At 34.1% G+C, this 144,179-nt stretch overlaps 11 protein-coding genes across 22 annotated transcripts; 8 read left to right on the forward strand and 3 right to left on the reverse strand.

Moving 5' to 3' along the window:
• The first annotated feature begins 12,032 nt into the window (after window positions 1-12,032).
• On the forward strand, window positions 12,033-15,448 carry LOC140864987 (MYB-like transcription factor EOBII). Its single transcript, XM_073269459.1, has 3 exons — window positions 12,033-12,229; window positions 12,559-12,688; window positions 14,940-15,448. Exons 1-3 carry the CDS (start codon window positions 12,091-12,093, stop codon window positions 15,253-15,255), a joined length of 585 nt encoding a protein of 194 aa, XP_073125560.1. The 5' UTR covers window positions 12,033-12,090; the 3' UTR covers window positions 15,256-15,448.
• A 2,973-nt stretch (window positions 15,449-18,421) lies between these two features.
• Window positions 18,422-22,001, forward strand: LOC140864363 (nifU-like protein 4, mitochondrial). 2 transcript variants are annotated; one of them, XM_073268504.1, is made up of 4 exons: window positions 18,422-18,679; window positions 19,580-19,795; window positions 20,111-20,272; window positions 21,349-22,001. In XM_073268504.1, exons 2-4 carry the CDS (start codon window positions 19,594-19,596, stop codon window positions 21,810-21,812), a joined length of 828 nt encoding a protein of 275 aa, XP_073124605.1. In that variant the 5' UTR covers window positions 18,422-18,679; window positions 19,580-19,593; the 3' UTR covers window positions 21,813-22,001. The 2 variants fall into 2 exon arrangements, with proteins under 2 accessions (XP_073124605.1, XP_073124604.1); XM_073268503.1 differs by having other exon boundaries at window positions 19,583-19,795.
• A 24,376-nt stretch (window positions 22,002-46,377) lies between these two features.
• On the forward strand, window positions 46,378-47,130 carry LOC140860730 (uncharacterized). The gene has a single exon (XM_073263737.1). It carries the CDS (start codon window positions 46,378-46,380, stop codon window positions 47,128-47,130), a length of 753 nt encoding a protein of 250 aa, XP_073119838.1.
• Window positions 47,131-53,249: 6,119 nt separating this feature from the next.
• LOC140864606 (phosphoglucan phosphatase LSF1, chloroplastic) lies at window positions 53,250-57,902 on the forward strand. Its single transcript, XM_073268889.1, has 10 exons — window positions 53,250-53,684; window positions 54,004-54,110; window positions 54,201-54,657; window positions 55,112-55,183; window positions 55,608-55,729; window positions 55,977-56,192; window positions 56,419-56,524; window positions 56,672-56,784; window positions 57,045-57,189; window positions 57,376-57,902. The coding sequence occupies exons 1-10, from the start codon at window positions 53,373-53,375 to the stop codon at window positions 57,493-57,495; spliced, it is 1,770 nt and encodes a 589-aa protein (XP_073124990.1). The 5' UTR covers window positions 53,250-53,372; the 3' UTR covers window positions 57,496-57,902.
• A 1,590-nt stretch (window positions 57,903-59,492) lies between these two features.
• LOC140859823 (carbonic anhydrase 2-like) lies at window positions 59,493-61,701 on the forward strand. Of its 2 annotated transcripts, none has more exons than XM_073262388.1 (10): window positions 59,493-59,718; window positions 59,823-59,884; window positions 59,982-60,131; window positions 60,212-60,260; window positions 60,364-60,480; window positions 60,577-60,630; window positions 60,709-60,794; window positions 60,933-61,038; window positions 61,134-61,292; window positions 61,526-61,701. In XM_073262388.1, the coding sequence occupies exons 1-10, from the start codon at window positions 59,509-59,511 to the stop codon at window positions 61,565-61,567; spliced, it is 1,035 nt and encodes a 344-aa protein (XP_073118489.1). In that variant the 5' UTR covers window positions 59,493-59,508; the 3' UTR covers window positions 61,568-61,701. The 2 variants fall into 2 exon arrangements, with proteins under 2 accessions (XP_073118489.1, XP_073118490.1); XM_073262389.1 differs by having other exon boundaries at window positions 59,494-59,718; window positions 61,134-61,322.
• LOC140859822 (protease Do-like 1, chloroplastic) lies at window positions 61,230-65,886 on the reverse strand. 2 transcript variants are annotated; one of them, XM_073262387.1, is made up of 9 exons: window positions 65,475-65,886; window positions 65,023-65,145; window positions 64,161-64,332; window positions 63,653-63,690; window positions 63,055-63,253; window positions 62,801-62,953; window positions 62,512-62,646; window positions 62,132-62,211; window positions 61,230-61,368 (listed from the first exon to the last, which is right to left on the reverse strand). In XM_073262387.1, the coding sequence occupies exons 1-8, from the start codon at window positions 65,843-65,845 to the stop codon at window positions 62,134-62,136; spliced, it is 1,269 nt and encodes a 422-aa protein (XP_073118488.1). In that variant the 5' UTR covers window positions 65,846-65,886; the 3' UTR covers window positions 61,230-61,368; window positions 62,132-62,133. The 2 variants fall into 2 exon arrangements, with proteins under 2 accessions (XP_073118488.1, XP_073118487.1); XM_073262386.1 differs by lacking the exon at window positions 61,230-61,368 and having other exon boundaries at window positions 61,871-62,211.
• Window positions 65,887-69,967: 4,081 nt separating this feature from the next.
• LOC140863754 (L-aspartate oxidase 2-a, chloroplastic) lies at window positions 69,968-74,720 on the forward strand. Of its 3 annotated transcripts, none has more exons than XM_073267390.1 (8): window positions 69,968-70,305; window positions 71,279-71,421; window positions 71,771-72,125; window positions 72,533-72,775; window positions 72,883-72,939; window positions 73,081-73,161; window positions 73,246-73,307; window positions 73,442-74,720. In XM_073267390.1, exons 2-8 carry the CDS (start codon window positions 71,288-71,290, stop codon window positions 74,451-74,453), a joined length of 1,944 nt encoding a protein of 647 aa, XP_073123491.1. In that variant the 5' UTR covers window positions 69,968-70,305; window positions 71,279-71,287; the 3' UTR covers window positions 74,454-74,720. The 3 variants fall into 3 exon arrangements, with proteins under 3 accessions (XP_073123491.1, XP_073123493.1, XP_073123492.1); XM_073267392.1 differs by having other exon boundaries at window positions 71,310-71,421; XM_073267391.1 differs by having other exon boundaries at window positions 69,968-70,298.
• Window positions 74,721-74,898: 178 nt separating this feature from the next.
• LOC140863412 (protein KINESIN LIGHT CHAIN-RELATED 2-like) lies at window positions 74,899-77,988 on the reverse strand. Of its 2 annotated transcripts, none has more exons than XM_073266824.1 (3): window positions 77,590-77,988; window positions 75,337-77,299; window positions 74,899-75,243 (listed from the first exon to the last, which is right to left on the reverse strand). In XM_073266824.1, the coding sequence occupies exons 2-3, from the start codon at window positions 77,274-77,276 to the stop codon at window positions 75,066-75,068; spliced, it is 2,118 nt and encodes a 705-aa protein (XP_073122925.1). In that variant the 5' UTR covers window positions 77,277-77,299; window positions 77,590-77,988; the 3' UTR covers window positions 74,899-75,065. The 2 variants fall into 2 exon arrangements, with proteins under 2 accessions (XP_073122925.1, XP_073122924.1); XM_073266823.1 differs by having other exon boundaries at window positions 75,337-77,302.
• A 4,660-nt stretch (window positions 77,989-82,648) lies between these two features.
• LOC140865892 (CASP-like protein 4A3) lies at window positions 82,649-84,819 on the reverse strand. The gene is made up of 3 exons (XM_073270722.1): window positions 84,219-84,819; window positions 83,937-84,078; window positions 82,649-83,118 (listed from the first exon to the last, which is right to left on the reverse strand). The coding sequence occupies exons 1-3, from the start codon at window positions 84,746-84,748 to the stop codon at window positions 82,933-82,935; spliced, it is 858 nt and encodes a 285-aa protein (XP_073126823.1). The 5' UTR covers window positions 84,749-84,819; the 3' UTR covers window positions 82,649-82,932.
• A 734-nt stretch (window positions 84,820-85,553) lies between these two features.
• Window positions 85,554-87,839, forward strand: LOC140864434 (uncharacterized protein At4g28440-like). 5 transcript variants are annotated; one of them, XM_073268614.1, is made up of 4 exons: window positions 85,554-85,722; window positions 86,215-86,364; window positions 86,626-86,859; window positions 87,287-87,839. In XM_073268614.1, exons 3-4 carry the CDS (start codon window positions 86,637-86,639, stop codon window positions 87,475-87,477), a joined length of 414 nt encoding a protein of 137 aa, XP_073124715.1. In that variant the 5' UTR covers window positions 85,554-85,722; window positions 86,215-86,364; window positions 86,626-86,636; the 3' UTR covers window positions 87,478-87,839. The 5 variants fall into 5 exon arrangements, 4 of the variants coding, with proteins under 4 accessions (XP_073124715.1, XP_073124716.1, XP_073124714.1 ...); XM_073268615.1 differs by having other exon boundaries at window positions 85,555-85,722; window positions 86,215-86,298; XR_012144222.1 differs by lacking the exons at window positions 85,554-85,722; window positions 86,215-86,364 and adding an exon at window positions 86,454-86,493 and having other exon boundaries at window positions 87,287-87,563; window positions 87,635-87,839.
• A 2,344-nt stretch (window positions 87,840-90,183) lies between these two features.
• LOC140864886 (uncharacterized) lies at window positions 90,184-94,520 on the forward strand. 2 transcript variants are annotated; one of them, XM_073269287.1, is made up of 7 exons: window positions 90,184-90,405; window positions 91,653-91,943; window positions 92,073-92,179; window positions 92,292-92,424; window positions 92,537-92,731; window positions 92,954-93,267; window positions 94,399-94,520. In XM_073269287.1, exons 2-6 carry the CDS (start codon window positions 91,671-91,673, stop codon window positions 93,242-93,244), a joined length of 999 nt encoding a protein of 332 aa, XP_073125388.1. In that variant the 5' UTR covers window positions 90,184-90,405; window positions 91,653-91,670; the 3' UTR covers window positions 93,245-93,267; window positions 94,399-94,520. The 2 variants fall into 2 exon arrangements, with proteins under 2 accessions (XP_073125388.1, XP_073125387.1); XM_073269286.1 differs by lacking the exon at window positions 94,399-94,520 and having other exon boundaries at window positions 92,954-93,361.
• The last annotated feature ends 49,659 nt before the right edge of the window (window positions 94,521-144,179 follow it).

The following is a 144,179-nucleotide window of genomic DNA, read 5'->3' on the forward strand; positions in this document are numbered from 1 at the left end:
AAGTATTGATGTTATATACAAAAATTTTTAGCAAGTTCTTTTCAATACATATTATCAATGCATTAAAGAAAAAAACATACTCACTTTTGTTTCGAAGCTTAGTTTTGTTAATATTCATGACTGAAAATGACTTTTTTATATAGTAGCTATAGAAACTAAGAGAATGAACCCAAACACGATCACTCTAAAAATAAGATCGTATTTCTCTATTATTCCTCGTTTCTTTTTATTTTTAAATATGTTATTTTATTTACTTTAAAAATATATATATGTCTATCTTCAAAAATATATATATATATATATATATTATAAACTTACTTATTTTTTCACACATTAATAATTTTTTTAAAATGTCAATTGGTAAATAAATCTTCAAGTTTATCCTTATTTAATGAATGTTTATATCATGTAAATTATTGAAAGTAATCAATATATTTAACGAGAACACTAATTAAATATGAGCATTTTAGTAATGAAGTAGAAAATTATTACTAATTATCGTATAAGTCTATATATTTTGGACAAACAAAAATAAAAATATGACTTATATATGAGAGTTGTAGAGAATAATAAATTTAAAGATCTCAATAAATAAATAAATAATTTAAATATTTGGATGTTATATTCTTTCATTTTATTTGTTATGATAATGTCATTTATTTTATAAAACCGTAGAGAATATAAATTTTAAAAAGAGTAAATAAATCGTTTATCATTCCTAATTAAAACATATAATAATAAATATCTATATTTGATGGCATTAAAGAAGAATAGGGAGAAAGGGCAAAATACGGATCTGACAGATGAGTGGACAGGGGGAAAAAGAAGAAAACAATAAGAGCGTTCAGATGTGGGTGGGAAGACTCGAACGTTGATGTATCAATGGTAGCAAAAGAACTTTTCCAGCAAGCTACGGAAGTTTTTGTTCTGTTAGGGGGCCGTGTTAATAATATATATTCACTTTCATAAAAAAAATTAATTATATAATTGTAAAAATTTTAATTTTTTTTGTATAAATTTTTAAAGTAACAAAACTATCCTGATTATCTAAAATTTTAAAATAAGTACCAATAAATTATCTCTAATTTTTTATTTAAGATTTAATATTTAAAAATTTTAAACATAAAAAACTAAAATTATTATGACACAAATGTGTTTTATTTTATTTATTTTTACAGCTAAGAATTCATAGTCGGTGTGCACCTGGTCCAAGAAAGTTTTGGTAGGGGAATCGAACATCTAACCACTAATCAAGTCTTACTTATTCCATCAGCTTAACACTCTTGAGATATCACAAGTGTTTTATTATACTTATATTATATATACGGTGGTATATTTACATTCCTTTTTTCCCCCTAATTGGATAAATATATATGATTTTAACTTAATTAGTGAAGGAAATTTTGTCGTATATTTCGTACTACTATATGTACAAATATGCAATGCAAAAATATATATACAGAAAGATCTAACCGAATTTTCTTAATTAAGTGTGTGTGTGTGTGTGAGATTATTAATTATATAACATAAGCACTAGCGGCAACACACATTGCGCGTTATGTACAAATATTTTGTTTTGTGTGCGTATATGATATAATATTTTTTTTTATTATTTATTTATGATGTGCATTTTTTTTCTTTCCAATTTGATAGTTTCGTGGATATTTATATTTTAATTTAAGGTTGAGTATATCAAGAAATCAATTTATACATATATATTTTTTATATAGTATAGATTTGTAAATCTACCGAATATTTGTTTGCAAACTTGTTTTTCACATCAAGCAGTTTAATTTCGATGATTTTTTTTTTGGGATATTGTATATTGTACTGTTATAAGTTTGTTTCCTTATTAAGTTAATAAATGCGTATGTAGTTTAATTAGTGTAACTAATACAAGAATGGGTTCCTTTAATTTCTTCCAATCGAAAGTAATAAAAGCATACCTCTTTACTTGCTCTAACCAGATTCCATGCATTATTATATATATATATATACTAGTATTTCACCCGTGCGATGCACGAAAATTTGTGTTTGAAAATTTATAAAATTATTGATTTGATATAATGAATATATTTAAATTTTAAATATTATTGTAAAAATTGTTATATCAAAAATGTTTGTCTCATTTGAGATAATTCTTAAATGGAGATATCAATCTTGTGTGGATAGATTGACTTCTTTATCGTAATTGTATGGAACTCTTACTTAAATATAATACAAAAAAATATCTATAAAAATATATATATTATTTTTTTTATCAACATTATAAAAAATTAATAGTTTTCAAAAAATTCAATTTTTTTTGTCATTGTCGATGAATAAATTTGACTAAAAATATTTATTATTTTTAGAATATGTTAAATAAATATATATCAAGGTTGTAATATTGAAGATATATATAACAACGATTTATGAAATGTCAGTACACCTATGGGTGAGCAAAATTTCGGTTACATCGAATTAATCGATCGAACCGAATGAATTTAGAAATTTGGTTCGGTTAATTCGGAAATTTGGTTTTTATGTTAAAAAATTTTGGTTAAATCGGTTCGTTTTTCGGTTTTTTTTAAAAAAAAATTGGTCAATTCGGTTAACCGAATTATAAATAATTAAATTTTGAATTTTTTATTAGGCCTTATATATAATTTATAATATATTTTTAATGTTTTTATATTTAATATTTTACTTAGTTTTTCTTATTTTAATTTTTTAATCTTAATATATTTTCATAATGATAAAAATATCATATTTAAATTATTAATTTTATAAAAATTTTAATTATTTAATTTTTTCCTTAAAAAATAGGTTAATTCGATCGGTTAAATTAGTTTTAGCATAAATTCGATTTGGTTAACCAAAACGCAATTCGGTTAATTCGGTTTGGTTTTTAATCGAATTAACCGAATGCTCACCCCTAAGTACACCAAATATTTACAACGATACTCTTTAAAAAGTTAAAAAACGTAACATTATATAAAAACAATTGTATTTATTTAATATAATAAATAATAATGACTAAATATAAAAAAGCAATACAAAAACACAAAATTATGATCGAAATTAAATAAAATAATATAATTAACATAGATATTTAATTATAGTTTATATTTTTAGTAAGTCGAGCCATAATATCGGTTATGTTTGCAAAAAATAATATTATCATACATATATATGAACACACAAAAATTTAGTGAAATTAAACAAAAATGATAACATCCGAACAAATTTTAAATTTTGAGCTGAAAATTGATATATCATTATTTATAGATTTATAAAAATTTTACATAATCGCCCCACCTTTAATCATCTTAGCCATGAGAATAACATGTCCATGAGGCATCACCAGAACATAACAAATTTTTTGCGAATATAAACATGCTTGAAATCTTTAAAAGATATCGTTCACAAATTGATAAGACAAAAAAACATATCATATTTTCAAATAATAGCCACACGAAACGTTATCGGGCAATCGACGAAAGAAACGTGCCTAAGAAATTTCATCTTGCGGTTCTCAAAACCAGGCACATCTCACATTGGATTGTCTTCTTTTCCACTTCCATACGCCCTGTAATGAAACACACATTAACAACAATAAAGACTAAATAATTAACATCAAGAAAATAAAATGACTTTGAAGGACTCACTTGTAGCACATGGGTCGAGGGCATCGGTCATCTTTGCACTTGTATATTTTTGCATTGGCATATCCATGCTTGATGATAATATTACGTACGTTCCAATTTTTTTTAAAGTGAAGGCAGAAATCATTTTAAATTTCAAAAACTTTGATTTATACATGAACACATCAACTAAAGAGATTCTCACAACATCTATACTCTCACAAATTAAAGGAATGACTTTTATACCTAGACACCAGAGATATATTTCACAACTGTTGACTTCACGTGAGCCACATGAAAATCGTGTCTGAAACAGCAAAATAAAATTTTGGGATAAGTAAATAGGCTAATAGAAAAATGTAACGTACTACAATCATACTGTGTGCATAGAGATGTTCAAAGTACAATACACAAGCTAACCTATGTTTATTGTAGCATGACATGAAATAACCTCAGGCGAGAGAGGATGGAGCTTCGTCAAATCCAGCTAGCATAAATCCTGCTCCATCAATCTGTTCTTAGACATTTTTTCAAGCATTGATTGTTCAACAAATGGCAAGATGAAAAATTTGTGCAGAGATCTAGGGAAGGAAACACTAAGAAAGCTCACAGTTGCGGTTTATTTCAACATACCTTAAGGGTATTACCATAATAGAAGATCTAACAACCCATGATTTATCATGTCAACCCTATAATATTAAGAGCAATGCTACATGTATAACGAATTTTGTACAACAAATCTTACAACACAATGCAAAAATTAAATATATCAAAATCTCACTTTACATTGAATGCAAAATCTCGCGATAAAATAAAAAATACAATTTCATGATATAATTGTTGTACATATCATTGTACACGATATTTTTTGTACTTTTAGCATTATCTTAACCCATAGTAAAGAAATTCCGCCAACAACATGAAGAAAGAACTACATTATTCAAGAACCCATCAACAAATTTCAATACAATTACATAACCCGTTTACGTGCGCACACAAAAATCTCTATGCCGAAAAAATATTTTTGTATAGATGTAACCAATCTATGGATATATTTATGTATAGTTACGTACGCTAATATGGCAAAGATTTTATAAGATTTTGTATATATATCTTAAACCCTCCAAATCTTTACAGTTTACATACTAAAATAAATATATATTTGAACTCGTACCCTTGCCTTTAGTTGATCTGTCGTCTGTTAGTTCGAAAGTTATGCAACAATGTTGAACCTTATTTATACATCGGTACCGTTTGAAGTTAAGGATGAGATAAATAATGTAAAGATAAGTAATATATTGTAATAAAAAGTAAATAAGAAATGATAGTTAATATAATATTTGATTTGATTGATAGATTATAGTATGTTTGATTTGATTGATTAAATTTTATATAAAAATAGTAAATTACCATTTTGATCTTTTAATAATAAATAAAATATGAATATTATTATTTATAAAGGGTAATGTAGTAATTTAAATTTAATGATTTGATTGATGTAGAATAAATAATTAATGATTTGATTGATATAAGATATATAATTAATGGATGAATATATAATATGACAAAAAGAACGTGAGATGAGATAAGATAAGTTATACATAGATTAATAATATGTCAAGACAAACGGTACCTTCTTAAAATCAATATTGGAAATGTTTTGTGTGTTTGTTAAGTTTTAGAATTAGAATTTTTAATTGTGCAGGAAAATCACCATTGTTTTTTGAATAGTGGTGAAATTTTCAATTGTTTGGAAAACACGTATTATAAAATGATATATACGTATATAAATTTTTGCAAATTTGCCGAAATTATATATATATACAATTATATTTAACATTTCTCGTATCTTAAGCATGATATTTTTTGAATAAAGGATGATTCTTAAATTTTTTGGAAAGCAAATCATGGATGAAATGCTAAAATCATGGAGCTGTCTATAAATGTTCCGGTCTAAATTTAAATGGTTATATAATATCCTTAAATATCGTGCTAAATATTTTAATCTTGGTAATCCAAATATGATACATATTGTATATAAATATAGGCATATATATATGGTAAATTAGCAATATTCTGTAATATATATATATAGAGGTGTCAAAACGGGCTGGTGGGGCAGGCCGGCCCACAACTTGTCACAACCCACCATTAGACGGGGCGGGCCGGTCCACCTTTAAGGCGGGTTGGGAAAACGCCAACCCAACCCACCTATTTTAAGTGGCGGACGGGCCAACCCGGCGGACTTACGTGTAATTTGGCGGGTTTTGGCGGGCCAACCCGCAACCCATCCCAACCCACCATTAGGCGGGGCGGTGCGGGCCGGCCCACCTTTAAGACGGGTTGAAAAATTACCAACTCAACCCACCTATTTTGTATGGCGGGGCGGGTCAACCCGACGGGCCTAGCCCATTTTGACACCTATATATATATATATATATATATATACATGTATATTTAACATTTATCGGGTATTTTGAATGTTTATTAATTTATGTTTTTAATTTTAAAGGTGCACGTACATTAATTGAATAAAGGATGATTTTTATATTTTTTGGAAAGCAAATCATGTATATGTAACATTTATCGGGTATTACGGAATGATCTATATGTATATATTAACTATTAATATATGCAAATATTACACATATATATATAGCTAATCGTGATTTTTTTACGAATATTAAAAAATGATTTTTAAGAGTGGAGTAAAATTATGGTGATTTTTAAATATTATAATTTCGAAAATAATTTCAACGATCCAAATATGAAGTAATTGATTTCATTAATTGAATAAATATAAATTTTCTTAAAGGAAATTTTATTTCTGTTTGTGGCCACAAAACTTCCGTTACATCATGTTAAATAGGGAAAATTAGCGTTTTAGTCCTGTATGTTGGCTTCTTTTTTGTTTTGGTCCTGTATGTTGGCTTGTTTTGAAAAAGATCCTGTAACTCGATTTTTTTTTTTGGATTTAGTCCTATATGTTGGCTTATTTTGGTTTTGGTCCTGTAAGTTGGTTTGTTTTTTGATTTTTGTCCTGTAAGTTATCATGTTTTGGAATTTAAAATTTGATCTCTAATTATTTTTATAAAAAAATATTTTTTATTCTTTCATGTTTTATTTGTTTATTAGTTTGAGATAATTACAACTAACTAATAAAAAAAATATTTTTTACGCTTAAATTTTATTTAATCTAAATAATTTAATAAATCTAAAATATGTTAATTTAATGTATTAAATGTAATATACTTTTGTTCTTTTAAAAAGTAACAAACAAATATTCATTTGTATCATTCTCACTGTAACTTCATTTTTTTAATTTATTTGGCACTAAGTGTCGCCCACTTAGCACCTATTAATGATCATATGACATAAATAAGTTCCAACCTAAATTAACAAAATTAGCTAAAAAACTAAAAATATATTTAAAACATACTTTCGTTATTTTAAAAAGTAACACACTAATATTTTTTTATCGTTTCAACTATGGTTGACTGTTTTTGTTCCGCTTTTCTCGAAAGCAAAGCTTTTTAGGTATGTTTCACGTTTATCACGCTTAATCATCGCTTAAGCGTGCTTTTTAGAACACTGCAAATAAACAAAATCTTGTTGCTCCCTCCAGTTTCGGCGACGGAGAAAAAATACAAAAAAAAACCAAGTTATTGTACCTTTTAGAAAATAATTATTATGTTAAAAAATAATTAGAAGATCAACATCTAAATTTTAAACTTAATTAATTAATTTATAAAATCATAAAAATATTTATTATAAAAACTTAAGCGGTGAAGTTGAAAAGTCAACATTTAAATTCTAAATTTAATTTATTATTTTAAAATAAAAAACATAGACGCTTATTCTAACTTAACCGGGCTTAATTTGGTCAAAATCGTATCTTTTCAATGACCAAAATAAAAAAAACAAGTCAACTATTAGAACCAAATTAAAAAAAATCCAAATGAATGTGTTTTTTTTCAAAACATGACTTTGTATAGGACCAAAACCAAAAAAATAAGCCAACTTATAGGACCAAAACCAAAACAATCAACATATAGGACTAAATCCAAAGAAAAAACAGAGTTACAGGATCTTTTTCAAAACAAGCCAATATACAGGACCAAAACCAAAAAGAAGCCAAGATACAGGACTAAAACGCTAATTTTTCCTGTTAAATATATCTTTTAATTTTGGCAATAATTTTGGTGATGCCAGTATGATGTAATTGATTAATAATTGAAGCAATAATTTCGGCTATGCAAATATGGCCACAAAACATACCTTATTTCCGTTTTTAACAAAACAATTGTCATTTTTAGAAATTTAGTTTTGGCGGGATTTTATTTAAAATGGCAAAAACTCAGCTTTATATATAATATAGAAGATAATTGGGATCAAACAAAATTGGAAATATTATTTATTTTGGTTATTTTATTGTTTTTAATTTTCGACCGAAATATTTAGTTATTTTGTACATTTTTTATCATAATTTACTTTTAACATTTAAATGAATCAAATTATTTATATATATAATGAATCAAATTTGAACCTAATAAATATGGTAAATATGCAAAGGAATAAAAATTTTCTGTTAATAATGCTCTATTTCAATCCGTGCTCACTTTCATATTATTAATTATAATATTGTATTCTATTTAAGAAAATTCAATCTCCGAAATTGAAAGACTTTTAAATGTTAAAAGTATATTAGGTAATTATTTCATTTCGTATATTAAATCTTCTATTGTAATTCATTTTAAAAATTCAACGACAAAAATTTTAAATGTTTTATATATTAAAGCATTTATTTGATAAATACATATTCATAAAATTAATAAATTTGTATAGAGTGATTAAGAAAATTTTAAAATGATAATTTATTTATTATTATACTTGTATTTATTTATCTACTTTTTAATGTGCAATTTTTTTAGCAAATAAAAATATTATAAACTATGTAAATTTGAGTCAATTATTTATGTGAAATATTTTTATCTATTATATATATATATATATATATATGTATGGTATGAAAAGATTTGAAATATGTTTCTTTGCATTTAAAATATAAATAGAAATAAGTAGTGTTTTTTTTTTCCTTTTTTAGCTAAAAATTTTTGACGGGATTTTACTATATTTGGCAAAAACTCAGTTATTATATATATATATAGATGATATAAAGAAAAATTGTAATAATGCCTAATTAATCTAAAAGTTTTGATGAGAAATATAAAATAAAATTATTTCGAAATTTATATTATGGAAAACTGTTGTAGCTAGAGTTGTCAAAAAGATCAAGTTCACTGGCCCATCCCAGGTCAAAATGAGTTAGTCTGTGTGGATTACGGGTTGAGGTGGACTAGTGGTCTATATCCTTCCTTTTTTTTAAATGATTTTATTTCCAACTGTTTATGAATGGTTAATAAGTTTTAAATGATTTATTTATGATTAATGTGTTTTAAAATATTTTATTATTTATATTAATGATTTATATATATTTGAAAGATTAATCTTAGTTATAATGATTCATGTATTATAGATGAATTTTGAGGTATCATATTATTTATAATGTTTATGTATTGTTATTCGCGTATGAATTTTGAAACATCGATATTATCTGCTTACAATAACTTATGTATGATATGTGTGTATATTTTTGGCTAGTATGCTATTAATTTTTGGTTGAATGACCCTCTTAACATGCAACTCGTGGCGGGTCGGTTGACTTTGGGTTTTATTAACCCACCTCGTCCCATCCAGTGGCGGAGCCACATTTAGGGTGGCACAAATTTTTTTAAAAAATTTATATATATTAATTTTGAATGATTTTGGAATAATTTGATGGTAGTCCGGGTAATTCATTCCAAAATATTGAAGAATTCAAAAGATAAAAATTGTAGCTCAGGTAAATTGAAATTTCTGACTCCGCTATTGGTCTCATACTCCCATCTTATGACAAGCTGAGGCAGGGTGCAACGGAGCATAGCATGCCGACCCGTTTATCAGCTCTGATTTTAGCCTTGAATAATCTTTTCACGATTTTAATTTTTTATACTGTTAAATTTTAATTCTCTTTTTTTTTTTTTCCAATTTTGGACCTTTTTTTTAATGTAACACCAATGTGACATTAATCTTGTACAGACTTGTGTAACGTTACATCGACACTTCTGGCAAAAAAAAGTTCAAATTTTCAAGAAAAAAAATCGAAAAATACATTACAAATACTATTGATAACATAAAAGTAAAAAAACAAACAAACAAATTTGTATGATCAAAATTGTTGGTTTTAATTTATATTAGAACAAAACCGAAATGCTTCAAACAACATGCACACACTGACGCACACACACGGATTTGGATCCTCTGCTGTCCAAACATAACAGCACCCCATGCTGTCTTGTTTTCATATTAAAACCAATAATTTGAAACCAGAGAAATTCCAAAACTAGAACATTTTATTAATGGAATATCGAAACATTTCTTATTAATTAGAACTAAAAATGATCCTGCAATATTTAATGTCAATCATATTTTAAAAACAGGGATAACATAAAAAAAATATTAGAAACATTAGAAAATAATGTCCAAGCCGATTTCTACTAGATCAAACTATGCACGATATTTTCATAGCTAGAATAACGTCCATGTTTTTCGTGGGTACTTTTTTTTCTTCTTCTTCAATTGTTTTTGTTTCCCTCTTAAATCTTAGAGAGTAATTTTCAGATTTGAAATATTTTGGCTCATGGGTATTTTCTAAGCGTTAACTTGCAAGTTTTCCAGCAGGCAATAATTAAACTCGAAAATAAACACGAGAGTGCTATCGATCGCCTAGATAATGACTTATATATCATAGCTGCCATAATTTTGAGATCTCACTAACTCGATCGTATTGTTAACACTCCAAATCATCGATCGATTTGATCATAAGAATTTTTAAAAATACTTTATTTTAAGTGCATAATATATATAATATATCTCTTTTTTTTGTGACGTGGGAACCTGCACCCGCTATCTTTTGGTGCGCTCTAGGTAAACCCCCGAACTAACGCAATAGCCTGCAAACTACGCTAGTCAGGTAAACCACACTGGACAAGCCCTGTGTGACAGGTTAGTCCAAGAAGGTGTTGGTAGGATATATATATATATATATACATATATAAATGTCTTGGTTATTTTTAGTGAAACGATGCGCCTGTGCCTCATGCCCGTCTTTGTATCACAATATCAGGTGTATATATGAAAAAAGGAATTCTACAATAATTACTAATTAGAGAAGTTTAATCAGTTAAGGGATCGATCATATTACGCGAAGATGGATAAATTAATCATGATTTTTTTTAGAGAATATGACTAATTAATGTGTTATAAATTTGATTTTTCTGACTCAAAATTTTTTTTCTTCTCTTTTTCCCCCAATTAAGAAAGGGTAATTATCCTTGCTAGAAGCTACGCAGAAAGTAAATATGATTGGGGCCGGGAACATGGCAATAGTCAAGAATTAAATATCAATTGCTTAACCTCGAAAATTAAGCATCATAATGCCAAAAAAAAAATGATTTTAATGAACCTAATTTGACACGCCCCTTCATTAATCACTTGTCTAATTAAATCTTCAAGCTTTGTTTTGTTAAGTATACGACAATTTGCGAGTGAAAGAACGTTAAGAAAACATATGTAACACTATTTTCTAGCTGTGAACAATATAATATATGTGATCGAGTTATATTATTTATTCGAATATATATAATTCTAATGATGAGTGATGACTAGATCAAAACGCGGATCAAATAATTTTGTATATGTTTTCATAAATATTAGAAAATCATCTATTAATACTTTATACTTTATGAAAAATATATTCCTAATTTTGGGAAAGTAAATACTTGCATATTCACGCAGTTGAAGTTGTATAATAAAATATTTTAGTTTTATATATACTTTTGAAGTAATTTAGCATAACATTAAAATCACGTATCTTCAATTGCTCGGTCGATCGATATATCACCGCATTATGATTCTTCTGTACATGATACATCAAGTTTAAGGCATGCCCAGTAAATCTATATATTTTCTCAATATATGAAAATATACATGATTTTTTTGTACAAAAAAATTATGTATATTTCGATTCGTGTTTGATCAACAAAACCCAAGTTTCACCCATATAATTTCTCAAGTTGAATTGCTTTCATCCTTTACACTCTTTTTTTTTTTTCGAAAATCCCGGGTCCGCCCCTTGTTACGTACGAAATCTTTAATAGAAAAATTAATATCCTAATTATAGGTATAAAAACAAAGTTAGGTTAAAAGCTCAAGTTTTGTCTTTCAATTAAAAAAAAGCTCATTCAACTGGCAAAAAATAATATTAATTCCCCAATCTCTATAAATTGAGCTACACCATCTTCATTATCTTCGTCAAATATCTCATCTCTTTCTTTTCAACTATCTCTTTCATTTCTCTTCAAAGATGGATAAGAAGCCATGCAATTCTCAAGAAGATGTGGAAGTGAGGAAAGGGCCATGGACTATGGAAGAAGATTTGATTCTCATAAATTACATCGCTAATCATGGCGAAGGTGTTTGGAATTCTCTTGCTCGATCCGCAGGTAATTATTTGAATTGTGTTCATGTTGTAGTTTCATACTCAAGTTTTAGATTAGTAAGATATCATGAGGGAAATTAATATAACTAGCTTTTATTTTGGTGAAAAAATATTTTGTGGTGCTTGTTCACTAGGGTTAAGTTTCCTTTGCTTTAAATGAAATTGAATACAATTGCACAAATTTTTTTCTACATGTTATGTAGCAAAACAAAACCAAAATCATCAAGATGGTGGTATTTTACTTTATTTTATTTTAATTTTTGTGTTTTGAATGATGTACAATATCCTTTGAAAACCCTAATGACCATTCTTTTCAAATGTTTTTGGTTCAAGGGCTTAAACGTACCGGGAAAAGCTGCCGGCTGAGGTGGCTTAATTATCTCCGGCCAGACGTTCGAAGGGGGAACATAACAGCGGAGGAGCAACTCTTGATCATGGAGCTACATGCTAAGTGGGGAAATAGGTATGTTGATCTTCATGTGTTAATGTAGGGTTTTGCTAGTTAGTATACCATTTTTGCCAAAATATGAATAAACAAACAAACAAAATACCAAAACATCATTTTATTTAACGAAAAAAGAATAGGTTTTTTGTTTTCCTCCAAGAATTTGATCCACAAAATCATTCCCCAAGTTTGTGTGGACAAAGAGTCTCCACAAGTTGTTCTCGCTCGATTTAAGCTCGTGCCATTTCTTGGCTTTGAAGCAAATATAGAAGTAGATTTGGGGAGAATAATCTTTTCTCTTGTTGCGTGTACTGTGATTCTAATTCAAACGTGGGAAATAGAAATCATGGCTGAAAATAATGCATCCATCGAATCACCAACAAAAATTTGATTTCTAGTTTATGGACACCAAAAATCCATAAACTAACAATTTTCAAATTATAACATATAAATTTCTTCAACTCATCTTCAGCTCATGAACCTCGATCTCTCGAATCCTTTCACGGGATTTCGATTTTTCTTGATTTTTCACTCCCCGAAAAAAAGTAAAAAGTAAAAAAAAAAATCAGTTAATTAAGGTTTCTTGATTTTTTTAATGATAAAATTAATGGAGGTTTATTGAACATTGAGACACTAGCTAGCTATCTATTAGTAAAATTAAAAGTGGGAAAAAAATAATAATATGATACAATCCTAAAAAAGATGTTGCATTAACACGTTGTGGAGGAGGACCAAAAATTAAAATGTCCAAATTTAGGAAAAGAAAACACCCAATTGGAGTAAGTCGCAATCCCAACACCTCCTGTGGTGATTTGAAAGAGTTGCTCCCAATTGCTGGCTACTTGTATGCTGATAAAGACTTCTACCAATGTGTTTTGGCTCTTCAGGACAAATGGACCCCCTTTCGCTCATACTTTATTTTTTCTTTACTTTTTTTTCCGATTATTTATAGTTCATCTGACACGAAATCTCAAACTTAACACTGTAAATAAAAAAATACATGACAAAATACGAAATAACAATTTTTTTTAACTGATTGCATGTATAACAAATTTTATATGATTTTTTTACTCACATTATAAATATATATTTATTTTTAAACGTGGTGAAAATGAGATATATGAAAATTGAATATGAATTTCTATATTCACCATATAAAACACATTCCTACGGACAACATTGCCCTTGATTGGGGTACGTTCTACCTTTCTGCATGCATGCAAGACTTAAAATTTTCTATCTTCAGTGTCACTATAAATGAGAAATAGACAATATGCACAACTATTACTTATTTTTCTTCTGGAAATCAACTCTAAAACTAAATTAGCAACAGGGCTCGTGATGAATATAATGAGTTTTTTTTGTCCATTCACATCTCTTGTATTTAGGTAGTGTTTGTAAACTCTAACAATAAGTGAACATGAATTTTTTTCTTCACAAATTTGTTAAGAAAAAATACATAATCACTTATTTTTAAAACTTGCAAACACTGCCTTAATTTTTTTGACACTGACCTGTTTTACATATAATCATTTTTGCACTTGAGCGCGAATGCCACTTCCAAAAACTGATGAAGAATCATGTTCCGTCTCGCGTTATTTCTCTTCCAAAAACCCAAAAACAATATAGAAACAAATGTGACGATATCATAAATAACGTTGGATTTTGTGCTCTAAATTGGATATGAAGTATCAAAAGCACGAGTTTATCGAGTGAGATTGAAAAGAATTTCCACGCTGAGACAGCTCGTTTTTAAGATCGTGTTCCTTTAAATACTTTTGAGCATTTTTACAACTTGGAATTCGAGCCACTGAACATGCAAGGTTAGCTAGAAATGGATTCTTGTCCATAAAACGTGTCGGAAATATGATTTTTAAAAAACGTGCTTTAATTTTGTGGTAGAAATGAAGCTAAGTACTATATATTCTTTATAAGATACATGTATATAATTTTATAGTTGAATTTTCTTTACCATAAATAATTATACAAAATTTTCACACTTATCAAAATTCTTATTTCGCATCTAATATTACTAATCCATTTCACATGGTTTCACGAGATATCCTCATAGAATATCGATCTAATAACTCGATCTCACTCGAAATTTATGTAATCAACAAGCCGATACGCCGCCCTTGGGCAAGTTATGTATTTTGAAAATAATAGAGGGTATTTTTGATAACATATATTAGTAAAAAATTAGGTTTTATTCAATAAATAAATACAGATAAAAGATCATTAGATAATCTTAATTTTTTCGCACGTGCAGATGGTCGAAAATCGCGAAGCATCTCCCTGGAAGAACAGATAACGAGATCAAGAACTACTGGAGGACTCGTATCCAGAAGCATATCAAGCAGGCGGAGGCATTCGCAGGGCCGAATCCGGATCACGGGATCGATCAAGCGAGCACGAGCCAAATGTCCGGTTGCTGCCCTACGGATCATGCAGTTGAGTCATACTCTCCTCCCTCGTTTCACCCAAATATGGACATATTCCATCAAGTCCCTTTTCCAACTGCAGCTACTGACAACATGTGGAGCATGGAGGATCTCTGGTCCATGCAATTACTCAATGGAGATTAATTATGTTCAAATTAAAATAATAATTGGTTCATAAAGTATCATATTTTATTTTAAAACTAAACCAGCTCCCCAAGTCTAGTATATTTGTCTTTAATTTATAATTAGTTGATATATATATATATAATATTATATAAAGTATTAATTATATATTCTCCCGATCAATTTCTAGCTAGTGCTTGATTAAGTGATGGTTGTAATATAATGAATGATGGTGGATGAATGTAAATTATATTTTCTATGTGATACGATCGTATTGTGGTAATTTATGATGATATTTTAATTTTGTTGATTTAGTTTATATAATTTATCCTTGCATCATCCCACGTCCGACTCAAATTTTACAATAATTTGAGTTAAAATCTTATATTTCAATTTATCATCTCAGCGGTACCGATTAATTATAATTAATCTGCTTGCTTCATTTGTTGATATACCCAATGATACGATCGAGTATCACTAGATAAATGACTTTATATATAATATAAGGGATGCAGCTAGGGTTTCGCGACAGTTGGATATATTCATATATGGGACATATATAAATCTCATTAATTTAATCATCATATGCCGACTTGATTAAGTGTTGTCAATTTCAACTTCTTTTCTTTGAAGTGTCCTTGTCCTTTCTCTTAAATATTTTAGGGTTTTATAAATTAAACTCATGAAATTAAGTTTAATGAAACTCAAGCATGTACAACATACATAGTCCAATTCGCACACCGGATCGGACTGGACATGAGTCCATATCATGGCAATTGGCACTTCAATTTCTCGATTGGAGGAATGAAAAATATTTGAATCTTGAATCCAACTTCATCAAACGAATATATATATATATGCGTGTAAAATGGGTTGGGGAGTTATAAAAAAAAATTTAAAAAAGTTTTTAATTAATTGGATAATAGATTGGGGAAACAAATACCGAACTGGAGAATGGGAAAATAGGCACGTGTAAAGGTAGTACACAAATATGGTAAAATTCAATCTTGGCTTTACATATAGGACAGCTTGATCTTGCGAAAATGAAAATTTGACTTGTGCCTAACTCTCCATTTCTTCAACTGGAAATCTTCACGTGACCCAGCTTCCACTTCAACACATATAACTTTTTCCAGCTTTAAGGACGAGATATGGAGCATCAATATTATTACATTTATTTTTCTATTCATTCACTTTAAATATAATAAAATTATTATTTCAACCTCACACCTTATAATCTTAACTTTTGTGAATTATCATGGGCATTACATCCTCGAATTTTGGTTTTATATGTTTGTCTTTTTATGATTTTGAACAATGAAATAAATTTAGTATAAAAAATGATCAAGGATACAAATATATAAAATTAAAATTGCAAAAAATCTAATAGACTAAAAATGACGTACCATTTTTTTCCTATAATAATTTAAATATCGAGTTCTAGTAAAAATTGAGCATGCATGTTTTAATATAATAAAAAATTTAGTTGGAGTTATTTTGTTCTATATATATATATATATATATATTTCAAGATCCGTTTACGAAATATTATCTTCGATCGTGCTAACACTAATTGATCAATTGAGCCAAATGAATATATAGATGGGCTTAATTGTGTAATTAATATAATATTAATTCCAAGAAACTAGAATTCAAATATTGTAGTCTCATTGCATGCCAATTCTCATCCATATGTGTGAATGAGAAAGCAAATAAGAAGCTTAGTTGTGGGCTTTCATAGTACAAAAGATACACGAAAGAAAGCAGCACAAATTTGAACCATTCATTTCTTTTAACTCACGTGTTTCTAATGTTGAAGTTAGCTAGCTGCCACGTGAAACATAAATAACCGTGAACCGTCACCACATGGACAACAAGTGCAATGAAAATATTTAACGCAAAAAAAAAAAAAAAATAGCTTTAATTTGTTATTTTGTAAATCTTGAATTGCTTCAGTAAATTATATATATTTATGAAGAAAAATATACTCGATATTAGCAAGAAATCAAGGATTATTTAAAATATGAGAAAATTGGATTTTTTTTGTCTGATATATTTGTTTTTTTCATGTGATTTTAATCTGTCATGTTATCAAATTTCAGTCTTAGTTTTATATTTTTAGATTTCTGACAATTTAAGTTAGTCATTTTAATGAGTGCTTGTGGTATTACAAATTAAATGTCAACGCCACATCGAAAAAAATGCTTAATTATTTACATAAATATATATAATAGACTAAATTTTTTAAAATTTGATAACATACATTACCAAAATGATAAAGAGCTAAACATATATGATAAATATGCAGTTTCTCTCTTTAAAATATTTCACACTGTCACTGATGGACAAACGTTAACCAATATTTTTGAAACAAATTCTGAAAAAATTGTAATTTATTTGTCTTTGTTTAGACACATAGTTTAAAAATATTTTTAGTATTTTATAATAAATAAAAAAGAAACTTAAAGTATATGTTTAGACAATATTTTTATAAAACGTTTTTGAAATTTTTTTTGAATTTGTTTTTTCAATATATTTTTTAAAGAATAATTGAGATGTGTAATTTTTTAATTATTTCTAGAATTCATGGCAATGATTGAAATCAAAGAATATTATTTTTATTTCTAAATAATATTTTTTCATAGAATATTTATTCAAATATATATTTATTCTTACAACTTTTAAAACATTTTTATAAAAACTTTGTAAAGATATTTTTTTAAAAAAACGTTTTATTTTTTTTAGAGTAACAATAATTCATTAAACTGACATGTCTTTTGATACAATCACTTGTAAACAAGAGGAGAAACCACTAGAATTCCAAATAGAAGGACGAGAATAAAAGAAAGCATATCGAGCAAACTTATAACCCAGAATACATTATCGGAATATTCATACTAAAATTAAATTTAATCTCACATATTATTTCATACATATATATAACTATTTAAAGTTTACATTTTATGCTAAAAATCAATTTTTATTAAATATAAAAGTAGACCAAAAAAAAAAATCCAGTGAATCGGATCATACTGGGCCAATTGATAAATAGGCAAGCTTTTGTATCTGGGTTCGTTGGAGCCCATTGGACCTATCAATGGCTCAATCTAGGACCCATCGAATCTGTTCCAGGTTACCACTTACCATCGAATCAATTTCATTTTTTTTTTCGGAAACGATAGTTCAATAATATAAATCAAAAAGAGAAATGTTCAATGTCTATTCCATTTAGTGATCAACTTTGTTTTACCATCAAAATCTAGCTGAAAACTTTGATTAAAAAAAAAACAAAAATCTAGCTGAGAACTCACGACACCGTCGCCCTTGTTTTGAGTCAGCCGTCGCTACTACGCCGCCTTCGACCGCCATACAACCTGGAACCATCCTTTTTGGAAGCTTGGAACTCGATTTCGGAACTCAGGAACTAAAATTCTCACTGTTGAAGGTAAATTGGAACACGGTTTCGAATTTTTGGAATTTGATTCGTTTGACTTCAAATAATTGATATTTGATGTATTATTGGTTTTTCTAATGCCATATTTGAGCTTATTGGAGGTATCTATAATTTTTCAGAATTTATTTGGATTAAATTTCGAATTTTCAGATTTATTTAATTGAGATTTTTGAATTCTTGTGTTTAATAATTTTATATTTGGATGTTTAGTCGTTTAGATGCTATAGAATTGTCATATATTAATTTCAAAATTTATTGGCAATTTTTTCCGAAAATTCAGTTTGTTCAAGTTTGGGTATTTGGACTTTTAGAATTGTATATTTGATATTTGGATATTGTTATGATGTTGTGATATGAAATATGAATTTTGGAAACTTTAGTTTGATTTTTGGAACTTAAATTCTTGGATTATTTAAATGAAATAGGAATCGATATCAAAAAAACGATTTGCCACATGATTGGATTCGTTGAGAAATACTTATAATATTTTATGTGGTAAATTAAGTATTTTTTATGAATTATGACGTGTTTTATGTGATTTTTGTGATTATGTGTTGCATTTACGCATTTATGACTATGGTTAATGTTCAGAATTGAGAAAAATCTCTACTTTCTTTTATAAAATAAAATCAATCATCATTTTATTTCAAATACATTTTATTGGAAAATTTCAAGGGATATTCGTCAAATAAGCACGTTAACAATATTATATTGCATGTTGAGCCTTGACTCCTTCGATTGTTGTTTATATTGATCTATTGAGATGTATTGGGTCAACCGTCGCCCTCGACGCTACGTGTGTGGATGAGCAGCGATGATATGATATATGGCATTTTCTTACTGGTAGCTTGAAGAGATGGACTAATCGACTTTGATTCTTGTTTGCCCTAGTAGGGAGAGTTACAATGAAAAATATTGGTAGATTTGTGCAACGAGCGATCCTCTCCAGCGGGAACAATGGCGTGTTGTTGCCTAAACCGTATGATTCACAATTCTCATATCAACTATTATACATATTTCGTCGCCTGCGCTCATCTTCTTCCTACTCATCCGACTTCAAATTGTTGAACTCTTCTATGCATCCATCCCAACGGAATTATTTCCAAGGTTTGGTTCCTAATTCCAATTCTTATGTTCTTGTTACAGTTTAATGTTTGATTTTATTCTTGAACAGGAAGACTTGGCTTTTTAGGCTAGGGCGGTTGCCGAATAGATAATACATTAATACTTATCCATTTAGGGGAAGAAAACATGATTTTAGACTTATAATAGTGCAAACTATTTCTTCAGAGAATACTGGATAAAGCTCAATATTATGAACTAGGCATTTATATTTAGGTTTCGTCAGTGTAAAAGTAGTGCCAGTTTTGTTAGTGATTGGTATGGTGATGGGCGCGTGAGTTTGATGATTGCTTTGGACAGGGCAGAGGAGGAGTATGTTCATCCAAACACAAACAACACCTAATCCTTCTTCCCTCATGTTCCATCCTGGGAAGCCGGTTATGGAGGCTGGCAGTGCAGACTTTCCCAATCCACGTTCCGCTATGAGTTCACCTCTCGCGAAGACCATATTTGGAATTGACGGTGAGCTTATGGTCCGTTACCATGCATGTTTTAGTCTAAAATGCTAGTTATTTTTCATTTTACTTCGGTGTTTTTTGAATGCTGAAGTTATGGGTTGACACCTCTTTGACTCTTTCCATACCCCTATTTTCTTGACCAGTTATTTTGAGCTTGTGGCATATGGAAGTTAGTTCTAGTGGCAGTTACTACTTACTGGCATACATCGAATTTATGGAAATATTTGTCCGACGAGGATTATAATTATAGTTGCTTGTTATTACCATGTAACGATTTTGAAATTATGATTTATTAATCCGATTATTTTGGTTGAGTTGGTTTTTGGTGTTAAAAGAATTTCTTATGTAACAAGCTTATGTTCATTTGTGATTAAGTATTGGACTATGAGTTCATTGTCTCTTGATCATGGGATGAATGCCGAAATGCTCCACTTCATGAACCATTGGACATTCCTGCCGATAATATACAAATTAGATAGAGGAGAAGTTGGTACTGCTCTAGTTCACTGGGGAAGAACGCCACAAAAAATTTTGGGTTGTGGGAAATAGCCTCGAGAGAGAGTTTGATTTTGTCTATGATATTGATGACTAAAAGCCGTTATAAAATTAGGATCAGTTCAGATTTATAGTTCTGCGTCTGCACTGGCACTCAACTATGCATTTTGGTTGAGCATATCAAATTATGGATGACTGTCAAGTTGTGGGTCTTAACTCTTAATATATGAGATTGAACATTTGATGAATTAAATATGGATAAACAACATAAAAATATGAATCACAAAATTTGATATCCTTCTTAAAATTTTTGACATCCATGTTACAAAAACAAGGAATAATGTATTTGATTAAATGGCACTTATGTGGAAGTGCGAAGAAAACATTAAAATGAAAATATTTTTTTGCATGAGATTTTTAAAGTGAGCCCAATACTGCGACTAAATGTCGTGTAAATAACAAGAGAATTCACGCGTCTTGTTGTTGAACTACTGATTTGTATAGAAGTATTATCGTTTCCTTGCTAAATTTTCCAAGGTGGATGGTTTTTGTAACATGTCGACCTAAATTTCCATGCGTGTATAGGAATCACCAGGGTTTTCTTTGGATCAGACTTCGTGACAGTGACCAAGTCAGAGGACAATTCTTGGGATTTTCTTAAACCACAAATCTTTGCAGCTATCATGGATTTCTATTCCTCCGGGCAGCCGTTGATCCTGGATTCAAATACTGCAGCTTCCATGGACACGGATATCCACGAAGATGATTCAGAGACGGTTGCTATGATCAAAGAATTATTGGAGACCCGTATCCGTCCAGCAGTACAAGATGATGGTGGGGATATCGAATATGTTGGGTTTGATACAGACACGGGAATAGTTAAGCTAAGAATGCAAGGAGCTTGCAGTGGATGTCCCAGCTCATCTGTTACACTAAAATCTGGCATTGAGAACATGCTTATGCACTACGTGCCAGAAGTGAAAGGCGTGGAACAGGAACTCGATGCTGAAGAAGAAGATGCAGCGTTAACTGGAGCATCACACGAATAGTTTGCATTCTCATATATCTGCAGGTTTAAGTAGCTTCCCATGTACCCTTTTCTCTGTTTTCTTCTGTTCTATATTTATCACCGATGCTATTTAAATGTTTGGCATACTTTTTCCTAGTAGCATGTTGAGGAAATAATTCTGGTTTTGATATTGCTTTGAAAGTAATACAGAGGCATATGTTCATGTTGATTTCTTGTTTTGTTTCTTATGTATTTATTATTTTACTTCTTTCCGTTGAAACTTTCTTCCACATGGCTCAGACAAGTTGATGAAGTTTTAGTGTTCATCTGTTTGGTGTGTCTTTTACCAGTAACTTGCATATTTTATATTTTAATTATGTTGGTCAGTTTATGATTGATTTAATCCACTTATTTACATTTTTTTTTTCGATTTTAGTCTTTTTTTTTGTCGATGTACTGATGTGGTACCGGAAAACGCTGAAATGCCAATGAATATTAGTGATGTCAGGTATCATATAGTACTCCCATAGAAAATGGATATTTTGAGTAGACAAAAGCATCACATGTTTCGTCCTCTTTCATTAAACTACTTTGAACCAAACCCGCTAATTTTCATCTACATGGCCATCTTGAGTCAGAGGGAAAAGCACAAGGATTCATAGCTGGCCTGCAATCCATCGCGAGCTTGCTTTCACCAGTTGTAACGAGTCCCCTTACCAGTAAGTCCGCAGTTCCACTTCCAACAAGAACCCATGATCAGCAACTTTTTAACCCTTGTTTGGTCTTGTTTTCGGCATTGTTCACCTTTCAACTGCAAAGGTTTCAATATTGTGTTTGCATCGATAAGCAAGGTAACTAAACTCATTAACCTTTAAAAACAGTCCTTGTGGCTATACTCCTGACAGTCTTGATACAAATCCTATGTAACGTTCCAGTTAGGTTATTTCATTGTACTTCGCTTGGAGGTTGAAACTAGATAGATACCCCATCAGGCAAGAATTTAGAAGATGGAGTGGAAAACATCGAGGCCCCTCTTTTATCTTAAACGTTGAATCGCATTTTTTGAAGTCTGTATAAGTTATATTGGGTTTGTTTTAGACTTAAACCATTATGGACTAATAGCCTAAACTTGAGTTAGGCCCATGAAGGGTTAAAGCCACTAAGCTCTTGAAAAAGGCTTCACCTCTCCATTTGCAAGGTATCTTTCAATTTATGAAGCTTTTACCCTCGAAGGGTTTTCGTCGGGTTACATTATTATTCTAGAAATATGCAATTGAGCATGAACGATGAATGCATTATAACTAATAATTTTCTTAAATATTTATTTTTCTTTTACCTTCTTCACCGGGGTACTTCGTCTCATGCATGCATATTTTAAATATTATATGTTATTTGATATTTTCACTTTAGTTCGAATCATATATTTTGTCCAGTAGAAACGTGTCTTTAATGAAAAAAAAAATCAGCCATACTTTATTCGTTTTTTGAGGAGCTAAAGTTTTAAATTCGTTTCAAGCTTAAAAATTATCAAGTAACGTATTATGAAATACATAATAAAATTCAACTGCTTAAAATCAAGAAGTTTTTTTGTTTTTTTTTTGTTTTTAGAAGATATGTATACATGTTTGTTTGTTTGATTGATATTTGCTTTTTCCGTAATTATTGCAACAAATGAAAATATCTATTCCATTAATATGTTAATTGAATAATGAATTTGATTTAATATAAAAGATACATAAAAAAAATTAGTTGGGAGGCATAAAATTGTTATAATTGGATCTTGAACTCAAAATCTCATTCTAAACTTGAAATTTTGATGTCAAATGATCTACAAGTATCGTCACACAATTACGTAATTTAAGCAGCACTTCATCCATTTTCGTGGTAATTTCAATTATATACGTAGTATGAATTACAAATATAAATGAAGGAAAAATATATAGCTACATGTCCTTCACGTTTACAAATTACAAAAGCTTCCATCGAAAAATGAGCTCTCCCATATTCAATACTCAAGATCGGATCATGATTAACCTTTTAACTTAAGGTATATATTTTTAATTAAATAAAGAGAATTGTAATTTTGGTTTAGAATATTCGACTTTCACGATTTCAGTACTCTACGTTATTAAATTTTTAGTTTTCGTCTAATATTTTTTTTGTTTTTTGCAATCTTAGTTATTTTTCAATGTTGACGTGATATCGGAACAATTAGTTAACACTCATCGATGTCACATCAATTATCTCATACAAAAGACTAAAATTGGCCAGAATTAAAATATACCACATGAAAACGATTCAGCTACTTCAATTTATTTGTAAAAAAAAATAAAACCAATTTATCTAAATATTGTTGTGGCTAGACAAGGAAGACCTACCAAAAGTGCCCGTTAACTCTTCTTCATTAGTCGAAATTCTAGTACATGCACTGCTTTCTTCCGTTGTTCTCCGGCAGCCACTCTTTTCCCGGCGCCGCTGTCGAATGCATCTGCGAAACAGTGCCCCAGGTACTGCCACGCAGTCCGCGATCATCACCGCCGCGCATGATTCACACGAACACTTGACCGGATCTCCTTCGTGCTTCTCCATTGCCGGTGCTTCATCGCGGACATGTCGTCGAATCTGCAACGACCTAGTCGTTGTTAATTAAGATATATATATCTTATTAAAAGCTCACAACTTTTTACTCTTACAATGATTTGGATGCGCTCGAAAGAAAGAACATGCATGTTTTCACTTTGCTCACATCTTCATTTGATTTAAAGCTAGCAAAATGGAAAAGAATCTAAAATTTTCTTTTAAAAATTTAAAAAAAAATTCAAACACTGTAACTTAGGCCATCCATATTTCAACTTTTTTAAGACGTTATGGATCCTAACTAGGAGTGGTCCGTCTCCTACCAAATTTTGCCAGAGGCCTCAAATTAAGATAAAATTGTTTTTTTTTTCTCGTATATTTGTCACTTTGCATTTTCGATCATATTTGTTTTCAGATTTCAGTTTTAATCCATTATATTTGTGTCACATCAGTATTTTGATGAACAAAAAAAAGAAAATTGCCAAAAATCAGAACATGCAGGATTAAAACTAGTATATATAAAAGACCAAAATCACTAAGTGACATAATTATCGGATCAAAATTGTAATTTTTCAAAAAAATTAATATTTAAACCAAAAATCATTTTCGATTCATTCAAATCATTATCTATATTGGCCCAAATAAAAGTATACGAAACATAATATGTACTCATGTAAATACAAATACTTAAAACTATTATTCATCACTGTGGAAAATTAAATTATGAGCAAAAATATGAAGAAAAAAATCATAGAAAATGAATAACAAAGTCAATTTCTATTCATGAAATCAATCGATAAAAAATTTAATTTGATACTTTGTTACGTAAAAGTGTGAAATAAATATTATGTATGTGAGTGATCATTAATTTAGAATGATTTGTCTTATTAGTGGAATACTATTAAATTTGTGTCTATATCACAAAAATTTATTTTCAGAAATAAATTATTAATGAAAAAAGAATGGATCTATCTTATTGTTCGAAGTACCCAACATTTGAAACTATGTGGTGTGGCGCTGAATGATTAATGAGGCAAAGGGATATGGTATGGAAGTGGAGGTATAATAAACGAAAGAAAGGAATTTGAAGTACGTGAGAGAGAAAATACTAAATAGACAGGGACCCAATGTTGTGAAAACTCTTGCCCTATCAAGAATGTCGTAAACTACATCTTTCCTTCATTTCCTCTCCCAATCAAAAGTTGTCCAAACTTTTTTTATTTTCTTTAGTGTTCCCCAAAGGGCCCCCTACTCTTGTGTAAATTAGATAGGGACCCAATGTTGTGAGCATCTTCGATTCGACTCGTATTAAAGGTAATATTTTTTCACAATAGAATATATATATATATATAAATAAGTGTTGTGAAAAAGTAAAAATTTATGGTAAAAAGTAAAAACTCCAAAACTCAAAATATATCAAACTCTACACTTCACAAATATTTTTCTCTCAATTCAATTGTATTTTTCATCACAAATGAAGACCTATTTATAGATCCACATTTGAGATTAGTCCAAAAATAAATACATCATCATCTACATCATCACACACTAATTTTCCACATTTTACAACTCAATATTCAACATTCAACATTCAATATTCAACATAATATTAATAATAATAATATTTTTCAACACTCCCCCTTGTGATGATGATCGTGATATGATGACTGTCTTCATTACGTGTTTTATACTGCCTCGTTAAAAACCTTACTAGGAAAAACTCAGTGGGATAAAAACCATAGTAAGGGAAAAAGAGTGCAGCCACGTACACTCCCCCTCATGTTTACATGAGTGATTCTTCACATATTCCGCAGATTGCGCATCCCAATGTTGTATATATGCTTTCTGAATATCGTCGTGGGAAGTGCCTTTGTGAAGAGATCTGATGAGTTCTCACTTGATTGAATATAACAGATATCAATATCTTTATTCTTCTCAAGCTCTTGAGTGTAGGCAAAGAACTTTGAGGGTATATGTTTTGTTCTGACACTTTTGATGTATCCTTCTTTCATTTGAGCAATACATGCAGCATTGTCTTCATACAACGTCACAGGCTTCTTGTCTACTGATAATCCACAAGAAGTTTGGATATGTTGTGTCATTGATTTTAGCCAAACACATTCACGGTTTGCTTCATATAGCGCAATAATCTCAGCGTGATTTGATGAAGTTGTTACGAGTGTTTGTTTCTGTGAATGCCAAGAAATTGCGGTGCCTCCACGAGTAAATACATATCCGGTTTGAGAACGTGTCTTATGTGGATCAGATAAATATCCAGCATCAGCATAACCAATGATACTTTGATTGGTGTCTTTTGAGTACAAAAGTCTCAAATCTGTTGTTCCTCGTAGATAACGAAATATATGTTTAATTCCGTTCCAGTGCCTCTTTGTTGGATATGAACTGAATCTTGCCAATAAATTTACAGCAAAAGATATATCAGGTCTAGTGCAATTTGCAAGATACATAAGGGCACTAATAGCACTTAGATATGGTACTTCTGGACCAAGAATAACTTCATCATCTCCACATGGACGAAATGGATCCTTTTCTATGTTTAATGATCTTACAACCATTGGAGTACTTAATGGATTTGATTTATCCATATTAAAACGTTTAAGGATCTTTTCTGTATAATTTTCCTGGTGAACAAAAATTCCACATTTTTTTTGTTCGATTTGCAAACCCAGACAATACTTGGTTTTTCCAAGATCCTTCATTTCGAATTCTTCCTTCAAGTACATCATAACTTCTTGAATTTCTTTATTCGTTCCAATGATGTTTAAATCATCAACATATACAGCAATAATTACACATCCGGATGTTGTTTTCTTGATGAAAACACAAGGGCATATTGGATCATTTACATATCCCTTTTTCATCAAGTGCTCACTTAGCCGATTATACCACATTCGGCCAGATTGCTTCAACCCATATAATGATCTTTGCAATTTTACAGAATAAAATTCTCTGGGTTTTGAACTTTGTGCCTCAGGCATCTTAAATCCTTCAGGGATCTTCATGTATATATCACTATCAAGTGATCCGTATAAGTAAGCCGTAACAACATCCATCAGACACGTTTCCAAATTTTCAGACACTGCCAAACTAATCAAATATCGAAACGTAATTGCATCCATAATAGGAGAATACGTTTCTTCATAATCAATTCCAGGCCTTTGAAAAAAACCTTGTGCAATAAGTCTAGCTTTATATCTTACTATTTCATTTTTCTCATTTCGCTTTCGAATAAAAACCCATTTGTATCCAACAGATTTTACACCTTCAGGTGTGAGGACTATAGGTCCAAAAACATTACGTTTATTCAGCGAATCCAATTCAACCTGGATGGCATCTTTCCATTTGGCCCAATCATGACGAGTTTTATATTCACCAAAAGATTTTGGTTCATGATCCTCATTTTTATTTATGATGTCACAATCCACATTATAAAAAATATCTCATCAATATCTTTTATGTCTTTTCGGTTCCATATTTTTCCAGTATTAATATAATTGATAGAGATTTCACGATTCTCGTCAGTTTGTGGTTCTGACAGAATATTTTCATCATCAGGTGATTCTTCTGGAACACCATTTTCTATTTTATGATCGTCGTGTTTCTCTATGCCTTTTCTTTTCCGAGGATTTTTATCCTTGGAACCGACTGGTCTTCCACGCTTCAAGCGTTTTATGACATCATGAGTGTCTTCAATTTGTTTCTTTGGAATTTCAATTCGAGCAGGGGCATTTACAGCATGTATATATGATTTTGTTACCCCTTTTGTGTCTGCAAATGCATTTGGCATTTGATTTGCAATTCTTTGCATGTGCACAATTTGCTGTACATCTTTCTCACATTGTTTGGTCCTTGGATCCAAATGTAACAATGATGGTACATACCATGTGATTTCTTTTTCGATGTGTTTCTTTTTTCCCCCTAACACTGGGAAGATTTCTTCATTAAAATGACAATCAGCAAAGCGTGCTGTAAACACATCGCCTGTCTGAGGCTCAAGATATCGAATGATTGATGGACTATCATAACCGATATAAATACCGATTTTTCTTTGTGGACCCATTTTTGATCGTTGAGGTGGTGCAATAGGCACATACACCATACATCCAAAAATTCTCAGATGAGAGATATTTGGTTCTTTACCAAATGCAAGTTGCAATGGGGAGAATTTATGATATGCACTTGGTCTGATGCGAATTAATGCCGCAGCATGTAAAATTGCATGTCCCCATATAGAAATAGGGAGTTTTGTTTTCATAATCATTGGTCTAGCAATCAGTTGTAGACGCTTAATCAATGATTCAGCTAATCCATTTTGCGTATGAACATGAGCTACAGGATGTTCAACAGTGATTCCCATTGATATACAATAATCATTGAAAGTCTGGGATGTAAATTCTCCAGCATTATCAAGTCTTATTTTCTTGATTGTATAATCGGGAAATTGATTTCGCAATTTTATTATTTGAGCCATCAATCTTGCAAATGCCACATTCCGAGTTGACAATAAGCATACATGTGACCATCTGCTAGAGGCATCGATCAATACCATAAAGTATCGAAATGGTCCACATGGTGGATGAATTGGCCCACAAATATCACCCTGAATACGTTCAAGAAATATGGGTGATTCAGTTTGGATTTTAGCTGGCGATGGTCTTATAATAAGTTTTCCAAGAGAACATGCTTTACATTGAAACTTATTATTCTGAAAGATCTTCTGGTCTTTTAATGGATGACCATGCGTATTTTCAATAATTCTTCGCATCATTATTGAACCAGGATGTCCCAATCGATCATGCCAATTTGTTAATATTGAAGAATTATTAACCACCATATTTGATTCGATTGGCCTTATATGTGTATAATGCAATCCAGTAGGGAGCATTGATAATTTTTCAACCACATATTTCTTTCCTGATTTATATGTAGTAAGACACATATATTTCTGATTTCCATCAGTTATCGTCTCAGTATCATATCCATGAGAGTATATGTCATTAAAACTCAACAAATTTCTTTTCGATTGTGGTGAATATAAAGCATCATTTATCAGAAATTTTGTACCATTAGGTAACAAAAAATGTGCTTTTCCACAACCTTCAATCAAGTCTACAGGACCTGATATGGTATTCACCATTGTTTTTGTTGGTTTTATTTCCAAGAAATATCTTTCATCTCGCAGAATAGTGTGTGTTGTACCATTATCTGGTATGCAAATTTTCATGATATTATTTCCATGTTTGCTCATAGCATTTTCCATATCAAACTTCACAAAAAAATGCAATAAAGAAAAATTAAGTACAATATAAATGCAAAATATAACATGCTTTATAATACAAGAATGCATGAAAAATATAAATTTGTTACAATGTAGTCCCACCAATATTTTAATCAATGTCTTCGAAATCATTCAAAAAATCTGCAGCATTGAAACTAGTTGAACCAATTAAACGGTCACTATCTTCAACAAAATTTGTCTCTTTTCCTTTCCCCTTTGTCGATTCTTTATAGAGCTTACATAGGTGCTCAGGGGTTCGACAAATATGTGACCAATGTCCTGGAGTGCCACATCTATAACAAACACTCTCAGTTCTTTTTGAGTGATTTTTATTTTCACTTGTATTTTCATGCTGCCTTTTTGGTAGATGGTTCGTGACGTTCTTTTGAGATGAGTTATTGAAATAACTATCACGATTATTTTCATATCCACGACCGCGATAATTTTTACGTCCACGACCATTTCCTCGACCTCGTCCACGACCAAAATCTGGTCTATGCCTTTGATTTTGGTTTTTATTTTTATTACGACATTTGCTTTAGGAAATGCCGTTGATCCAATGGGTCGGGATTGATGATTTCTTACTAACAATTCGTTGTTCTTTTCTATTGATATCGAGAGCAACGAATTCAATCTTTGCCAAATTATACATGTGGTAGTAGAAAAATAACAATGCATTTTATTAGTTAATTTCCATTAATATGACAATACAAAATAATGGAAGAACGAAGATTACAAGTGCGTATACAAATAGAGAAAAAGTATGTGGTGGAAAATCGCTGGTGAGTACAAGACTCGTGAGCATGATGATCATAATAGTTATGAAAAATAGCCTTATAAATGCCATCATCTCCATCTTCGAAAAATCGAGTAAAAATATTTTGAGAGAAAGAGTGAATTTTGGTGTGATTGAAAATAAGTTTGAGTGAACATATTTATAGGCCAAAAACTAGCCGTTTGTGACCGTTGAGGGTAAAGAAAAAATCGAGTATATGTTGAATAAAAATTCGTGATAATGATCCAATGCATATAATGATAATCATAATTAAATAATTATGTATATCATATCACATTATTATAAGGTCAGTGTCGTAGACAGCTTTTTATATAATATTATGAAATTATACCAATATAATTAGTATAAAGACAGGTATAGTATATCATATCACATTATTATAAGATCGGTGTCATAGACAACCTTTTATATAATAACATGAAATTATACAAATATGATTATATTGTTTAAGAACCTTAGAGGCTTTTATACTTGTCGTATCCCTTACCGGGAGTGTGGGATGTCGTCTTAACATCCTCCCAGGATTTATAACAAGTTTTGAAAAAAACTTATTTTTTTTCATAACATGATATTATATATTAATATATACACAATAAAAATATATAAACAGTAAAATAAAAATTCTTACTTGTTGAATATTTTTGACTTCTTCTTGTATTTTGGAGCGTCGGAAATTATAGAGAACCTTCGAGCGATCGTGCTGATAACGTGTTGTGAAAAAGTAAAAATTTATGGTAAAAAGTAAAAACTCCAAAACTCAAAATATATCAAACTCTACACTTCACAAATATTTTTCTCTCAATTCAATTGTATTTTTCATCACAAATGAAGACCTATTTATAGATCCACATTTGAGATTAGTCCAAAAATAAATACATCATCATCTACATCATCACACACTAATTTTCCACATTTTACAACTCAATATTCAACATTCAACATTCAATATTCAACATAATATTAATAATAATAATATTTTTCAACAATAAGAACCCAATTTTGTGAGCATCTTCGATTCGACTCGTATTAAAGGTAATATTTTTTCACAATGATATTATTTATTGACCCTCAAATTATGAAAAAGTGCAAAATGATATTAAATATCAATAAAAAATAATTGACTATTTATTGGAAAATTAAATTTCTGCAAAAAAATAAATAGTTAATTCATTGATATTTTAATATATTTTGTGATAAAATCAAGATTTTAAAATTAAGATTGCATCTTGCACAAATTTGAAGAGAATACTAATATTTTTAGTATTTAAAATCAAATCTTGCATCAAATAGAAGAACATACTAATATTTTTAGTATTTAAAATCAAACTTGTGATAAATCATCAAATAAATCAGGAGGAGTCAATCAAATTGTAACATCTCATCAAATGGAAATGATAGGAATCTGCATCCTTCAGCTTTATAAATAGGGGCAGATGACAAAAAAAAACACAACACAGAAGACTGAAGCAAAGAAGTAGAAGAATTCAAGAGTTTTTCTCTCAAGTCAAATTTAAGAAATTCAAAGAAATTAAATCAAGAGAAGTTCAAGACGTTCTTCTTCAAGTCTATCAAATTCGAGAAGATCAAGGCGTGATTCAAGGGATTAATTGCGTTCTTCTTCAAATATATTTAAATTCATTCAAATTCAAAAAGATCATGTTCTTCATCAAATTCAAAAAGCTCACGTTCTTCATCAAATAATTCAAATTCAAGAATTTTGTGTTCTTCATTAAATTCAAGAAGTTCGTGTTCTTCGTCAAATAAATCGAATTCAAGAAGATCGTGTTCTTCGTCAAATTCAAGATAACAAATTTCAAGGCGCAATTTAAAGAGTTCATCGCATTCTTCCCAAATTTTGAAGTTTAATTCGATATCAATGTGTTAACCCATCGAATTAACTTTATCAAGACATCAAATCAAATCTCAATACATCAAATCGTCTTCCTAGAAGATCAAATACTTAAGAAATTCAAATTCATCAAGAAATTGTCATTGAAGAGGAAAATCAAGAGATTATTTAGAGATCGCATCCACAAATCTTTATTTAATTTCTCAAATTCAATTCGTAACAATTTTATATTTTTTGATTTTAAGAAATAAAGAATTTTGCGCTGCAATATCAAAAAATGATTATGTTATATTAAAAAATGCTGATGTGGTGATAGACATTGTTGTTGTGTCCGATGACATATCAACACCGTAATAAAAAGAGACTAAATTTTAGTTAGTTTTGGATTTTATAGATCCTAATTCTTGTTGAAATTTGATTTTCGTTCAATAATTTGATTTTTTATTTGTTTTTTCCATTGAAAATCACTAATACCAATTAGTATTTGCTTATGTTGGGTCCGAAAATGCAAGCAATCTTGATTTTGATAATAACAAAATTTTTCATTGTATTTCTAACATATTTACTAAGTGTGCAGCTATTAGAAGACAAATTGAAATTGCTAAGTTGTTGGAATACAATTTTAGCTCACCTTAGTTTTTGGCGCAACTATTTGTTTCAATATATCTCATAGCTCGATAATCCAAATGACCAGTCGCCAAAACCGTCGCATAGCCAACATAAAAGTTTACAAGTCATGTATTGTGCCAGGTGGACCAATTCGGATGATATCGAGTCCAAACCATCGTCTCAAGATAAGCTGGATGAAAATGTAGCAGCAGATTGAGTGACAGACCAGCTCTGATTTAATGGACATATCTCTCAACTTAGTTATCCAAATGGAATTATTTAGTATGCGTTTCAAATATAATAAGATGATCTAGAAATCATATTCACAAGTTGAAGTCTGAATCGGAGCCTAAGAAGATGATAAATCACGTTGAAGTTGTTGGTTCTGCACAGGTTGATGACAGAACTCGAGTTTGTACACAGTCTGGTAGTTTGAGCATATCCGTTTCATAGAAAATCCAAATGAAATAATTCTTGAAGCGTTGGAAAGCCAAGACAAAGGGCTACAACTTTGATTTTCACCACTTTGCCCATAAATCAACTCATCAAGATCTATAAGCAGTCGATCGGTCAACATACACTCGACCGATGAGATCTACTCGATTGCTAAAGCTCTACTCGACCGATTTGAGCAGCTCTGGTATTTCGATCATAACTTTTGTATATGAACTTCAAATTGAGTGATTCTTGCTGCGTTGGAAACCAAGATCAAGGGCTACAACTCTCATGTTCACCACATTGCCCAGGAATCAACACAGCAAGAATTATAAGCATCTGAACATATGGCATTTACACAATCAGTCAATATGCTCTCACTTTGCCTCTCAACTGGTCGAGATGGTATCTCATGGCTTCTCAATCAGTCGAGGTACTGTCACCTGATCTCTCAACTTGTCACCTGGTGCTATCAGCTGATGGAACTATTCTCAACCAACCAGCAGTTTTCCAAAAACTTAAATATGACCGTTTTGTTGTCAGAAACAGTACACCAACAGTCATATTAAATACAAGATCTTGAGATTGAAGAAAAGAGAGAGTGGAACACTAAAAGATTATTCATCTAGTTAGAGTTTTTCCACATGAAGAAGGGCGTCAAAACCAAATTCATCAGCTTAGTCAAGAGTTTTCCCTTGGTGTGAAGAACACAACAGATTTCTTGAGCTTCACAGTCAAGTTCTTCACACCCTAACCCCAACTCACTCACACACATATGAGAGATGATTTGTAAATATTAGTTGAGTTAGAGTTTTAACACAAAGACATTAAATATTGTGTTTGTGTTCTTGGCATAAGAGACGTTAAACAGTAGATTGTAAGGCTGCGGCTTACAATCGAGTGTAAGTCTAGGAGTTCCGACTTAGGCGGTGGGTTAAGTCCTAAGTTTGGAGTTGGGTGATTACAAGACGTTGTAATTCTCAAAGTCTTCTAGTGTATCCTTCCCGTGAGGAAGAAGAGGTGAAGTAGGAGATTGAGCTCTGAACATCCATAAATAAATTGGTGTCTTTTTACTTTATCGCACTTACTTCTTGCTACTGTTTTTGGGTTATTTGTTGAAGCATTTTATATGTTCTTTAAAGCACCAAAATATTGCATACAAAGTGTTTGATAAAATATTTCAACCAAAATGTTTTTACTATCCCAACTTGCAATCTTTCAAACGATTTATCAAATGCTTAATCAGTTTTTAGATGGATTATTTCGAATGTTTTCCGCTTGGTTTTGTAACCAAACTCGATATAATTTATCGGTGCTCAATGTTTTAAAAACGAGCTATTGTAGCTCAAAATATTTTTAAAGTGTGTATTCATCCCTCTTTACACACACACCCGATCCCCAACAGCTTATTTCACATCGGTGTTCTCCCGCTTGACTTTTCACCATATGATAAATTGATTTTTAATACAAAATGTATTCTTACTTTTAAAAATTGGCTTTCTGATTTTCTAAATATATTATCTTTTTAGGCATCGGTCAGCTCGTAAATATGATAGCGAAAGATGAAAAATATGTGTTAATGAGATTATACCTTTAGGCATCGTTCTATTCACCATATTACTAATATATGTATAATTCATCACATCTCATCCTACGTTCTTTTCATCATACTATTTATACATATATTAACTATTAATTTTACATCAATCAAATCATTAATTATTTATCTCACATCAATCAAATAATTGAATTCAAATTAATATATTACCCCTTATAAATAATATAATTTTTATTTTATTTATTGTTAAAAGGACAAAATAGTCATTTAACATTTTTATATAAAATTTAATCAATCAAATCAAACAAACTATAATCTATCAATCAAATCCAATTCTATTTTAACTATCATTTTTTATTTATTTTTTTATTACATTACATTACTTATTTATACATTACTTATAGCATATCTCAAACCAAACGGTGCCTTAGTGTAGTATCCAAATCATATATCAAATAGTTGTACTTGTTAGTTCAATATCAACGCATTTGTATAATTAGTGCTATAGAGCTGATGTGACAAATCATTAAACCATTAGATCTACAGTTAAGATAATACTCGTAAGATCAATTGAATTTTATAAAAAATAAGTTACACATTTTTTTATAGAACTTGAATCAATTACGTAAAACAAAACAATAACGATTAATCAATCAATCTCTTATTTTTCCACCTAGAGGTTGAAAAAATCTCGATTTCAGCGTGTTCGGTTTTTAGGAAAACATCAATCGTTTTATTTTGGTGAATAAATTGGATTATTTTCGATTTGTATTAATTCTGTTTGTTCGGTAATAACCAAATTGATTCATTCATTTCATTTTCAACCCCATAAATAAAGAGTAAAGACAATTAAGCGTACGCTGGGAATATGAGTGGAGTAGGAAATTTGATTTAATTATTAATATATATATATTATCAAAATAAAATCATAACAATTTCAATTTGTAGGCCTTAGGTTTCGAAACTAAGCTTTGGTACCTAACCGCATATAAATTTTTACATAAAAATCGTTTTTTTCATAAAAGATTATTTTATATTACTTTTATTTATTTAATAAAATAAAAAATCGTAGAAGTAAATTGTATGTCACATCGGTATTATTATATTGAAAAAATAAAATATGTTTAGAAATTTATCAAATGACTGTAAAATGAATTATTATTAAATAATAATTGATGATATTTTTTTAATTTTTCTGTTGGTCTTTTAGTTAATGTAAAACATACATTTGTGATTTTATATGCTCTGTGTTCAATAACATAGCCAAATTTTTATTTTTATCCGGACTAAAAATTTTAATCTCTCAGTTTTTAATGAGTTGAGCATGTATTTATTTTTAAAATTGTTCGTCGTGTTATTGACAAATTTGATTAAATTTAATGTATAAAAAATAGGAAAAAAAAAAAAACTAGGTCAACCGGCTACCGCTAGGCCTGAGCAACACATGACTCCGCTTTTGATTGTGTCTCTCCAGAATAAAATTCTTAGATCTGCCACGAGTTTTAAAAGGTTATTATATTATTTAGGGTTAATTGTAAAATTAACCATTAGCGATTTTGGTCCACTGTACTTTTAAATTTATATTTTATTTCGTTATCCTTGCTTCTTCTGTTTTTTTTTTAAATTGTATTGCATTTTTTAATTGTCACCAATGTGGTTCTATATATATATATATATATATATATATGTATATATATATATATGCATATATATACACCTATATATTAATTATTATGTAAGAAGGCCTTATGGTCGCTCCTAAGGGGATGTCAAAATTGGTGGAGTAGGTGAACTCTTAACCAAAAGTCAGAAGTTCGATTCCTCATACTAACATCTTCTTGAACTAGCCTGTCACACAGGACTTGCTTAGTATGATTTACTTGGCTAACGTAGTTTGCAGGCTATTGCATTAGTCCGGGGTTTACCCAGTACTCACCGAAGATAGCGGCTGTGGGTTCTCACGTCACAAAAAAAAAAGGTTTTATGGTCTCTTGGTATGGGCTAATAAATTAAAATTAAAAAAAAATTAAAAAAAAACTATTCCCTCCACTATTTCAATTTTTTTCCACATTATAATTTAATTTTTTTATTTGACTATTTATTTTCTTTTCATCTCAATTTTTAATTTAATATATAATAAAATCTTTTTAATTAAAATATAACTTATTATAAAAATAAATTATTTAGCACGCAAATCGCTAGTATATATAATTGTAAACCCTTTTTTTTACTTGTCGTCAATATAATGTTGGTGTGGCTACCGCTCATATGTCAAATGTAATTTAATCACTTCTTTCAGTTCTTTGCAGAAAGGATACTAATATATATATATATAAATAAAGGATCAAATTACATACCAAAAATTGAAATATATGAGAGCAAAACTCAATTCAAATAACATAATAAAAAATAAAATTACAAACAACCGAACATTAATGACGAAGAAAAACAATTTACTCCATTATTTAAGTGGTTAAAATTTGGGCAACTTGTAGATAACTCCCTAAATCAAATATAACTTTCAATTTACTCCCTATATTTGTCTTTTCGAAAATGCCCTTGTCGTTATTTTAATCATTATTATTTCTTGAATTATCAAATGTAAAATCGGATTCAAAATCTGATTCACTTGATTCATCAAGATAATAAATATTTTCATCGTCGGATGAAAATTCAATTGTTTCTACGGGATAGAATCCAATAGTATATATTTCTTCAAGAAGTTTAATTTTATTTTTCTTTTCGTTTCGTTTTGGACATTCATTCGCATAATGTCCTTCTTCGTTGCACAACCAACATGTGCAATTCTTTCCTTTACCCTTTGGGCAAGGTGGTTTTTTGTTATCAAACTTTTTTATAAAATTTTCTTTTATAAGGTTTTCTGAATAAATTCTTTTTAAATTTCTTCTTCTTATAGGGAATAAATTTCTTATTAAAAGATTTATAAGGTTTATTAAATTTATTCTGTTTCTGTCGTTTTAAATATTTGTGTGACATGTTTGTTTTGCAACCGTATTCTTTTACTGTGAATTCCATTTTGTCACGACAAAGTTTATTGTTTTGTTTGTAGGATTTAGAGATTCTTTTATTTAGTGTTACTTCATGACATTTCTTTGTTATTATGTCTTTGATGAATTTAATAGCTCCTCCTAAAGTTTTAGCATAAAGACTAGTTAAGAATTCATCTTTACTGTGTATAGGTATATTAGGTATCTTATTAAAGATACTTAGTTTATAATGTTCCTTTTTATCAGCATCTATTAATTGATAATATTTTGTTTCATAATCACAAATAAATTCTTCTAAGTAACATAAATTGCATAATTTAATATTATCTAATATAAAGATTGCTCTATTTTGTTCTATATTCTTAGCTACCAAATTAGCATCATTATTAGAAACTCCTAAATATTCTTGGTACAAGGCATCAACAAATAGTTCGAAATATCGATGTCCTGTCATTCCTTGTGGTAGATTAGTAATTACTAGGTTTTCAGCCCAAGTTCTTACTGCTCCTACCAGTGTCATTTTTATCATCCCATGAGTTAAAACTTGAATATTCTCACTTTTGTCTAATAATGGTGTTAATTGAATTTGTACTGATAGTTCATTTGCCCAATGATCTATCTTTGATTTTTTTTCTTTGGCTGTTGAACAACCTAAATCTAAGATATTCTGTTTCACAAATCCTGATTTTTTTATTCTCTAAGAATATCTCTAACATCTTTATAAGATCCAGAGTATTGGTCTCTGTTATATTTAAATTCTTCATCATCTCTTCCACCACTACCTTCTACATTCGTTCGTAGATTTAATCGTGGTCTAGAATCATCTTCAGATTCTGATTCTGAAATATTCATATCTCTGTATTGTTCTGAGTCCTGATGTGAATGATATAATTCTTCTGTATTTACTCCTATTTGTTCAAAATCAGATGAGTCGGTTTCACTAAACATCTCCATACTTATGTTTGCCATAACTAAGGGGATTTCTATACCATGATTCAATTTTGAATGGTGGTTCTTCCTCCATTTTTTTTTTCCTTTATCTATTGGAAGAACTTCCTTAAGATAGTTTAATATTTCATTACTATGTCTTTCTTGTTCAATTATTAATCTAGTCGTTGCTAAATCAATATATTCTTTGAAATTCTTCTCTAATTCTTGTATTGATATATTGATCTTATTAATATTATTTTCTAAATCTCCAAGATCTTTTTCTAATTTCATTAAGGACGTCATTGCGATGAGGTTGACTCATTAACAATAGCTTGTTTAATTTTAAGAATATTTTGATTCATGGTTTCAATCTTATCAAGAATATCTTCATCATTTCTAGCAAATGATAATGATCTTCTTGGTACAGACTATTTTGTGATTTGGAGGTCATATGAACTCCATCTTTTATAGGAATTTATTTCTTCAATAAATGATTTTCGAGGGTGTTCAATTCTTGTAATATTTTCAAACATTTTTTCAACAGAAATAGTTTGTTTTGTTGAAATTATTCATGTTTGAGAATTATTACTTATTGCTAAACCGACAACATAGTTTATATTGATCGGATGGTTTCCTGTTAACATAAAATTATTTTTATAAAAATAATAATCTAATGTTAAAACGTTATTTATGTATTTATCAAAAATAGATATATTGTATTGTGGATAAATACAAAATTTCATCTTTTTGTAACATAAATTTCCTTCAATTTTTCCAAGGATAGAATCCTCGAAATTACGTATTCTTTTGTCACAAACTGTTATTTTAATTGGTGTATCTATTCCTTCTCGGTAGTGAGCTGATATTATTCTTTCAATTCCTTCGATATGAACATATTTCAGTTCAGATCGTTCTTTTTCACTGGCTTTTGCCATGATGGTATTAATATCTTGAGTTGTTAATAACTTCAGAGTATTAGACATTGATTCGTTATTTATTTTACAAGATCGTTCTTTTGTACGAATCGAATAATAAATTAAATTTTTTTTGGGATTAATAAAATTTGAAATCTTATTTAGTATTCCTGGTTGGTCTATTAGATTTGTTTTTGAATTAGAAAACACTGTTTTCTGTATTTCAGCAAACTTACTTTGATTGAATATAATATTCAAATTATACTCTTGGTTTTCTTCAGATTCTTCAGATTCATCGACCAGGTTGTTTTGATTTGGAATTGTTACTTCTGTCATTTTAACAGATGATATAACTTCTTAATTTTCTTAAGGCTATTAAAAGCCTTTTTGTTGAATCTATTTGTTCTAATAAATTCTGAAAATCTTCGAAACTATCAATTGAAGATTGACAATTTTTAAGATGTTTCAAATTGTTTTCACAATTTTCTATATCAAAATTTATATTTTGAGAATATAAATTAAAGATATTCATTTTTGTATTTTCATACATTTTCCATTTAGTAAAAATTGTTACTTTTATTATTTTGTTTTTGTTGATCGGATTTCGATAACAAAGTTTGTTCTTATTCATAACATATTGTTATGTCTTCAATTTCATCGTTTTCAGAAATTTGAATTATCATTTTCCAGTTGCTTAAAAAATGTTCTTTTTTATGATTTTTGAAATAAAAGGTTTGGAGATCTTTTATTTTATTCCATAATTGATTTATTTGACGTAAATATTTTAGTAAGATTATTTTATCAAATAAATTTTTAATCTCAATATCTAAAGTTAATCCAGGCATTAATAATCTGCTTAATTTAAGCTCTGATACCAGGTTGCAGAATTCTTCAAATTCTTATGAATTTTCTTATTCATGGATTTACAGATCTGATTCATGGATTTACAGATTTGATTCATTTATAACAGATAAATGTTTTCATATTAGTTTGGTTCCATTCATGGATTATTAATACAAATTTTAGTTGATAAATTGATTCAAATATGGTTAAATCAAAAGTATTTAAACGATATTCACGAAATGTATCATATTCATGATCATCTTCTATTTCGAACCAGTTTTTTATTATTAATCTTCCATTTTTTATAAAGGATGATGACATGATTAATGTATTTTGACTATTTCTTTGAATTAAGGGCTGCAGGAGGTTTAGGAAGGTTACCTTGTTTGAATGAATCTTGGTTTTGAGCAGAGGACAAATCCTTGCTTTCCCTTAACGATCACTTGATCAACTGGTACTTGCTCTATGGATCTCCAGGTTTACTCTTAACCATGAATATTCAATGATTGGTTTTCAACCTTATCCTCCTTATGTCCTGCTTGTTTAGTTATTAGCCATAAGGCTTATTTTGTTTCTGATTTTATGTTTCTTAGTTTCTGATAGTTTTCATACGTCTTGTATGAACCAGATTGTAAGAAACTTTAAGAAGAGAGAGATACTCAAACTTCACTTCTTTTTTTACAGCACAAAACATCTCCTTTTATAGGCGTGGAGAAACGCATACATAATTAAAAATAAAAGAAAAGAGGGGGACCACCCAACACTACATAATGGAAACAGCTCATTTTACATCTGAGTGGATGTCTTTAACATGTGGTGTGGTTCACGATTTTATTTGTTTTTACATTGTGTCACTCTCTGAATCACTGGTGCATTCAGACCATTTCTTTATTGGTTTGTCTTCTTTGACAGCTGGTTTGTCCTCTTTGATATCTGCTTCTTCTGTCTGAATGGGTTGACAATGTCCACATTTGTGAGTGGAAATCATTGTTCTTAGTCTTTGACATAACATTTGTTGGGTTTCTCGGGTCATGTCAACTCTTGCTTCATAGATTGGAGCTTCGAATTGAGCTAACATGGCTTGTTCTTTCTTTTGGATTGTCTCCTTATGTCCAGTGGTTAATAAAATTTTACTGGTTGCAAAATTTATTTTAACCTTTGAGTTTCCATCAATCTTTCCTGTCTTTGAGATCATATCAATCAATGTCTTTATTCTTATCTCAGGAAGTGTTGAGATATCCATTACTGGGTTCTCTTCATTTGATCCTTCGAATAAGAACTTGTCTTTTTGTTTTCGAAATTGAATATATACCATTGGTTGATAGAATTTGTTATCATCCCAATCTGGAAGGGTTGAGTATACTGGATTGTCCTTAAAGACTGCTTTCCTGAACTGGATGATACTATTTCTCAACTGATATGGAAATAGTTCTATTTCTTGATTGTTGGGACTGACTTCCAATCCACTTAATAATCCATTTGAAAAGAATCTTGTGACTTCATGCGCTGGAGCATCTTGCAGTGTTCTTGCTCTTGATATGCTCTGTGTGTCACAAGTTTGTAGCCAAGATTCTGCAGATGGTTTGGCTATTCTCAAATAGTTTAGTGTTTCAAAAAATTCAGTTTTGAATTTTTTTGAAAAATTTGTTTTTTCAAAAATTGGTTTTTGTGGTCGCAGATTGACCATCTTTCTTTCTTTCTTTTCAAGGGCACTTTTAAACGTCCTTTCTTCTTTTTTATTTTTCTCGGTGTGGGCTATGTCCACCGGTTTTTTTTATTTTCTTTTTCTTTGTCAGTGTTGGCTGTGACCACTGACTGTTTCTCTTTTATCTCCATTATTTTGTCAAATGGAGTTGCCATTTTGATTGGTGTTCTTGGTGAGAATGATGATGATGAAGTTATCATCTTTTCTTCTGTCCTTTGAATTTTTCTACTCAAATTTCTTTCTTTTAGTTGAAGAATTTGAATTTCTTCCAGCAATTAAATCAATTGTTCTTTTAATTGACTTAGTTGCTCCATCTTGATTATACTCTGCACAAAAAAACATATTTATATATATAATGGTTAGTAAAATAACTCTTTTCGTGAGTAATTCAGATAGTTTTATTATGCGTATCATTGCATTTATAAATTCTTTTGCAAGAATTGAATCAATCTTAAAATGATTATTTTACTCAAAGAGTAATTTATGTTTCTGAATATAAATCTCATTTATTAATTTATATTTCCCATGCTTTCTGAGGCATGTTCGGATGACTGAAAGTCATAAAATAATTCATGTTTCTGAATATAAATCTCATTTCATCAATTTATATTCCCCATGCTTTCTGAGGCATGTTCGAATGACTCACAGTCATTTTCTGGATCACTTAGGATCTCCTTTGTTATTCCGTTACTACGGATAGTATAGTTTGGATGAAGTTCTCTGGTTAATGCGTCGGGTAATGAATTATCCGTTCCTTTGACATGTTGGATCTCGAACTGATAATGGTTCAATTCCAATTGCCATCTAATTAGCCTTGCTGCATTTCTCCCTGCATTTTTTGATATTTTTCTTGTCTTGAAATATGTTAAATTCATATTATCTGTTCTTACTAAAAACGGTTTAGAAATAAGATAAATTTCATAAGTTCTAATTGTGAATATTAAAGCTAATAATTCTTTTTCATTCGAATGATAATTTAATTGTGCACCTTGAAAAGTTCCTGATGTATAGTTGCATAATTCTTCATTATTTCTAGTAGCTGTTTTAGTAAGTTCTTCTAAATTTATTTCTCCAGTATAAGCTTTTAAACATGCTCCCCAGTATTCATCTGAAGCGTCTGTTTCAATTATTATTATATCTTTATTTGAAGGAAAATATAATTCAGGAAGATTACTAATTATTTTCTTTTTAATAGTGTCTATGTAATTAGTATCTTCTTTCGACCATTTCCACTTATAGTCCTGTTTAAGTTTTACCTGAAGAGGTTTTCTGATTTCTGCAAGTTTCTTAATGTAATTTCTAGAATAAGTTAATAATCCTAAAAATCTTCTTAGTTGATCTTTATCCTTGATTCACTAGGAAAATCATGAATTTTCTTAAGTATATGCGGTTGTAAACAATGTTTTCCATCTTCTATTTGTAATCCTAAATAATTTTTTTTTGTTTTGAATAATTGTGCTTTCTTTTCAGAAAGTATAATTCCATCTTTATGACAAATATCTAAAACTGTCATGAGATCTTTATAATGTTGATCTAGTGTTTTTGAATAAATTAATATGTCATCTATATAAACACAACAAAAATCTATATATGATTTAAAAGATTCATCCATATATCTTTGAAAGATACCTGATGCTTGTTTAAGTCCGAAATGTAATACAGTCCATTGATACTGTCCTTTTGGACAACTGAATGTTGTAAGTAATTGTGTTGTGGTTCTAGTTAAATTTGCCAAAATCCTGATTTACAATCTAAACTGGAAAAATATTTCATTTCTCCTATATAAGATAGTAAATCATTCTTATTTGGGATATAATATCCATCCATAATTGTTGCTTTATTCATTTTTCGATAATCAATTATCATTCTTTTCTTATCAGTATCTTTCTTACTGACATAAAAGGCTGGTGAAGAGTGTGGACTTTTACTAGGGATGATTATCTTAAGTTTTAATAATTCTTGAACTTTTTTTTCAAATATTTTTACATCATCCATGTTACATCTTCTTGGTGCTTCACGGATTGTGATATTAGGGTCTTTGAGTTTTATTGAAGCAATGAATTGTTTTCTTTTCTTAATTTTGTCCTGAGGATTTTCAGAGCATATATCATGAAATTTCCTAATGATTTCTTTTTCAAGATTAATCGTTAAAATATTTTCTATTTTTAGTTCTATTGGATTTGTATTTCGTTTATGAAAATTCTTTGTAAATCCTTCATTTCCTACGCGAAATGCTGTTTGTATTTTGGCAATGTAAATCATTGATGATCCTTTGTTTAAAGTTATGTGATCTTCAAATTGTGTAAAGGAAAGATATTCTCTTAAAAAGTTATTTTCTATTATAATGTCCATTCCTGATTCTATTTGATATATAATGGGTATTACAAATTTTGTTTCTTCTATTTCTATTTTTAATTTTTCTGCTACTGTATTAAGCATGATTATTGATCCATCTCCTATTCGAACTTTTAATTCTTTATCATATTTCTTCCAATAATGATTTGGAAGTATATGCTTGCTTCCTAAACACATACTTGCTCCTGTATCAACATAAGCATGTATATGATATGGTTTATGTTCTTTGATTTTAATTTGAATTTTTATATATATATTATTTGGATTAGTTTTATTTTTATTATCCATTCTCGCATTTTTTTTAAGAGATAAGGGTAAAATTGGTATTTAGAAACAAAAATTTCTCTCTCCAAGGAGTTGAAAGTAAGTTTTATTTATGTAGGAATTTATAAATAAGTTATAAAGTGTTTTAGGAAGTGATTGGCAATTAAACCTTAAAATTTCTCAACATGGAAATCAAGGAGATAAGATCAAGCCAAAGTTTAAGTCAAATATGAATCAGAATCTTCCTCAACAAGGTTTTATTCACATAAAATATATAAAATAATAATAATAATAGTTTTTTTTAAGTCATAGGTGAGCTAGCTGTAATCAGTCTTGGCTGCCTTATTTATTTACTTTTATATAGCGATCCTTAATTATCCTTCTAGATATTTTCTTGAGCAGCAATACTGCAATACAACACTGCCCTTAAATTCGACCGCATCAATTAATTAATTAGTCAACTCTGGTATAACTATGATGTGAATTTGCGCCCAACTTAATTAATTATGTTTTTGAATTGATCGATTGAATGAAAAATATCCACAATATTTGTAACATCAAAATTAATTTTATGAACATGTAATGGCTTAAATCATCCGATATTATTCTTCATTTTATTATACATAAAAATAGTAATAGCCATCCAACGTCACGTCTAACGTAGCATATTCCCTTTGAGGTTTGGTCAATGAAATATACACAGCAAATAAATAAAATACATATGTGTCGCATTTTCCACGAAAAATTTACAAATCCACACAATAAAGTCGTGAGGCCCAAGCAAATTAACAGCAGCATCTCGCCTTTTCTTACGTTCTTCAAAAAACATTCATCTTATCGGTATATACACTGCTCCGATAATAAATTTAAGTGTTGAAATTTATCAATATGTGTGTAATCCACCAAAAAATAGTGGACCTTACGTGTATTGATAAATATACACCTTTAAACTGGGAAAATAAATGTACAGATAGGATCAATTTTATCCGTCGAAATGATTTCATCTTATCTTTAAAAACATTACCACAATTATGTATTTAAGGACATATATTTATCGATATTTATAGCTCCATTTTTAAATTTGTATTGAGTCGGTATTTATACAAATAAGATATCACTTATCTGAGTGGAAAGAAAGGACCATATAAATTATATACCATGGATATTTGATTTCTAATTACTTTCAAACAAAGGTGGAAGTAATAATTAACATGAGAATTTTTTTTTTGCCAAAGTGTTGATAGGAAATTTCTGACCAACAGCTAGGAACTTGTGGTAACTAATAATCTTAAAATAAAATAATAATAATAAAATATATAATATAAAGTATTATTATAATTTTATTAAATCTTTAGTGATTGCTCTGTCTTCCCAACATGAAACCAAGTATTATATAAGCTTCCCCTCATCTTCATCTTACTTCAACCATTTCTCTCCAAAAGAAATCTCTTTATTAAATGATAATGAAGCAGAACAATTATGAAGAAGATGAATACCTGAGTCCAAGCTTTAACTGCTATTCGACTGAAAAATTAGCCGAAATCGCCGTAAAAGTCGCTGTGGAAGATGAAGAAGATGGAGCTTTTGAGTTCACTTTGATTCGCGAAGATGATGAGGTTTTGGCCTACGACGGCCAAATCAGCTCAATCTTCCCCGTCTTCGACCTCGATCTTGTTGTTTCGTCCGATTCCGCCGAGGCGGAGAGTCTCGGGATTCCGGTGAGCAGTTTGTTCATCGGCGATCGCGAGCCGTCGGATCGGAATCGCCTGTCGTCGGAATTAGGAGATGAACGGGAGACGGTTCCCCCGGGGACGTACTGCATTTGGCGGCCTAAGCCGGCGGCATCTCCGGTTTTGTGTAAGAAGAGCAAGTCGACCGGATCGACGCCGAGGAGCTGGAAGTTCTCCGACCTTCTGCGGCGGAGCAACAGCGACGGGAAGGACAATTATGTGTTTCTGACTCCGAAGATTAATCAAAAGGCTGATCAGAAGTACTTGATGGAAGCTTCGAAAATCGGCCGGAAGGTGATGACAGGAAAAGCAAAGCCAATCTCCGGCGGCGGCCCGGGATCTCCGTCGCCGCACGAGGTGCTTTACACGTGGAACAGAGCGGTGAATGCAGAGAAGAGGAAGAAATCGTATCTACCGTACAGGCAGGAGCTTGTTGGGTTCTTCGCTAATGTCAACGGCTTCAGCAGGAGTTTCCCGCACTTTTAGAACTTTAATTTAATTTAATTTATATATATTTTTTTTATTTATTTTCCATCTGCGCAAAATCGATAATTAATATTGCTGTAAACTATTTTTTTTTTCTCTCTCTCAATTTTTAACCTCTATATTTATATTCGACTCCAAAAATATTTATTTAGTTCGCATGCAAATTGAAACAAACCGATATGATATCATTGCCACTCGAATTAATGAAATTATATAAATTAATTTCGTTTCGTTTTATTTAATATATTTCAAAAATGGTTGTACAATTTTTATGATATATAATTAATAGAAATATATTAGTAAAATAGTATAAAAATTATCACTAAATATAATGTACACATATATATTTGGGACAAACAAAAGTGACCTATATAATCGAGACAAAAGAATATGTTGAAGAATTAATAATTAATTAATTTAATGTGTGAGCTTTTTTTTTTTTCCACACGGCCGGATTAAGAAAGATTGGCCTCAGCCGGTTAGTGATAATAGAGTTATCATGAGTTATGATGTATTATGATTAATATGTTCAAATAAGCTAGCCTACACCATTAAATTAAAGTTATATAATGAATGGTAAAACTGTAAAGAACTAAACATAAACTAAATGGCGATCGTGCATCGGGGCGACTTGAGCAATATATATTATATATTAATTAGACAATCGAATATACGTGAATCTTTAACCTCTAATTGATAAAATTCGAATAAATATTTTACCTTGAGAGCTGCATGAGTACTTTATTATGAGTCTCGAGACAACGTAATATAACAATAATGAAATATTCAATCGCATGGGAAGATGGACTTTTCGTCATGATTTATATTTTGTATTTGCTATTTTTATATCTTATATTGGTCTAGTACATCCATGCGCGCGCGCGCACACACACACACACATATATATATATATATATATATATATATATATATATATATATATATATATATTTTGAGTACAAATTACATCGAATATTGAAATTACATCATATTGACAACACTAAAGAGTGAAATTTGCCCGCACAATCGACGAGACTTGAGCATGGACTCGAGACGTGTTTGTCTCGAGCTAAGAAAGTACCTAAATCTACCTAAATTATAAATTAAAAAATCTACCCGCAGTCAGCGGGAATCGAACCTGAGACCTCGTGGTCTCAGGACCTCAATCTTGTCCACTAAGTCAAGACCTCATTGGCACACACACATATATATATATATATATTTGCAAATTTAGTTCTTTTTTCACGTGTATTCTATGCGAGTGCGACGAGATAAAATGATCGATGATAATGTATCATGTAACACAAAAACACTTCACACAAAAATGACTGTAATCGAAAAATAGAGGGTAAAAATCGCTAAAAATAAAAGTTACAGGATCGAACTCAAATTTCATACACTGACATTGTGAGGGGACGACAGGAAGATAAAAGACAAAAAAAAAAAAAAAAAAAAAAAAAAAAAAAAAACAATTCTCCCTGCTGTATTACACAACTCACATGCAGTTAGCTTAAAAAAAACATCAAATCATGAATGAGATCGAAGCACGAGTATCTTGTTCAAATCTAATGAATTGCAACAATTCGAACATAGTGACGAGTCGTGCTTTAATTTAAACGTACAACAGGTGTACATGTATGTGATCTCTCCATTATAATTATTCAACGATTTAGGATTACAAGTCGTGTTCATATTGATTGGTGGATCCGACTTTTAATCCAAGCTCTCAACTTGCATATATGCCTCACAAAATACACAAAAAGTTGACCAAAACAATATTGATATCTAATTCTTTATTACACGAGTTAATGCTTTATAGTAGCTGATGATCTTCTCATTTAAAAAAAAATTATCATTTTACCAAATTATAATGAAGTACTAGTCTTTGTACGATGTAGACGTTGCGTGTTTGTGTATTCTATTTTTAATGAAAATAATGAAAAATAAATGATAAAATAAATAAAATATATAAAAATAACATTTCCGTATATAAATATTCACCCAAGAAAAAAAATTAATGTGTAAAATAATTGGATTAAAATTAATTGTAATATTCATAGTCATCGATTTATTATACTTATATTATAAATATTTATAATAATGTCATTCCTCGATAAAGTGGAATGTAGTTATATGAATCATATTCGCAATCGTCTTGATCACGTTATATTATAAGGTATGAGATGTGATTGATATGTTGATGCGGAATGTGAAGAAATGGATGTGTATATGTATAATGTGTATAAAAAATTAGGGAGGATATTTTCTTGTCTGGTTGATTTGCTGTAGTCGCATATGGCCACAAACATAACAAGGGCACGTTTACTATGAGACTGATGATTGCTTATGCCGTATCCAAAATCTGGATTTGGGGGTTGAAATAATTATTATAAAATAACCTAATCTTTATCACAAAAACTTCCTTTAAACATCTCAACGGATCAACTTTGTTGTATGGAGTTTCGGTTCGACCCTGCTCAAACTTATGAAAAATATTATTTTTTTACCGTAAAATATCTTTTTTTTTGTTATAAAAAAATATTGTATAATATATGTTGATATGGGTGAAAATTGTTAATTTTTATATCAACAATATTATTTTTCACGACATATATAGACTGAATCGACTCTTGTCACGACATACTCAATCTTTAACAAATAAAATTCCATCCGCCTTCCGGTATGAAAATTGCACATGGCATGAGACACCAAATGTTTTTCCATTTTTTTCCCATTTATGGATCTTATTTGAAAAATGGATCTAAAATACAATGAAATCGTGACACCGGCTTTGGTCCAATTGTCATAACTACTCGGCCTACACTAGTTATTTTGGGCCTTTGGCCCAACAAGTAAACTTGTAGAATTGATAAAATTTTGCTCACTGGGACCCACGATTTTTTTTTTTAGAAATTGCATATATCACTCTTGTGAAATTCCGTGTTAGCTAATAACCCCCTGTGAAAATTTTTTAAGCTAATAACCCCCTGTGATTCTAGATTTGTAGCATACACACCCTTTTCAGCTAAAAAATGACGAAAATACCCCTACACAAAATAAATGATAAATTAAATAGTTCATAAAAGTCAAGGGTATTTTCGTCATTTTTTAGCCAGAAGGGATGTGTATGCTACAAATCTAGAATCACAGGGGGTTATTAGCTTAAAAATTTTCACAAGGGGTTATTAGCTAACACGGGATTTCACAAGGGTGATATATGCAATTTACTTTTTTTTTTTTTTAAGAAGCAAGTAGCAACATAATGTTGTGTTTATACTAAAGTAATAGAGATTGAATTTCTGGCGGAGATGATGGCTATAAAAAAAGGTATTGCTGGCTATTTCTTACAATTGGTCAAAATGAACTATTAAATCTGATGCTTCCAATGTGATTGAACAAATTTCCAAATGTTCACCTTTTGCTATGGAAGATTTGCTAGTTCATTCTATTAAAGAACTGTTTTTGCAACACCCTCTAGTTGTTATTGAGCTTTGTCCAAGGGAAGCTAATTGGGTTGCTCATGTATTGGCTTCTAAGGCTTTGTATAGTGCATGCTCTTTTGTGTTCTTTGATTTCATTCCATCTTTTTTTAGTAAGCCTGTAATCCGCGACCATAACTAATATATTTCTATATATATGTTTTTGTTTCAAAAAAAAAATAGACATTGAATTTATTGTTGATGGGGAAAAAAATTTATTTGATATTATATATATTCTTATTAAAAAAGTTTATATTATATATATAATATCGTGGTTATTTAACCACGCTTTTAAAAAAACCGTGGCTAAATAACCACGGTTATTTAAAATCGTGGCCACACTTAACCACGGTTTTTTAAAATCGTGGTTATTTTACCATGGTTTAGTAAAACCGTGGCTAATTTTTAGCCACGATTTAAATAAAACCGTAGTTATTCAACCACGGTTAAAATATCCGTGGTCATTTTTTCTAAACCGTGGTTATTTAACCACGGTTTTAAAAAATCGTTGCTAAATAACCACGATTTTTTTAAAGGGTGAATTGGTGTTCAGTCCCTAAACCAAAATTCAATTTATTAATCAGTCCCTGTCATAAAAAAAGTTGTTTGCACTCTCTGGTCCCACATTATTTTTCTCGGATAAAATTTGGTATAAAACTTTAAAAATGTGGTACATGTACATGATATTTGAGCACTAATTGTTCAAAATCGAGTACAAAAAATAAGTTTTTGAGTATAAAATCTAAACATATGTGAAGTTGCAACATATGTTTGAGTACTCAAAAATCATATATTTGTACCAAATCTAACACATTGGGTACTCAAATATCATATATGAGTACCATATTTTTAATATTTTGTACTGGTTTCCATCCGAATAATAAATGTTTTTTTAATATCAATATTTTTTAGTACTCAAAAATCATATATTTGTACCAGATCTAAAATATTTGATACTCAAATATCATATATTAGTACCGTATTTTTAATATTTTGTACCGATTGTCATCTAAAGAAGACAAATGTGTCATTATATCAATAGTTTTTTTACATATTTGAGTACTCAAAAACTCTACATTAGTACTAGATTTAAAATAGTTGATACTCAAATATCATGTATTTGTACCATATTTTTCATGTTTTGTACCGAATTTCATCCGAAACAAAACATGTGGGCCCAGAAAGTTTAAACAAAGTTTTTTTTTTCTGACAGGAACTGATCACCGATTTATGTTTGGATTTAGGAACTGAATTATAAATTACCGTTTCTTTAACCGTGGCTATTTAACCACAGTTTTAATAAAACCGTTGCTAAATTGGCCACGGTTTTTTTAAAATCATGGCTAAATAGGCAATTTTTTTGTAGTGTATATATTCTTATTTGTTTTTGTATTCATGAATATATCTATATCATTATTAATAACTAGTTCAACCGTGGACGTATTACACCTTGTATAATATTTTTCTGACTAGCTAATTTGATTTATAGCAAATAAATATAAAATCATTATTGTAAAAAATAATAAAGAGTTACACTATGAGGTCATACCATATGGTATAGATAACAAAAACTCAATATGATTGGCTTTGAATGTCTCGAGAAACAAGTAATTCGATTGGTTTTGTTATACTTTTTTAGTTATATTTTCATATTGTGATAAATATATTTATTTTTATATTATTTAAATAAATAATATAATAATATCGATTAAAATGATACAAAATAATACGCATAGAATAATTTTAAATTATTTAAATAAAAAAATACATAATAACATTATAAAAAATTTCGATTAAATTGAAACATCCGTTAGTATCCAATTAATTAAAAAAAATATGTTTGATTATTTTATAATTCTAATATTTATTTTTACAGAAATATGTAAAAAAAGGTCTATTTGGTCTGACTTAAATTTTTTTTATGAAATATATGTTTTAAAAATAGAGTTTCTAAATAAATTTGATAATAATTTTTATTATATTTTAAATAAAATCCTAATAAAATTATCTTTTAATCCAGACTATTTTTTCACTAAACCGTAACCTGCAACTTTTTTCCATAGAAAACCAAAGTCGTAGTGATTTATTATCACACGTTTTATAAATACTAGCATTTATGCACACGCTTCGCGTGTGATATAATATATAATTCTATGTATTTACATATATATATATATTATCGTGATTTATTTTTCACTATCACAAAATTGATGGTTAAGAAAATAACATGGAGAAGAATGTGAGAAAGTGGGATAGTTATATGCTGGTGGGGGTAATTTGGTACAACCATTAAAATGACCAAAAACGGTTATTCTAACATCCTCATGCATTATAATATAAAATATATATAATATAATATAATTAGGTTTTTTTAAATAATAAAGTAGTATCAATTATTATCACACACACACACATATATATATATATATATATATATACACTTTATAATTTATAATACATCGAAGGGCCTGGACCGCCTGGGTTTCAATCCCGGGCCCTTTGGGACTGGGTTTTGAAACTCGGCCTCCACAATTTTTTTTTTAATATAAAAATGTTTAAATTCATTTTTATCATTATTCTATTATTAATTTGATTATTAGTTAGAAAATTCAAGATCTTTTGTGTCACGTGTCAATAAGTCCAAAGAAAAGTATACAAAAAAGCATGCTGGGAGAAGCGAAGCTCTCTATCTTCCTCGTGAATCCCATTCCGAATTCATTCATTCATCAAAAAAGCTTCCCAGTGTGAGTGATCTTGGATTTGATGTATCCTCTGCAGTTCTCGAATTGCAGGGGTTTCCACCGCTCCGTGTTCCTGTGTCCCAATGGCAGCTTCCAGAAGAGCGCCGCCGCCATTCGATCCTCATTTTGGGGAAATGGTTTCAATTTCAAGAATGGACTTTCGAAATTCAACGCGCGTCGATCGTGCAGAAGGGTTTCCACCGTTTTCGCTGTGTCCTCCTCTTCTTTCAAGATGAATCTGAATGAGTATATGGTGACACTGGAGAAGCCGCTTGGCATTCGATTCGGGCTCTCTGTTGAAGGCAAAGTTTTCGTTCTTGCACTTCAGAAAGGGGTACTCTTCTCTTCCATTTATATGGCCTACTTCTTTCAGTAAAATTTTGGTTAAAAACTTTTCTTTTCCTTTTTTTTAGTGTGTTTGAGCTCTTCACGAGCTCAATTGCCGGCTCATGAAGCTTGTGAGCAGACTTGAATTAGCTTATGTCTCCATCTAAAATGTTTTCTTTCTAGGAGTGCCAGTGTCTGTATCCTTTTAAATTTTGTTGTGATTGGTTTGATGTAATTTAGTAGGCTCTTGGAGTAAGGATCGTGCCTGATGACTGGTTTTTGCTGATGTTATTTTTGACCAATTAATCCATAAAGTGATCATGCAGGGGAATGCTGAGAAATCAAGAATAGTAATGGTGGGTGACACTTTGAAGAAAGCGAGTGAATCGTCTACTTCAAAGCTTGTTGAAATCAAGGACTACGGTGATATAGAGTAAGGATGGCTCTTTGTTTCCTACAAAATTTTAGTTACGATTAGACCATTCGTTCTTTTTACAGTCATATTTTAATCTGGTATCTGCAGGATTCTTGTCAAGGAGAAAGCCGGTTCTTGTAGCCTCGTGCTCGAGAGACCCTCCTCCCCTTTCCCCTTGCATCTCTATCTTATGAATGATCTTGATATTTTATTTAACCAAGGTCTTGTTCCAATTGCCACTTGGAACGATAGTATACAATCTTCAAATTTAAATGCATCTGGCGAGGGTGCTGGAAACTCTGGATCGGTAACATTTTGTCCGAAACTTCTGTCTTCCAAAGGATGGAAGTATTTGGATGATCAGAACAAAAATGGTCAACCGCAGGTAGCTAAGAACTCTCCTACTCTACCATTCGGCCCTCTTGTTGCCACTTTCACAGAAGAACTGCCTGAAAACGCTGAATGGGGGCATGGGAGTTTTCCACTCGAAGAGTATGTGAAGGCATTGGAACGTTCAAATGAAGAGCTCTACTACAACCATTCCCTTGGTATGCGCTATAGTAAGGTGTGCATTTGAGCTGGTTTATTCATCATGTTAGTATTGGCAGATGTTTGTAGTCTCAAAAGAAAATACATTTGATTTTCAAGTTTCTTAGAGTTTGTCACAGTGGAAATCAGTAAACAAAAAGAACAGTACTACTCGTGGTAGTCTGTCACCATCCTGGTTCTCTGATGCTATTCAACCAGTTGAAATCTAGCTCTTGATAAGAGCATGACCTTCGTGTTTCGTCATTATATGAAATGACAAATGAATCAAATGGATATATATCTTAATCATTCTGGGGTTTTTGGTCTTAACTACTCATTATTTAAACTGTCTGTAAATCATATTTTTTTACACTCTTTCATACTGAGAAGTCTCTCTCTATGTTATGGTGATTCTTTTACTGAATTAGTGCCACTAGATGAATTATTTTAAGTATTCAATTCCATCTTATGCTTTCACCTTGTTGTGATAGATTACGGAGCAAATTTACGTCGGATCATGTATTCAAACAGAAGAAGATGTAGAGACACTGTCTGACACAGTGGTGAGAGATAAAATACCCTTATCTTCTTCACTATTGCTTGATTATAAATTTTTGCCCTTTGATTTTCATGTCACTCGTCTCATCTGCTCCCAAAATAGTACGTAAATTTCCTCCACCACACTTTTTTGGCAGTCCTTTTCAGGAATCACAAAATGATATTGTTTAATTATTTTAGTCAACGAATCGGGTACATCGTTAGTATTATCCATTTCCGTAACATAATTGAAACAGTTTGTTATTGTATGAGACATCTACAATATACTTTGGATTTGTGGTCCTCTTAACATAAATTATTTTTATTTATTGTAAATGAATCATATTACTGGGTACTTTTGTTATGGTTCATTGCCCTTCTCCTGTGTAATGTATTGGTTTTTTCTAGTTCCTTTACTCAACTGAAACATTTCTGCAATGTCTGCATCAGGGAGTAACTGCGGTACTGAATTTCCAGAGTACGATTGAAGCGGCAAATTGGGGAATTGATTCAAATTCAATCAATGAATCATGCCAAAAGTTCAATATCCTTATGATTAACTATCCCATAAGGTTGTCGCATTGTTCTTTCTTGGGAAGAATAATATTATTCAGTGTCGTTATGCTTTCTATGTAAAGTTAATTTTCCACGTAATTGTCGTTGTCTAAATTTGTTGATCTGCAAAGTCGCAAAATACCTTAAAAAATAAAAAGCAGCACAGTTTCATATTGCTGTATTTAATTGAGTTTATTTTATGAATTCATTTTTATAATATTTGCTGTCTTGTAATTTTTAGTTTATTATCGTTTTTTTTATTAGGGACTCAGATTCTTTTGACATGAGGAAAAAATTGCCATTCTGTGTGGGTCTTCTGCTGCGCTTACTTAAGAAGAACCATCGTGTTTATATTACTTGCACCACTGGGTTTGATCGATCACCTGCTTGTGTGATTGCCTACCTACACTGGATAACTGATACCTCCCTTCATGCTGCTCACAATTTTGTTACTGGTTTGCATACATGCAGGCCTGACAGGTTTGTCATTTATCTGTTCTCAAACTTTGTATCGAATGTGTTGCCATAAACAGCCTTACCCTTGAGCTTAACATATGTCCTTGTGTGGATCCTATCAGGCCAAAAAGCCGTGTTTAAGTCTGGTTCTGTTAGTAAGGACATTATACTAAATTAATATTGAATATCTACCAAACATTTGGTACAACATACTCTGAATTTGAGCTTCTAACCAAGATTTTAAATTCAGGCCAGCGATTGCCTGGGCAACATGGGATCTTATTGCCATGGTTGAAAGTGGTGTCCATGACGGACCGTCGACCCATGCTGTGACTTTTGTATGGAACGGGCACGAGGTGAGGAGATAAATCCCAACTCTTTAAGAGCCGAGGTCTCTATTGGTGAAGGGTCGTGTAACCACATGTTTTTGGTTTCTACTTTGTTATCAGCTTAGGAATCCGTGTCTACTTAGTTTTCTAATCTTAGAAATCTTCTTCTTGCAGGGGGAAGATGTATCCTTGGTAGGAGATTTTACCGGAAACTGGAAAGAGCCAATCAAGGCAGTCCACAAGGGAGGTCCCAGATATGAAGTTGATATTAGACTTCCACAGGGAAAGTAAGTTTCCTTATCCTCTCATTTAGAAGCTTAATATTCCAAGGGTCTGTCTTCATGTTTGCTAGTAGTCTACAGTAGGTATTGCTTTCTTAAAAAAATTTGGTGAGTAGAAGATTTGCATATCAGTCAATCAAACCATCGAAGGGCCGGATACTGATGCACTGCGAGGGAATCCCTCAATTGTTTGTTCTTGTCATGATTAAGGCTATGTTTTGGGTTCATAACTATCAAGATGCTGAATCGTAAAATATATGTTACAGATATTACTACAAGTACATCATTAATGAAAACTGGAGGCATTCAACGGCTTCTCCGACGGAAAGGGATGAAAGGGGAAATATCAACAATGTAATTGTACTTGGTGACACAGCCAGTGTGAAACCTTCTCTTCTGCCACCACAGAAGGTATGGTAAATCCAAACATGGAGACAGATCTTTGCAGTTTTAAACCACAAAAAACTCTAAACCACCTCGCTATTACTATTCTGGCCAACCCCTTGAATTGTTACCCGAGAAAAATGAGTCACAAAACAATGAACACCGTATTGTGTTCATTCGCCGCTGATGGTACTTGGAATCTTCTTTTGTTAGGACGCAAATATCGTGAAGGTCATTGAGAGGCCATTGACGGAAAATGAACGCTTCATGTTGGCAAAAGCGGCTCGATGTGTTGCCTTTTCTGTCTGTCCTATAAGGCTGGCTCCAAAGTGAGAGATTTTCTACGTCGTCTAGGAACTGTACCAGGAAGTTCGTCAACAACTCTCAGCTCATTCTTCTGTTGACCTGTTACACAAATCACTACATATTACAAAGGCGAGCATAAGCACAATGAGTAAATATTATTACTCATAGAATGAGCAGGGGTTCGTATGCGTGCTCGCGGCACAAGTTTTTAAAGGTCGTATATGCTATAATAAGATATCGAAGATCCAGTTCAAGTTCAGTGGCAAAAGAGCCTACTTTTATCTGGTGTAGTCGAGCTTTTACATTTTTTGAAAAAGAAGAGTCCATGTATTTGCTATGGCTTGCAATGATCATAAATTATTTTCCCTTTTTTTTTTATTGGGCCGGGTTGCGCTTTGGACTTATAAATAAAGCTTTTTGAAACTTTTTTTTTTATCCCACATTTTTATGTTGCTCGTCATGGTTAAAAAAACAAAAAGGGGAGCGTTCATGGTTTTTTGTGTTTCTATCTTTACATTTATATAGGAGGATGTCAAGTATTATCAAATAAAATTTAAGAAGTATCCATCTATTATGTCACATAGATACATTAACTACTTCAATTATAATTGAATCTCGAATATGAAATTTTATTCCAAAACTTTGATGACCGAACCGATGCATTTATAATACATCGGGATAAATTTTTGGTGAAGGGAAGGTACGGAATGGGGGCATATAGGTAATTTAACTATTCTTTTTTTTTTTTTTTTTTTTTAAAAAAACTATAATTTAACTTTAAGAATGGTGCAAGGATGACAAAACAATGTTGACATAATGAAACTGGTGGAGGTCTTGAAATACAAGGGCTATTGGCATCGCCTCACCAGTGCATGAGCATCACCCCATAAATTTTGTTTCCTCTAATACCCCGCTAGCATTTAAGCTTTTCCTCTTCTGCAAAATGAAATGCAATTCTGTGTATCAATTTCCAATTAGACAATATTTTGAGAGAGCTTATAAGAAGCATTTCTCAGTTTTTCCTGAACAAAATTTTGTAAAATTTTATTAAGGAAAAGTTGAAAAATGTTTCGTAGAAATTTTCCCAAACACTACCTTAATATCCAAACCCGTTCCGATGTTGGGGAAATGTGCTGTTGAGGTATTCATTTGGTTAGGATTAGATGCCTACAAAAAGCGATCCGAGGTAACAAAAAAAAAATGGTAGAAAAATTTCTTTTGATTAATTATGACCTTTTTTTTATTTTATTTTTTTTATACACTCGTTGTTAGACCAAAAGCTCTCGAGAGGTGTCCGAACTTTAGTCCTTTTTAGATGGTTTTCACATATCTATGAGTAACCGTGCAATTGCACTGGAACAAATAGAAACAAATAAAACTCGAATTGCCCTTAAGAAAAGACTCGAGCTAAATTAAATCAAACTCGAGTTGAGTCGACAAAGATGTCACGAGTATCTTGTCACCCCTATCCGTCTGGATCCAACCACAAACCCAATAGTAGAACTCAATCTTGTCAAATCATTCTTCCCTAAAGTTTTGGTTCAAATTAAATAAGATTTTTAAGACTCTCTATCACTATTTTGAAATGAATGCAGAACAATCCACAGGTAGTAGATAAAGTAGATGCGCACCACCAAGTTTTGGAGATAGGGCCTTATCTTGTGTTATCCTTCATCCACCATATGTGTCCATCTGCCTTCTTCCAATCAATTATCCATCAAAATTTCTTTTTAATTTCACCCCATCTCTATACTTACATACCTTAATTAATTCTTGGTAAATATGGACAATTTTTTCTATTTTTTTTTTCACATGCATGCAATCCATGAAAATGTATCGTGGTCTATAACATATTTAACACATATATTCGGTAACAAATATATATGAGAGTATTTGAAAATTTAATCTATACAGAACATGTATGCATGATATTAAATATGTGTAATATGTCTCATTCTAAATTAAGATAGGTAAAATTTGTGACACTACATAATAAGAATAATAATATAAAATTAGTAATATAAAGGGGAGACGAAATTCATGACCCAATGCACAATGTCGACCATAAGTGGTTGCATCGCTACTCGCTTCACACTATCCACCTCCCACCAGAAAAAAACATCTAGACCGGCGGCGCTCCGCCCCATCGCCACCGCGAGCCTTAACAACTCCTCCGCCGCCTCTCCGCCGAGTCTCATCAGAAACGAACCCGTCTTCGCCGCTCCGGCTCCCGTTATCCACCCCCTCCTGGTACTATCATCTCTCCCTCCACATTTTCATGACATTTAAGTCAAATATTTTATGCTCGCTCTTGTCACGCACTTAAATGTGTTAACATGGAGAGTTGCATGCAGAGAGAAGACATGGGGAAGGATTCGTACGAGGAAGCCATTGCTGAGCTCCAAAAGCTCCTAAGGTTCGTTTTTCATAATAACCATTAAACATTAGCTGATGGTATTAATCTACATTGCATTTTTTACTTTAAGTATAAGAATTAATATCAATGCATGCAGTGAAAAAGGGGAACTTGGACCCGTCGCCGCCGCCAAAATCGATGAGATAACGGCGCAGCTGCAAACAGTCGATGCAAGCGCCGCCTCTTCTGCAGCCACTGTGGAAACCTTGAAAGCTGGTTTCAGACATTTCAAGAAAGAGAAATACGAGTAAGCTTTCCATATCCAAAAGAACAAAGAAGATCGACCATTAAACAAAGAATCCATGATATTCTGGTTTACATTTTCAGGAAAAATCCTGCTTTATACGGTGAACTTGCTAAAGGCCAGAGTCCCAAGGTACGTACTGTAAAGGTTCCACATCAAAATATTTTATGAGTCTTCATCTTAGAAAATTAATTTTTAGGTCCCTTTATTCATTTTTTTTTTAATTTTTATACAGTTTATGGTGTTCGCGTGTTCGGACTCGCGGGTGTGCCCGTCACATGTGCTCGACTTCCAGCCAGGGGAAGCATTCGTGGTTCGAAATGTTGCGAACATGGTCCCTGCTTTCGACAAAGTGCGTACGCTTATTACATTGTATGCATAATTGTTCTGAACTATATATGTAATTTTAAATTGTTGTGATTTTAAACTGGTTCTTCATCTGCAATAGACTAAATACTCTGGGACTGGGGCCGCAGTTGAGTATGCTGTTCTTCACCTTAAGGTATATTTTTACACTTCGATTTGGTGCCTGTTATAGAGTATTTGTCATTGACATGTGTAAGCTCGAACAATTCTATAGGTTCAAGAGATTGTTGTGATCGGGCATAGTGCTTGTGGAGGAATCAAAGGGCTCATGTCATTTGCTTGTGATGGATCCTCCGGCACGTAAGTCGCCGCGTACTTTTGAACTAAATAATTTTTATATCTTGACTCGTGGGATGCACATAAAATTCGTATTATCCCATGGTTATAAAGAAATTGGCTGAGTAGTCTAAATAATGGCTTTATGGTTGATTTGTTAAGTGACTTTATCGAGGATTGGGTGAAAGTATGTTTACCAGCCAAGTCCAAGGTGCTATCGGAAGCTAATGGTTCCCCATTTGGTGGTCAATGTGCACTATGTGAAAAGGTAAAAATATAAAAAAATTCATGCACATCAAATGATATATGTAAACACAAGATATAATTAATACCTCTCTAATATTTCATCTTCGTGCAAAACAGGAAGCAGTGAATGTTTCACTTGGAAACTTGCTGACGTATCCATTTGTTAGAGACGGTCTGGTGAACAAGACTCTTGCTTTAAAGGGTGGCTACTATGATTTTGTTAACGGGACTTTTGAGCTGTGGGGGCTCGATTTCGGGCTTTCGCCATCTCTCTCTGTATGAACCTGAAACCATTACCGTTTCTCTGTACGTTGTCTTTTCCCTCGTGGAGAATTCGATCGATGTCTTTTCCCTGGTTATTAAATTGTATGTATGAAAAATGATCAGCTATGAGGAATGAGAATGAATGTTAGGGTCCTTTTGTTGTATGATTTCATGTTTAGATATAAAAGTTCCAGTTCCAAGTTTATTCATATGGGCATTTCTCCAATTTTTCTTGGCTTTGACAGTTAAAAGATGTGGCCACCATACTGCACTGGAAGCTCGTGTAGGAAGATCGTCAGAGACCATTCTACCATATGGGGATCTTTTGAATAGCAAATTTTAAATTATATATATATGTATATAACCAGAGACTTCCTTTGAATTCAGTTGCAAGATGTTAATTCCAGTCAAATTTTGTTGACATAGTGTTTTATATAATTGAATGAAATTACACACTGCAAACAGGTTTACAAAAAACTAAAAATCCGTCATGAAATGTGGAATGGAAACTCAGTTCAGAGAAGATCGAACATTAATTAACATAGATTCTTGTATTTCAATCCTCCATAAATGCATGAATTACAACACAATAAACATAGATTCTATTTCTTTTACTTTCGAGGAAAAACGTAGATTCTATTTCAATCCTTCATAAATGTAAGAATTACAATACATTTCATATACAAGGATAGATAGCCTACTTGTAGATGGCCGTGCATGGAAAGTTTGTTATTATACAGCACTTGGACACTTGAATTATTTACAATAGTCCAGTATTACCAAAGAACAATAGAGAGAATGTAATAAGCATTTTTGGCATGAATTATAAGTAAGACTATATGAACAAGTACCGTTAGGTTTCATCAGGTTTTGGCTCGAGGATTACAGGGATTTTTTCCAGGCGATCACCACGCAGCACTTCCACAGTTATCTAAAGAACAATATTTGCACAAATTTCGATCACTTTTCAATCACTGAAATTCCACTGTTAAATAATGACTCAACTTTCAAGGTCGTGTGTGATAATTGTCTTAAAAAAATTTTTAGCCTTCCGAGAAAACATCAGGCAAATAAGCATGAAAATTAATGAGGTTTAGTGTCCAGCAGACTCGTTACATTTGGCAATAAAGCAAGCAAGAATTATTTGCCCTCTCCATGAAGAAGATGGTATATATTTAGATAAATGCAGCTTCAAGCAGTTAAAATTAACCCCAAAAATTAAAGTGTTCACCTTATCACCCACTTTGCACTGGTCCATTATTTTGTACAAGTCACTGCCATTGGAAACCTTCTTCCCATCAATGGATGTAATTATATCACCCAAAATGAGTCTGCCATAAGAATCACGTTTTGTAGATTGAAGACCCTGCGGACCAAAATTACACCAACTAGTTTTTAATAACAGTTCATGTGTGTTCGATGTGTAATCATCCACATCTGAAGCAAATGAAATTTTGACAAAATCTGAAACAGCTCTGCATTAAAACAAAGGGCAAGAAAGGGTGTTATAGTAGGCATACTGCTTTTCCTGCTGGTCCATTTAATGGAGCATCCAAGACAAGAACGCCGCTAACTCCCAGTTGCTCCACTGATTGATCAGGTGCAAACTTCACACCCAATATTGGTCTAGTGACTTTCCCAAACTTCACTAATTGATCGACAATGCCACCTACCTAGACATAAAACATAACAGGGCGAAGGAACTCCTTAGAAATTAAATAATTGTCCTTCAGAAAAAATCTCACAAAACAAATGTGACCAAGAAGTTACTCACAGTGTCAATAGGAATAGAAAACCCAACTCCAGATGAAGCACCGGAAGGGGAGTATATGGCTGTATTTATCCCAATAAGATTCCCGGAACTATCAAGAAGTGGTCCTCCACTATTACCAGGATTGATTGCAGCATCAGTCTGGATGACATTCTGAATTGGACGGCCAGTTGCAGCTGAACTGATTTCCCTCTGAAGCCCACTAACAAAACATTGAAATCGTGATGATAAGGAAGAGTTCGTGCAGGTGTTACACAAGTTTTCTCGCTAAGTCTTGCTCATTACACACTGAGAATCAAAACTTGGGTGAAACAGAAAGATGTTAGATTAAGAGAATACACTTGATCACTCAGGTAATTTTGAACATCTAAATCAAGGTCCCTGATAATTTATTGATGAGAAAAGTTGTTCCTGATTATCTAGAAAGTTGCTTCAAGAAATCAAGAGCTACAAACATAAATAAACTTTCTGTATGTAGCCTCAGTTGCTCTTTTCCTTTCAAACCAAAAACTAAAGACCACTTTCAGTGATACAACCACAAATAAGTCCATCAGTTCAGGAACAAGATATCGTAGAATTATCAAATATAATTTATTGATACCTTATGACGCCAGTTGTAAGTGTGTGGTCCAGTCCAAACTGAAAAGCAATAAAGCATCAAAAGTTAATGATATCATATACATAATTAAAAAGGAAATCTCATGAATTTGATCACATTATACTATCATGATATCCCATTTCCAAAGTCATAATAATCAACATCAAGCAAGAGTAAGACGTGCTTTTAAAATTTAAGGCACGGTAGGGTCTAGAGAGGATTTAATGATTAGGACAGGTGTAATTTATGCGTGGAAGAACTTCTAAATGAGAAATAGAGCCAAAATATTTGAAGACACTCATAAATTTCTACAGAACTTCAAAATTATTCTGAAGCCAGCATTTCTCCAGCATGTTAGCTTTTAGAGACTTTCTATCAGTTTCCCCCGATGAAAAAACAATTATTGGTAGCTTTCCAACATCATCATCAATACTAAGCCAAAATTTGAAAAATAACGAGTACAAACGAACGCCTGCAGAGAGGAAGACAATTATTGAGAGGAATAACTTACAGGATTTCCAATTGCATATACTTTTTGACCAACAAGTAAGTCTGCAGAAACTCCAATTGGCATTGGTCTCAACTTGTCTTTTGGTGCATCAATATGCAGGACAGCAACATCCTTATCTGGATCAAACCCAATAACTTTTGCATCATACACACTCTGGTCTGCAAGAGTAACCCTGGAAACAACCACTAGAATTTATCAAAAAAACTAGAACTCCAAAAGATAACTTCAGAAAATTATCAAAATAGAAACGGAAACAAAGGCAGCTCAAAGTAATTTCACTGCATTCCATAAGAGTAGATGTCAACTGCAAACCCTAGAAGGTGGGACAGAAGCTCTAATAGGCATCCAATGTGTCTGTGTTTTCTAATGGTATAGTTAGATGTAAAAAATTCTGTCTGATGCTGACGGTCTTCTTTATAAGATGGCACCCAATTCTGAAAATATGTTTATTATTCTATTACATGGGTTTCCGTTTTTCCAGTCCTCAGAACAAAACTCTGATGCATCACTCTGCATATAGTAGCTGAGAACCACCTGAAGCATAACTATAATGCCAACAGCTATGCTAACGTTATGAGGAGTGAGGACCGTGCCATACCGCAGTCTTTCACAGAAAACTCTGTTGCTCCTATGCAAATCACACACAAAAGGGGGCTATCATCCAGCAATACTATCATTTCCATGTATGGAAAAGGTATATTCTTGCAAGTACTGAAACCTTCTTTCAAATAATCTTGAGATAACTATGAAAAACAACTAAATAATCATGATTTTTCTAGCAAGATCATTGAAAAAAAACCCATAAATACAGCATGTAGGACAATAGGCACACCATAACCAAACAAAGAAAGAAGAATAATACTTGAGATCGGATGCACCACGAATCACATGATAATTAGTCACAATGTGGCCTTGCGAATCCCATACAAATCCTGATCCTGATCCCTGAGGTACCTCCAATATATCCAACGTAAACGCATCCTGCCTAAAACATGAAATACCAACCCAAAGGTTAATTAATCAAAAAGACAATTGAAAATTTTAGTACGAACTTAAAACTAATCTACAATGCAGCTAACACAAAACTATTACAAATTATTCTAAGTAAAATATATACAGACAGGACGAGTTGTATCAGAACAAAAGAATAGCTAAAAATTAAAACTGCTAAAGAACCCCAAAAAAAAAAAAAAAAGTCCCAGTACTAATGAGACAGCCACAAAGGTTTGGACTTTGTCCTCACTAAAAACAGCAGAAATATAACAGTAGTTAAATTTCATCAAACTAAGGAGTAAGGAACACAAAAAACAATACCTGGAGGCAAGATTAGTAATGTAAACAACCGAGGGAGTGTTCTCTTGAAAAAGACGAACTGTGGCAAGCTCATCGGACTGCAATTTCCTATGCGTACTGACCACCAAAGCCGAAACTGAATCAACATCCGTCACAAGAACAGAAACGGACAAAGCAGCCGATGCACAGAGCACGAAGAATGAATCCACGGCCTTTTTCAAGCTCTCCTGAGAAACCAGCTCCAATTTCGGTGCAAATTTCTCGCGGAGAGCGGAAACAGCCACCGGAGAGGCCCAAATTGAGCGCCTCACAAGAGTAGGAGGTTTCGAGATCAAGAAATTGGGGATTGAATTGGCGGTTGAAGAGGAGAAAGCAGAAGCAAGAGCAGCCATTTTTCTGCGGAGGCAGCTACTCTTCACATTATTATATTATTATACTTGAAGAAAAGGAAACCACTTCGATTGGTTCATTTGCTATTTTATTTATTTTACAATATTTTTTACTTACATTTTTTAAAAATATCTGATCTTTGGAATTATTTGGGCTCGGATCAACTTATTTACTGTTATGGGCCACATAACGATTGGGGCTATTGTCGATTCTCTATTGGAGACTAAAAGTAATGGGCTTTGTGTACTTTTAAGTCTGGTCCGAATGGATTAATTTTACTTGGTTGATTCGTTCAATTATTCTATCCCACAATTCAACCATCATGTAGTAGATACTAGAAAATATTTTTTTGTACAATTTAAACTGAATTGGAGAAAAAATTGCTAAAGCAAATATATGTTAATAAATAAAATATTAATTATAAATAATGGATTGTTTTGAATAAATTTAAAAACAATTATCAATCATTACTACTTTAAATAGGAGATAAAGCCTAAAAATGACATAAATGAGAGTATTTTGGTTAGTGTTTGAAAACTTTAAAGATAAGTGATTATGAATTTTTTTATTAAGAAAAAATACATAAACACTTATATTTAGAGGTTTTAAACACTACTTTAGATCGATAATAAAGACTTCACCTTCCACACCAAACTCTGAGGATCTCTTCCATGATAATCCGTCCTCGAACTCGATTTTATTCTCGATATATACACCTACCTACCCTTAATATAGACAAGAGCAAATCTCCGCTCTTGAGCCAGCTTTTGGGGTGAGTTAGGTCCTACTTTCATTTTTTAACATGGTATCAGAGTCTAGGCCCGACACATGTGTTGGACTGTCCATAATTAGGTCCACCCGTCCCATAGTTGGGCCAGCCGTTAATATTTTCACGCTTCAGTCATTTCATTTTTGTGCGTGAGAGGGGTGTGTTAGTGTCATAGTGTGTTAATTTGTGTCCCACATCGGTTGGATAAATATCCCGAGAGTCCTTAATATACACAAGGACAATCTTCACCTCTTGAGCTAGCTTTTGAGGTGAGTTAGATCCGAGTCATTTTTTAACATTGTTGGTGTGTTAATTTGTGTCCCACAAATATCCTGGCAGCCCTTAATATAAAAAGAGCAAACTTCCCCTCTTGAACTAGCTTTTGAGATGGGTTAGGTACGAGTCTCATTTTTTAATATTTTATTCTCGATATATACACCTACCTATCATGTGAGGCTGTGCTATTTCTTTTTGAAATAAAATAAAAAATATAACATAGGAAATTGAAATAAACAATTTGAGTGGAAAAAATTATTCCAAATATATATAGATTTTGTACATGCTGCCCATAGGGTAGTGCCTTGTGGGCAACGTGTACAAACATGATTGGTCCAAATCGATGGGTCCCACGTGAGGCCTATTGATTTGGACCAATCAGAACACGCCACGCTGCCCACAGGGCACTGCCCTGGGGTGGTGTGTAAACCCATGATTTTTTAAAATCAGTGGGCCCCTAAATCCCGGGAAATTCTATGCCACCCCAAGGGCACTGTCCTGGGGATGGCGTATAAACCCATGATTGGTTAAAATTAGTAGGCCCTATCCACGTGGAGCCCACTGATTTTAACCAATCATGTTCTGTCACGCCATCCCAAGACAATGCCCTTTGAGGTGGCATAGAACTTCCCCTAAATCCCCATCTCTACTTTTTGAAATGTGTTCCCATTCTTCTTTTATTCTGCAATTTCCAGCGAGTCCCCACTCCCCAGCATGGGCAATAGGACTCTCACTTTGAATGTGATGTTGGAAAAAAAAAAATTGGTTTGATTTTACGTCCAAGGTAAAATTTTCAACTTCGTGGTTTCCTAAATTAAAGCAAAAACCAACATGTATATTGCATAGTGAAGTATTTTTAAATATTAACTAAATTGGAAAGAAACAAAATGTGGAAAACGACCATCTTTCTGGATTCATTCTATAACTTTACCCTTGACAATGTAAGTTATTTTGACAATTTAAAGTCATTTATCGAAACAATCAAGTTGTTCAAAATTTTCAATCACATTTTTTTTTAAAGTTACAATGAGTTGTGTACAAAATTACGTGTCATAATTATGACAAAGTATTAAATAAAATAAAAATAAATGTCTATTTCACAAGAAAATAGACAATATATCAGCGGGAAACCACAAAATTAAAACTTGGTAGATAGACTCTAATGGTGGATGAGCGGTTGGGTAATGAATCACCATAGCTGGTGCTTAGTTGAGCCCAATTTTAAAAAAATTGAATGGGGATTTTTTTATTGAAATTCAAATGAGCAAGATTTGCTCGAGTTAAAAAATTTCTTCAGACAAAAAAAAACGATAATAAAAATAGTAATAAAAGAAAACGGACAAGTAAATAGATTCTGCAAACGGGCCGGGCCCATCAAACAAAGACAAAAGAAAAGTTCGTTAACCATTGGTATATGTAATTGGGTCCACCATTTACTTTTGTGTGAAAGAAATATAAGTTGTGGGCCTACTCCTTTCTGACCAAGAATGTAGTTTTGGCAGTACTCAATCATTTTTAATAAATTTATTTATTTATTTTCAATAATATTAAAATAAATGCATAACATACTTGCCAAATACCGCAATATAAATAAATTTAAATTTCGTTTTGGACAAGTGAAAACTTTATTTTACATATATAAATATTTTTTTATGAAAATGTTTTAAAATTTATTTTTAGAATAAATATGTGCTTGAAGAACATTTTTTAAAAATATCTTACAAAAGTTTCCTTCAAATACATATTTTAAAATTTACACTTTTAAAACAATAAAAACGTTTTCAAAAAATATGTACAACTGAAGATGAGTTTTGTAATATTTTCGTCAAAGGTCAAAATCCTTGGTGGAACCATAACATAAATCACTCTCATTATGACGGTTACAATAACAATAATGATAATAATTTCGTCATAGAATTTTTTTTTTATTTTTTTTCAAAAAAAGGAGAAAGTTGCTTCTTTTGACTATTTTTGTTAGTGCAAATGGCCACCAATTTGAATATGTAGTGGGCAATTTCTTTTTCGACCTTTCCTAGGAAGATACGGGGCCTTCTCTTTGTGGCCTCGTTGCTTGTGGCAAAGTTCTCTTTTGCCACAAAAATATACCAAATATTCATTTCTTTCTTTTCTGCTTTTTTAAGTGGTTGTAGAGAAATTGGGGATTCACCAATAAATTTGGGAAATGATTTTTTTTTTTTTAAAAAAAATCAAATATTCAAGAAATTTAAATGAGTTATGTACTTATGATACAGTTGATTAAAAACAATTTTTTTATAAACTAGTCAATATACTCAAATGTTCAATTAGAAAAAAGAATAATAATAATAATATCGTCTTATAGTTTTTCTCAAGAATCATATTTATACAACTATATGAACATGATAAACAATATGCAGAAGCAGATCGAGTGTTACCTCCGGCCATCAAATAATTTGTAAGTATGCTGCTTTCCTCCGATTGAAGCCTTCTAAGCACTTCAACTCTATCGTAGATGGTGTATTTGTGTTGTTATGAGTTGTGTGCTTAGAGACCTCAAGAGTCTCGGTATTTATAAGCAATTTCCATATCATCAATTAGTGTTCGGAAGCACGAGATTCAAAAAAAGTGTGCGTTGCGTGTTTCACTTTTCTAAATGTGAGACGCCGTATGCACAGTTCGTCAAGGATAGCGGCATCGGTCGTCACTGCTTCCGTCATCATAGATATCTCGTTTGATATGTACCATAATTTCTTACATATCGATCTCGATGGATTGTAAAAATTTGGTTCTTTTCGCTCTCAATAGATGTTCAAGTTGGTAAAATAAATGGATGCTTAATCAAAAGTCATTAGTTCGAGTCGCACATAACTTGTTTAATGCATTTACTTAATTAGCTTAATTTATAAGTTATTACATTAATCCGGAGTTTTCAACTTACAAAAATCTGGCAAACATCATGAACACAAGCGCACAGAAATAATCAAATTTATTTGAGAATAAAATAGGGAACATATGGAAATATGGAAATGTTTGTTTATTTATTGCTCTTGAAAGCCAAATTTATGATTATTTAATTAATTCCTAAATGAAAAAGAAAATGAGCAGCAAAAGTAAAAACAACATACGAGAGAAAGAAAAAGAAACGAGCGGCTTGGGAAGGACGAAGGTTGCGGAGGATATGGCGCGAAGTTGAACGATGCCACTGCAATCTCGACTCTGAATCAGCTGTCGCGTCGAGCAACTCCCTCCTTTCACTTCCCTTTTCGTCCGCCGCGTAGAATTTCCCATCTTTTTTTTGTTGCCTGAGTAAATATTTGAGATCCGCTGGTTCCTGTTTCCGATTCTTGTTTGATTTCCGGGGGGCCAAGAACCCGCGTCTAAGAACCATTTAGCTTGATTTTACAAAAGGGGTGCCACAGGAGGCCAAGGAGGTCAATCGTATGTCCTTTCTCTTGACAACTAATGAGTTTCTTTTGGGTTTTCTTTTGGTTTGTTAGACTTTGATGGTTTGATTCATTGAATGAAGTGTGCGAGCATGCGCTATGCATTTGTTATTGATGAAACATCTAAGAAAATATCGGTTTGCTAATCTTTAGCTTATGAGTTGTTTTGATACTCCTCTACCTCAATTAGCATGAATAATCAAGTAGTTGTTATATGCGGAGGTAAGGTATGCAAGTACTTATGTCCGAGTCATTCATCGAATCATGTCATCATCGTTATGTACGAGGTGTGTTGCATTCGATTAACTTTCTAGACTTTCCTATTGCTTGTGCTAAAACCCAAGTTTTTGCTCTGTTTTTTCAAGTATCGATTCTGATTCGGATCCGGGAGTTTGTGATACATATTAAAATGGCAGCCCCGAGCATATGTAAATTTGCATTTCACCGCATTTACCATCGATCATATTGTATATTAATGCGTTGTATGTTGCTAGTCGTTCTACCTTGTTATTTCATTGTATGTTTATGCTTATCCTCTGGAGCTATTGTATCTTCTCCATTTTCCACATTGCTTTGAAATTTTTGCGAGAAGTTAACTGGGGCATAGAGCTCATATTAGAAAGAGAAAATTGATGTGGAATCTGTTTTCTTGGTATGGTTCTTGGCTTTGCACACTGCATGCTATTTTTTTTTTAAATATGCCATTTTTCAATAATTTTTTTCTTTTTGAAAATTATGATTTATGTCAATAATTTTTGCTTTTATAATTAAAATGAATTAACTAGCATATTAACCTTGGAATCGAACCCAGGGACCCATAGAAGAAGTATTTGGAGACTACAGTTTCCAATACTTTATTAATAGTTTAGTTATAAAAATGGTGAGAGTGTTTGCATCAGTGATTCAATTGGATTCTCTTTTAGAGTGGCTGGTCGAAGATTAAATGAATTTACACTTTCACTAAGCAGAGTACTGAAATGGCCACCGGTGTGGCTCTAGGAAGCGGCGGACTACCTTTTAAAGAGACTTTATACAAGGGGAAAAGCTGCAGACAGGTTTCTTGGGTTCACATTGTAGCAGTCTCAAAATGTATGCAGAAAGAGCTTTCTTGGTACGTAATTTGAAAAAAAAATTGAATTTACGTTGTGCATCTGGAGATGTACGAGGATTTTGAGTTGGTCTTCTCTCTTTTTGATGCTGTCTATTGTGAGTTTAGTTGACAAGGGGTGGAGAATTTATTTTGGACATGAAAAATTTGAACTTTTTGGTTGTTTAAGATTTTGCAACAGTAATCGTGGAAACAATCTTTTTTTGGAGATTTCTTCGACAAGTTTTTCATTCCACTCATGTTCAATCAACTCATTTTTATGATCATAGCGCTAACCTTTTTCTTTTGTTTTTTTGTTTGTTTTTGTTTTTGGAGATTACATCTTCTCTGATGCTTAATTTGGTTTCTCCAGGTCTTTTGGGGTCTCCAAAGTCCTTCAGGTCAATAACAGTAACCATGCTCATTCCAAATCCAAGGAGGATTGGAAGCAAAGCAGGGTAACCATCACATCATGCTTGAGAGATGGATATACCAAGTATTTTGATTTTGCTGTCATTGGAAGTGGAGTGGCTGGCCTTCGTTACGCTCTTGAAGTTGCAAAACATGGAACCGTTGCAGTGATAACGAAGGCTGAGCCCCACGAAAGCAACACAAACTATGCACAGGGCGGTGTGAGTGCTGTGTTGTGCCCATCAGATTCAGTAGAAAGTCACGTGCAAGATACAATTGTTGCGGGCGCCTATCTTTGTGATGAGGAGACTGTTCGAGTGGGTACTTTTTCCTCCACTTATCTTGTGAAAACATTCTTATAATATATACTCTGATTATATTTATCCATAGACAGCCACTTCACTAATTGATTTATGTTCCACCAAAAAGATTGAAATTTATGATATTGCCTTGCAGTCTGAGGAGAGGTTCTGATTTAGTCCCTTTCTTCCATATATTTTGGCCTTTTAAGGTTTTATTCAGTAGTATGTGTCCATACCATCCAGCCTTTGCAGGTTTAAGCTAAAAATAAAATGAAATTTAGTTTGTGTGATGTATTTAATGAAGATATCATATCAACATTAAGTTTGGAAAATTTGGATTTGGACTTTGTTTGTGTTCGCTCAAACAGAAAAGTAGTGTCAAGTGTTTAATATTTTTTACCATCTTTTGTGAAATTTTCCAGGTGGTGTGTACCGAAGGGCCTGAGAGAATCAGGGAGTTGATTGCTATGGGTGCTTCATTCGATCACGGGGAAGATGGAAATTTGCACCTGGCAAGGGAAGGGGGCCATTCTCATCATAGAATCGTACATGCTGCTGATATGACTGGTCGGGAGATAGAGAGGGCGCTATTGGAGGCAGTTTGGAAGGATCCCAACATTTATGTTTTTGAACACCATTTTGCGATAGATTTGCTGACTTCTCAGGTTTACCTTGGTCCATCTTTAATCTTTCTTTGAAATGTGAAATATCAAAAGTGCTTCTTGACTTTCCAGTGTCATTGTCTAATATAATTATGTCAGCTGGCTTTCAGGATGGCTCTGATGCTGTTTGTCACGGGGTTGATACTTTGAATACTGAGACAAATGAGGTTAGAACTTAGAAAGTGGATATGATTCATATGTTATATGGCCTGTTCGTATTTTTTTTGTTGGAAGATATTCTAAAGACGACCTTACTGAAATGGAAGAGCCTCTATGGTCTTGTTTTTGTGTCCTTTTGAATCTTTTAGGTCGTGAGATTCATTTCAAAGGTAACTCTACTTGCTTCAGGAGGGGCTGGACATATCTATCCGAGCACTACCAATCCCTTGGTACAGTTTCAGCAAAAGAAAATAAACAGAATATTTCAGGATAGAAATACAATTTATTGAAGATATTTGTCGTTATCTCTATAGGTTGCCACTGGCGATGGAATGGCAATGGCTCACCGAGCTGAGGCTGTAATTTCCAATATGGAGTAAGATTCTGAATACCCTCAGGATTATTGCTGATTTGGGTTACTTGGAACACTTGTTTTACCTTAGGCACTATGGACTCAGCCATTGGTTGTTTATGCCAATTGATCTTGTTTGATACATTTTATGCTCCCAGGTTTGTGCAGTTCCACCCTACAGCTCTGGCTGATGAAGGTCTTCCTCTTAAACCGACAAAAACTCGAGAAAATGCCTTTTTGATAACTGAAGCTGTGAGGGGAGATGGAGGAATCCTTTACAACTTAGGCATGGAAAGATTCATGCCCTTGTATGACAAGAGGGCAGAACTCGCCCCTAGGGATGTTGTAGCGAGAAGTATAGACGATCAACTCAAGAAACACAATGAAAAGTATGTGCTCCTCGACATAAGTCACAAACCCAAACACCAAATTCTCTCCCATTTCCCAAACATTGCTGCTGAATGCCTCCGGAACGGTTTAGACATAACAAAACAACCGATTCCCGTAGTTCCAGCTGCTCACTACATGTGCGGTGGAGTTCGTGCCGGCCTCCAAGGGGAAACAAATGTCAAAGGTCTATATGTGGCTGGTGAAGTTGCTTGCACTGGTTTGCATGGAGCAAATAGACTGGCTAGCAACTCACTGTTAGAAGCTCTCGTGTTTGCAAGACGAGCTGTCCAACCGTCCATCAATCACATGAAGAGCTTCCGTATTGATCGCGGGGCTTCAATTTCATGGGCTCGTCCCATAATGCCTAAATCACTCGGTGATGTTATTTTGAACAACATAGTACGCAGGACAAGGGAGGTAAGGAAAGAGCTCCAGTCAATCATGTGGAAGTACGTCGGGATAGTTCGTTCAACAACTAGGCTGCAGGCTGCTGAAAAGAGGATAGGAGAATTGGAACTGGAGTGGGAAACATACTTGTTTCAGAACGGTTGGGAGCCGACCATGGTTGGTCTAGAGGCGTGTGAGATGAGAAATTTATTTTGTTGTGCGAAGCTTGTAGTGAGCAGCGCTCTGGCGAGGCATGAAAGCCGGGGGCTTCACTACACGATAGATTATCCTCATTTGGAAGAGAGCAAGAGGTTGCCTACCATTATCTTCCCTAGTTCACCAGTTAATAGTACATGGAGTTCAAGGCAATTACACAGGCAACAGATTTGTTGAAAATGAAGATTGTTTTGTTTCAGTCTTCTTGCCGGTGGGGTAACTTGGCAAGTTTGGTTTATTATTATATATGAACTAAAATCATGAAATCATTTTGCAAGATTGGATCTTTGTGCTGGAATGTGCAATTTTTGTAGAGACCTGATGTTCCCTTTTTTGGGGGTCTTATTTGTCCTTGAATATTGGATTTTTCGATGCATATTCCAATGCATTGTAGCTTATATATTGTGCAGAAAAAATTGGTTTCCTTTATCGAAACAAGTACATTGATTATATTTGATTCATGTAGTTCCTTTGTTTCGGGTTTCCTTCTGATTAATTCTATTTATGAAAATTGCAATCGATCCCGATTACTTTAGGAATAAGTTTTGATCAAGTTGGTAGGCCAACCCAACAATGTTCATCCTAACGTGTAAAGAAAATATTGAAAGATGTTCTAGAAAGAATGATGAATGCAGTTATATTGACTTGAACCAATGTTTGTGGCAACCACAACCGAAAATGAAGTACCATCTTTGAAACAATAATGGATGAAAATGGACCTTTTAACTATATGAACAAGTCCTAATCTATTGACAAAGCTAATTCGAGCTGGCTATATGCATACGAGAATTACTGACGACTGATCAATGCTTCTAAAGATTTCGATCTTCTGCTCGGGACCATCCCCGATTCTTTTAGTAACACGCTCAGCCGACGTTTTTCGTCTTCAACGTTGGAGTTTGCAGTTCCAAGCTTCTCCTCTCTCATCTCCACAACATGATCTAACATTTGGATTGCATCGCTAGTCCTGTAAGAAATCAGTTCAACTAAATTCAGTAATTGGTCCATTTATCTGAATTATTCAAAATACATATCGTTTCACGTTTCAAACCATGTTTACCTGCCCATTGCATCGTATATGCCTGCAAGATTGCTGTAGACTCCTAGAGTGTCGGCATGGCACGGTCCACATACCTTATCCAGAACAGTCCTGGCTTCTTCGAACAAATCACAGGCTTCATCTATCAAAGAAAGTTGCATACAGGCAAGCCCAAATTGATTGAGGACAACACCAAAAATGGCAGATTTCTTCTCTCCCGTTTCCCGAAACTTCGAAATTGCACTGTTTAGAGATCTGTAAGACTCAAAATAGCTTCCCAAAATGTAATAGAGAGATCCCATCTGTGCTTCAATTCCTGCTATTACATTCAGCTGCCCTGGTCCATCACCGTACACTTTTATCGCCTTTTGTAGCAACTGCAGTGCCAGGTTTGGTTCACGTAGTGATTCGTAGATTGCCGCAATGTCCACCAGACCACTGGCAATCTCTTCAGGGAGAGAACCGGGAGATGGCTTGTCATAAATTCGAAGAGCATTTTCACAGTATAATTCGCATTCAGTAAATTTCCCTATTTTGTTGAATAAATCTGCCAAACGAATGTATACCATAGCAACTAACGAATGGTTCTCTCCTTTACTTGACTTGAACATATTGAGAGCCTTTTGATATGTGAAAACTGCCTCTTCATACCTATCCAATGATAGATATGTATCCCCAATATTGCAGTCTATGTCGGCCACTTCCGCAATCTGTCCATTACCAACCATGGCCATCCTTGCAAGAATATAATGCTCGAGGGAGCCTTCATAATCTCCTTTGGAATCGCAAATAAGTCCCATTAATCTCCTATCCGCTATTTCTTGTGCAGAACCTGATGTTTTATTTTCTTTATGGATATCAAGCGCCACCAAACAAAGCTTCTCAGCTTCATCAAATTGCATTGCTTGAACTTGGGCTTCAGCTATGTATCTGCACGTTTCACCGAATTGAGGATGTTTCTCTCCAAGAACGCGACGCTGGATATCCAGACCTGCCGTGTAAAGCAGTATAGAATTCTCAAACTGATCAAGAATCGCATAAGTATCACCTAACTGCATACACCCTGCAAATTTGGCCACCGCATGATCATGGCCTAAATCCACCACTGGAATATCGATTGATCGTTCAAGAATGGGAATTGCCTTGGTATAACAGCCAAGCCTGCAGTATAACGCTGCCACGGTGTGCAGGCACATGACAAAGTCTAGATTAGGCTTGGCGTTTGAGGCAAATTCAAAGGATTTCATCGCCCGAAGAGCCAGTTCCAGAGCCTTTTGACAATTATTATCCCCTGAAACTACCAAGTTTCTTGCCTGTTTGAGTAGATATGGTCCAAGGTATCCAGGTTCACGTTGATTTTCACTTCCATACGGCCATTTCTTCCCTGCAAATGGAGGGCTTGTCTCATTTTTCGAGAAGACTGTATTCAGCCTCTTCAAATCCTTCCCGCTTTGTTTCCCCGTAGGTGGTTTGCCATTAAGAGTTTTGCTCCTCGAACTACTCTTCCTACAGGCTTCCAAATTAGTTCGTTTTGCCCCACGAGGTGGCAAATTCGGCTTACCTGAATCTTCCTCAATAATTTTATCATCTTCAGATTCTTTTTCCCCACCAACTTTCTCCATCACAACCTCCTTTTGAACCTCCACCCCAGCGAAAAACCGCAACTCGGAATCAATTCGTGATTCGTCACCATACGAATAGAAACTACGCATTGAGGGTGAATGATCCGAGCTTTGGATTTCGCAGATGTTGCGATAAAGTTGCTCGATGGAGGTGTCGATTGCTCCATCCAAGGCCAGGTCAATAGAGTCAGTTTCATAGCCGCTCATCGTGCTCAGTGGCGGACTGTGGGTACTCAATGGACTTCTAGGAGACCTCTCTGCAAACATTTCTTTACCGCTCAAATTACATCCCTCCAAATCCTCGGCGCCATTAGATCCATCCATCACATATCCCGGCATCGAAACTCTGGTTACAAAGCTTTCTTCTGCATACAAAACATACACCAGACAATTCCAAAAACATTAAAAATCAAACGATGTCATGATATAACTGAGCTCAACGCAAGCAGCGAATTCCCCAATAGAAACAAGTTTCAAATTTAGTATATCTTTCATTTTTGCAATTAAATCCCAAGTCCTGTAAGGAGGAAACATCTCCACAAGGCACCAAATACTTCAATACTAAATGGAAACCCGCAAATCACAAACTACGAATCAAGAAAAGCTAAAAACATATATAATAACAGGACACAGTACATAAACATGGTCATACCTCGATTATTTTCTCAAGAAACAATAGCTGAAACGCTCGGAAGTCAGAGACAGCTATATATTTATCCCCACCCTCTACTTTTCTCGACCATTTGCATCCATATATCTATGTGTATATATATGTGTGTTGACGGGCAATGGAGATTACGGGACACGTAGAATTTGTTTGTTGGAAAAAAGGGATCGTAGGGTGGAATAGGATAATCAAGAATCGACCCAACAAATTTATCAAGAAATATATTTAAATTCCCCGAAAAATGATTGGAAAGATTGGAGCTTTGATAAAGTAAAACGCATACAAATGTGTGTGTGAATGTATGTGTAGGTGGGGTGCAGCAAAGTTGGAATTGCGAAGCATGAAGATGACTTGTCAGCTTCCACCATTGCCCGCCACCGCCACCGCTCCCCTTTTACTGTCTTTTCTTCCGCTTTCTTTATTACCTTCACACAAAATTAAATAATAAATCATTGGAAAATAAAATTTAAAAACATATTCTATATTTTATTTATTAGATATTGTTTGTATAATATATATTTAAATTTTAGACAAAAGTCCATCACAAAATCAGGGCGCACTTGGTCGTCTTCAAAACAAATAAATGTTAGATTGGTATGCTGAAAAAATCGTGGAATTTAATATTATTTGGATCTACTTTTGTATCCCTCATTGGGATTCATGAAATTTATTGTAGACTTACAATGTTTTGTAAATAGTATGTATTATTTAGAAGAATAATCTGATACCAGTATCAAATTGTACATCTTATGCGTATTATAAAATATCATAAGGTGTTCAACTATTATATGATAGAATAATAATTTTTTTAAAAGTATTATATTACAATAAAATAATTTAGTGTTTTTAAAGAAAGTACAAATATGTTAATATTATATTTTTATGCACTTAATGGGTGGCTACATATATCCTTGTTCTAATTTTTTTTTTTAAGAAGACAGCATCTAAAGTAATTTATTACGGGCTTATTAATGAAAATGAGAAAGGGTTGATTTTTTTTTTTATAAAAAAATAGATATTAATTATTCGATATCATAAGATTTTGAGCGTTTACATTAAGCAAACTAATCAGTTTAATCACATAGAAAAATATTTTTACTTTGGAAATTAGAAATAATGGCTAACTGCATCATACCCAAGTAAAAGTTTAAAAAACATTAAATCACCTATCAAATCGTTATAAAAATCCTAGCACATTTAATTCGTTTGTAAAGAATATTATGCCCGATTTTAAAAAATAAAGATTCTAAATATATCTAATTTTATACTTGGGGTTTCAGTATTTTTGAATTCTTATCGTGAATGTGGGGCCGATGCAATTTATCCTGAAAATAACATACAAATGAAACTACTAAAATTCTTCAACGTTTTCATCGGATGAAAGTGAAACTCAAACACCATCATCACATCTTCCAAAAAAAATCATAAAAATAATAAAAAAAACAGTAAACTCCAAAAACTTTTGCATAATATTCCATTAATTACATAATTAATGGTCGTTACACATGCCGTGCCATTAATGACTTTCCAACTATAGACTTCAACCATCCAAGTTTATTGGGTCGTGCATTAACTTTACTCAATTATATAGATCGTCCCAGAAATAAATCGTATAGTATATTTTTATATAAAATTTACATTTATGTAAAAAAAAATATTTATTTAATAAAATATAGTGTTTATTTTTATACATAAGTTTTTTGGAGTGGATATATTTATATTTTTGGCGGTTGTACTTTTGAAAGCAAGCCTATAATGATTGGGGGTTCCCATAATTTATTAACAAGCTGTCATGTATACAGCTTTGTTACAATTATGGGACCAGCCCAACCAAAAAATAGCGTGGGACCAATAAATTTAAAGTTAGGCCTCATTTCCAAAGAAACAATATATATTTTTTGTTACTATTAAATTTCAACCATACCTTTTTTTTTTTGGTAGTAATTTATACAACCAATAATGCACATGTCATTTTAATTCGAATTTAATTCTGAAAAATCAATCACACCAACGTTGATTTAATCGGCGGTTAGCCAACTATTATCACTATTATTATTTATTATTATTACATTAAGAACGTGATTACTTCAACTATTTATTTATACATTACAAAGAGAAGGAAACGTCGTTTTTTTTGTGACGTGGGAATCCGTAGCCGCTATCTTTCGGTGCGCTCTGGGTAAATCTCTGGACTTACGCAATAACCTGCAAATTACGCTAGTCAGGTAAACCACACTAGACAAGCCCTGTGTGATAGGTTAGTCTAAAAAGGTATTGGCAGAGGGAATCGAACTTCTGACCTATAGCCAAGATTTCACCTAATCTACTAACTTGGACACCCCCTTGAAACATCGTTTTTAGTTTTGTATGTCCTGGGGTATGATGTTTTGAGATATGAATCTATTATAGTCTACATTGTTAGTTAAATAAGTAATATCAAGTTAATTATAAAATTTCAATGTTAGTCATATATGTATTGGAGTACAAGTGTATTACATTTTTTGATTATGTATCTTTCGTCGAATTATTAATAGTTTTGTAATTATGTTGGATGATCAATTTTAGATCGTCTTATTAAAATAATGTGATTAAATAGTTGATATCATATATTTTTTTTAAAATAAAAAATCAGATGTGTAAAGTTGTTTGTCACACTCTTTAAAGTTTTTTTCTCCAAAGGCACACTCTCTAAAGTTAAATTTATGGATAAAGTTTTCGGAACATGTTGTCCCACTCTTTGGATGATTCGAGTGGATTTTAAAATCTAAAAAACATCATATTAACATATTAAAATTCCAAGACCCATATACCATTTTTTTTTTTAAAAAAATAAATTTAAATTTTATAATAATAAAATTATAAATTCAAGGGAAAAATATTTTAAGCAAAATCCAACTTGATTTGTAATGTACATAATTAATCGATGATTTAATTTAATTTGATTAACCAAATACTATTATAGACCAACAATGTATATATATTAATCCGAGGGGTGAAACCTCGTGTTGGGTGGTTGGGCCATGGGCTCAGGAAATTCCGGGTCGGTGCACCAATCGAACCCGGCCTTGATTCCTAATCACAATTAATAATGATTTAATTAGTATGGGATTTATAAAAGATTCCTAATGTCGCATTACATGACAAGGTCTCCCCAACAAATTAATTATGTTCACTCAATCTATTCTACCCCTAACCACATATTATATATGAGTGTGTGTGTCCGTGAACGCGTGTGCATGCGTGTAGTGTAGTCGAACGTTAAGAAGATGATGTAAAAAGTGATATTCAATATCTAAAAAAAATAAAAATAAATAGAATTTCAAAGAAGCAAATGTAGTTAAAATGTTTGAAAATAGAATTTTGCTCGCAAGATATTGTTCAATAATTCCTAGTATTATGAGAAGAAACAAAATGAGTTTTCAAGAATAATTGATTTTTTTTTGAATTAAGAGAATAATTGAATGGGAAGGGTACTAGAACCATCTCAATTATGTTAATAAAATAAAATTAATTGTGACGGGTACATTTTCCATGAGTCATATCATTTTGTAGTTGTTGGGTTTATAATTTTGTTTTGTTTTGTCTAATCTAAGACCAAATATTTGGCATCATGCTACCAACTATCTCAATCATCTTTTAATTAGTTGAGTGCATTGCTTAATAAAATAATCACACCAGAAAAGCCTAAATTTGAAACAATTTGGGTGGATGCCTTAATGTATATATATATATTATATACGTAGGTATTGGTCCTTTTTTGTTGTGTTATAGAATTACAGAAAATTAAAATTCCTTTAAATACATCGACAGAAAGTCAGAAAACCCAATAAAAAAATGATTAAAAATTTAGATTTGTCAATAATATCAGTGTGTTGGCTTGTTGGCTCAATGTCAAATCGTGGCCCGTGCGGGCGGCTTACTAGTTGTAATGGCGAAGGCGATATTTCAATATAATTAGTGGTTTTGAGTTCAAATTCTATAAGTTATATGAGATGTTTAGTTAATTAAGTTACGTTTAAAATTATTTCACGCCCACGTTGTATTAAAAAAAAATAAATCATATTGAGATAGTTAACATGTAACTTGTGCTATTTTTGTGTGTGTTGTAAGAATGAGAGTATTTGCATTTTATTTTATTTTATTATATTTTTTTGCATTTGTGTGGATTTGTATTCTGCTTTGGAAACACTGGAATGATTTGGATTACTCAAAGACGCAAGTATAATTTTACTGCAAATACTATATACTACGTAAAAGCTCGTAGGAGCTCGTCCCATGGATCAAAATTTTGAAACAGATATTCAATCCGATTTATGAAAAAATATTTTTTTTTTACATTAAAAATGTTATTTTTCAATACAAATACAAATCGGATGGTACTCCTCTCATTCTAAGATTCCTTTATGAGTTTGTTACAATACCTAGCGACATCTGTTGGATTGGATCAACTATTTGATAATATTCTAATTTATTTATATGGTAGAATACTCAATTTTTGTTTTTATTTTATTTTCTTTCATATTTTGGGGTGGAGGTGGAGTCTCGGATTGGAAACGTGAGACGTCATCCCTTTATTGAGACGCTAGTGTCTAATTTGATACCCTAACCAAAAAAATCGAATAAATCCACAATTTTTTTGCTTTGGGCTTTGACGATCATTATGCAATAGATAAACTTGAAATTTTGCTTTGGGCTTTGACGTTGTTGATGAGAGCCTAGAATATGACACTATTGGGCTAGGAATAAGCCCTGGCCTGGTTATCATGTACAAAATCATTTGAGCCCAAATATCACGAATCTGGATCAAATTGTACGGAGAGTCTGATATCAAACCACAATGTAAGAATTCAGACAGAAAGTTGCCCACATTTTCTTACACGCAACAATATAATCCAGTTCTTTCAAAAAAAATATATATATATATATAATCCAGCTGGTGGTTGACTGGTTGCACCTATTCAAATCAAAGCAGTATCAGGCTATCAGCCATATCTTATTTATTAATTAAAATTAATTATTGAATTAATATAATTCAAATTTGATATTTTTTTTAATAAAAATTTACAGGGTAAATATAACACTCAACCCGGCTCAGCAATCGCTTACAAACAACAAACACAAATGTGGACAATTTAAAGGCAGTGATTATATGGTAATCTGTTCAGTATAAATTCTAAGGTTCACACAAATGTGGACTCAACACATTGGATACATGTACAGTTGGGAAAACTTACATTGACAGCTTCTTTTTCTGCACATAAACTCATCACAATTTTACCTAGCAGGTAGTAACAGGGCTAGTGAAGTAAAACTGTCGCCACATAGATATCAGGATGTGCAGAGGGCATAACCAGATATGAGAGAACTCGAGGCGAGGGCGATAAACGCAAGGAAAGACATTGATACAGATGTCGTTGCCATATCTGGGAACTTGTCCTTTCCCCAATTCAATTGCCAGTCATCGATCCGAACCGTGGCCGACGAAGATGCCGATATCAGAAGGTAAGCAATCAACTGCCACCACAAAATAATGCCTATCACCAATCAAATATTTTACGTGGAGTGCATTGTGCCAGACCTCAAAAAGACCAACCAATGACAGCAGCGAGATATTGAAAGAATCGAGGATTGAGTGACATAATGTACTAGTTGATATAAACATAATTTGAGCCCAATCAAACCAAGAAAATTAGCAGATTGTCGGGAATAAGAGATAAATCCACGATGAGATCCAAAAATGGATAGAAAAAACAGAGCCGATACCACTTTCAATGAGAATAAAGTTTGAGACTTAAATACGAAAATGGACAAAACCCAGGCAATTCAAGTGGAAATGTCTAGCTGGTGAATGGATTCTCTCTCGCTTTTTCATCCGATAAAGCCCCTTTTGCTTCTTCAGTTTAAAGTACTAAGCTGATGGAATACACACTCGCAAAGTGAAGTGAAATAGGATGACAACAATAAATGATGGCAAAAAAAATGCTTCTTAAATCCATGGTCTCTTGGTAAATTGCATTGCAGTTCTATTCGTTGAATGACTTCGTAGGCATAGAGAAAAGGATAGACTCACCAGCAAAGTAAGCTAAAGTCTTCGACATTTAAATGCATTCAGATTTCACATCCAAAATTTTGTCAAAAAATCAAGCTTGCATACAAATTCCTTTTATATCACCTAAATGACTAGGTCCGACTCTTTTGTTGTCACTGTGATGATCAACCCAAGATATGGATCTTAATATCCAGAAAATGAAATATGAAATACATTCTCCATAAGGTGCAAATACTTATTCATACACACTAACACATTCCAAATAATAGCTTTAAAAACTTACCTGATCAAAGGCGAAATCGAAGTAATATCTGAGCTGCTTTCTATGCTGCACAGCATACTTTCCGGTAACCAAGTCGAAAGACAAATCCATCGCCTGAGCTCCCGAGTACACAAAGCCTATAATATTCACTGATATACAGTATCTGCAAAATCCCATTTCAATTTTCGAAAGAAGATATATCAAAACACAACATTTCACAATATAACTAGTGAAGACAAGAGAAACAATTGAAACTTGCAAAATTGTGCGAAGTTAAACAGGATAGAATAAAACAATTTAGACCTGAACTCTTTGTAGCGATAAAAAGAATCAAGAGCCCAGCCTTGGTTTCTATCAGCTGCCATCACCGAAAACGAAACCAAGCAAAACAAAAACCCAAAAATCCTGAACCCCAGAGCAGCTCTTTTCACCAACTTCTTCCTCTTCGCGCTTCTCAGTATCGACAGCGACGGTCTAACCCTCCTCACCCCACCTCCATCGCCCTCCTCCCGGGCGGTTTTGGTCGCCACGCCCACCGGCTGCTCCGACGCGGCGCGATTCACCACCACCACCGGCGGATAAATCTCCGGCGATCGAGGTTTGTCTCTCTCCGGAGACAACCCATGATCGATGGTCGTCCGATCAGATGAAATCGATGAACGCGGCGGCGAGAGCGATATGTGTTCCCCGCTGTCGCGGCGGGAGAGAGGCGGGGATGATTTGGGAAGTGCCAGATCATGCAGAGAGGACAGCGGCGGGGAGCCCGAACCGGAACCGGTACCGGAAACGGAACCGGAATCGGGGGGCGCGCGTTGTTTACTTTGATTTTTCATAGTTTGAGCTGCGTGTATTGGGTGATGATGTTTTCGAAATTTTGTGGGTTTATTGGTTTCTAGGATTTGGATTTTGGAGGGGGCGGCGGAATTATTAAATTATTATTAAATATTAAATATTTTGGGTTAATATTTTAATTTAAAAAATAAGACCATGTAGGAAACATACATGTGTTACATTCTAGGTAGTACAAAGGTATGCGTGTATATATATAGGTATATTAATGTTAAAGATATCGAAATTACTCCAACAAAATTGGTCATTGATGAATCATATGCTTTGAAAATGATTACTTTGGAGTTTGTTTAAGTTTGTTTCTAAAAAATCTGAAATAATATGTCCAATTATATTTTTTGAAACATAAAGTAATATTTGCGACCTTTAAAAATAAGTGATTATGAAGTTAGAGATTGCAAATACTACCTAAGTTGTGCTTCTTGCCGACAAAACTGATCATTAATGAATCCTTTGCTTAAAAATGTCAATATCATAAATTAATATATTTCATTTTAGACAATATCGGATTATATTAGGATATGTGTCACTCATTGAATTTTTTAAATAAATTAATCTATATGTCATTATTATTGTTTCTTTGGATTGAAGTATTCGAGTTCTTCGTATCATTATTTGGAAAATTATAATACTGATCTTACATATTTCTCTTCTCGTAATTTTAATTATTTATATCATGAAATTTCAATTTTAGTTCGTCGATTTTATTATGTTTTAATTTTAATATATATATTTTTTCTATTTATCATAAAAAACATTTTAATTTGTCAAAGTTCGCTTAATTTTAGACTGTGTGAAATGTACGGCTGAGATTCGCTGTGGCCATCCACAAAATCAACGGTTTGTTAGCAAATGAATCGTCATTCAAAGCGTATTCGAAGGTCGCCTACAAATCGCCAGTCGAATAAATACTGAAATTCCATTTTGCTCAATTTGTTGATTCTCATTTCTTCAACAGGTAATTTAGTTTCTCGATTATCAGATCAGCTGTTCGATTTGTTAATTCAATTTTGATGGAGTCGTATTATGATTTTTATGGGTTGGATTTTCTTCGTTTTCAGTGTAGTTTTGGGTGGTTTAGATTTGTAGGTTGAAAAAAATACCCTTTTGTTTTCGAGATTTCGTCACCTGATTTTTTTTCCGGTCGATGTTTATTTGGTGGCTTTTGATTCGGTCGAAATCTATTGATGTGACTTTGTTTCTTCTTTGACGTTAGTAATTGATTTGTCGATAAATACTCGAAAATGTGGGGACATGGTATTTATGTTTTTTGATCGATATGGTATTCGCTTCCCGTTTAAGCTTCAAATTGCTTATCCATGCGATGTTTCTACGATTCATTTGCAAAATCGTTTTTTTCCTGTTTTTTCCTTGCACACGATTGTTCGTCAGCATAGATGTATTGTTTGATCCGCTGAATTATCCGAAGTTTACCTTTTAATTGTTTTAGTTCAATATCAAGGCTTGTGTTTCGTGCTGAAGAATGCTTGCATGTCTCGGAGGATCGTGGCTTTTTGTTGAGATCCTATATGGGGTTGGCCCGAGTTCTCTGGCCCACCTTTTCCCATTCTGGCGTTTGTGGGTTGTGGCGTCCTGAAAGGCGTGTTCTTTTTATGATAAACTATGAGAAATTTCCCATAATTACTTGTCTAAAATCTAGTTTCAACTATATCTCCATTGTTAGGTCTAGTGAGAGTTTAAACCATGAGGTCGAAGAGTTTCCTTTCAAGTAACTACTGGCTCTGTGATTTTTTCGGAGCTGATGCGACATTAATGCTTTTGAGTATATGTTTGTTCATTTGTTCGATTCAATTCTTCCTTAAAATCTTTTTTTTTTTTGGTGGTTTTTTACATGTGGTAGGTTTGATTCAAATGGCTGAAACTACATCAGCTCTGCGGAAGCCAGTATTCACCAAGGTGGATCAGCTTCGGCCTGGCACAAATGGGCACAATCTTGTAGTAAAAGTTGTCAGTTCCAATACTGTTATGCAAAAGGGCAGGCCAGATAGGCCTCAAGTTGGTCAAGTGCAAATAGCTGAATGTCTGGTGGGAGATGAAACTGGAGTTATCGTGTTTACAGCCAGAAATGATCAAGGTAGATTGCTATATTTTTGTTTTATTGATTGATGTATTGACCATTTGATGATGCATTCCCTTTCTTCAATTAACTGGAATGACGAATGACGATTTATTTGATTCAAAAAATAGACAAGCACTTGTTTTATGGATATTGCAAAGTTGTGTCACTTTGTTTTTTTTATTTTGTATATAAATATTAATTGTTCTCCAATTCCAATGATCTGGTGCTTTCTTTACTGTTTATGTGATTTGGAAATAACAATGGGGATGAATGTCATGACTAATGCCAGACCAGGATGAGTTAGTTTATTTCTTGTGTTAGTGCATTTTAAATCTCATTGTTGTAAAGTCCACTATTACTAGCTCTAGTGCCTCAAAGCCAAATGCTTGTTCCCTTTTATTCAAGATCTAGATAATCCTTTTGACACTTGTGTTATGTGCAGTGAAAATAATGAATCCCGATGCTACAGTAATTCTGCGAAATGCGAAAATTGACATGTTCAAAGGATCAATGAGGCTGGCTGTGGATAAATGGGGACGTTTAGAAGCGACTGAACCGGCAAGCTTCACAGTCAAGGAAGATAACAATCTCTCCCTAGTTGAATACGAATTGGTCAATGTTTCCGAGGAGTGACTCTACTAGCGCTCTCTTCTGCTTCCGTGGAAATAAATCATATGCAAGGAGACAGAAAATGGGTTTTATGTTAGAAGATTCTCGAGGTGATAATTTTGTTGTTTTGAAGTCCTACGCAATGTTGTGGTGAACAAGAAGCGTTGTTTTGCATTTGTAGGTACAGCGAGGATCATCACATCTGGTATAAACAGGCAGAGTCAAGTGATTCTAAACATCCTACTGTCTTTGTTCAAGACATTAGTTACACCTGTCTTGGATATTTATGTTTAAGTGAAGTTAATACTGGATGTCCTTGCACAGTCTTCTTGAATGGATCAACGTGGAACTCGTATTTATTTATAATCATAATCTTCGTCGAGAAATTCTTGGTCTCAAAGTAGTCTACTTTGTCTGCATGAATCTCTTGTTGTTCTTGATTTAGGTACAGTTTAAAAATATCTAGAGTTTATTGGTTTCATCAGAATCGAATCGTGATGAGCATAAATGTGGTGGCTTTAAAATCTTATCTGCTACCAGAATTCTAAAAATACCCATGTAACATCGCCTCATTTCCCTTGCATATAATATCAGAAAGTGTAAATTTTTAGTTGATATACTTATTCAGCACTCTAAAATTGACTAACTTGTAATATTACGATATGATATGTTATTTAAATATTAGAGAAGTTGGGACCCAAAAAAAAAAAGTGTGGGTAGCTTAATTAGTGGGTCTATAGGTTGGGAGTCTTGCATCACGAGGATCATGTACAACCCAACAAGAAATGATTGTGAAGGAGACATCACACGAAGTATTTTGTAGATTCAATTTACTTGCACCTGCCTTGCCTCGTTTCTGTGTCTCATCCATGTGGCCTGCTGCAATATACTATTATTGTTGTTTTTTTTTCGAAAGGACTATTATTGTTGTTATTATTGGCCGCTACTAGCATATAATAATAAATAATATAATATAAAGATAACAATTCAAAAGATATGTACAACGTGTAACTCGTAGAATTTGAGTGAAATGTTGGATGAAATAAGATGTCGAAGCAATCAATGTGTTCACTTTGGCACCGAACATTGCCTTTATTTTATCATTCGGCTCTGTTTGTGAGTCGGCTCAATTGAAAATTATAAAATATTAAGTATATATATTAGATTATATGGTTACGCGAATTATTTGAAATTTGAAATAAAAAACCTTTTTCTCGAATTGTAATTATTTGACAACAGCAACATTAGTGCACAATGATCCCTCCACTCTACCGGCCCCCTATTGATGGATAAATTAACGGATAGTTTTCAAAAAAGTCCCCCATTTGAAGTAACCTTCAAAACCATCCCTCTGTTTTCCTGATTTCTTCATTTTGATCCTCCTAAATCACTTTTCAATTTGATTTTCATCCTGAATTTACTCAAAGACCCTAGCATCAAATGTTTCGATTGATTTAAAATGTATATCATCTTGGTTTTTAAATAACTACTAGTAAACATATGCACACATAATTAATTTTTTTTTATCTAAGATATTTTTTTATATTTGTGCATAAAATACTTTTATATAAAATATAATAAGATTTGAGTCATTTATATTTAATGTAATGCTTATTATTATTATTATTATTATTTGATTATTTATTTTATTTAAAATAATTATGGTAGTTATGGAATAAGGATAGTTTGGAGATAAATATTAGTATGTCAACTTAATTTTTTTTTAAAAATAATTAATACGAGTTGCATGATATGTGGCTCAATTTTAATAATATAGAATAGATTATTAAAATCGATCATAAAGAGGAATTTATGTTGTGCTAATTGAATTTAAACTTTTTGGATCATGCTAAAGTTATGCTTTGTTTGTTAGCTAACCCCTTTTCTTTTTCTTTTCATCGCATGAAATTTTTTAAAAATATTTATTATTACAATGAATCACTAGATTGTCCTCAAATAAAAACCCAAAGGGGTGTAATTGAATGAATGCAAAAATTCGGGGATGCTTATGAGTTTCCCCCCTAATTAATGCAGTTTATTCAAAATCGAAACAAAATTCAATCACTTTGCCTTGTTGAAGTGTCTACTTCAAAATTTGAATGTCCAATCATTATTTTAAACTTTAGTTATGATTTTTTTTTTAAAAAAAATTGATGCTCATATAGTGTTTTGGTTATAGAAATTCAGAAACTTATATAATAAGTATAAAAATTTTAAAATAGAGATTATTTATGTATACTAGTGAAAAATGCACACAAAGAGTTTTGCGTGTGTAAAAGATGTTTTTATTTATAAGTAGTTTTTTTTAAAGCAAATTATAGAATCAGTAGTTAGTGAGAGTTTTTAGTGGAATAGTGGATAGGAAAAAATAATTGGAAAGGAAAAGGGTAAAACGAAAAAAAAAAAAAGTATTTTTGTAATTAATGAGGGAAAAATTTTAACATTATAAAATAGCAAAGATATATACATATGATTAACGTTGATAGACTTATATCTCATCAAACATCAAATTTTTAAACTTAAGACGAATAATCTAATTCAAGATTCAATCATAACTAACATCTGACTAATTTAAAAAATATATATATATATATAAATTTTTGTATATATTTTTAAAATAAAATTTAATAAAATATATTTTCCAATAATACAGCATGTACGTCCAATCCATATTTTTTAATAGCCAACAGATGTATTGGCAGGGGCAATTAAGGGATTGAGTGGGTTCACATGTAAATACCCGACACGAGGCTGGCTGCCGGCCTAGGTTCGGGCAGCAAAACACGCAGTGTATCTATATTTACTGCCCCCGCTCGCCGGTTACACAAATTCCCCTCATTGCTCCTGCATTCCCCTTTTACATACAAAATCCAATCCAATCCAATTTAATCCTCTCCTCTGCCGCGCATTGTTACATACTTCTATCACTCGATCATTTCATCAGTTTCGCAGGTGCTGCTCTCGCCTATAATTTCTCCTCGTGTTCGCGCGGTGATTTTTTTAATTGAATTTTTACGTGCTGTTGCTCTGAATCTGATTGTTGGGAAGGATTTTACTTGATTTGAATCTTTATGTGGTGAATGAGCGAGATCTTACTGCATTTGTGCTTGGACTGAGTTGATTAGTTGTGTTTATCTCGTTCATTGTTTGTTTTGCATTCGTTCTACTGTGTTTGATTTTGTTGTAGCACTAGATCTCTCCCCCATAGTGTGCAACTGAAATAGACTTCTCGATGCGAGAACCTTCTTTTGGATTGTTTTTTTTTTTTTTTTGCCAGTTTACTCGTGTGATGTGATCTCTGGTGATGTGATGGATAAAATTGAACAAGTTGAAGAGTTTGGTGGCTTCCGGGGGGAAAAATGAGCGAGGATTTTGGTTATGTTGGAGTGTTTCATTCGAAACTTCGTTCAGTTATGTGTTTGGATGGACTGAGGTTGTCTTGCAGTATGAGATTGATCATTCTTTATGTTCATATTTGTGGAATAGAGTTGATCATTTAGTTATCTTTTAAATCTGTTCGTCAGAAATTTCGTGACTGAAATGCACTTCTCGTAGTCAGGATGATAGTCTGAATACATGATGTGTAAGGTGGAAATACAATGCTCTTAGGTCTAAGTTTGATGATTAATATTATTCACAAAATGGTGAATGTTATATTTGAAATGCTTAAGATACGATGTCTTGTAAAATGTGTATTTCCCAGCATATGGATATATTCGTTCAACTGTTTCCGCTAGAGCATCCCCAGTGGCTCTTTTCTAAGGCCATATATTGTTCGTCACGATTGGTTCGTTTGTTAGACTAAAACATTTGACAATATCAAACACAGTAACTGAGTTGTAATGATTTGTTGCCAGAAAATAAGTGCAATTAGGAAAGTGCTCTCTGGTAAGTTAATTGATCCATGCATTCATATCTGGTTTGCATATTGCTGATCAATTGCCTTTTAATTTTTCTTCTCTTTTATCCATTAATCAGTTGATTTTTTATTTTATCAATCCATTTGATCTATAGAACAGTTAATAGTTATGTTATAAATGGCAGAAAAGAATTTCTTTTGAATTTTTATATAATCTTTCTTGTTCAATACTAATCAAGATTCATTTTCTTCACTTGGTTGATATTGGCATAGCAGCAAGAAATTGAGTTAATTTTTGTTTTAAAATTACTTATCACTATGACTTAAATCTTGTTTGTAGGCATCGATAATATACAAAATGTCAGCCATGGCTCTCAAAGATGTCAATAAAATACCTGAATCTGAGAGGATCAACGAAAGCTCCAGCAGTGGAAACTTTGTCAAACCTCACTTTGAACCTGCGGATGAAAATGTTGAAAATAGACAACAAAAAAAGATTGCTTCCCTGCTTGACACTCCCAATAAGAGAGATGGATCTGAAAATTCTGGAGAAGAGGCGGTAAATTCTGAAGTAGAGTACATTGAATCTGAGAATTTGGAGGATGTAGCAGATGTAGAAAACTGTCTAAAGGTATTTCTTTTTACGTAGCCCTGTGGGTATTTATCAACATTTTCCAAGATTCTTGATGAGAATGCGAATGTGCATTCATGTTGTACCCTTATAAATTTCTAGTACATATTCTTACATTCTGGCATTTAGACACTCTTACTGGGGCTAGGTTCCAAAGACTGGGTTTCGGTGTGTGATGCACTCAACAATGTCCGTAAATTGTCTATATTTCACAAGGAGGACATTGCTGGCATGCTGTAAGTATCAATCAGCAAATACTGTTCTTTTTCGGAAAATAGAATTGATATTATAATGTTGGATGCCTTTCCAGAATTTCATGTCTCAAGACTCATTGACTTAATTGATCAGGAATGACGTGATTTCCTTGATCGTGAAATCCCTAAAGAACCCGAGAAGCGCTGTTTGTAAAACTGCAATTATGACCTCTGCTGATATCTTTAAAGCATATAATGATGACATGATTGATGCACTGGATCCACTGGTAATTTGTTTCATTCGAAACTTAGCTGCTGCATGCTTCCTTTTTATGGATGCTTCCATTTTCCAAAATAGATCACTTCGTTTTATAACCGCAATGCTATTACCCTTGTTAGCTAGTACAACTTCTTCTCAAATCTTCACAAGACAAGAGGTTCGTGTGCGAGGCAGCTGAAAGTGCTTTAATAACCTTGACAAATTGGGTTTCCCCTCTTGTATTGTTGCCCAAGCTGCAACCTCATATCAAGAACAGGAATCCTCGAATTCGTGCAAAGGCTTCTATGTGCATTTCTCGAAGTGTTCCACGTCTGGTAAGTACTCTTAGACGAGTTTATTGCTCTCCCATCTCCCCTTTGTCCTGTGGTTTCACTTGATATTATGATGTTGTGTACTTCCTAACATGTCTCTAAATCTGGAAGTTGAGATTACTTTAATGTTGTTTGATGGAACCGTCTTTTTTTTTTTTTTTTTGTATATGACTTCAAGTTTCTCTTCCATCTATTTATTCCTTCAATTTTCATTTTCCTTCCCAGGGAGTTGATGGAATTGAAAATTTTGGCATCGACAAACTGATCCAAATAGGTGCATCCCAGCTCAGTGACCAGCTTCCCGAGTCCAGAGATGCCGCGCGTGCATTGCTGTTGGAGTTACAATCTGCATATGAAAAATCTATTCTCCTGGAACCAGCTGCTATCATTTCTGAGGAACCCTCTACAGTTTCTTGGGAGCATTTCTGCCAGTTAAAGCTTTCTCCATTGAGTGCACAGGCTGTCCTTCGTGTGACCACCAGTATCCCTCGGGAGGGATTCGTTTCAAGTTCATAGCACAAGCACGGGTTTACATACGAGTAATATTCTTCATTTTGATATTTGTCTGTTCGAAATTTTCTTGTATATACGGTGAAACTTTTGGATGTTTGGCATGGCGTTTGAAGCATATTATATAGATCCTACCTTAGATTGAGTAATCAATAGGTTCAGTAATCTGAAAACATCATTCTTATAATCTGAAGAATCTGTTCTAGCATGTTCCAGGAATTGTTCTATCCCGTGTGAATTTAAGCAGAGGTCACCATGTTTACTTGACACACACACGCACACACACAAGCAGAGGTGTCGTTCACTTATTGGATGTACATATCGCTCACTCAGCTGGTGCTCGCATAGGTGCCCATGAGTGTTGCTCACCGTATCAAAACTCTCTGTATATAATTTTGGAAGCCAATATATCTATGTAATAAAACGCCACTAGTAGAAATATCTCGACTTAATATAGATCCAATAACATAGGTTCAGTGTGTGAATTGGAAGAGCTTAGGTGTGTGTTAACATTCTTAAAATTTGCTTGTATTTAATGTAAAGCTCTTTTTTCTTTATCCTTTTCTTGTTACTTGGACTACCTGTTTGTTTAAAACTACACTCCAAATTGATTTGTCACTAAAATCAACCACATCATTACAATAGTCTTATTTCCTTTCAACTTTTTCTCATTCGGTGCATGGGAGCCATTAGCCATATTACCACGAAACTGGAAGAAAAGATAACACATAAAACTAAGTAAAAAGTTAGTATATAATTTATAATCTATAGCACCTTTCTTTATTGTTCCTTTCCCACCCACTCCACATTCCCCCAACCCCACTTAAAACCTTGCACTATTATCTCACTTAAACTAACATAAATGGCCTCATCGCTTTAGCAGCTTCTGCTAGTTTACTTTCTCTGAAAAATTTTCCCAAAAGACATCACTTTCTACATCACCTCAAATTCCACCAAATAAAACCAACTCTTCTTTCACTCCCTCTAAATAGTTCCCATTTCCCTCTTCTTGATCACAAATGCCTAACCAAATGCTAAGTTTGCAATGCCAAACCATGTCTTAGGCATCGCAACTCAAGTGATCGTGATGGCCATAATCATTTCAGTGATTTTTCTATTCATGGGAATCGGACTTCTGATCATGATCCGTGTTTGTATAGTTGGGAGGATGCTTAGAAGAGGTGAGCCTAATATGGTGGAGAGAGGGGGATTCGGAAGCACAAGTATGTCACAAGAAGACATCGAGAAGTTGCCATGTTTCGATTTCAAGGAGAAGGAAAATGGGAGCAGCCCTTTGGGAGATTGTGCAGTTTGCTTGGAGAACTTTCGGGCGGGCGAAAAGTGCAGGCTTTTGCCGTTGTGTAACCATAGTTTTCATGCAGAATGTGTGGATTTGTGGCTTTTGAGAACTCCCATCTGTCCAATTTGTAGGGCTTGTGCTGATGATGTTGATAGTACTGAATCATTGTTTGGTGAAGAGACTGGCGGTGAGGTCCAAACAGCAGAAAACGGTCCAAGAAATGAGGTTTTCATTCAGATTTCAGATCGTGAAACGGGTTCGAATCAAAGATCTGAAATTGTTGGTTTTAGGGAATACAGGGGAATTGGTAATGTAAGTGAGGCAGTGTTTGAAACTTTGAGAGCCTAGAAAATGAATAAAGATCGTATTTGGATCAAAGCATGTCGTTTGACAAAATGTTTTTGAATATCATTATCAAGCATTTGAATATCTTCTTTTAAATAACATATGTTTACATTTTAAACTATAATTGGAGTTTGATTCGTACAAAAAATTTAAAGCTCGAAGCCACATAATACTGACATCTTAGTCTAGTAAATTACAATTAAAATAATTTAAACATTAAATTACATATTCTTTGTTCTGTTGTGGGACTCGAACACGGCCACATTTTCCTCGGTGGCTTAGACAGTGTTTGAGAAAACTTTTTAAAAGCACTTTTTTGCTTTTTCGTTAATAAAAATTTGAAATTTTGTAAAATTTTGTTAACGAAAAGTTGAGAAGTGCTTTCTAGAAGCTCTCCCAAACACTAAGTCCACAACCATTTCTCCTGTCAATTTGTCATCACAATTGTTTCTCCTCCTAGTTCAATATCATTAGATCATGTGAATCTTTCATACATTTTCATAGAAGCTGACATATGTAGGGGTGAACATTCGGTTAATTCGGTCAAAAACCGAACCGAATTAACCGAAACCGAATTAACCGAATTGCATTTTGGTTAATCGAACCGAATTTATACTAAAACCGATTTAACCGAACCGAATTAAAAATCGGTTAATTCGGTTAACCGACCGAATTAACCGATTTTTTTAAAAAAAATTAAAAAATTAAAATTTTTATAAAATTAATAATTTAAATATGATATTTTTATCATTATAAAAATATATTGAGCTTAAAAAATTAAAATAAGAAAAATTAAGTAAAATATTAAATATAAAAACATTTAAAATATATTATAAATTATATATAAGGCCTAATAAAAAAAATTCAAAATTTAATTATTTATAATTCGGTTAACCGAATTAACCGATTTTTTTTTAAGAAAATCAAAAATCGAACCGAATTAACCGATTTAACCAAAATTTTATAACATAAAAACCGAATTTCCGAATTAACCGAACCGAATTTCCGAATTGATTTGGTTCGGTCGGTTAATTCGGTTTAACCGAAATTTTGCTCACCCCTAGACATATGTTGATAATCCAAGAATTAATATTTGACCACATTATAAAGAGAAAAAAAATACTTCAGATGTAGCATAAAATAACCCATTACGCTCCTATTACACTTGATTCATGGAAGTTGTGAATTTGTTATTTAATTAATGTATATATTTCTAAAAAAGAATGTAACTTGGACTCCAGTTTGTGTTCTCAAAACCCAAAACTAGCGCTGGTATGTACACAAAAAACGTTCATATCATATTGACGTTTTTTTAAATAGTTGTTAAAAAAAATAGAATAAACAATCTTAAACTAAGATTTATAATTTTATAAGTTTTTTACAAAAATTAAAAATTGTGAATTTAAAAAAATTTCAATATATACTTAAGAAAATTAAAAGTGTGAAAAACTAAAAGTTGAATACAAAAAGAAATATATAGCATGGTGAAGATGGAAAAGTAATTATATCATGAGTCTAATTTACTGCTACACCGTAACACCATGACACCAAATTGTTTCTCTCTGTTTCGCCCGAATGTCATATATATAGTACTAAGTATAAGATTAAACACGAACAATACGAATACGATAATTATTTTGAAAAAGTAACTTATACGGAATCAGGAAATCTTTGTGTATGTCAAAATATCTTTTTTCTCTTTTTCGTATTAATGGTGATGAATCAATTGCTAATGGGCTTTGTTAATTCTTGTCTTGTGTTAAGCACCTTAATTGGGTTTCTAAATTATGGTATATACACAATTCAAGTCACACACACACACACACACACAAATAGAAAATAGAATAGATTGATAGATAATCTTTTATATAATATCTTACTATATTATTATAATAGAACTTTTAATTAACTAAATTTCAATTAATTGAGATATAATTACGATTATATTATAATTTAATTATAAACAAAACCAAACTTATTATACAAATTATTAATTTTATTTGTATGATCTCTTCTTTTTTTAGCCATTAGATTTTATAGAAATTTATGATCTTAATTTGTTTGTATCTTAAAATTTTAGATTAGATAGTTACCACTATTAAAGTACTTTTAAATATCTAATTTATCATTCAACTTCTAAAAATAAGATGAAAATCAATTAACATATATATATATTTATATATGTATATGCACACGATTAGTATATATAATAGATAAGATTGTGTATGATATTAAACCCCAAATTTGGTTTTATAAGACCGGTAGTTTAATTAACACCAGTTTTGCTCTCCCATATGTGTAGCATAATTCGTGTGTAGTTTGTTTTTCCTATTTTTGTTATGCAGCATAGATTTCTTGTAGTGTTGATTGGACTTTTATTGATATATATATCATTGCTTATGTCTTTTTTTTTTTAATATTGTATAAATATAGAAGATCTTATATGAGTTCTTAGGTGAGAATATGATAAAAACATCATAATACATATTTATGTTTTGATGTTTTCTGCTTGGCGACAAAAAAAAACTGTGTCTTATTTGGCAAATTAGAGCCGTAAAATATTTTTATATTCTACGATAAATATTTATTTGCAATAATTTTTTCCATAAATTTCCTAAATAAAACAAAGATATTGAATTGATTTATCTTCTTAATCCAACTGCTTCTATAATTTTATTTTATTTTTTTTTATTTTTATTACCAACTGCTTCTATAATTGTGTGATGTTGGAATTTGTTTTGCTCTAGTTATGATTAGAAATTGATCAATGTATGAGAAAATGTTAAAATGGTGACTTTAATTAGGTTTCTGAATTTTTTTTTGAGGGTTATAAGGCTTCTGATCAGTCAATATGTTGCCTGATATATTAATGGTTTTGTTTCTCTCAGTCTCTATGGATTCTTTTAGTTTGAAATCATGTTTTTGTGGGTTTAGTGATCCATCCTGGTGGGTATTTTACGTTTAGATGTAGTTCATCAACCAAATTTACGTTTATTTTTTTCCCTCCCATGCAAGTGTCAAACAAGTTACACTTTTATTTTACTTAAAATATTTGAGGAATAAAGAGTTAAGTATCATGAGTTACATTTTTTAGTTATTAGGATGGTTTATTTTAATGTATTTGAAATTATTTATATCAAAATATTAAATGTAAAAATTATAGCAACTAATTAAAAAATTTAATTTTAAGCCATTATAACGTCAGAAAAAATTATCAAGTCATTCAATAAACATAGGACAACCATTAACCGCCGGGCCAAAGGGAAAGAGTATTATTAATCCGAATTCAAGTTTTTAATGGAGTGTTTGCAATAGATTATGATTTTGTAAAAGTGATTAATTTATAGATTGTAAAAATGTTAAAAAAAATAAAAAATTAGTAGTGTTTGAAAACAAATGTGAAAATCTAAAAATCAAAATTGGGTAGTGTTTGATAAATAAGTGATTAGAGTGATTTTAACATTGACATTCTTATTAAAATCACTTTTGGAGAATCATAATTTACCACATGACTAGCTTTTGGATTTAATTAAGTTAAGCAGAAGCTAACACATAATCCAGGTTTAAGAAACATACAAAAGTGATTTTTTAAAGCCAAAATATAACAATCACTTTTTTTTAGTGATTGCAAACACTTTCTTAACAATATATATATATATATATATATATATATATATCTTAAAAAAACAGTTTCATATAAATACTTTGCATTTATTCAAGTAAAGTGTACGGTGTACCTCCTCATGTTGGTTGGTATGAGGCTATGAGAGCTTCTACTCTCTCATAATGTCACAAAGTAGAGGAAAATAAAGTTGTATCTGTGCGAATAATTATGATTTTTGGCTTGATCATGAGCACTTTGTTCCGAACAATAATTATGATTTAAAGATATTTGTTTTTCCTATAGATTTTTCCTACAAATAAAGGGTCCTATACTAATACAATATTATTTCTGGACCTAATAATATCACTATGGATCGAGGAGAAAAAGTAAGCTGTTCGGCTTTATTAATATTTAAATCATGATTGGAAAATTGATAAATGAAATACATGAGATAGGAAGCTGTTCGGCTTTATTAATATTTAAATCATGATTGAAAAATTGATAAATGAAATACATGAGATAGTAATGATCCACTGCACATTAGTGTGCAGGGATTTCATGTACACCGCGTGATTTTCGCGCGAACATCATGCCGTGCATATGCACGAGCATCACGTTGACGTCCCATTTTTTAAAAAATTCAAGATGTTCGCACGAACATCACGTGGTGCACATAAAATTCATGCATACTCGTGCGCAGGGATCATAATTAATATATAAGAACTCCTACTAATGGTTTCACCTCATTTAAAGTGCATGTGTTGTTTATTGATCATTTTCCTCGAGATGATTTCCTGGAAACTTTAATTTGTTAGTCATCTTTTTAATCCATGCTTCACTCCTCAAAACTGGCCTTCGATATCCATGCCTCACTCCTCAAAACTGGCCCTCGATAATGGTGATTTTAAATATTGATAATTGAAAATAAGCAAAATTTCATGGCATGATAAAAATGAGAGATCTGTAGACAGTTGCAATCGACATGTAGCAAAACAAACCAGAAAACCAAAAACCATGTGTTTCAAAATGTCTTCAAGTTCCCAGTCTTCATTCTATGGGATCGAGATCGCACGTTCTAAAATGTTCAGTTGGTTCCTCAGGTTCTGTATCGGCCCAACCGGCTCATTTGCAGGCAGATTAGCTTCCAAGTCATTCCCGGACATATTGACATCCAAAGCATTTAGAAATGTATGAGACTGGGTGATATGTGTGCGCACCGCGTCTATAAGTTGTTCTGAGGGATCCGCATACCCAAAACATCTCTTGACTTCTTTGGCGATGAAAAGTAAAACACGATAAGAGCAGCAAATCGAAGAAGCAGTCAACATACCAAGCAGATTGGTCTTTCCAAGACCCAGCAAGACCAAAAGAAAAGTCACATAAATGATGTTGAACACGCCATAATGACGTGAACTACGCAACCCCGCCATCGCACAAAACACAGAGATAATGCATGAAACAAACGCCTTCTCCTCATCTTCCAACGGTTTACAGTTCTTCATAGTAACATGACCACTTGCTTGTGTTGCCACAACCGAGGAAAGAATAAGTGCTCCCGTCTCAACAAATTCTAATACTAATCGGGCAAAAAAAACGACCTTTTTTTACCTAATTGTTTGGGCGTGCTCTAATCACGTTCTTCGAATAATAACAAAGTCCCATGAACGAAATGCAACCAAACCAAATACCTTAAGCTTTACCCATCCCAGATATTCATTCCTTGCCACAACCTTGACCGCCCACCGCATATTTAGGTTCAAATGCTAAACATGGATCAGATCTAGAGTGCAACACGTATCCAAAGCAAAGGATACAAAAGAAAAATATAGAAATATTATGAGTCGAATCACAGTCTAAACATTGCATGTCAAAGGCCCACAACAAGCCATTCCTTGTTGCTCGTTAATCTGGATTTAAACCAAAAGAAGTTACTGGTTTTACTGAGGACCACAACTGACAGCATATCTATTACTTCCAAAATGCAAAAATTTTGGCTAGTGCATTCTATCGAAGATTTAATGATCAATGTCCATAAGCCTAAGAGATTTTATGTACATCATTCGTTTTCTCTAAAGCTAAATTTGTTTTGGAACACATGAATTAAGCCAATGATTTTGACATTCTAATTACGTAGAGCGATAATCCTCAGATATGTAAGGTGGAATTCATTCCAAAGTTCTCGAACTTGTGTAAGGTGGAATTCATTCCAAAGTTCTCGAACTTGTGTCGGCTGACAAAATACCAATATTGAAACAAACAATCTGCGTAGCGAGGATGGCATTTTTACACAACATGCTTCTTGTTAGTGTTATTAAAACCGGACCGGACCAGCCGGTTCGATCGGGAACCGGTCGCCAGTCCGGTCCGGTTCTCTCCTAAGAATCGGAAAACCGGTCCAACCGGTCAGAACCGGTCAAGAACCGGTTGGACCGGTCAATAACCAAAAAACCGGTTCAACCGGTTCAACCGGTTGAACCGGTTTTCCGAATTTTTTTTATTTTTTTTTTTGAAAATTTAAATTTTTATTTTTAAAACTTTAAATTTAATTTTTTTTTATGTATATACATTATTATTTAAAATTTTTACTTCATTAAAAAAATTTATTTTAATAGTTATTTGTTTTTTTAAAATTAAATATTTCATTATTTAAATAATTTATAACTATAATTGATATTTTGAATATATTAACATCTTTATTTAGCTTTCAAATTATGACAAATATATATTTTTTTGTCTATTTAAATATATTTTTGAGTTTTTAAAATTCAAAATATATTATTTATTATATTATATTATATAAACGGTTTTCCGGTTGGACCGTCCGGTTAAAACGGTCCGATCGGTTGGACCGTTTTTTTTAGGTAGACCGGTTCGATCACCGGTCCGGTTATGAAAATACTGCTTCTTGTAAGAAATATTGATGAACATAATGTCATGCTGAAGTAATCCTCGCATTTCAGCCGCCTCTTTAAATGTAGGACATATGATTTCATCTGCACTATTCAATTCTTCAAAAGACTTAGGCCCTCTGATATGGTTTAGAAGGATACGAAGATAAAATCTTTCACCTTCAGACGGTGAAACAACATATATTTGTCCTACAACTTTACTCGACCCTGTTCATGGAGCCCATTTCTTTTGGTTTTTTTACCCATCGATAATGTCGTGGAAATTCACGATACAAATATTTTCCTCTCAAGTTAGGCTCACAATTGGCTTTGAAAAATTCCGTGAGCATGGTCTTAGAGCTTCCATCATATGAAATTATATCACTTACATGTTCACGTGAGTTGAAAATAATTGATTGTTGATTTGGTAAATGTACTTGCAATCTGATTACAAAAGGAAACATCCGGCTAAGTTCAAAAGAATACAATCATCATAATGCCTCGGGTGCACAAATCCTCCTTCCATCTACATAATGTTGTATCTCATCAGAGTTTTTCTGATTACATAACTCGAATCGCCACTCTATCAGGTCCTTTATTAATATATTTGTATATATATTTCACATTTTATCCCACCGCATACTTCAACATTTATATGTCAATCATACTTCATCAAAAGCAATGGGTTATATGGGATAACCCAACCATTATCAATCATAACATGACCCTTACCGGTTATCGGCACTGGAACAGCTTCACATCTCCGGTAAATAGGGAATGAATCATTTACCCGAGTAGTGTAGGATGAAAATGGTTTTGGAAATTTATTTTTACAGATACCATCTACCATACATGGACTCTTATGATTGAATGATCCACAAGGTCCATGTATCATGTGGTGGCGAACTGATTCGTAAAGTTTGGGTTCCTCATTTCTTGATGGTATTTCAGCACGAACAATAGAATCAAAATCATCTAGAGTACGCAGTTTATCAATGTTTTAAAAAATAATTAACATATGGACATGTGGTAACCTTTTCTTTTGGAACTCAGTGACATATGAATATGAAAGAACCTTTTCTAAAACCTCTATCTCCACGATATCTTTTTTAAATTCCTCAAATTTTTCTCTGAATACCCTTGTTATTAGATCTGGACGATCTTGAGATTGTTAGCCAGGTAGTAGTTGATCCTTTATCTCCTTCCAATGTGGATTTCATGTCATTGTAAGTATTAAATCTGGTTTACCATATGTTTGAACCAAAGTCATGGTATCTTGATATCTTTGATACATATCACGCGGACCACCAGTGAAGGATGATGGCATTATAAATCTACGCCCAATATTTACTGCATTATGTGATTGTTGAACATATGTAATAAGTCAACGATAATTAATTTAACAAATGTTATGTATCGATTACTCTGCCGCACCTGCATTGTTTTCATCATCATTTAAACAATCTTGTAGGCCTTGATAAATCTCCGATCGAATATTCTGTTGGTTTGTGCACATCCGACGTAGTCTCTGTGTCTTGATCTTGACATAGTTATCAACCACATATTGTTGTAGTAGGTGACCACCACGAGATAATAATGATGAAGAATTTTTTTTTATCTATATATAAGTTTACGTGGATCATTACGTTAGTAATATATTTAAAATATTATTTGTAATTTAGAAATTTATATAAGTTTAGTTGATTATTATTATTTTGATTTGTGATTGTTGCTAACCTGTAGGACGAAGGCGTAGTAGTCTAAGCATGCGAGTCGAGTTCCATCAAGATTTTGAGTATTAATATCTCAACCATATGTATCATATGGTATAAGAAGGGGATATTGTAAAGGATCATAATAGCCAACAACGTCTTGAATTCTTGTAAGACGCCCATTGACACCTTCAACAACAATATCCTTCCCACCTGAGATTTATATACCCTCATTGCAGATGCAGTTGGAAGGATATATTGACGTTGGTTGGGATTTTGTTGCTTGATTATTAATCTACATGTAGGTATGTCATGACGCTGACCAATTTGTTGGAACACTTGTACAAATGGATTGTACCGATCAAGAATAGTTTGAATCTTTAACAACACGTCTCGTCAAAGTTCTTGGTTTTCTGAAAGCCTGTTGTCGATTTCACGATCTGTATCCACAATCCACATTTGTAGATATCTCCGTCTACTATTCACATTTGGCATAAAACTGCCAATGTTATGGTATATTGTACCTTGTGCATGAAACACATAAATCCTGTTTGTACCAGTTGCCAATGTTTCATCTATCTTAACTCCCAATTGATGTGAATGAGAACACATGATTGTAAAACCTTATGTATTGCCTAAAATGTCTTCCTTCTTCATTTTCCGAAGCAAACAAATGATCTAGTTTGTTTGGTGATTGTATCGGATCCAATTTCGTACGTCCATTTCTACAACAAAGATGGGATGTTTCACCATGAAATAATAAAGCTTCACAGTGTGGGCAAGCAGTTACCTGTGCAAGCAAGAATCGGTCAAGTGTTCTCGCCTCTTCGAAATTTCTAGCTATATTATGATACCGTTGTGGACGTGAACGTCTAGACATATTATTTGTAGTCCTATTTGTATTAATATAATACCTTGTAATTTTATAATGTTAAACTTTTGAATAAGTATAAAGAACAATTGACATTTTTTCGTTTACTGAGTGATTTATTAACAAAGCATAATATATACTTTATTTTCAATGTATTTTTTTACCAGTGTATGTCATTATGTTACATAACATTATGTATCAAAGCATAACATTCTTGTCGAACATGGTATCTCCCATCTCACCACCCCTCCCCACCCCACACACCGGACTACAATGGCTACTCCAAGCGCAGACACCGTCATATTATTGAAACGAGTCTTACACTACTTCATCAAGCCTCTATGCCCTCCACCTTCTGGCCATTCGCCTTTGCTGCCGCCACTTAATTTATCAATCACATGCCTAAACGCAATCTCTCCATGCTCTTCTCCTTTGAGAAACTCTTTCACTGCCCACCTAACTTACTTAAACTTCGTACCTTTGGCTGCCTTTGCTATCCCTGGCTTCGCCCTTATGCCTCTCACAAATCAGACCCTAAATCCACTCTCTGTGTATTCCTTGGATACTTTCTCACCCAAAGTGCCTATCTATGTCTAGATATCTCCTCTTCCAAACTTCGAGTCTCTCGTCATGTTCATTTTGTAGAGTATGTCTTTTCTCTCTCTCCTCCACTGTCTCCCTCTAATTTTTATCCTCCTGCCTCGAATGACGATGTGATTCCATTTACCTCATTGGTTACGCCTCCTCCGATAGTGCAGATCATCCCGCCAATTGTGCCTTCACCATCAAAACTACCCCTTGACCATAACCCGCCCTTCTCCTATAGCCACAGCTCCCCCTATTTACACTGCTTCTACGCCACCTCCATACCACCCCATGATTACCCGATCTCGCAATAATATTATCAAAACAAATCCAAAATACTCTCCACACCACCACCTCTTCCTCAGACCATGAACCAACCTGTGTGACTGCTGATCTACGGGATCCGCATTGGTGCACCGCGATGTCTGATGAATTTGATGCCCTACTGCATAATGGCACTTGGGATCTGGTTCCTTCTCACCATTCCCAGAACCTTGTCGGTTGTAAGTGGGTTTTCCATATTAAAAGTACTTCTGATGGACAGATTGATCGCTTCAAAGCTAGGCTTGTTGCCAAAGGTTTTCATCAGCTTCCTGGCATTGATTTTGTGACACGTTTAGCCTTGTTGTAAAGCCCACCACCATTCGTGTCATTCTTAGTCTTGCGGTACAACATGGCTGGTCCGTACGACAACTTGATGTCAATAACGCTTTCCTCCAAGGCTCTCTTGATGACGAAGTATTTATGGCTCAACCTCCGGAATTTACTGACAAGAATTATCCTGACCATGTGTGTAAGCTCAAAAAGGCTATCTATGGTACTCTTAAGTAGGCGCCACGTGCATGGAATTAGGAACTCAGTCGTTACCTTCTCACACTGGGATTCTCTAATTCTAGATCGGATGCATATCTATTTATTATTCGCTGCCATGACTCTACTATTTATTTCCTTGTCTATGTTGATGACTTAATTGTTACAGAAAATAACTTGGATCTCATTAATGATGTACTCCATAACATGGCTACACGTTTCCCCATCAAGGATATTGGTCGTATTTCCTATTTTATAGGGGTTGAGGTTCTATCGCATGCCTGTGGTCTTGTTCACTCTCAACGTCGATATGTCCTGGACCTCCTAGCTCGCTTCAACATGCACAACGCTAAACCAATGACCACGCCAATTAATCTCAAATCCAAGCTTTCTGTCTTTTATGGGGCCCCTTTGGCCGATGCCACTACTTACCATCAAGTCATAGGGAGCCTTCAGTATCTTCTTTTCACTCGCCCTGATATTTCTTTTGTCGTTAATCGCCTATCTCAGTTTATGCATGCTCCATCTGAACATCATTGGGGTGCTGCCAAACGACTACTTCGTTATCTCAATGGCACCTTACATTATGGTCTTCATCTTCGAGCCTCTAGACTCTATTTCTTTGCATGGTTTTACTGACTCTGATTGGGCAGGAAATCTTGATGACAAATGCTCCATAGCTTCCTATATAATTTTCTTGGATCCAACCCTATATCTTGGAGTTCAAAGAAGCAAAGAACAGTGGCCCGCTTTTCTACTGAAGCCGAGTATCAGACCATTGCTACGGGTGCTGCGTAAGTTTCTTGGCTTAGCTCTCTTCTTTCGGAGCTTGGCATATCGCTACCTATTACACCTGTCCTCTACAGTGACAACATTGGTGCTACATATTTGTGTGCTAATCCGGTTTTTCACTCTAGGATAAAACACATTACTCTGAATTATCACTTCATGCGTGATTTAGTTCTGCATGCACAAATTCGCGTTTCTCATGTTTACTCTGCTGATCAGCTGGCTGATGCACTTACTAAACCTTTATCCAGCACTCGTCTTCATCAAATCATTTCCAAGATTGGTGTTTATTTAGAACCTCCATCTTGAGGGGGCATGTTAGAATATATTTGCATATATTTTGTATATATTTGATTGTATTTGTTACGATTTGTCTCCATATTTTGTGCCTTGTAATTTAGGATAAAATCTTTCAAATATTTAGATATTGATAGGAAGTTACATCTTGAATCTTGTATACATTCTTCTCAAGAGATCAATACAATTAACTCTTCTCATTATAACTATCAGCCTCTTCACCAAATAACTATTCAGTACTTTGTAAAATCTATCTATCTAAGCATGAAAACAAAATAAAAATTAATTAAAATTCAAAAAGTCATCCCATACTTTGCATCGATTAAACGAAAGAGGATCAATAACCACTCCCACAGTACATCATATAAGAGTCAGCCCACTTGTGGAACATAAAAGTTGGGCTATTTAGTTTTTTTATGGGCCACTCGGCCTGCAAGAAATCGAGCCCAAAAGGAATCCCTCTTTTCCACGCTATCAAGGGTGTCTTTGACTCCAAATACGCTTAACGCTAGTTACTTCAGCTCCAAATATACGCATACTCTCCCAATTACCACTCTTCTGCTTGCTACCCTTCGATTCAATTGAAGGTTTCCACTTAAATTAAATCTTTGTTGTTGATTTTTATTATTGGTTTTCTAACGTGCCGTCTTCCATCCGTCACAACCGCCGTCCACCGTGGCCCATTGTCCGGAATCAGTAATCAAGAGCTGTGCTAGCCCGAGGTTATCCACTGAAACCGGTACTTTTCTTTAGAAAAGTAAGTGGGGTGTATTCAAAGTTGGATAAATAATGACTTTTAAAGAGTTTCGTGTAATTTAAAAGTCAAGAGATATTAAATCTATATTTTTACAAACTCTATGAAAATCAAGAAGTATTCAAAATAAACTTTCATGAAGTTTTAAAAAGTCAAGTGGTATTCAACATTGACTTTTAAAAACTCTACAAAAATTCATAGGTATTCAAATTTTAAACAGAATTTTTAATGACTCCATGAAAGTCATTAAAGTACAAATTTTAAATGATAAAGTACAATCATAAAATGTCAAAAATTATATTTGCTATCCAAAGATTTGGATGGATTTCAAATATCATAATCCACCCGCGCACCAAGTGGAGAACCCTCTTTTGAAGTGGTGGCGTTTCCTTTGGGCCTTAAGTTTACCACCGAAGGTTCAGATTTTTTTTGTGGAGAGTTTCTCACGACATCATCCCAGTTGGAAGGAATCTGTTAGAACACCACGTCCCAGCTACAGGCAAATGCCCTTTTTGTGGATTCGGTGGTGATATATCAGTCATGCACTCTTCTTTTGTCCAGAAATAAAGGAGTTTTGAAAAGGCCAAAATTGCAAAAATCTGTTGAAACAAGTCCATGGATGCCCTACAATTGATATTTGTGTTTGGATGATGAATCATCTCGGTAAGTCTGAATTTGAGATATTTGCATATCGTACTTGGAGTATATGGTGCTATCGGCTGCAAATAACTCATAATGCCAAGGAGAAACACAAAGCATTACCAAAATTATTGAATGATCGACAACTTATGGACTACTGCACAAGATTTGAAGATAACAAATCATTACGAAGGAAATAAATCACTGGGAATCTGGTTTCCGCCTCCAAATGAACAATACCGACTTGACGTTGATGCTGTTTTTAATGAAGTAAAAAATACATTTTCTGTTGCAGGAGTGCTCCGAAACTCTACAGGGAACCTGGTTATGGCATTTGGCAGTAAGATTACTCAACCCATGTCTGTTAACCATGCCAAATTACTAGCAATAAATTAAGGAAAAGATTCATAATGTTTTATATAATGGCTTCACCCACGTTCATATATTCTCGGATTCCCAGATGTCCGTGCTAGCAATCATGGACCCATCTATAGATTATGATATATCGGTTTGTGCGCTCAAGAAATAAAAAATCCGATGAAGACTCCAATGATAACTAGGCCTGAACCATGCTAAGCGTTCGGGTAACTTTGTTGCGCACTCCTTAGCTCATTTTTCTTCTTTATCCCCCTCACATTTTTGTTGTTGAATGATAATTTTTTTTATTGGTTGGTTAATATTGTATCACATACTCCTTCTTCTTAATATAATGATATGTGTTTTCCGGTCAAAAAAAAAAAATTTGCAACTCATTTCAGTGCATGATTTGATTGAAGCCATTATTATTAGATTTTATTGGAGCTCATTTTCGTGCATAAGAACTATTCTTTTCCAGGCTTTCTGCCCCAATGACTTGGAACCAATATAATTAGATTTTATTGATGATAAAATGTTGAATTAATAAAGAGAGAAATACGGAAAGGAGAAATATCTTCCAAAAAAATTGGAATTCAGAACAAATTTATATCGTTGTCTAATCTTAAGCCAAATTCTTTATTCAATATTATTGATTATATATAAGTATATTTTATTTTAAATAATTATACAGAATATTACTGTTCAAACAAAGAAAATAAACTGAATAATAAAATATTTTTCATAATGAAAAAGTTTATATTTTTTGCAAACTAATGAGAAAGAAAAAAATTAGATTCAAGATTCTAATGCAAATGTTCTACAGATGCTTCAATGGAGACTTAAATCTCAATTGTGAAGTCGTGAAATAGAAAGAAGACATCTTTTACATGGACATGTGACTTCCAAACATTGCTTCTGTTTGTAGAGGTTTCTTGTGCTATGCGACTTCTTCTCATACTTATTTATTTGGAGGGAAATGAGAGAGTTTTCCCTCCCATTTTTATTTATTGATCTGTCTTTTCTTTTCATTTTTTTAAGTTTAATTATGTGTAATTAAATGATGTGGCAAATGTTTGCCAAAAATTCAAATATCACCAAATGTAAATGATATGTCATCCTATTCCGATGCCTCATCAGCGATTTCCGGTGAAATTAGACTTTCCGGTGGCGATATGACTAAAATAGCCAAGAAAAAAAAGTTATTGGACTATTACCAAACTTTTACTACTTATAGGACCGAAACCAAATGTGGTCTAAGTTATAAGACCAAAATGTCCATTTTTCCTTTTAATTATACCAATTAGTAAAGTTTCTCTCATATTTGTTTAAAAATTTCAATTATACCATTAATTTAAATTATAATAAAAGTAAAAAAATACAACATTGTTTATTTTTTAGAAAGTAATAATAAATTATTTTTAATAATCAAATTTGATTTTTTATTCGCTTATTGTACATTAAAATTTATATACATCTATTCTTGTCGTGCTTTAATCAAATTTTAATGTATTTTAAAAATTTACGAAAATATATACATCAACACACACTGACTCACAAAATGTGTATATACAAAAACATATAAAGGATAATTATATGGAACAAATTTCAATGATATTCATTATATGTATTTTAATTAATTAATTTTTTATGTTAAGGTATAACTTATTTATTTTTATTATAAATTTCATTGAAATCTGTTAAAAATTTTACAAATGTCTGTAAAAATTTTTCAAAGTAAATCCAAGAGTCTATGAAAATCTTTCATAATTATGTAGAATTAAATAAAAGCCAATAAAAATCATTCAACTTCACTAAAATCTATTATCTTAAAAAATTCATTAAATCTCTGCTATGAATACACCCCTTTAAAATTTTGAAGGGGAATTCAAGTTGTAATTTCTGGTTTTGGGGTGGTGCTGCATCTTTTACTGTTGCGATTTTTCAAAAAAAAAAATAAAATTAAAAATTTCATATCAATATCTTTACTTTCCACATTTTATCTTCACTTATTTCATTAAATTTGTCAATTTGTGCCTCCAGAAATATTTTATTCATTCTCAATTTTATTGCTAAATTTAATCAGGCTTTTTTCCTAAAAAAATTAATTTCTATTCAATGTTTGTATTTCTCTTGAATTCTATTTTATTCAAGTGCTATCTGATGTAAACTGATTATCAAAAAAGATCTGATTTCCCAATCAGTTGAATTTTAAATTGCTTTTTTTTTTTTTCAAAATTTTCATAAATTATTTATTTTATTTATTTATTTTATTTTTTAGGCTTCTAATCAAAGTTTAAAATTTTAAAATTAGAAGTGAGAAGTCGCCATAAAATTTTTATTCATTCTCACTTGTTAGTGAATTTAATCTTCATTAACAGATATTTTTTTAAAAAAACCATTTAGTGTTTAATAAGGCTTTTTTTTTCTTTCTAAAATAATTTCTTTGTATTCAATCTCCCTATTTGGCTTGCATTCTATTTTATTCAATTGCTATATAATATAAACTGCATTATCGAAAAAGATCGAAACAAATCTTTTCCGATTATTTCGCAATCAGTTGAATTTTAAATTGCTTTTTTCAAATTCATACAGTTCTTTTCTTTTATTGTCGATTTTTTAGGCTTCTACTCAATCTGCAATTGAAGTTTAAAGATTTAAAAGAATGAGAATCATAGCACCTCGGAACACTATCTATTCTGATTATTTATCGAACATTTTAAATGTATTTAAATCTTGAGGTCCCACTAAATATTTTATTCTCACAATCTGCACGATTTTCTCAACCGTTCCGCTCAATATTTTATTCTCACAATATGCAAATATTATCTCTGTCAAATATATTTTCACGAATTTGTGTTTGCTTCACTTATAATTTTTTCTTGGCTTGGATTTACGAATTTCTAAAAATACGATCGTTTATGCTCCTTACCCATATCCAAATCTTTTACAAAAGGTAATCTATCAAACTCTCTTATTGTTTTTCATTTATGCTTTTGCATTTGAATACTGAAATTTGGAAATTTGGCCTTTTTAGTTCGGAATATTTAAACATTTATTATTCAAATTTCCAGGCTGCTTCCCGTATGCCACAGACGAAGTTAATAATTTATTTCAGAAGGCATGTAGGTTTTTTTTTTTTGGTGCATTATTATATAATTTTTTGGTCGTTAATTTTATGATAGCAACTTCTTTAAATTTAGTGAAACTATTTTAGTATGCTTATTCATACTTCTCAGTAGTTAATCTTTTTGGTAAATTCAAATTTATTTTAAGCGTTTAGACAACACTTCTCAGATTTTCGTTAACAAAAATTTGAAATTTTGTTAAATTTTGTTAACGAAAAGCTGAAAAGTGCTTCCTAGAAGCTCTCCCAAACACTACCTTAATGTTTTAAATTGATTTTTCCAATTATTTTTACATGGGTCAAATATGCATTTTTAATATTTCACAGGGGTATTTGGTGCAAAAAAAATATCAAAATCTTTGCTCAATCGTATGAGAGGCGCGTGCGCAATAATCACTCATCTGAAGGGGCGAGTGTGCTAATTTTTTAAAAGATTAGTGTTGAAAATGCCTATTAAAATTTCACAGGAGAGAAGTGTGCATTTTCAATATTTCACAAGAGTGTTTGGTGCAAATAACTCTTTAAAAGTATTACATTTTATGTCAACAGTATTACTTATTATTATAAATATAGATAGGATTAAATCTATCACGAATGACACCGTCTCAAAAAAACATTAATGTAACATAAAATGAAAAATTATTGTACAAAAATCGAAAATTGAACAAATTAGTAAACCAAAACAATCTTTTCCCCGTAAATATTTTTGGTAATTGTATTTACTATTTGAGGGAGGTACATGCATATGTAATCTTTTCTTTCTTTTTCACATTAAAGTACTATTGTAATCTTAATATCATAATATCCACTTTCATGTCTATTTTTTTATTAATAGACAAAATCAAGAAACATAAGCATTAATGGACTTAGTTGGAGGACTTAGTTGGAGGACCATGTTAAGAATTGGAAATACATGAAGTCTAGGATCTCTTTCAATATTGATTGATTTGTTCCCTTTTATATAGAATTGTAAATGTGCAGAGATACTGTGTACAATTGATTTTAGAATCTCATTATTTTTTGTAATGTATATATAGGTCTTTCATTATCAAAACAATATAAGAAATTTTGCTTCATCTTTCATTTCATGGTATCAGAGCACTATGTTCCCTAAACTCTATCACTCTACCAAACACCACCACCCAAATACTTTCGGCCAATCAACATGGTTTCATGGTATCAGAGCACTAGGTCCTCTAAAATCTATCACTCTACCAAACACCACCATCCAAATCCTTTCGGCCAATCAACATGGCAGAAAAAGACAACCAAACAAAACAAAACTCATCAAAGCATGAGGAAAGTCCATACAACAATCCAAGTGATCCTCTTTTTCTTAATTATTCTGATCAACCAGGACTCATACTTGTAGCCCAACTACTAAGTGAAGAAAATTACAGTACGTGGAGTCGTGCCATGCTTATGGCCCTTAGCATCAAGAATAAAGAAGGATTTGTCAATGGTGCCATAAAACAACCAGCCGCATCCTCCACCACATAATTACAACAATGGAGGCGATGCAACAACCTTGTTAAGGCATGGCTGTTTAATTTATACATGTAAAAACGGGCCGGCGAGGCGGGCCTCCAAATGCTCAACCCAACCCAATCCGCCTTGGGCCGCGGGTTGGGCGGGCCGGCCCGCCTAATTTTTTATTAATATTTTTAAAAATAAATGTTAATTTTTTAATTAAAAAAATTATAAAAACACTTGAAATGCTAAGAAAATGAAAAATAAAATTTAATCAAATAGTTTAATCAATATTAAAAAGTATTACCATGAAAAATTGATAATATATAAAATTAATTAGTAAAATAAAATATGAAAAAATTAAAAAAATACTACATAGTTAATTATCATCAAAATTCATTCAAAATAAGTTCAATAAAACTAAAAAATATGTATAAAAAATAGTAAAAAAAAAAATACAATTTTGCAAAAAAAAAAAAACAAAAATTGGCGGGCCAGCCCGCCCTAACCCACGGCCCGCGCGGGCTCAGCCCGTTTGGCCCGCCTCCAAACGGGCTGAGATTTGCCCAACCCAACCAAACCCATTTCCAGGCGGGGCGGGCCGGCCCGACGGGCCTAGCCTAAGTTGACAATTAAGTTTAATTCGATCTCTCAAGAGATTGGAGCAAGCATAATATACAACGATAATGCTTGTGAGATCTGGGCTGATTTGAAAGAGCGTTTTTCACGCACCAATAGTGTTCATCTTTTGAAAGAGTTGATGCCCCGCTAGCCAACTTGTGGCTAAGGGCTTTGAGAGTCTTTTTTTGTAAACAATATTTGTTTAATATAATATACGTTCTTTAAATGGCGTTCACTTTATCTTATTATTATATAATGATATACTATTGTTATTTTGATAAATACCTTGAATATACTAAAGTAAGATGAGATAGTGAATATAGAGAGATCACTGTCATGAAACACATCTTATGTTCACTGTATATTCTAAACAGTTTCTAGTCAATTGAGCCGTCCACAAATAAGGATAAGGATCACTCGAGATTGAGACTAGCATTTGCGATGCCGAGTACCACATTTCATTGGTATGGAACATAGAGATGTTCGAAGCATGCAAATGGATATTCATATGATAAATGATCGAACTACCCTATTCGGACTTTCCAAGTGGTTATCACTTATCGAGTGGATATAGTTCGCAGTTTTGGTTGTACACCATTAGTCCTTATTACTTGAAACATCATTGAGACTTTATATGCTAGTACTATGCTTTGACTCGTTTACCGACTCTATTAGGGTCATCAGGTGTCGGGATTGGGTACAGTTATGACACATATAGGAGTCGATGCTTTGTTGTCAAGGATTCACCGCACACTTGCAAGTGTGGATATCCTATGCAATCTGAGGAGATATTAGTGTGACGAATCTCTGGCCAGAGTACATGATATGTTTTAGGTTACTTGGTTTCCTAGTAGCACATGCGATGTCACTATTTGATCTTCAAGATGCATTGCGTAGTTATCGAATCTCGAACGACTCTCGATGTACCAATGGTTGTTGATTCGATCGGGATATATGGATGAAGGGACCGTACTGTACGCTAACCAAAATCTATTGGTTCTTGCAGGCACTATCAGTGATACCTAGGGAATCATGGGGCGATGTTGCTAGACGCTCTTACCATGATTCGATGGGCAAGTCGGAAATTATTGTTCCGAGTCACAAAGAGTTGTGAGCCCACGGCTAGCTGTATCCCTGAACCATTGAAGGTCACACAAGTAATGGATTTCTAATCCCCGTTGAGATAATTAAATTTAAAGAGTTAAATTTAGTGGATAAAGAAGTAGGACTTCTTATTTAAAAGTAGAGGGAGTAAGATTTCCTAAAATGACATATTGATGGACATTTTTGGAAACCACTGAATTCGAATTCAGAAAATTTGTCTTGACTTTAAAAGATGCAGAAATGGTTTCTGTGCACATTGGTGAAATTGGTTTATCAATCTGAGTCACGATGAATTTTATATTAATTTCTGAACATGCGGGCTTTGCTTGTCAGACTTGAACTTATGACTAATGGGCCCTAAGCTGTTAGCAGCCCACATTATAAATGAGTTATTGCAGTACAGAAATTGACACAACAGGTCACAAAATTTCGAAACCTAGAGAGCCTCCCCTCTAGAATTCGGCCGCCCCCTTCCCTCACAGTGTTCGAAATTCAGTCTGCAAATTTTTGAATTTGCAGTCTGATTTAACAGATCATATCTGTTCTATCTCATCGTAGAAACTTCTGATAGAATTTCTAGTGCAGTCTATCAGAGAGATTAAACTTCTGTTCGTGGACCTGATTGAAGAATTGTTCGTTCATCAGTTCCTAGGATATACAACAAGAGAAGATTAATCTGTTGGTGTCCATAATCTCGCTTCGAGATTTTAAGGTAAAATTTACATTGTTTAAATTTTATTTTATCAATTTTAATCGTAGAAATTTGATACCCATGATATGGAATTGTTCCATATAAAAATTTAAAACTTCCGTTGCAACGGGTATCACTTTCTTTTTGATCCGGAGAACGACCGTGTTCCAACAGTGGTATCAGAGCCAGGTTGTTCTCGGATTTTACGATTAAAATATTGTTCAATTGTACAAGCCTCGATTTTTCAGAAAAATAAAACGATTTTTTTTTTTTAAAGTTTCCGAGGGGGCTGCCTGCTGCCCGAAAAGGCAGCGGGCGGCCGCTGCCCTGCGCGCAGGAAGGCCGTGGATGCGGCCCAGCAGCCCAGCGTGCTGGGCTAGGGCAAACGTTGCCCTAGCCCAGCGCGCAGCTGGGCCGTGCCCAGCGGCCCAGCGAAGGGCTGGGCCCCCGGCCCGATTGTCGGGGACTGCCCGGGATCGTCCCGGGCAGCCCAGAAAAAATTTAAATTTTATTTTTATTTTTTTTTGAAATTTTGAATTTCAGCCCGTTAATTGTTATCGGGCCCAGTTTTTGGCCCGATTGAAAATTGTTTCAGTTGGTCCACGAGGCAATGGGTCAAAATTGTTTGAGCCCAAAATTTTTTAAGAAAATTAATTTTTGGATAAATTTTGAATTTTGGAAATTTATAAATTTAATCCAATAAATTAAATCTTTAATTATTAATTTTGGTACAATTGATAATAAAATATGATTTTATGTATAAAATTGGATTTTATATGTAAAATATGATTTTATGGATAAACTAGATAAAATATGATTTTATATATAAAATGAGATTTTATGTATGAAATATGATTTTATCTATTTAAATTTTATTGCCATTGCATGTTATCCAATGAATTAATTTGGAATTAAAATTATTGGATAAGGATGATCGATTGCCATGACCAATATTATAGGTGTATGTTAGGTTGTTTACATTTGGTTTTATTATTATTGTTGTGTTTTATTAATGGGTATGGTTTATGGCCATTGGAATTGTCATATGTAATATAAGTGGGCCTGGTTTATGGCCCGTTACCACCCTTAAAATATGTATCCCCTACTAGTCATCGAAATTTATTGTAAATTTATAAGACTCAGTGGGAGATAAAGATTTGAAGACAAAGGTGGGCCCAACAGACAATAAAGACCGAAGAAATGTAAATTGGAAGCTCAATGTAATAGGATTGCATAGCATACTTGCATATTACCTAGGATTGGATTTAGACTCGTGATTGGCAACCACAGGTCGATTAGTAATGGAATCGATCATCCTAAAATAATATATGATATTATTGTTGTATGCATGTTTAGACTAAATTGTATGAATCCCGCAAACATACAAATTTTGAATGATGAGACAAATTTTTTGAAATTAAAATCCCTCATTTTAAATATGATTTAAAATTGATATCAAGATAAACAAAAGGGCATTTAAATATTATTTAAATATTCCTACCTTCCATCAACGATCAATGTATGAGATGCTACCCGCGGATACGGTCCGGCTCATATTATTGGGGGGCCCGTTCGTCGGAAAGCTGTACATTGGATCGACACATGTTGTAAGTTGGGTGGAACTCCCATGGGATTGGCTCATATTATTGGGGATCCACATGGCGACCGTCCATCACAACTTAATATTGATGGGTCATCTTGACGTGTCACAATAAATGGCGTCATATTATTGGGCCCTTATTGGACATGAGGTAAAAACATGGAGGTTGCTTTGGAAGCAATTGGGCTCTACCTTTTGAAAATTATGGTTGGCTGATATTATTCGGGACTATAGTTTGTCAATTGGACTCCATGTTCCCACTAAAGAAAATGTTTCTCGTTTTCACTAGAGGGTAGTGAAATCATTAAAATAGTGGGAGTGAGATTCATAAAACAAATTTCGCCATATTTTATGTCTTAATAAATTAATTAAACAATCACTGTTTATTGTCTGTTTCTTTTCAGTATTTCATTAAGATGAATTCGCGCAATCCACTATTCTATATTCTCGAACAAAACAAACTGACTGGCGCAAACTATACGGAATGGTTCCGTAAGTTGAAGATTGTCTTGACCTCGGAGAAGATGTTCTACGTGTTAGAAAAATCTCCTCCGAAGGAAGCACCAGCTGATATAAGTCCAAAAGAGTTGGCCGAACTTGATAAATGGTGGGACCATGATATCAAGGCCAAATGCTATATGCAAGCTTCGATGTCTGATGAACTCCAGAGGCGATTTGAGGATACCATGAATGCCGCTGACATTCACGTACAACTCAAGGAAATTTTTGGGGCTCAATCGAGAGCTGAAAGGTTCGCTACTGTAAAAGAGTTAATGACGTGTTGCATGCATGAAGGGACTTCGGTCCGTGATCATGGGGTATGCGTGATTTGGCTCATTCAGAAGTTGGTAATGCTTGAATTGGTATTGGAGCATGAACTCAATGTGGACTTATTACTTCTCTCTCTTCCTTCATCGTTTGATGATTTTGTGGTGAATTTAAATATGAACAAGATAGAGGCCTCCCTTGAAGAGATGGTCAATATGCTTGTAACTTATGAAGCCACTTTAAAGAAAGATAAACCGGTTCTCTTGGTGGGCTCCTCTTCTTCTGCTAAGAATGGGCCAAGTACAAAGGGTAAGAAACGTTCTGTCCCATCCAAGAAAACCGGACCCGAGAAGAAGAACAAGACAAAGGCTTCAAATGTGGAAAAATCCAAAAATGTTTGCCATCACTGCAAGAAACCCGGTCATTGGAAACGTAACTGCAAGGAATATCTCGAGCAGTTGCGAACTGCGAAGGGTATGTTTTATATTGAAATAAATATTTCACTTAATACTACTTCTTGGGTATTGGATACCGGATGTGGATCTCACATTTGCAATGATTTGCAGGTGATGACAAGAAGTCGCAAGCTTAGGATGAGTGAGACCCAGCTGAGGCTCGGAAATGGTTCTCGAGTTGAAGCAAAAGCTGTGGGAGACATTTGTTTAATTTTGCAGAATGATTTTAAGTTATTTTTGAGAGATGTTTTATATGTGCCAGATTTGATTAAAAACATTATTTCTATTTCTATGCTTGATAGAGATGGTTTTTCTTGCAAGTTTGTGAATGAGATTTGCAATATTTACAAGAATGAATGTTTAATTGGATGTGGACAACTTGAAAACGATCTATATAACTTAAAATTAAAAGACGTTCCAATTAATTATGTTGATAAACCGGTAACAACAAATAAAAGAAAAATTGATAATCAAAACCCGGCAAACCTTTGGCATGCTAGGCTAGGTCATGTTTCCTCAAGGAGGATGAACAAGCTAGTGGGAGAGGGCATGTTTGATATGTCTGATATTAACTCTCTACCTACTTGTGAGTCCTGCCTGAAAGGAAAAATGACTAAATCTCCTTTCAAAGGAAAACCTGAGTGTAGTCAAAATCTATTGGATTTGATCCATACAGATGTTTGCGGACCATTTAGTATTGGTACAAAATTTGGTCACACCTACTTCATTACCTTTACTGATGATTATTCTAGGTATGGGTACTTATATTTGATAAAATATAAGTCTGAATCATTTGAAAAGTTCAAAGAATTCAAGGCTGAAGTAGAAAACAAACTAGGTAAGAGTATTAAAGCACTTCGATCAGATCGATGAGGAGAATACTTAAGTACCGAGTTCTTGGATTATCTAAAAGAGAATGAAATTCTCTCTCATTGGACTCCTCCTATGACACCTCAGCTGAATGGTGTTTCGGAGCATCGCAATCGAACCTTGTTGGACATGGTTCGATCTATGATGAGCTTCACTAAGCTCCCATCTTCATTTTGGGGCTATGCTCTTGAAACAGCGGTATTGTTGTTAAACAACGTCCACACTAAAGCAGTGGACAAAACACCAAACGAGTTATGGAATGGCAAAGCTCCTAAGTATTCGTACTTGAGGATTTGGGGATGTCCTGCTTACGTGAAGCAGATAGTGGGAGATAAGTTGGATAGTCGATCCACCTTATGTTATTTTGTAGGGTATTCGAAGAATTCAATCGGATATTATTTCTATCATCCTACTGAAACAAAAGTGTTTGTTTCAAGGAATGCCACCTTCTTGGAGAAGGAGTTCTTATTGGATAAGAAAGGCAAGATGATGGAACTCGAAGAAATTCGAGAAGAACCCGAGATACAAAATAACCATCCTATACCTTAAGAATCATCACAAGACACGCCTATTACTAGAAGATCCGAGAGGACTTCTAGGCCTCCTATTAGATATGGTCTTCTTCTTGAAGGGGATCAAAGTGAACCCAACATTGGATGTGATCCGAGAAACTTCAAGGAAGCAATTTCTGATGCTGATTCAAACTTATGGCTTGAAGCTATGCAGTCGGAAATAGACTCGATGCATGCAAACCAAGTTTGGTCTTTAGTAGATCCTCCCGATGGAATAATTCCAATAGGGTGTAAATGGATCTACAAGAGAAAGCTTGGGCCTGATGGTAAGGTACTGACCTACAAGGCACGATTGGTTGCAAAAGGTTACACTCAAAGACAAGGTGTTGACTATGATGAAACTTTTTCACCAGTCGCAATGTTCAAGTCCATAAGAATCCTTATTGCCATTGCTGCATGGTATGACTATGAGATATGGCAAATGGATGTGAAGACTGCATTCCTTAATGGAAACATTAAGGAAGAGATCTATATGATGCAGCCCGAGGGATTCACATCCATGGAAAGCGAGCATAAGGTATGTAAGCTTCAGAGATCGATCTATGGTCTCAAACAGGCATCAAGAAGTTGGAACCAGAAATTTGATGAAACAATAAAGGACTTTGATTTCATCAAGAACCCGAAGGAACCGTGCGTGTACAAGAAAGTAGTTAAGGATGCTGTGACATTCTTAGTACTTTATGTTGATGACATCTTACTCATTGGAAATGATGTAGGGATGTTGCAGTCAACAAAGATATGGTTGTCAGGTAGATTCTCGATGAAGGATTTGGGTGAGACGTCCTATATTCTAGGGATACAGTTCTATAGAGATAGATCTAAGAGAATGATAGGACTTACTCAAGCTACCTACATCGACACTATATTGAAAAGGTTTTCAATGGATGAGTCCAAGAGAGGACATCTACCTATGTGTCACGGAGTCTCTCTATCCAAGTCTATGTGTCCCAAGACTGACGAAGAGATAGAAAAAATGATACACATACCATATGCGTCAGCCATAGGGAGTATCATGTATGGGATGATATCTACCAGACCGGATGTGGCATTTGCTCTGAGTGTCACGAGCAGATATCAAGCCAATCCCGGTCAAATGCATTGGAAAACCGTGAAGGATATTCTTAAGTACTTGAGAAGAACTAAGAATGTATTCATGGTTTATGGAGGAAGAGATCTGAAATTGGAAGGCTATACCGACTCTATCTTCCAAAGTGATGTGGATGCCTCGAAGTCAACCTCTGGATTTGTGTTCATGCTCAATGGCGGTGCTGTCTCTTGGAAGAGTTCCAAGCAGGACACCACAGCGGATTCCACCACTGAGGCAGAATACATTGCGGCATCAGCTGCTGCTAAAGAGGCCGTTTGGATGAGGAATTTCGTCCAAGAGTTGGGCGTTATTCCTGAAGCTATTGGTCCAGTCCCGGTGTACTGTGACAACACGGGTGCCCTTGCTCAGGCAAAGGAACCAAGGTCTCATCAAAGATCCAAACACGTACTAAGAAAATACCACATCATCCGGAAGATCGTGGAAAGAGGAGACATCACTGTCGAGAGAGTGGCCTCTGCAGGCACTATCAGTGATACCTAGGGAATCATGGGGCGATGTTGCTAGACGCTCTTACCATGATTCGATGGGCAAGTCGGAAATTATTGTTCCGAGTCACAAGGAGTTGTGAGCCCACGGCTAGCTGTATCCCTGAACCATTGAGGGTCACACAAGTAATGGATTTTTAATCCCCGTTGAGATAATTAAATTTAAAGAGTTAAATTTAGTGGATAAAGAAGTAGGACTTCTTATTTAAAAGTAGAGGGAGTAAGATTTCCTAAAATGACATATTGATGGGAATTTTTGAAAACCACTGAATTCGGATTCAGAAAATTTGTCTTGACTTTAAAAGATGCAAAAATGGTTTCTGTGCACATTAGTGAAATTGGTTTATCAATCTGAGTCACGATGAATTTTATATTAATTTCTGAACATGCGGGCTTTGCTTGTCAGGCTTGAACTTATGACTAATGGGCCCTAAGCTGTTAGCAGCCCACATTATAAATAAGTTATTGCAGTACAGAAATTGACACAACAGGTCACAAAATTTCAAAACCTAGAGAGCCTCCTCTCTAGAATTCGGCCGCCCCTACCCTCACAGTGTTCGAAATTCAGTCTGCAAATTTTTGAATTTGCAGTCTCATCGTAGAAACTTCTGATAGACTTTCTAGTACAGTCTATCAGAGGGATTAAACTTCTGTTCGTGGACCTGATTGAAGAATTGTTTGTTCATCAGTTCCTGGGATATACAACAAGAGCAGATTAATCTGTTGGTGTCCATAATCTCGCTTCGAGATTTTAAGGTAAAATTTACATTGTTTAAATTTTATGTTATCAATTTTAATCGTAGGAATTTGATACCCATGATATGGAATTGTTCCATTTAAAAATTTAAAACTTCCGCTGCAACGGGTATCACTTTATTTTTGATCCGGAGAACGACCGTGTTCCAACATCTTTCCCATGTTGAACAATCCATTCACAACTGCACACAAGAAAACATGACCATTGGTGCTTATTATACCAAATTGAAGGGTCTCTGGGATGAACATGATGCACTATAAGTTCTATCCCAACTTGCAGTTGTAGGACCATGAAATAAGTCTTGCAATATCAACAAAATCAGAAGACCATAAAGTTTCTCTCATGGGGCTTAATGAAGTATATGCTATTGTTCGAGGGCAAATATTGCTCATGGATCCACTCCCTACAATCAACAAAGTGCATTCTCTTATTCTTCAAGATGAAAAACAGCGAGGCATGCCAAAGGAAAGCACAATACAACCCGACGCTGCGACCTTTGCTATACGAAATAATACACGAAGATTTGAGAAAGGCTTTATACCAAAAAATCCTCATCTCAAATGTGACAAGTGCGACAAAGATGGACACACATCAGAAACATGCCGATCACATATTCAATGTGAATACTGCGGCTGGACAGGACACACCATTGATATTTGCCAAAAGTTGCTAAAGAACAAATCTGTAGGTGGAAGATCAAACCCACAAGAGCACAAGAATATTTACAAAGAAAACCATTTGGATACCAACATCAAAGAACCTTCCACATCTTTTAATCTCACTGCTGAACAATACCAAAATCTTATGGCATTACTTGACGGGAATAAGTCCAACCTCATGGCTAATCATGTTAGTAGTGCATCTGCAATAAGCGGCATATCAGGTAAAATCTTCTGTGCTCCCATCACTTGCCGAGAAATTTGTTGGATACTCGACACGGGAGCTATCGATCACATGGTTTGCTCTGTCGATTTGTTGGGTACAAAAACATGCGTTAACAATCGAACTGTGCAACTCCCAAATGGAGAAATTGCAGCTGTTACTCACATAGGCAACATTCACTTTCTTGAATTTAACTTACGTGATGTGTTATGTATCCCTTCCTTTAAACTAAATTTGATCTGCATTAGCAAACTCGTTCAAAATTCCAGTTACCTTGCACAATTCACTAAAAATGCTTGTGTGTTACAGGACCAACTATCGGGAAAGATGATCGGGACGGGAGTTGAACGCGGAGGTCTCTACTACCTTGATACTCCACGGAAAACCAGTTGCCACTCCGCTGCCACAAATCCTCACTCATCACGACTCTGGCACAAACGCCTTGGTCATCCTTCTGATAAGAGCCTAAGATTATTCTCTATTTTAGACACACGCATAAAATTTCGTGATGTTACTGATTGTATTATTTGTACGTTGGCCAAACATACTCGTTTCATGTTTCCATTAAGTTCTATTCATACAAGTTCACCTTTTGAATTAATTCATGTTGACATCTGGGGAGGTTACCATATTCCTACACTTAGTGGGGCACGATATTTTCTTACAATTGTGGATGATTATACTCGATTCACATGAATTTATCTATTGTGTTATAAATCTGATGCTTCAAAACATTTACTCTCTTTCATCAATTTAGTTGAAACACAATTTTCCTCAAAAGTCAAGATTATCATAGTGATAATGGTCCTGAGTTTAAACTAAAAGGTTTTTATTTAAACAAAGGCATTATTCATCATACCATTTGTGTTTCGACCCCGCAACAAAATGGAGTTGCGGAGAGAAAGCATTGCTACCTCCTCAATATAGCATGAGATCTTCTGTTTCAAGCAAATCTTCCAAAAAGATTTTGGGGCGATGCTATTTTAACCACAGCTGTGACGCCCGGGGCTGAGGAGGCAAGGAGTGATCGCCGGTGCCAAGAGGTTGCACGGACAATGAGCGGCTTCTGGTAGGCTTCTAGGCGGAGGGATAGATGAATGAACCGATCCTACCAGAATGAGAGGGATTCCGAGACTGTGTAGATATGAGACTGCATAGTTGTGGAGAGTTTAAAATATTTTATATGTACTACTCATATCAAGAAGATGCATTTTTTTTTGGGAGCTCATCATATAAGAACTCCAAAGTTAAGCGTGCTTGACTTGGAGCAATTTTAGGATGGGTGACCCCCTGGAAAGTTTCTCAGGGTGTGATTGAGGACATAAGCACGCTGGAAAGACCCGTCTTGATACAGTGGATCGTTACAAATGGTATCAGAGATGACCTCTCTTAGTACGGTATAGCTCGAGGACGAACCAAGCGGAAGCTGGTGGGCATGTGACGCCCGGGGCTGAGGAGGCAAGGAGTGATCTCCGGTGCCAAGAGGTTGCACGGATAATGAGCGGCTCCTGGTAGGCTTCTAGGCGGAGGGAGACATGAATGAACCGATCCTACCGGAATGAGAGGGATTTCGAGACTGTGTAGGTATGAGACTGCATAGTTGAGAAGAGTTTAAAATATTTCATATGTACTACTCATATCAAGAAGGTGTATCTTCTTTTCGGGAGCTCATCATATAAGAACTCCAAAATTAAGCGTGCTTGACTTGGGGCAATTTTTGGATGGGTGACCCCCTGGGAAGTTTCTCAGGTGCGTGTGAGTGAGCACATAAGCATGCTGGAAAAACCCGTCTTGATAAGTGGGTCGTTACAGCAGCATACCTGATCAATCGAACACCTACTGCCCTTCTTAAAGGTAAAACTCTTTTTGAGATGTTTTTTCACAAGAAGCCTACATATGATCATTTGTGAGTTTGGGGAAATTTTTGGATGGGTGACCCCTAGAAAGTTTCTCAGGTGCGTGTGAGTGAGGACATAAGCATGCTGGAAAGACCCGTCTTGATAAGTGGGTCGTTACAACAGCATACCTGATCAATCGAACACCTACTGCCCTTCTTAAAGGTAAAACTCCTTTTGAGATGTTTTTTCACAAGAAGCCCACATATGATCATTTGTGAGTTTTTGGGTGTTTGTGTTTCGCCTCAACACACCATTATCGTCCCTCAAAGTTTGATGCAAGAGCCACCAAATGTATTTTCCTAGGATATCCACATGGTCAAAAAGGATATAAGCTCTATGATCTCTCCACCGGTAAACAATTTGTATCTCAGGATGTTTCGTTTCATGAGCATACTTTCCATTTTCCATCCTCTGGTAATCATGCACCTCTAATTTTTCCAAATAATCAACAACCAATGTATGATGAACCCAATGATGAATCATATCTATCACAACATGTGAATTCTGACGGTGCAATAACACCTTCAGATGTTATCCAACATTCTACTGCCTCATCTCATGAAACACAACATCATATCTCGCGAATAACACGACAAACAACAACACCTAGTTATCTCCGTGGGTATCATGTTGGTATATCTCTGCCTTCAAGAAATGTTCCGTTATCTAACTCGAAAATGGTTCAAGCACCAGGTATTCTTTATCCTCTATAATATGTCCTCTCATACGATAGACTTTCACAACAACACCGTGCTCTCACCATTTCTGTTTCAGACAAAAAAGAACCAACATCCTTTGAACAGGCAGTTCGTGAACCTAAATGGTGCCTCGTTATGCAGCAAGAACTTGAGGCACTTGATAAGTGCATTTTGTATGCATTAGTTCGTGATATTTTTATGTTTATTTTGTGTGCATTCATATTTTTTAATGTGTTTTTATGTGTTTTAGTGCATGTGTGTGTATTTCACTCTTTGAGTAAATTTTGTAGGAAAATGATTTTTGAAGAATGAATTACGGAGCAGCCTTGGTCAAAAATTCAATTTTAATTTTAGAGAGATCCAAATCCGATCTCCACCGTTCAGAATAAAGTCAATATGTTTTAAAGCTACTGTCCAAATTTCAGCTTGATCCGACAGCTAGAACTTAAGATATGAATTTTTCAAAATTATCGCGCGGAGCAGGTTGAAGCATGCGTTGTTGGTGAATGTTGTAGCGCGTTTGCACTTAATTATTGATGATTTCAACAAATGGAATGGTGCTAACGCCCTATGGAGATTGAGTTTAGCGCAAGTTGATGCGCAATCACGCATGAGGAAGGAGCAATCACGTAAAGAAGCTGTGCGTGAAGGTTTACTCGAGACAGAAAGTGTCTCGCTTGAGCGAGACTTGTGATCGCTCGAGCGAGCGAGACGTGAAAATATTTCTTCGTAGCAGAATGTTGCTCGCTCGAGCGCTACTTGGGCTCGCTCGAGCGAGCGACGCAGACAGAGTTTTTTAAATTGGAAATTTTTACTCGAGCAGGATACAATCTTTTTAATATTTGGACATATAAATACCCTTTCAACCATCAGATTAAGGGTCCCGAATCGCACAACACAGAGGGAGGCGGCTGAACATCAGATTTTTCTTCTACTCTTCTTTTCTTATTTTTATTTTTATTTCATGATTTAAAACATTGTTTGAATCATGATTTTGGTTCGTGAGTAGTTTTTATTTTCGATCAAGGCCACGTGATTGGGCCAGAAAATTTACGTAGAAAACTTGGATTTTTATTTGAGATTTTTCATACTTGATTTTATTTTATTGATTGTCGAATTTATATTTTTCTTGTGAATAGTCTTATTAACTGTTTGCTTGCATGTTAATCGACTCCAAATCGACAGAGGAGGTTTTGATTTCGATCACTTTGATAATCAACATATTGTAAACTTACTAGAAATAGAATTCGGTTTCATTGTGCGATTTGGGTGTAAACTGAATTTTCACCGTTCGTCATGCATTCAAATTTGATTAGAATTACGAAAGGTTAATCCGTCAATATTTGAATAAGTTTGATTGTTCTAGAAATAGTCCTTTGAACAAATTAGGAGAATTTCCATGAATTAAGATTAAATCCGAGTCTTGAATCGACTACTTGTTACATAATTTGTCTGATACCTACGTGAGTCCTTGATCGAGCATTTCCAACTTGTGAATTTAATCCAAAAATCTCTGCTGTGTTTTAATTTAAAGTTTATTTGCAATTTATTTTCTTTTAGTTAAAAATATGAAATTGCTCTTATTGATTAGTCTAGATTAAGTTGAAATAATCATATTTTGGTACTCATAATTATACAGTTCCTGTGAGTTCGACATCTGGACCTTTGTACACTTTACTATTACTTGACCTAGTGCACTTGCTAGATAACCGAATTAAGCGGTCAAGTTTTTGGCGCCGTTGCCGGGGAATGTTTGATATCAGAATTTTTATTTCGATTGAGATTAGACTTTATTTATTTTATTAAATTCTGAAATTTTCTTCTTTTCTTTGTGATTTTCAGATACTCATCTGCTAGTGCATGCGCCGATCTTGACTGTTCAAAAGTCTTCTACCACTCGACTTGGAGATAGAATGCACGCTTAGCAGGATTCAAAGATCTAGGATAGATATTAATCTGGAACTCGATTCAGAGTTAGAAGAAGAGATGGCGGACAACTGTACTGTATGGGATCTGATTAGGCCATCAGTTGAAGGTTATGGATCTATCATAGTTCTCCCCGCTGTTAAGGCGAACAATTTTGAGCTGAAACCCTCTACTATTCAGCTGATCCAACTGCAATCAAGATTTGGGGGTACATCTGTGGAAGACCCCTACGCTCATCTGGAGCATTTTCTATCGATCTGCGACACGTTTAAGGTTAATGGGGTAACATCTGATGCAGTGCGACTACAGTTATTCCCATTTTCTCTACAGGGGGATGCACTTGAGTGGCTAGATGATCTGCCTACCGGTTCTATCACTACCTGGACTGAGCTGGTTCAAATTTTTTTGAACAAGTATTTTTCTCCTACGAAGATGGCGAAGTTATTTTCTGACATTATTTCTTATAGGAAAAAGGAGGGAGAGTCCTTTCATGCAGCATGGACCAGATTTAAGAAGATGTTGAGGATGTGTCCTTAGCATAATCTTACTCAGAGCCAGCAGATGCAGACATTCTATAATGGAGCTGATCCATCGGTTCGATCTAGGCTGGACGCTGCTGCTAATGGATGCTTATTCAGGAAGACGCCGGCAGAAGCTTGGGATATTATAGGTAATATGACAGAGAGTAACATTGAGTGGCCTGATGTGAAGAAGGAGAAGAAGACTGGAATTCTAGAGGTTGATGCTTTAATGGCCCTGAATGCAAAGATTGGGGCTCTGACACACCAAGTGACACTTATGAAAGTAGCACCAATGACTCAAGTACAAGGGAATCTTCCAGAGGAACAAAAATTATTTGAAGTTGAAGCGGCTAATTTTGCAGGAAATCAAGGACGGCAGCCATACAACTCATACAACAACAACTATAATCAGAACTAGCAGCCCAAGCAAGAGGAGAAGAAGCCGAGTTTTGATGAGATTATGATGAAATACGTGGCTGGTACTGAGGCTCAGCTACATAATCAAGAAGCTATGCTGCAGAAGTTGGAGACTCAGATGGCTCAAATAGCAACCCAACTGTCTACTCATCCTACTGGAGCTTTGTCGAGCAACACTGAACTAAATCCCAGAGGCGTGAATGCAATCATGTTCGTGACTAGAGCACAGTCTGAGGAGCAGCAGAGGGACGAAGAAAACACTATGGAGGGGCCGAAAAATTCATATTCCAAGAAGGATGTGCGTGCTGAAAATTCCTCAAAGACAGGTAAAAAAGGTAAGACTTCAAAATTTGAAGTTAATGATGATGTTGATATTTCTACTTTACCTTTTTCCCATAGAGCTAAGCAATTATTATTTGATCATCAATTTAAAAAGTTTCTTGAAATTTTCAAAAAACTACATATTAACATACCTTTTGCGGATGCATTAGCTCAGATGCCGAATTATGCCAGATTTCTGAAGGATTTGTTGAAAAACAAGAAGAAGTTGAATGATATAATGCAAGTCACAATTAAAGAGGAATGCTCGATGGTGCTGAAAAATAAGCTTCCAACCAAATCTCAAGATCCAGAGAGTTTTTCTATACCTTTCCAGATTGGAAATTTATCATTGAAGAATGTTTTGTGTGATTTAGGATCGAGCATAAAATGTCCTATTCACTTGCTCGAAAATTAGCAGGTTCAGCTCTCCGAAGGAATTGGTCCCTTGCAAAATCTCTATAGAGGTGAAGCATGCAGTTGTATGATTGATCTGAGCTTTTCGTGATGGTGGATAAACCACCTTGAATGTCGCCACTCAAGAGAGGAATATAGTCGGGCTATAGACTATAAATTTAACGCTGACTGGGAGGCAACCCAGTGTTCTTTACCTTGATTTTTAGTTTTTTTTTGTTTAGTTTAAATTTTTCTCTTTATTTTATTTTTTGCTTCTTTCCCATTACAGTGTGTCATGCCTGCCTGATATACCTAGCCTACTGCTACCGCCCCAGCTGATACTGCCAAGAAGATAGAGGACGAATACATAACCAGGGGAGTGTAATTTTTGTTTTCATTGTGTGTTTGTTTTGCATTCTGTTCATTGTTCTAGAGTATTGAGGGCAATGCTTAGGATAAGTATGGGGGTGTTGTTCAGTTATGTTTTGTTTTATTGATCATTGTGTTTTGAATTCATATGGTCTAGTTTATTGCATATAGTTTGTATTCATGCATCTCATTTTGTTTTGTGTTTGTGTTATGTGAATAAGGAGAATGATGAATGTTGACCGATGATGATAGAGTTGTGAAATTTTTTTTTTTTTTTGAGAAAATGTTGCTTTTGATTGAACATGAGAAGCTGTTAGTTGAATCGTGAATTCTTTTAAGCACGAATGTTAGACTGGTGTAGTGTAGCGAAGTAATTGATGAAGTTCGTGTTTGCTTGACTATTGCATGACAATAGGTGTTTGTTGATTATGATAGTGTCTTTGGATTCTTGATGATTTTAGACATTGCATGTATGATCTTGGGTGTACCTACAATTTTTTGAAAAATTTGTTGGTTGAAACTAAATTTATCTTCATCCGGGTTATGAACGAGGGATTGAAATCCTAATCCCTTGTTTTTGACTAAGTATGAGGATTCCATGGGGTTATATAAAAAAATATTTTTAAAAATTTTAAAATAACAATTTCATCCGGGCTTGGACAATGATTGAAATCCTAATCATTGTTCCATAGTTAAGTTTGCGGGCTAAATGAGATTGATGTTCCATCCGGGCTATAGACGAGGAGATTGAAATTCGAATCCTATCTTAGTCATAGCTAAGTTTGGGTAATTATTGGGGCTTAAAAATATCTGGTGCAAAATCCGGAGGTACGTAATTATTCTCAAGAGAGTGCATGTTTTTGTTTGGGATTGTTGGGATGAAGGAGTGCTGGATTGTGATGCTTACATTGACTTGTCATAGGTCGTTAAGCACATAGGACAGATTCTTTTGAAGTTGCATGAAATTGGAATGTCATGGAACACACACATGTTTACGTTAAACGGACAGTGTATTGTGGACAATCAGAAGTATTTGTGGTTTTTAGTTGTTGAAGTTGGAACTTATCTGAGGCTATTTTGTTCATGATTCATTCTTACTTATGTCGTTGTTTGCATATTGGTTTTGCATGTCTTGCTCGAGGGCGAACAAGGTTTAAGTATGAGGGTGTTGATAAGTGCATTTTGTATGCATTAGTTCGTGATATTTTTATCTTTATTTTGTGTGCATTCATATTATTTTATGTGTTTTTATGTGTTTTAGTGCATGTGTGTGTATTTCACTCTCGGGGTTAATTTTGTAGAAAAATAGATTTTTGAAGAATGAATTACGGGGCAGCCTTGGTCAAAAATTTAATTTTAATTTTAGAGAAAACCAATCCGATCTCCACAGTTCAGAATAAAGTTCAAGATGTTTTACAGCTGCTGTCCAAATTTTAGCTTGATCCGACGACTATAACTCAAGATACGAATTTTTCAAAATTGTCGCGCGGAGTAGGTTGAAGCATGCGCTGTTGGTGAATGTTGTAGCGCATTTGCAATTAATTATTGATGAGTTCAGTGCATGGAATGGTTCTAACGCGCTATGGAGATTGAGTTTAGCGCAAGTTGATGCGCAATCGCGCATGAGGAAGGAGCAATCGCGCAAGGAAGCTGTGCGTGAAGGTTTACTCAAGACAAAAAGTGTGCTCGCTCGAGCGAGACTTTTGCTCGCTTGAGCGAGCGAGATGTGAAAATATTTCTTCGGAGCAGAATGTTGCTCGCTCGAGTGCTACTTGGGCTCGCTCGAGCGAGCGAAATGGACAGAGTTTTTTAAATTGGAAATTTTTACTCGAGCAGGATACAATCTTTTTAATATTTGGACATATAAATACTCTGTCAACCGTCAGATTAAGGGTCCCAAATCGCACAACATAGAGGGAGGCGGCTGAACATCAGATTTTTTTTCTACTCTTTTTTTCTTATTTTTATTTCATGATTTAAAACATTGTTTGAATCATGATTTTGGTTCGTGAGTAGTTTTTCTTTTCGATCAAGGCCACGTGATTGGTCCAGAAAATTTATGTAGAAAACTTGGATGTTTATTTGAGATTTTTCAGACTTGATTTTATTTTATTAATTGTTGAATTTATATTTGTCTTGTGAATAGCCTGATCAACTGTTTGCTTGCATGTTAATTGATTCCAAGTCGACAGAGGAGGTTTTGATTTCGATCACTTTGATAATCAACATATTGTAAAACCTACTAGAAATAGAATTCGATTTTATTGTGCGATTTTGGTGTAAACTGAATTTTCACCGTTCGTCATGCATTCAAATTTGATTAGAATTATGAAAGATTAATTCGTCAATATTTGAATAGGTTTGATTGTTCTAGAAATAGTCTTTTGAACAAATTAGGAGAATTCTCGTGAATTAAGATTAAATCTGAGTCTTGAATCGACTAATTGTTACATAATTTGTCGGGTACCTACGTGAGTCCTTGATCGAGCTTTTCCCACTTGTGAATTTAATCCAAAAATCTCTGTTGTGTTTTAATTTAAAGTTTATTTGCAATTTATTTTCTTTTAGTTAAAAACCTGAAATTGCTCTTATTGATTAGTCTAGATTAAGTTGAAATAATCATATTTTGGTACTTATACTTATACAGTCCCTGTGGGTTCGACATCTGGATCTTTGTCCACTTTATTATTACTTGGCCTAGTGCACTTGCTAGATAACCGAACTAAGCGGTCATCACTCAAAGCTAATAAAACGTGGTCTCTTCAAGAACTTCCTCTAGGGAAGAAACCAGTCGGATGTAAATGGGTCTACAAGATCAAATTCAAATCCGATGGCACCGTTGAACGCTACAAATCTCGGTTGGTTGCTAAAGGATACAACCAAATTGAAGGATTGGATTATAGTGAGACTTTTTCCCCAGTCGCTAAGCTTGTAACTGTCCGCCTACTCCTTGTTGTTGCCTCCATTCATCAGTGGCATCTTCAACAATTAGATGTCAATAATGCCTTCTTACATGGAGATCTCAATGAAGAAGTCTACATGTCATTGTCATCTGGTTTCGGACGAAAGGGGAAGACTCGTGCTTGCAAGATTCACAAGTCCTTGTATGGTCTAAAACAAGCTTCTCGCCAATGGTTTATTAAACTCTCTATAGCCCTTAAACAAGCCAATTTCAAACAATCAAAGGCTAACTATTCCCTATTCGTTCGATCCCAAGATGGTAAATTCACTGCACTTCTTATCTATGTTGATGATGTTATCCTCGCAGGCAATAATCTACAAGACATTGAAGACACCAAATCCTTCTTAAAGGAACAGTTTGAATTGAAGGACCTTGGGGAACTGAAATATTTTCTAGGAATAGAAGTTGCACTGTAGTAGCCCGTAACCAAAATCAGTAATTAAATTACTTGGGTAGAGTTTGGAAGCTCCGATTAGGATCGGAAGCTCCGAACAGGATCGGAAGCTCCGATCGATATTACGTCAGGCATGACGTGTGGCAAGATCGGAAGCACCGATCAGGACCGGAAGCTCCGATCACCCCTATCCGAAATCAACAAGTGATATTTTGACACGTGGCAGATCAGGATCTTCGGAAGCTCCGATGGCAGGATCGGACGTTTCGATCGAGGTTCGGACGTTCCGATCAAGGATCGGAAGTTCCAATCGTTGTCTATAAATAGAAGGCCGAGGCTTCACTTTCATTTGCCAATTTCGAGTTCTCCTTTCCATTCTAGTCCTTTTGGAGCTGTTCTAGTCTTCTTAGGCTTGGTCCGGAGGTCGGCGAGACGTTCGGTAGTCGTAGCGGAGTTGTGCCCAAATTCTGGAGGCATCGACATCAAAGGGCTAACGACGGACGAATGTATAGCTTTTGTTTCCTATAAATATTTAGGAGTATGCAATAGCTTAGTTAAGGCTTTTAGAGCACTTTAATGATAGTAGTATCATTTGGCAGTGTAGAGCAGACTATAGGCGTGGACCTAGAGTTGGTAGAGCTTGCTCTGTTTTGAGGTACGAAAGTACTGTTCGAGATATCCTGACTGAGTATGCATGTATTATGTGACTGCATGATTTATATGCCATGATATTATGCTGCATTCATTTGCATCTTGCTGTATCTCTTTCGAGATGTCTGTTAGTAGGATTGTACCCTATCCTGTTAGTGGATGGACTTCCATCGATTTGGGTCCGGTGTATCCACGGTTATCTCGGTATGGGAGCCACCTCCTGAAGCGACGGCACAGCGTGCTACATACCAGGGCCCGGTCTGTCTCTGTTATCTGATCCTTGACCTCGAGTCTATAGGGAGTTCACTTTTCATGCATGTATACTCATACTCTCGCACTGAGCATTTTATGCTCACGTCTCGTACTCTGTGTTTCTGGACACCCTATTCCATGGGGCAGGTTTGCGATTGGACGAGGAGGGTGGATCCAGGAGGGGCTAGTCAGTGGTTTGCCAGCTGGAGCTTCGTCTAGGTTTTTATTACTGTTGTTTTGGGTTTATACAGCTATTCGATTTGGTTGTATATTATTGGATAAATTACAGATTCCTTTACTTGGGATTGTATATTATTTATGGTTTCCGCAGTTTCTTTCTGATATCTGTTTAATTAAGTTATTTGCATGCATAAGTTCTGTTTAGTAGGTGATCCGGGTAAGGGTCACTACATTTATGGTATCAGAGCATGCAAAAGAATTCTTGGGATTTAGTCTCATCTTGAGGTATTTTTGTAGATGGCAAATCGTGACGACCGGAGTTCTCATGGCAGTGTTGGTGGGCATTGGGGTGATGCCGACTGGGAGCCTCGTCGAGAACGGCGTCATCGTCATCATGACGACGAACGTTTCACTGTGCGTCGATTCTTAGCTATGGGTCTTAAGCCCTTAGTTGGAGGTGAGTCTCCGGAGGATGCGGAGAACTGGTTAGACCGCATGGAGACGACTTTTCAGACTTTCCAATGCACCGAGGAGCAGAAGGTGGAGACCCTTGGCTATCTTCTAGATGGGCGTGCGCACAGGTGGTGGAGGTTTACTTCTGCACCTTTTGTTGCGGCGAGAGGAGTGGCCACCTGGGCCGAGTTCCGCACATCTTTCCAAAAGCGGTATTTTCCTCCTGCACTCCGTCAGTCGAAGGCAGGCGAGCTACTGAGTCTGCGAAAGGGAGCCATGTCTATCGATGAGTATTAGCAAAGGTTCTTTGATCTGCTATCCTATTGCCCCGAGATTGCTGATAGCTCAGAGATGAAGTATAATCTGTTCCTTCAGGGCCTTAACCCTGAGATCCATGACCGTGTGGCGGTTGGCGATGACATGTCCTACGAGGGTTTGGTGAGCCGTTGTCACCAGGCGGAGAACAGCATTCGGCGGAACAGGTCTTTCCCTCAGTCGAGGCCTGCTAGTTCTTTGGGTCCCCGTGCCCAAACTTTCAAGAAGTCTGGATCTTCTTCTTCCTCTGGTTCCGAAGGTGTTGTTCGTTACGGTAAGAAGGACAAGTGTGATCACTGTGGGAAGAACCATCCATCCGACAAGTGCCGTAGAGCTTCTGGAGCTTGTTTACATTGTGGAGAGACTGGTCATATCTGGAGGGATTGTCCACTGTTTGGGGGAGGCGGTTCTGGATCTGGTTCAAGATCGGGTTCTCAGGCCACCGTACAGCAGAGGTCGCAGGGACAGTCTGCTGGGAATTTTCATTTGAGGCCACGAGCTTCTGGCCAGGTGTTTGCCCTGAGACATTATCAGGCTGTGGAGGAGAATGAGAAAGTCATCGCAGGTACATTTCTGCTTTATGGTATACCTGCTCTTGTACTTATTGACACTGGTGCATCTCATTCCTTCATTTCTGCACGTTTTGTTAAGATGCATAAGTTACCATGCATTGCACTAGACGTAGTGATGTTATTTCTACTCCGACGGGCCAATCTGCTTTGGCTAAGCGTAGTGATGGGTTGCCCTTTAGAGTTCGAAGGGAACATTCTGTTAGCGAATCTCATGGTCTTGGCGATGGACGACTTTGATTGCATTCTGGGAATAGATATGTTGACTACCTATCGAGCTTCAGTGGATTGCTATAAGAGATTAGTACGCTTTCATCCGGAGGGGAGTGAGAGCTGGTTTTTCTATGGTGAGGGAGCGCGACCCCCAATGCCTTTGGTATCAGCTTTGAGAGCCTGTCGAGCTCTAGAGTCTGGCGGGGAAGGCTACCTTATCTATGCAGTTGATTTGTCCGCTGAGAGTATTGGGATAGAGAGCATTCCTGTTGTGGATGAATTTCCAGATGTGTTTCCTGATGAGATTCCGGGTTTTCCTCTTGCTAGGGAAGTCGAGTTTGGCATAGAGTTGATGCCGGGTACTTCGCCTATTTCTAGAGCACCGTATCGTCTGGCTCCGTCAGAGATGCGTGAGTTAAAGAATCAGCTATAAGATCTTTTGGACAAGGGGTACATTCGTCCTAGTGTATCTCCTTGGGGAGCTCCTGTTCTCTTCATGAAGAAGAAGGATGGGTCGATGCGGCTGTGCATTGACTATCGGCAGCTGAACCGAGTCACTGTGAAGAACAAGTATCCGTTGCCTCGTATTGATGATTTGTTCGACCAGCTGCAGGGCACGTCAGTTTACTCCAAGATTGACTTGAGATCTGGGTATCACCAGTTGAGAGTCCGTGATCAGGACGTAGCCAAGACTGCATTCCGTACTCGCTATGGGCATTACGAGTTCTTAGTGATGCCATTTGGTTTGACTAATGCGCCGGCTATATTCATGGATCTGATGAACCGTGTCTTCAGGGAGTATTTGGACAAGTTTGTCGTGGTTTTCATTGATGACATCTTGGTGTATTCACGTAATACGAAAGAGCATGTTTCTCACTTGCGGTTGGTACTGCAGACTCTTCGAGATGAGCAGTTGTACGCTAAGCTGAGTAAGTGTGAGTTAAGGATGGATAAAGTGGTCTTTCTTGGCCATATCATATCCAGGGAGGGGATTTCTGTTGATCCAAGCAAGATTGAAGCGGTACTTAATTGGTCGCGTCCGACGACAGTTGCTGAGATCCGTAGTTTTCTGGGTCTAGCAGGGTATTATCGTCGCTTCATTCTGAACTTCTCTCAGTTAGCTCGACCGTTGACACAGCTTACCCGCAAGGGTGTGGATTTTGAGTGGTCCTCCGTGTGTGAGGAGAATTTCTGTGAGCTTCGACGGCAGTTGACTTCTGCGCCGGTGTTGACATTACCGTCAGGATCTGGAGGGTATGTAGTTTACACGGATGCTTCTCTTCAGGGGTTAGGTTGTGTCCTGACTCAGAATGAGCATGTGATCGCATATGCTTCTAGACAGCTGAAGCTTCACGAGGACAACTACCCAGTCCATGATTTGGAATTGGCAGCCATTGTGTTCGCTTTGAAGATCTGGCGTCATTATCTGTATGGCGAGAAATTTGAGATCTTCACCGACCATAAAAGTCTCAAGTATTTGTTCACTCAGGCGGAGTTGAACATGAGGCAGAGACGTTGGATGAACTTGCTTAAGGACTATGATTGAGAGATTAAGTACCATCCGGAAGCTGCTAATCTCACCGCTGATGCTTTGAGTCGCAAAGTGCGACTATCCGCACTTCAGACTTGTTCGATGTCTAGTGCGATCAGTGACTGTTGTACATTAGGTTATACCTTCAAGCATAAGAAAGGTATGCAGAGTATCCAGATGTTTGCGATATTATCTGAGCCAGCCTTGTATTCGCGGATCCGAGATGCTCAGATGTCTGATTCGAAGACCCAGCGTTTAGCTCGTCTAGCTAATGAGGGTAGCTCATCTGGATTTCATTATCAGTCAGATGGTTTTCTGTGTTTGTCTGGTAGGCTTGTGATTCCGCAGGATGAAGAATTGCGAGAGGAGATTTTGTCTCAGGCGCATCGCACTAAGTTGAGTATTCATCTTGGGAGCAACAAGATGTACAAGGATCTACGTACTCGTTTCTGGTGGAAGGGAATGAAACGCAGTGTTTATCAGTTTGTTTCGAGATTTTTGGTGTGTCAACAGGTCAAGGCAAAGCACCGACGACCTGGAGGATTGCTTCACAGTCTGCCTATTCCTGAATGGAAATGGGAGTTTATCACAATGGACTTTGTGACCCATTTGTCGGTATCCCCGAGGAACTGTGATGCTATCTGGGTTGTGGTGGACCGACTCACCAAGTCAGCGCATTTCATTGCCTATAGCCGAGAGTACTCTGTGGATCGCATGACACGGATGTACATTCAGGAGATCGTTCGACTTCATGGAGTGCCTGTGAGCATTGTCAGCGATCGGGACCCCAGGTTTACTTCTAGATTCTGGGGGAGTGTTCAGCGTGCGATGGGTACTACTCTCAGTTTGAGTACAGCCTATCATCCGGAGACTGATGGTCAGTCAGAGCGCACTATCCGTACTTTAGAGGATATGCTTAGAGCGTGCGTCATGGATTTTGGTTCAGCCTGGCAGGATCATTTGCCGTTGATCGAGTTCGCTTACAACAACAGCTATCATACTAGTATTGGGATGGCACCTTTTGAGGCGTTGTACGGGCGACGTTGTCGTACTCCACTCTTCTGGGAAGAAGTAGGGGAGAGACAGGCTGAGGGACCGGAGTTTATCCAGCAGGCGATAGACATTGTTGATCAAATCAAGAAACGGATTAAGACTGCACAGGATCGTCAAGCCAGCTATGCTAATATCAAGCGTAGGCCTTTGCAGTTCGAGGTCGGGGAGAAAGTGTTTTTGAGAGTGTCACCTTTCCGCAAGATTCTCAGATTTGGCCTTAAGGGCAAGTTGTCTCCCAGATTTATCGGTCCGTTTGAGATCTTGCAGAGCATTGGCGATTTGGCTTATCGACTAGCTTTGCCACCGCATCTATCCAGTATTCACGACGTGTTCCACGTATCTCTGTTGCGACGGTATGTGGCGGATGAATCTCATATTCTGCAGCGGTCTGAGGTTCAGGTAGACAAGGATTTGACTTATGTTGAGAAACCTCTTCGTATCCTGGATTATAAGGATAAGGTTTTACGGAACAAAGTCATTCCTTTGGTTTTAGTTCAGTGGCAGCGCCGAGGCACTGAGGAAGCTACTTGGGAGCTCGAGGACAGGATGCGTAAAGACCATCCTGAGTTGTTTTGATTTCATTCTTTAAGTTGTATTCAGTTGCAAACTCTGTAAACGTTTGATTTGAATAAAGAATGTTTCTGATTTCTGTATTTTCATTCGGTACTTAAGATCTGATTTCGAGGATGAAATATCTTAAGTGGGGGAGAATGTAGTAGCCCGTAACCAAAATCAGTAATTAAATTACTTGGGTAGAGTTCGGAAGCTCCGAAGGTGAGTTCGGAAGCTCCGATTAGGATCGGAAGCTCCGAACAGGATCGGAAGCTCCGATCGATATTACGTCAGGCATGACGTGTGGCAAGATCGGAAGCACCGATCAGAACCGAAAGCTCCGATCACCCCTATCCAGAATCAACAAGTGATATTTTGACACGTGGCAGATCAGGATCTTCGAAAGCTCCGATGGCAGGATCGGACGTTCCGATCGAGGTTCGGACGTTCCGATCGTTGTCTATAAATAGAAGGCCGAGGCTTCACTTTCATTTGCCAATTCCGAGTTCTCCTTTCCATTCTAGTCCTTTTGGAGCTGTTCTAGTCTTCTTAGGCTTGGTCCGGAGGTCGGCGAGACGTTCGGTAGTCGTAGCGGAGTTGTGCCCAAGTTCTGGAGGCATCGACATCAAAGGGCTAACGACGGACGAAGGTATAGCTTTTGTTTTCTATAAATATTTAGGAGTATGCAATAGTTTAGTTAAGGCTTTTAGAGCACTTTAATGATAGTAGTATCATTTGGCAGTGTAGAGCAGACTATAGGCGTGGACCTAGAGTTGGTAGAGCTTGCTCTGTTTTGAGGTACAAAAGTACTGTTCGAGATATCCTGACTGAGTATGCATGTATTATGTGACTGCATGATTTATATGTCATGATATTATGCTGCATTCATTTGCATCTTGCTGTATCTCTTTCGAGATGTCTGTTAGTAGGATTGTACCCTATCCTGTTAGTGGATGAACTTCCATCGATTTGGGTCTGGCGTATCCACGGTTATCTCGGTATGGGAGCCACCTCCTGAAGCGACGACACAGCGTGCTACATACCAGGGCCCAGTCTGTCTCTGTTATCTGATCCTTGACCTCGAGTCTATAGGGAGTTCACTTTGCATGCATGTATACTCATACTCTCGCACTGAGCGTTTTATGCTCACGTCTCATACTCTGTATTTCTGGACACCCTATTCCATGGGGCAGGTTTGCGATTGGATGAGGAGGGTGGATCCAGGAGGGGCTAGTCAGTGGTTTGCCAGCTGGAGCTTCGTCTAGGTTTTTATTACTGTTGTTTTGGGTTTATACAGCTATTCGATTTGGTTGTATATTATTGGATAAATTACAGATTCCTTTACTTGGGATTGTATATTATTTATGGTTTCCGCAGTTTCTTTCTGATATCTGTTTAATTAAGTTATTTGCATGCATAAGTTCTGTTTAGTAGGTGATTCGGGTAAGGGTCACTACATGCACGATCCAGTAAAGGGATAGTTGTTTCTCAACGAAAATATGCTCTTGAGATTCTTGAAGATGCTGGATATTTAGGGGCGAAACTAGTAGCATTTCCCATGGAACAAAACTTATCACTTAGCAACTTTGATGGTAAATATGTTAGCGATCCTTCTTCCTATCGAAGACTTGTCGATAGACTGATTTATTTGACTATCACTCGACTAGATTTGGCATATGCAATTCATGTGCTAAGCCAATTTATGGACAAGCCACGAGTTCCACATCTATAGGCAGCTTATCGTGTATTATGCTATGTGAAGCAAACACCAGGTCAAGGGATCCTTTTTTTCTCCAGAAAGTACAATCCAACTGAATGCTTTTTGTGATGCAGATTGGGCTAGATGTCGTGACACTCGATGATCTGTTACTGGATATTGCATACTCCTTGGCAACTCTTTGACATCTTGGAAAACCAAGAAACAAAATACAGTGTCACGATCTAGTGCGGAAGCCGAATACCGATCCATGGCAACTTGTTGTGAGATTACCTGGTTAAGATACATCTTGAATGATTTGGGTATTTAACACCCACATTCCGCTAAGCTGTATTATGACAATTAAGCAGCGCTGCATATTGCCTCAAATCCAGTTTTTCATGAGAGAACGAAGCATATAGAAATTGACTGTCATCTTGTGCGAGAGAAGATTCAAGAAAAAATGATCAAGACATCTCACATACCTACCTCACTCCAACCAGCTGATGTTTTCACAAAACCATTGGGTTCCCCATATTTTTCGAAGCTACTTGACAAGGTAGGAATTATCAACATATATTCCAAACTTGAGGGGGAATGTTAAGAATTGGAAATACATGAAGTTTGGGATCTCTTCCAATATTGATTGATTTGTTCCATTTTATATAGAATTGTAAATATGCAGAGATATTGTGTACGCTTGGTTTTAGGATCTCATTATTTTTTGTAATGTATATATAGGTATTTCATTATCAAAGCAATATAAGAAATTTTTCTTCATCTTTCATTTCAGACCATGTTTTTAGTTAGTTATTCACGTATTTAATTTATCTTTGTTTAGTTGAATTAGTGGATGTCGCGTACAGCGTAAATTCTTTGTTTTGTGAGCCTATATATTTGGACTACTTTATTGAATTTAGTATAGTGAATCAGACTACCATTCTTAGAAAGAAAGTAAAGCCAATTTCCTCTTCTTTACTTTTCACATTTCCATTTTCTATCAAGAGAAAAACTTTATAATTCCCCAACTAAATTGACATCAGAGAAACAAGTTGAAAGTGTACTGATCATGAGTAAAGATGATGGCAGCCAATGGAATTTCTCAACCCCTAATTCCAATTTTCAAAGGAGAATGCTACGAGTTCTGGAATATCAAAATGAAGACTTTATTCAAATCTCAAGATCTTTGGAATTTGGTAGAAAATGGCTTCAATGATTATGATGCTGATGAAAGTCGATTAAGAGAGAATAGGAAGAAGGATTCCAAATCACTTTTTATCCTTCAACAAGCGGTTCATGAGACAATTTTCTCAAGAATGGATACTGCCGTCACTTCAAAGGAGGCATGGGAAACTTTGCAGAAAGAATTCCAAGGGTATTGCTCATGAAGGGTAAACCACCACCGGTGTGCTGTCACACCACTTCAACTTTCAAAAAATATTATTCTTAAATGCTCAATATCATACAAACCAATATTTTATGATGCATGAACTTTCAATAACAATAGAACTAAAAACATTCATAATTACATCTTCTCATAAAAATTTGTATGTAAATAAATATCTAATTATTTTTTCATAAATTTATACTTATATTTAAATTAATCATGCATAAATTAAATATATATTCACAGACCATTTAATTTTTTCACGGATTCGTTCGAGCTGCTGACCCCTTAAACTTAAGCCCATAAATTTCTAAATTGGCCCAATAACATCTTAAATCATTATAAATAGCTCATTAACCACTTAAATTGAATCATTAACTTAAAGTTGGTTCAAAAACTTAATTTAGCCCATTAATTAATTAAGCTAGCTCATTAACTTAAACTAGTGTGTTAACACTTAGTCCGTATTAATAACTTAACCCAATAATTCGGCCGAATAATTCTCATGAACTGCTAGGCCCATAATTAAAAAAACTAATGGACTCACTTAATTCAATAATCTAAGCCCAATTATGCATCAAAACCAAACAAACCAATGATCTATTAATTAATCGCTTAAACAAATAATTAAATTATCCGAGCCCGAAATAAAACAACCCGACCCGTATCCACATAACTTGACCTTAAAACACATCTACACAGCTCGGGATGACCCCTGCCCGCTGCCTAAGAGCTGCCCAAAAACTCCAACCATATACCCCAAATCTCAACTCGCGTGCAGCCCTGAGCGGCTGAACCAATTCCTTTTGTTCTCTCTGATCCCACCATATTTGGCCGTGAAAACACTGCCCATACTTGGCCAACATCAAGAGTTTTCTATCCCAAAATTTTTTTTTAAAAAAAACCGAGCCCTGGAGAACTACCCAAACAATACAGAGGCCTATTCTCCTGCACGCACAGAACACGACCAGGAACTTTAGGCTTCTTGGCCGCCCGGATCCGTTCACCACTGGTTGGAGGATCACCTGTAGGACCTTCCTTAAGGTCTTGGGGTTCTAAGAAACTAAAAACCAGACCTTAACCCGACCTATGGACTGAGAACGAGCCCTCGCACGTAGACTTCTCAAACTGCATCCAAACTTGCATCCAGCTTGACCCTAGCCCAAACCAACGACTAAATACACTGAACCATCATCCAACCACGACCATAAGGACTTGACCTTGATCCTCAATAACTTGGTCAGCCTTTGAACGATCCCATGTCAGAAACGTGAGCCATGCCCATAACCATCAACATGCCAAGAAAATCAAGAACCATGCAAGAAAATGAGAAATCTGATATTTCAATTAAAACTCTGAAAACACAAGATCAAAACATGTAAATCAGTTATCATGCCTATACGTTTTCAAAGTGTTAGGAATCCGCCGACCTCCTCTCTCGATCTGCCATCTTCTTTCTTTCAATCTGTTCCTGCAAAACAAAACAAAAGAAAAAAGCAGAGAACAAGAACAAAGAGCAACAACGGCAACGAGCTATATATATTAGAGTTTCCGGGTCTCAGACACTACTCTATCTCCGATTCACCAAGAACCAAAACGAATACCAGAAAAGGCTTCTCCCACAGCCCAACCAAGCTCGGTTCATGCACACACAGAAATTGCACAAAACAGGGGACTAGCAAAGACAGCAAGGACACTCAGTCAAGGAAGAAAGAAGCACACCAAGAAACCTTCAACCACTCTCGCTCTTTCTCTAATCTCACGGCCTCACCTTTCTCACGAGAGTTTCTGCCTCTCTCAATCAGCTGAAAGAAACGATGCACACAACAAGAGAAAGAGGCGCTCTATTTCTTTAGGGCTGAGGAATAATATATATATATAAGGGCCAAGCAAATGGGCTGGGGAAAATAAGAATATTAGTTGGGCCAAATCCCAAAAATCTCCACTTTTTGGCCCAACGTCGGTTCACTAGTTCGGAGAGTCACCTATAGCATCATCATCGCCCCACAACAAACCACAAAGTTAGTCCTTAAAGAAAAACATGCAGCAAACACAAAATAAGCTACAAGTTACAACACAAAGTTCACAAATTCTTAAACAAAATCTGAAATTATCATAAGAACACAAAATTCTCATACAAGAAAAGAATTTTTCAAGATAAACCATACCTTTTGCAACCACGTCAAGAAGGTAATGGAATCTAACATCAAAATATTTAATCTCCCAATCAAACTGAAGCATAAGTGCAATCATAATACTCAAAATAGTAAACATTGAAATAGGAGAAAATATTTCATTATATTCAATTATTTTCTTTTGAGTAAAACCCTTACCCACCACAAATTCAGATTCACTCTTGACCTCAAAGAGGTTCTCACAGTCCACAACAGGCACCTTATGCAAATTTTCAGAATCAAAACATGAATCAGATAAGTGCTCCACCTTGTTTGGAGCAGTGGCAGGTTCGAAAACAGGAGAATTAGGAAACTTAACTCTAGATTGCCTACCATGAACACGAGAAACAAATTCATCATGACAAACATATAAGTTTCTCTTTTTGGAGGCTTTGAAAATCACTGAACAACCTTTCAAAATTTTCATCACTCCACTACCCCATTTACCCTGCAAACCCTCTTCTTCTAAAGAAGCACAAGACATCAAATTATTACATAAATCTGGCACATGTCTCACATTTTTTAAGGTCAATACATAACCAAAATCAAATTTTAATG

The sequence above is a fragment of the Henckelia pumila genome, chromosome 4 (genome assembly GCF_033568475.1).
Source record: "Henckelia pumila isolate YLH828 chromosome 4, ASM3356847v2, whole genome shotgun sequence".
Taxonomy (NCBI): domain Eukaryota; kingdom Viridiplantae; phylum Streptophyta; class Magnoliopsida; order Lamiales; family Gesneriaceae; genus Henckelia; species Henckelia pumila.

Excerpts from the sequence above, each read along its gene's own strand:
- LOC140864987 (XM_073269459.1), top strand. The coding sequence starts at position 12,091 with ATGGATAAGAAGCCATGCAATTCTCAAGAAGATGTGGAAGTGAGGAAA. Across the intron at positions 12,230-12,558 it reads TTCTCTTGCTCGATCCGCAG|GGCTTAAACGTACCGGGAAA; the intron begins GTAATTATTTGA and ends TTTTGGTTCAAG. Across the intron at positions 12,689-14,939 it reads CATGCTAAGTGGGGAAATAG|ATGGTCGAAAATCGCGAAGC; the intron begins GTATGTTGATCT and ends TCGCACGTGCAG.
- LOC140864363 (XM_073268504.1), top strand. The coding sequence starts at position 19,594 with ATGAAAAATATTGGTAGATTTGTGCAACGAGCGATCCTCTCCAGCGGG. Across the intron at positions 19,796-20,110 it reads CCAACGGAATTATTTCCAAG|GGCAGAGGAGGAGTATGTTC; the intron begins GTTTGGTTCCTA and ends TGCTTTGGACAG. Across the intron at positions 20,273-21,348 it reads GACCATATTTGGAATTGACG|GAATCACCAGGGTTTTCTTT; the intron begins GTGAGCTTATGG and ends ATGCGTGTATAG.
- LOC140860730 (XM_073263737.1), top strand. The coding sequence starts at position 46,378 with ATGAAGCAGAACAATTATGAAGAAGATGAATACCTGAGTCCAAGCTTT.
- LOC140864606 (XM_073268889.1), top strand. The coding sequence starts at position 53,373 with ATGTATCCTCTGCAGTTCTCGAATTGCAGGGGTTTCCACCGCTCCGTG. Across the intron at positions 56,193-56,418 it reads CATACATGCAGGCCTGACAG|GCCAGCGATTGCCTGGGCAA; the intron begins GTTTGTCATTTA and ends TTTTAAATTCAG. Across the intron at positions 57,190-57,375 it reads CTCTTCTGCCACCACAGAAG|GACGCAAATATCGTGAAGGT; the intron begins GTATGGTAAATC and ends TTCTTTTGTTAG.
- LOC140859823 (XM_073262388.1), top strand. The coding sequence starts at position 59,509 with ATGACCCAATGCACAATGTCGACCATAAGTGGTTGCATCGCTACTCGC. Across the intron at positions 60,132-60,211 it reads TTCAAGAAAGAGAAATACGA|GAAAAATCCTGCTTTATACG; the intron begins GTAAGCTTTCCA and ends TTACATTTTCAG. Across the intron at positions 60,481-60,576 it reads TGGTCCCTGCTTTCGACAAA|ACTAAATACTCTGGGACTGG; the intron begins GTGCGTACGCTT and ends CATCTGCAATAG.
- LOC140859822 (XM_073262387.1), bottom strand. The coding sequence starts at position 65,845 with ATGGCTGCTCTTGCTTCTGCTTTCTCCTCTTCAACCGCCAATTCAATC. Across the intron at positions 62,954-63,054 it reads TTTCTATTCCTATTGACACT|GTAGGTGGCATTGTCGATCA; the intron begins GTGAGTAACTTC and ends TTTTATGTCTAG. Across the intron at positions 62,212-62,511 it reads AGTGCAAAGTGGGTGATAAG|ATAACTGTGGAAGTGCTGCG; the intron begins GTGAACACTTTA and ends ATTGTTCTTTAG.
- LOC140863754 (XM_073267390.1), top strand. The coding sequence starts at position 71,288 with ATGGCCACCGGTGTGGCTCTAGGAAGCGGCGGACTACCTTTTAAAGAG. Across the intron at positions 72,776-72,882 it reads TAGATTTGCTGACTTCTCAG|GATGGCTCTGATGCTGTTTG; the intron begins GTTTACCTTGGT and ends GCTGGCTTTCAG. Across the intron at positions 73,162-73,245 it reads CGAGCACTACCAATCCCTTG|GTTGCCACTGGCGATGGAAT; the intron begins GTACAGTTTCAG and ends TTATCTCTATAG.
- LOC140863412 (XM_073266824.1), bottom strand. The coding sequence starts at position 77,276 with ATGCCGGGATATGTGATGGATGGATCTAATGGCGCCGAGGATTTGGAG. Across the intron at positions 75,244-75,336 it reads ATATACGATGCAATGGGCAG|GACTAGCGATGCAATCCAAA; the intron begins GTAAACATGGTT and ends GATTTCTTACAG.
- LOC140865892 (XM_073270722.1), bottom strand. The coding sequence starts at position 84,748 with ATGAAAAATCAAAGTAAACAACGCGCGCCCCCCGATTCCGGTTCCGTT. Across the intron at positions 84,079-84,218 it reads TATCGCTACAAAGAGTTCAG|ATACTGTATATCAGTGAATA; the intron begins GTCTAAATTGTT and ends GGGATTTTGCAG. Across the intron at positions 83,119-83,936 it reads TCGATTTCGCCTTTGATCAG|TTGATTGCTTACCTTCTGAT; the intron begins GTAAGTTTTTAA and ends TTGTGGTGGCAG.
- LOC140864434 (XM_073268612.1), top strand. The coding sequence starts at position 86,469 with ATGAGGTCGAAGAGTTTCCTTTCAA. Across the intron at positions 86,494-86,625 it reads GTCGAAGAGTTTCCTTTCAA|GTTTGATTCAAATGGCTGAA; the intron begins GTAACTACTGGC and ends TACATGTGGTAG. Across the intron at positions 86,860-87,286 it reads TACAGCCAGAAATGATCAAG|TGAAAATAATGAATCCCGAT; the intron begins GTAGATTGCTAT and ends TGTTATGTGCAG.
- LOC140864886 (XM_073269287.1), top strand. The coding sequence starts at position 91,671 with ATGTCAGCCATGGCTCTCAAAGATGTCAATAAAATACCTGAATCTGAG. Across the intron at positions 91,944-92,072 it reads ATGTAGAAAACTGTCTAAAG|ACACTCTTACTGGGGCTAGG; the intron begins GTATTTCTTTTT and ends TCTGGCATTTAG. Across the intron at positions 92,425-92,536 it reads TTGATGCACTGGATCCACTG|CTAGTACAACTTCTTCTCAA; the intron begins GTAATTTGTTTC and ends TACCCTTGTTAG.